Source organism: Sminthopsis crassicaudata, chromosome 1 (assembly GCF_048593235.1).
Source record: "Sminthopsis crassicaudata isolate SCR6 chromosome 1, ASM4859323v1, whole genome shotgun sequence".
Taxonomy (NCBI): Eukaryota; Metazoa; Chordata; class Mammalia; order Dasyuromorphia; family Dasyuridae; genus Sminthopsis; species Sminthopsis crassicaudata.
Genome location: NC_133617.1, coordinates 616,917,126 through 617,061,304, shown reverse-complemented (window position 1 = coordinate 617,061,304; position 144,179 = coordinate 616,917,126). Strand labels below are relative to the sequence as shown.

Below are 144,179 nucleotides of genomic sequence, written 5' to 3'. Positions count from 1 at the left end.
AAGGGGAATTGGCTTCCAGATTATTTATTTCATAGCTATCCAAAGACTCTCTGTTATCCAGAGCAGAGACACATTAGGACCCAGGTTACAAGAATGGAAATCTCCCTTTCTTTTCTGTTCAAGATAGACTTCTTTCAGTGAAAAAAGAAAGGGGAATTTGACTTCCATATTATTTATTTCATGGCCATCCAAAGACAAGGGGAAGAGATTAAGTTCTAGGTTTTTATGGATAGTTGATTATGAAGATCAGAGAAGTTTTCTCAATTTAGGGTCACCAATATGGTTTTCCTCTAATTTCTGATTAACCCAATACTAGAATGGGATGAGAAATATTTATCAGTTTCAGATGCTTTTTGACTCCAGAGTCAGGAGTGTGGGCCAAATGGATCAATGAAGGAATCATCCAAAAATGTCCCTATTTTCTCAATTTTGTTCACACTCTTACTTAAATACTATGGCAATTCTGAACTCCAGTTCTTTTTTAGTTTAATAGCATTCTATTTCACCAAATACATGCAAGAATAGTTTTCAACATTCATTCCTACAAAACTTTATGTTCCAAATTTTTCTCTCTCCTTTCCCCACCTTCCCCCTCCCCATGACAAGCTGTTCAATATAGCTTAAACATGTGCCCTTCTTCTAAACATATTTACATATTTGTCATTCTATGTAAGAAAAATCAGATCAAAAAAAAATAAGCATGAGAAAGGAAAAAATAATCAAATAAGCAATAATAACCAAAAAAAGTGAAAATACTATGCTTTGATCCACATTCAATCTTCATAGTTCTTTTCTCAATGGGAATTGCCTTGAATCACCACATTGTTGAAAAGAGCTAAATTCACATCACAGTCGATCATCACATAATCTTATTGTTACTATTTACAATGTTCTATGGGTTCTGTTCACTTCATTCAGCATCGGTTCCTAAAAGTCTTTCCAGGCTTTTCTGAAATTGACCTATTCATCATTTCTTGTAGAACAATAATATCCCATTACATTCATATACTAAAAGTTACTCAGCCATTCCCCAACTGATGACATTCATTCAGTTTCTAGTTCCTTGCTACCGCAAAAAGAGCTGCTATAAAACTTTTTGCATATGTGGATCCTTTTCCCTCTTTTATGATCTCTTTGGAATACAGACTTAATAGAAATGCCACTGAATATGCACAGTTTGATAGGGGCATATTTCCAAAATGCTGTCCAGAATGGTTGGATCATTTCACAACTTCACCAACAATACCTTAATGTCTCAGTTTTCTCACATTCCCTCCAACATTTATCATTATCTTCTCATATCATCAACCAATCTAAGAAGAGTGAAGTGGTACCTCAGAGTTGTCTTAATTTTCATTTTTCTAATCAATAGTGATTTAGAGCACCTTTTCATATGACTAGAAATGGCTTTAATTTCTTCATCTGAAAATTGTGTATTCATATCCTTTGATCATTTTGAGCTCCAATTCTAAAAATAAAAGTGAAGTACTTAAAGAATTCATAGGAGAGTCACAAAGATGAACAAAGTACAGTGCTTAAAAACTTAAAAGGAAAAGATAAAGATGAAAGGCTGAGAGTTGTTTTCAGGGTGACAAGATAATGTGTTATCCTTTTTTTTTAAATGAGGTTTGAAGTCAGAATTAGATCCTAGATTATATATTTACTAGATATATGAATTTAAGTATGTCATTTAGTTTATTTGAGCCTCAATTTCCTCATCCATTGAAATAAAATAAAGAAGCAATACTCATGCTGCCTATCTGGCAACTGAAATTATGAAACTCAATTAGGTCATTATGTCCAGAGGTGATTATTGAGAGTTTTGCCTTTTTAAAAAAATGTTTCATGAAATATCAATTGGATTTTAAGCAAACCAGAGCCTCTGAAACTCCTATAAATCAACAGAGAAATAATATTCTTCTCCTTGAATAATAAAACTGAAAGGGCATGGGGAAGGAGGAAAGGGAAAAAAAGAAGAACACCAAGCTATTACAGTGACTCTATGAAGACTAACCAGGTTAAGTTATACACTGATGACAAGTGAGAAGTTGTTCTAGAAGGGAGGTATTTTTGGTGTTTTTTAAATGTCAGCTATTAGTATCTGTGTGGCTAATCATTTTAAAACTATTAACTGTTACCTATTTCCTTGTAGCCCAAAGAGGGCATGGGTTAACTAGAAGCATATAGGATTTACTTTATTTGTATAATAAAGAAAGATTTTCTCAATGGCTTTAAACAAGTTGAACAAGTCAGCTAATGTTTGTAAAGTAGTTGCAACCTTTAGAACCCGATGTAAATGCTAGCTATTATTGTTAATTAGTTTTTAAGTCCATGAAGTCTCCATCTTTAAGGATCTTTTAAAATGAGATTGGTTTTTAGCTACTTGAAATGTCTTCAGGAGAGTGATGATGTTTAGAAAATATTTCAGTTGACAGACTGAAAGCTACAGAGGTGATATGCAAGTAGAATCCTATTTCAAAAATGCCATTAAAGTGAAAAATCTGTAACAAAACTGATTCTAAACCCCAATGTGTGCCTCCTTACTTGTAGTAGTATTTAATATATAATAAGATTTATATATATATATATATATATACATATATATTATATATAATTATATATAATAAGATTTTTATCCCATGTATGGTACTCATAGGTCTCCATAGCTCCATTATAGGAAGTGACTCGATATTTTCAAAGGCTGTACTAGAATACAAACTCTGGTATATTTTAGCATTTGGAAGGGCTTTGAATATAGTTAGTTAAACATTTATTAAACAGCTTGTTATATTCCAGATACTGTACTAAACTCTGGGGGAACAGAGGAAAAAACAATTCCTTCCCTCAAGGAACTTATATTCTAATAGAAGAGACAACATATAAATAACTGGGTGCATAGAAATAATACATTGATACATAAATGTGACATATATATATATATATACATATACATATAAACAGAGTAGATGGAAAATAATCTCAGACACAAAGGCATGAGTAGCTGGAAGCCATGGACTGCATGTCTGTTATCAAAAGACTTGTTTAAGCTTGAAAATATTCATCCAAAGGATGACGAATTTTTCTGCTCCAACTTCCAAAAACTATCTACCAAGTCATAAAAGTATTACAACACAGAGAACACACAAACCAACCAATTCTCCAGTTCTTGAAGAATTAAAGGATTGATTGTATGTAAAGAAAGAGACTAAACATGGAATTTCACTAATACACATCAATTGTCCTCAAACTTTTTGGTCCATGGATCCCTTAGTACTCTTAAAAATTATTGAGAATCTCTAAGGGATAGTTTTGCTTTGATGACATTTCCACATTAGGCCAAAATATTTAAAAAATAAATACCAGAAATCTATGCAATTATTTCACATATTTTTATAAAGGAACAAAATAATTTTTGTGAATGCTTGAAATGCTTTTGAGGAAGTGGGTTGATAGGTAGTACAGAAGAAAGAATACTAGACCTGAAGTCAGGAAAATCTGAGTTCAAAACCTGATACTTGCTAGTTATGTGACTTTGGGCAAATCATTTAACCTGTTGCCTCAGTTTCTTAATTTATAAAATAACAATAATAATAGCAGCACCCAACTCCCAGATTTGTTTTGAGAATCAAGTAAGATAGTAATTGTAAAGTGTGTAGCAGTGCCTAGTACATGGTATGCAATAAATATTAACTATTATCTTTATTAAGGGAACAGAGGTACTCTTTGGAGACAGCACCAATGTTTCCAGATAAAATGACTCCTGATTTCACTAGGTGTATAACAACTGGGAACTATTCAGAGCCAGAAGGAAAGCATTAAGTCTTAATTTCTCTTCAAAGACTCAAACCTTTGTGTGAGTGAAATTTTATTTTGCATTTCAGATTTCCAGTTTCCATGGTTCTTGATTATTATCTTTGGAATATTTGGGCTGACAGTGGTGTTATTTGTATTCATACTTTCTAAACAACAAAGGTAGGTTTGATTGGTTTAATTTTTTTGTTGTTGGTTTATTTTTTTTGTCAGTAGAACTATTAGATTTCCATTCCTTATTCCATTTATGTTTCATAATAGATTTCCCCAAAAAATTACAAGTGAAAATGAAAAACAAAATCCAGTATAACTTTATGCTTAGTCCCATATTCATGCCAAGTTTGGCCCACTCCATATGCCATTGATAGTTTCTTGATTTAAACTCCATTCACGATGGCCACAAATTCTTTAAGAATTACATATTATTTTATATGCCTAGAATAGATGTTTCTACAAACACTGTTTTTTTCATTTAGAATTCTTGTCTGTTATTTCTTAGCTTCAGGTCTGTACTCTTCTTTCAAATATTCATTCTAATTCAAACAAAATAATGAAACTATGCTGCAAAGTCATAATCATATTTCTTGTAAAAGTATGACCATCCAGATAAACCACTAGTTTAATCAATGAGTTTTGCCAGGTCTGATTTTGTATTTAAATACATATGGAGTTAAAAAGATATATAAAGCAAGCAAATAGTTAATTTAAATAGTATTTTATTTGAAGAAGTCACTTAAATTTTGTAGTTCTCATTTTCAGCATCTATAAAATGAAGGTATTGAACTAGTGATCTCTATGGTCTCTTTTAGCATTAAGACTATATGATCATGGCCTGAATATATCTCGGTATGAGTAACTCAATACAGAATGTGGAAATTTATTACAAGAGTATAAAGTAAAATCAAAGATTATAGGACATCACCAAGAGCTTTGCATTTTGTGGAGTACTTTTATTGCCATATTGGTGCCAGAATTAAGTCTAATATTCAAACCCTAATCCAGCCCAACATAGAGGTGGCTAAAACTCTTAAATATGAATTCCTTCTACCACTATGCTACAAAGAAGAGTTATATTTTGAGTTTAGTTTATTCAGAGTTTTGTGGTAGTGGTGATGGTGGTTGCTGCTGTTCTTAAAGAAAATTTTGTGAAGTAGCTCACTGGAAAAAATAAGTGGAGTATGCAAAGTTTCATTTAATATACAACTTTTCAGGAACATTTCCATTTCTTGTCTCTAAAGATTCCTATAATGTAGGAGACTGAGAACGTTTTCAGAATGCTTGGGGGGGAAAATACAAATCTATTTGTTTTTTAGTTTCATATGGGCACTTTGAAGTAATATTAACTTAAAATAACCTTAGATAAAAGCCAAATTATGAACCTTTTGGATACTTCATTGTGTACAATTTATGAAATAATTGGGACAAAGCTCATTTTTATGGAGTTGATATATATTGGCACCGTAGCTTATAAAGTAAGATGATTCGGGGTTTTTTTTTAAATTTATTGATAATATTTTGTTTTTGTGCCACATATATTTTTCAATATATTATGTTTTCATCTTCTACCCAAAAAGTCTTTCCTTATAACAAGGAAAAAAAAGAAAGAAAATTCACTAAAGTTAATCAATATTTCAACTGAAGCTAATATTTTAACATTCAGTCTTCACAACCACAATTCTTTATCTCTACAAAGAAAGGAGAGAAGTATATTCTTATATTTCTTTATCAGGATCAAATTTAATCATTATAGTTACAAAGACTTCAATTTTGATTGTTTTGTTATTCTTTCCATTTACATTGTTAGAGTGATTGTATGTATATACTGTTTTCCTGGTTTTGCTTATTAGAATTTGCATAAGATCATTTTTGTCTTCCTATACTTCTCTATATTCTTCATATTCATTTTTGTTTCATAGCACAATAATGTTCCATTACATTCAAGTACCACAGCTAAGGTAATTTTTACTTTTAGCCACAGATCATCAGGAAACATTGTAAGAACCAAATGAATTATGATGTAAATTATTTATATATTGTTAATATAAAATACATTATTTAATTTGTTAGGAATTAAATATCTAAATTAAATGTATTTTGAACTATAAAAGAATATTTCAAATAATGGAAGTACTTTCGTCTATCTGTGGCCTATCTTTGTTTCCCCAGAGCTCAACATAGTACTCTGACCATAATAATCACCTAATTATAATTTTAGTTGAGTTATATAAAATCATAAAGACTATTCAACAAAAACTTATGTTTATTCAATTCAATATCTTACCTTTAGGTATAATTACACAAACCAAGTGCCTCATCAAAACAGTAACCCCTGTGTCCCAAGAAAAATATTAAATATCAAATTCACAGAAAAAAATTTTCCTTTCTTAGATCTATGTCTATAATCCAATGATAATGGTTGTTATCATCATTATTATATACCATATCCTAAATATATAGGAAAGATATGAATGGAAAACATTTAGTGTCTCTTATTTGTTTAAAATATTTTATTTAAAAATTATCTTTACTGGATAAATAGATCCTTTGTATCAATACAAGATATGATGCTGTCTGTGCCCAACATTTCCAGCATACTAATGGAAAATCATAAAGCAGTTGGAAGTGGGGTAAGAGAAAAAGATAACAAAGTTGGACAGTCAGACCTTTATAATATACCCACATCTTTGAAGTAGTTTAATTATTTTGTTTAAAGTTTTGCAAATTCCCAGACCACCAAGAACACATTAAAGTGTAAGCAAAAGATTACTTTTCCATGCTATATCCAAGTGATTTTCTTTTATTATCTATAAGTAGAGATTATCTATCATACATTCTTCTATTACCCCAGATAACTAAGCTCTCCAATTACTCTTTATATTATGACTAGTTGTCATCATTGGTATATGTTTCTGAGTCAGTATCTTAGGTTCCAAAACAATGATCTCTAATCCACTCCATAGCCACACATGATATTTCTAGTCTCAGTCCATCCATCTTGGAAACATGTTTCTTTAATCTCAAAGTTTCAGGGACCCAACTAAAGAGAAAAAAGAATAAATTAGCAGAAATCAATTTTGGAAAACTCTCTCATAGCACGTGCCTTACCAGTGACAGTTAATTAGCATTATCCTCATAAAAACAATGATAATCACAAATCACATTTCTGTAAAGTGTTATGGTTCATATAGCGCACTTTTCATATCATGATTCTGGCAGGCAGACGGTACATTTCACAGATGAGGGAGCAAGAGCAGGTAAAACTTCCCTAAACCTAAGAAGTGACAGATCCTGGACTTGAACAAAGGTATCTTGTTCTTAAGTCTGAGGCTCTTTTCTAATCTGCCACTGAAAAAGAGGGATACATGACATTATGTAGCCTTCCTAGCTTTCCTGGCATTACTAGCTCTTCTAGGATATTCGGTTACATTGTCACTGCATATTTAGGAAAGGAAGTCAAATGAAAAAAAAATTAGTCTTTGAGAATCAACAGAATGTTACAAAACATGCTTCTGCATCTTATTCCCATTTGAAAGTTGGTGGTTAACCTACTGAGTCAGCACACTGGAGGCTTGACTCAAAACAAACAAGGACCACCCAGAAAAAGCAGGTGAGAACATTCTGAGAATGACTTTTTCATTGAGGCTATTCACACTGATGGCTTCCCAACTGCAGCCAAGTCCTGGAACGGTCACCATGTTTGATTAGTTGTTCCTACTGCCAAGATAGGGATAGTTACTTTCCACACCTTTTATATGAACCCATAAAACAACTCTGTTAGGGGGTAGCGTGTCCTAGAACAGGAATTCTTCACCTTTTTTATGTCATGTACCCGTTTAGCAGTCTGGTGAAACCCATGGGCCCCTTCCAAAAATTGTTTTTAAATCCACAAAATAAAATATAAAAGATTACTTTTTTAAAAAATTGTATTGAAATGTCATGATAAAAAAAAAAATTAAACAAGTTTATGGATACCAAGTTAAAAATCTCTAACCTAATGTATAGAGAGGACTGATCCAGGAGGAAAAAATCCTAATTCAAGTCCTGGTTCTCATGAATACTACTTTGTAACTTTGAATAAGCCATGTAAATTCTCAGTTCCGGGCAACATTTTTTCCTTTTTTCCATTTTTTCTGTCTTTTTTTGGTGTGAGGCAATTGGAGTTAAGTCCAGGATCACACAGCCAGGTCAATTTTGAACTCAAGTCCTCCTCACTCCAAAATGGCTGTTTTACTGCCACCTCACTGCTCTCCAGACTACTTTTCTAAGACTATCAATTGGAGAATAGACATTGATTTCCTCTGATAGAGAAAACATTCTCATTTGGAGTTCCTTAATCTCTTAGGATTTCACAGCTAATCTCTCCTACCCTTGCCCTCCATCACCACCACCCCTAAAGAAATATTAAATAAAACATATCAAAGATTGCTGTAGTTTTTCAGGTAAAATTTTAACTCTAGGTCAGAGATGGCTGTAAAAGAAAAGTATGGAAAAGGAAGATTTAAATAATCAAGGTGTTGTTATAAATGGTAACTAGATTAGGAATTAGAGCTCTAAAGTTTTCTTAATTGAATTTTGCTGTTTTGGTTTCTAAACTGTGAAAAGCTAGAGCCACACAAAGCTGATCAAGAGACAGGTTTTAGAAATCAAGTAGCAGTTTGATTAATCACTTTCAGAGTGAGGAATACAGTTTGTAAACTGGAAGTTCTCTTGGGCAGGAGCCCTTCACCTATTGGAGGAAGGTAAAAGTACACAAATCATAAATGGGAGGAGGGGGAAAGATGAACTATACAATCATTTTCAGGTTTTGATTGGTTTTCCATGACAAGCACATGAATGGACTACAATTCCTAGATTATCTCATGTCTTAAGGGTAGTGACCATCCCCTTCCCAGGGAGCAGAACCAGAGTTCTGTGACAGGAAAAGTTTGCTGAAGTTTTTGATTCACTTCATTTATTCCACATAGGTACAATACGTCAGTGATTGACAATTTCAAGCTGCATTGTGAATTTCTGATTCCCAAGTCAGAAAAAGCAGTTCTAAGAGATCTAAATTATTAGTGTATTCATTACACATATCAAATAGATAATTATGAAAATCATAATTTTTTCAATTTCAGTCTGGCCCTGATACTGCTACTGACATTGGAAAAATTATCAGTTTAACCATAAAATGTAAAGGTTGGACTAGATATCTGTAGGGTTCCTTCTAAGAGCATCCTGAGAGACATCATGTAGTTGTGGAAAAAAATCATAGAATTGGAAGCATATGTCTTGGTTGGAATCCTGGTTACTTCCTATGTGATCTTAAATAAGTCATATTACTTCTCTGACCCTCATTTTCCTAATCTTTAATGGTATGGATCAATTAAATGAGCTCTAAGGTGTTACCCACAGCTCTAACGTTAACAGTTCTCATAAATCAGCTCTTACCTTCAATTACTGCAGTAAGTTATAGGGTAAACAAGTATAAAAATGAGCAATGAGATGAAAGGTGTGCACAGTGCACATTTTCAATATATGAAACTGAAAGATCCAACTCAATCATTTTAACCATTCAGCTATCACTGATATCAGCAGACAGTATGACCTAATGGTTAGAGGATTGATGTAAGAGCCATGAAAACATGAAATTTCCTCTTTTTTCATCTCATTATTTTTTGGAAATTAAACAAAAAGAAATTTATAGTTTCTATCTTGAATTTCACTTTAGAAGGTGAAAGTTAGCCACCAATCTACTGTGTATGTATCAATGGAGTAGGTTGCAGCTACCTCTGATTTGAAACTGACTCTGGTAAAAAGTTTATTTGCTGCACTAGTTTCAAACTTCTATAATTTTTCTTTACTTCCTTTTGTCTCGATGACTTTCTCTTCCTTCTTCCATTGTTAGTGATGACATTTCTGAAATAAAGACAATATTATATTAATATATATACTTTTAAATCAGACTATTTATTTTTTTACCAGGATCAAGCTGCTGATTCTGCCCCCAGTTCCAGTTCCTAAAATTAAGGGGATTGATCCAGATCTTCTCAAGGTAATCATTAACTATTTTGAATTATAGCTAGTTCTGAGGCAAGGGGGAAAAAATTAAGAATGATGGGAGAAACTTTAAAATATAAATTTCCTCATTTACCATATCAATTCCTCACTTACAATATAAAATTCCTTATTATATTACTTAAATGACAGAAGTGACCTGAAGTGTTTTAAAAATAAATCCCATAATGTTCATAATGTCAAGTGATAAACATTTATTAAGCATAATACAAAGGCAAACATGGAACAGTCTATTCTGTGGGAGATAGCACAGACATCAGACATACGCATAAGTACATATATAATGTATGTAAGAAACTACAAAGTAAACTTCAAAGAGACAGATGTGATATTGATGGAGGAGTGGAGCATAGCCCAAAAAGATAAGGATTATTTCTTTCTACTTATTGAAGAGGTATAGTTCTTCCAGGATTTGAAAAGCATTCTCTAAGTATCATATGTATTAAAGTAAATCAGAATAATAATGATGTTATGCATCTCTCTAAGGTGCTTCTTAATAGCACTTTAAAATAAGGGACCCTCTCGAGGGCTTCCCTAAATAGGATGGAAAGAAGACCCCAATTCACAGTTCTGAGATGAAGAACAAAAAATAATTTAGAAAAAGGAAGTATTACTGAAATCTCACATGGCAACCTTAAATCTGCAAATGGGTTGAATCAATTAGGATCAAGGCAGATTTTATTCAGCATAGTCCTGACTATGAGAAAAGTTGGCTGCTTCTGTTAGACACAAGAATTTGAAACAGAGTAAATCCCACAAAGGATTCCATCATTAAATAAGGATAAAATGTTGGTGAAACTTTCATTCTGAAGCCCAAGCAGCCACTTTCTCTGAGAGAATTACCCCAGAAAGCAGTGAAGTGCTATTGTTTGTCCCTCTGAACTACCAATCTCAAGATACCAGTTAATTCTCAAACTCCTGTTACATCTGTATAAATGTATGAGTGAACTGGCTTAAACCTAAGCAGTTACTGCAGACATTCAGCCCTACCACCTTCATTTGTGAATGCAACATAGCCATGATAGAGGGACCTATTAATATCTACTGCAAGATTCCATTCAATAGATCACCAAAGATTTCACCAAGCTAAATGATTTACAAGCTCCAGCATAGACTCTCCAGCTTCCAGACCCCTCTGGTGACCCTCTCAGTTTCTTGAAGCTTAAAGAAAAAGCAGAGGCCATCCATTTCACATCATTACTTCTACAATGAGATTCACTAAATATGTATGCTCCCAAAACTAAATTCTTATTGGCTAGTCCTCCTGCTTAACATATGTATTCTCTCTCTCTCTCTCTTTTTTTTTTTAATAGTTTTTATTTACCAGATATATGCATGGGTAATTTTACAGCATTGACAATTGCCAGACATTTTGTTCTAATTTTCCCCCTCCTTTCTCCCCCCTCCCCAGATGGCAGGTAGAGCAATACATGTTAAATATGTTAAAGTATAAATTAAATATAATATATGTATACATGTCCAAACAGTTGTGTTTTTTCCCCTGAGGCTGGGGTTAAGTGACTTGCCCAGGCTCACACAGCTGGGAAGTATTAAGTGTCTAAGACCAGATTTGAACTTGGGTCCTCCTGAATTCAGGGCTGGTGCTCTATCCCCTGCCCACCTAGCTGTCCCCTCAAACAGTTGTTTTGTTGTACAAAAAGAATTGGACTTTGAAATAGTGTACAATTAGCCTGTGAAGGAAATAAAAAATGCAGGTGGACAAAAACAGAAGGAGTGGAAATGCTATGTAGTGGTTCACATTCATCTCCCAGAGTTCTTTTGCTGGGTGTAGCTGGTTCAGTTCATTACGGTTCTATTGGAACTGATTTGTTTCATCTCATTGTTGAAGAGGGCCACATCCATCAGAATTAATCATCATATAGTATTGTTGTTGAAGTATATAATGATCTCTTGGTCCTGCTCATTTCATTCAACATCAGTTAATCTAAGTCTCTCCAGGCCTTTCTGAAATCATCCTGTTGGTCATTCCTTACAGAACAATAATATTTCATAACATTCATAAACCGTAATTTATTCAGCCACTCTCCAATTGATGGGCACGTATACTCTTTATTAGAGAGGCAATATGACATAAAGAAGACCTGAGTTCAAATCCTGCCTCAGATTACTCAAACTTCTTGTGTCTCAGAAAACTTCTTAAGACTTAACTAAGTCAAAAATGGGGGGGGGGGGTGCAGCTAGGTGGCGCAGTGGATAGAGCACCAGCCTTGATTTCAGGAGGACCCAAGTTCAAATCTGGTCTCAGACACTTAACACTTCCTAGCTGTGTGACCCTGGGCAAGTCATTTAACCCCAGCCTCAGGGGGGAAAAAAATTATATAATAATCACTTCCAGTGCTTGTTAATAATGTCTTATAGAAAGAAGAAAGGTTTTATGCAGATAAGGTCTACATACTGAATACTGAATGTATTTGTGTAGTTTATGATACATAGGATGGTATTGTTATTACTGTCATAATTTGATTGGTATTTGGTGTCTTCCCTTGCCAAGTATTATTTGATAAACTATCATCAAACTGATCCTTTCCTCACGGTATCTTGTTTTTCTTCATTTCTGTAGAAGGGGAAGTTAGAAGAGGTGAACACAATCTTGGCCAGCCACGACAGCTACAAGCCTCAGTTCTACAATGATGATTCTTGGGTAGAGTTCATTGAGCTGGACATTGAAGACCCCGATGAAAAGACAGAAGAATCGGACACGGACAGACTGCTGAGCAGCGACCACCAGAAATCCCTGAATTACCTCGGGGCGAAGGATGACGACTCTGGACGGACCAGCTGCTATGAGCCAGACATTCTGGAGACGGATCTGAGTGCCAGTGACTCCTGTGATGGGACTTCAGACATTGCTCAGTCACAAAGGATGAAAGGGAAAGCGGATCTCCTGTTCCTCGATCAGAAGAATGATGGGCCGTCCAAGGGTGACGGCCCCGCGACCCCTCCGTCCAACAGCGTCCTCCTTTCGGAAGGTAGCAAACCCCGGCCGCTCGTTACAAGTGGGACGGACTCCGCCGGCCTCCCTGTCCATTCTCAGCTGAGCAACCAGAGTTCCCTGGCAAACATTGACTTTTACGCCCAGGTGAGCGACATCACTCCCGCGGGAAGTGTTGTCCTTTCGCCCGGACAAAAAAACAAGGCAGGGATATCCCAGTGCGAGGGGCACCCGGAAATGGCCTCACTGTGCCAAGCAAACTTCATCCTGGACAACACCTACTTCTGCGAGGCAGACGCGAAAAAGTGCGTGTCGGTGGCCCCCCGGGCGGAGCCAGAGCCGCGGGCCGAGCCGAGCTTTAGCCAGGAAGACGTTTACATCACCACGGAAAGCCTTACCACTACTGCTGTGAGCTCTGGAACCGCGGGAGGACCCTCCAGTTCGGAGACCCCTGTGCCGGACTACACCTCCATTCACATAGTACAGTCTCCCCAGGGCCTCGTGCTCAACGCGACCGCGCTGCCCGTGCCTGACAAAGAATTCCTCACCTCGTGTGGCTACGTGAGCACAGACCAACTGAACAAAATCATGCCCTAGGCGCGCCTTCGTTTACCTTGCACATATATATTTAATGGCATAAAGACGGCTTGGGCTAGTCCGCTTCAACCAAAACAATGTTTCATTTTTTTTGGCGGTTCTTAAGCGCTTTTTCCTGAAATGTTGAAACATGCTAAACACACACAAACACACAAGCGTTAATCAGACTCTCTCCTGTTGTGAATTGTAAATATTTTAAAGCATTGTCTCTCCAAGACCATTGAGTAGCAGTGATTGTCTTGTTATTGTGGGTGTTGATTTTGTGATACTAAACATTGAATGACTATGTTTTTAATGTATAGTAAATCATGCTTTTTGAAAAAGCTAAAATCAGGTGGTTTTGCAGTTCAGGAGAATTTAATGCAAATCATACCATACACTGAGTTGTTTGATGTTGTTTTTTAATCGCAATTGGAAAAACTAAATAAAATATACACAGGAAGGCAGAAATAGTTTGGGTAAGTAAAACATTTATTTTGACATACAAATTGATAAAGATATTTTAATATTCTAGACTTAAAGCACGGCTGTGTTATATTACAGTACACAATGTGTACTGTAATTTTTGCTGATCCATCTAAAGAATGTATTCATTGCAATTTTATCAAAGCTGATTTCAGTTTTTGGTCATTGCAACAAAAATAAGAAGCAAAAATTACATAAAATGACAAAAAAGTTAGTTTTTTATAGGGTAATTTTTATACCTCCAAAAAAAATCCTTAGATAATTCTAAAATGATTATAGTGACTTACTTTATTAAATCATATTCCTCTTACCATAAGGGTTTTTTTTTCAGTGTACTTATACATTTTTAAGTTTTCAGACAAAATTTAAGTTGTACAAAACAGTAAGAGCAAAGAATCCATTCATCATCATATTCCAATCCAAGCCCACATCAGTAGGCATCAAAAGGAGTAAAAGTTATAGCAGACATTTCTTTGCCAAATTTAAATATTGCAGTTGCACCTTGAGCTATTTTGGGCCCTTGGGAGAATCTAAAATGAATATCCATACCTTTGCATAAGGGACCTGATTTTTATCCCATCATTTCACAAGTGAAGAATAAGGTACATGAAGCATTTTGTAAGTTGAAATCAGATGAAATGAAGTGAACAGAGAACAGATGGCAATGTTGTTCAGGAAAATTGGGTTTGGGTTTTTTCATTCTCCCCCATAACCTAATGATAGCCTCCATCTTTCAGGATAATCAGGGATAAGAGCAGCATAAATAAATTATGTTTGTGGATAATACAGAATCCCACAAATCAATATCAGTAACTTTCTCCCATGCCAAACTTTTTTTTCTTAGAGCTCCTCATGTGTTATAAAACTGTCTGATCTGAACTTCACCTCTCTTAAATTTTCCTCTAGGATCCCCTCAAAAAAAATGTTAATAAAGAGTTGAGGTAGTTGCAAAAGTAGGCAATAGGAAAAAAAAGGAGAAAGGGAGGATCTACATAATACACAATCATCCCTGAATAAACACTTATGTCCTTAATATATGTGAGGCTAGATATATATATATATATGAGTTCTCCAAAAAGTACACTATTAAAAAGGACAATACTATCTGGGTGACAAAATAGACTTCATTTGAAGCAGCAGTAATACACAAAGAAAGACAGATGGAACTTTTAATTTTACCTTCTCTATCACTGGGATTTGCCCATTTAGCACAGGCATCTTTAAGGTATGAACAACATCATCAGGGACTTTCAATCCCTCTTTTCCTGCAAGAACTGCAGCCAGTTGCTGGAACTGGGTTTGGAAAGTCCAGCATGTGACTTTGTAGTAAGTGTTTATTAGATCTTCTGCTAACTTGCTACTGCAGTTTTCTAACAGCTCCATTATTTAGTTTCATGTAAGATTTCATAAATGTAACACTAATTCAATTAAATCTACATATGTTTTTGGAAGAAGTCTCTTACTATACTCAAATAGGCTGACAAAGTTTCTATAGCCAAAAATAGTTTTAAAAAAAATACCTCAATCAAGCTCAGAATGTTATTTTGGTACTTTACTGGTTATACAAGCCATTATTCACCAGTATGAATAGTTGTGTCTTTCGGTTTATATTTAACTTCTTTATGTCTGTGGATTTTTTCCCTTCAAAGTTTAATAAATTTATTTTCCTGGATCTTTGAAGATGTTTTTTTTGTTATAAAATGCCAACATGAAAAAATTATGATTGATTATACACTACAAATTTCTGATTCTGTAAGAAGAGTTTGCCATCATGGATTTGGGCCAATTTGGGTCAGTGTAAAAGTAAAAATAAGTACAAGGAAGAGAGGAGATGTTGGCTTAATGCTACGGTATCTTAGTCCAACCAGAACTAGGCCATGGATAGAGTAAGTCAGTGGCTCCTTACAAAATTTGATTTGAGAACTCCAACAAAGGCTTAGCTGCTTAAAGAAAATACTTGAAAGTGAATAAGCTGTTTGAGATATTAGCTCAAATCAAGAAAAAAACCCAACCTCATCCAAGGAGAAGATTTCTGAAGTCTCTAAGAAGAAAAGCTGGATATCAGCCACATGTTGAATAGCCAGTTTTTCCTATATATATCCACAGCTTCCAAAGTCCTTTTACTCCCTCTTGAAGAGTATCTTGAAAACATACATGTATTTCTTTCCCAAGAAACTCAAGCCAACTTTACTCCTTAAGCAGGAGTTTAGAATTGTGTTTAGAATTCTCTCTACCAATCAGAATAAAAATAAATCCACATGTTAATATTGCAATATAGCAATAACAAAATACAAGAAGTACTGATAAAAAATGAAACATCCTTCAAAATAGCTATAAAACATGTTATATAACTTGAAGCCAAACTACCAAGATACACACGATATATAAAAAATACAATTACAAAATGCTATTTTTTAAAGAAGCAATGACAAACAATTGTAAAAATATCCATTGATCATTGTTGAATCAGCCCCATATTAAGAAAATTATACTACCTAAATTAATTTTCAGATTTTGTAGTATATAAATCAAAGAGATTGTTCTTTCCTCTCTTCCCCTTCAACTAGTCCAGTTCATTGAGTTCCTTTTTTTTTTTTTTTGTATCCCTTTACCATAAAGAGTTTCTCTCATTCACTTCATTATTCAATCTCTCTTTCTATCTACCCTGGATCCTCAACATTTGGTTCATAATTTCTATAATTATCTAATTTCTCTCTATTCTCTATTTCTCATGGAATTAAAACTTTTGAAATATCCCTTCAGTACTCTCATCTTATAGAGTTTGCCATATATAGAGTTTTGCCATTATGCCTCTAGCCAGAACAATGTCAATTCACCCAGAGAGCATACTTTCCTATGATAGAACTCTCCCCCAGACTAATTCTCTGATTATAGGGCCCATTGTTCTATAACCTTCCCTGGTGACCTTCTTTCCCCAATTGTCTCAAAATCTCTTCCTTGGGTCCTTCCCCTTCCCCTAATGCTAGTTTCTCCCAGAATTTTTAACTCTCTCATTGCTCATTCCTCTTTTCATTCATAAAATCTCTCAGACCATACCATCTGCTTTCACAGAGTGTCTCTTCATCTGTAGGACCATTCATTAATATAATCCTCTCCTCTTTTTTTTCCCTTAGGCTGGGGTTAAGTGACTTGCCCAGGGTCTCACACAGCTAGGAAGTGTTAAGTGTCTGAGATCAGATTTGAACTCTGGTCCTCCTGAATTCAAGGCTGGTGCTCTATCCACTTCGCCACCTAGCCACCCCCAACAAGTCTCCTATTCTCCCCTATTTCAACCCTTAACCCTCTCCTCCTCATCCATTCTCCTACAAGATCTCTTCCCGAGACCACAGAGCCAAGTTTGTTTGGTCACTATAATTAAACAGTCTTCAATTTCATTTTTATTTATGTATTCTTCCTGTTTACATTGTTATAACTGTTTTGTATTTTTTTTTTGGTCTTTCTTCATTCTTCATTTATTACATTTGCTCCCACAAGTCTATTCATGTTTCTATGAATTCTTATATTTCTTATGGTGAGTTTTTTTTTTACATTTAGCTACCATAATTTATTATTAGCTACCATAATTTGTTTAGCTTTCTTTGAAAAAATGAGAAACAGCAGATGAATGAATGAATGAAAAAATATTTAATAACAATTGAGTATGTGCTGATCACTGTGTCGAATACCAGAGATACAAATAGAAAAAGTGAGAGCCCCTGCTCTCAGTCAGTAGCTTACATTCTAACTGGGGAAGATGATAGAGAGTTCAGCTGAATACTAAATGGAAGAGCTGAAAATCCTAAGAATATAATGGAAGAATGGGTGACAAGGCCAGGAATGCTTAGAGTTCATCTGCACATCAGGTACCAGTTTCTAAGAGACCTGTAGTATAGATGTGAAGTGTATATACTTTTCTGATATGATTGATATATTGCTTAGCTTTGTTAAATTTTTTTTTATTTCTTTTTAAATCTTTAATACAAATTTAAATGGTCAAGTGGATAAGGAAGGATGGGATATTCACAAATGAATGTGATGTCAAAATAAAAGTTATCATTAAGAATAAGATAACATTTTTTAAAATTGATTTAACATATCTGAATTATAATCCTTCATCAACATTTTCTAGAAACATATAATCTTTTGAGGAAGATATTCTGGATGGAAACCCAGAAAAGAATAATATCATCGGGAATATCTGAGATTAAGACAAAGCTCAAAAAAAGTTCTCTAATTTATATTTTAGTCTTCTGAATTTATAGTTCAGAGAGATCACTTTAAATATTCAAAGCACTGAATCCAGAGAAGGCAAGGAAAGCCCGAAGTAGCAGGGGAGAAAATGAAGAATACAGGAAAATTACACATGAGAAGCAAATGCAAAATGTCAGAGAAAAAGACACAAGGGGAGAAGTTGTTCAGTCGTTTTTCAATTGTCTGTTCATGATCCCATTTGGAATTTTCTTTGCAAAAAAAAAAAAAAAAACTACAGTGATTTTTCTATTCACTTTTCCAACTTATTTCACTGATCAGGAAATTGAGGCAAACAAAGTTAAGTGACTTAGCCAGCTATTAAGCATCAGATATTTCTGACTCCAGGCCCAGCCTTCTCTTCACTGCATCACCTAGCAGCCCTCAATAAGGGAAGAACAGAAACATTAAATAAGTAGAAAAGAGAGAAAAGTAAGAAGGGAAACTGTGAAGAAGAAAAAATGCATACAAACAGTAAGACTGAAGCTAAGTATATATTCTATAAAAACACCTAAAATTATTTGATTATTTGTCTTCTCCAAAACTCATGATGAAAATTAGACAGGTATAAAAACAAGACCAACCCTTAAAGAAATTATAGATGTCTTAGATAAGAAAAGGAAGTGCTTTTGTATTATATCGGTTATATATGAACAATAAGGCAAGTAGAATAGCCACTTGAATTCTTTGCTACTTTGAAATTAAATACAACTAGTGATCACAGCTATACTTGGCACAATTGGCCACAACTGGCATCTTTCAACTGTTTTATATGCGTGAATTTCAGTGAAGTGATTCCAAAGTGCTCTTATTTCTGACCTAATACTCATTGAAATGGCAAAATTTTGGGATTTGTTGTTGTTTGTGTTGTTTACTATGAGAAAATGTGATTGACTTAGCCATCTATAATTTCGAACTTGTATTTTAAAGTTAAGCCATGACAGTGGAAATCTAGATTTGATGGTTCAATTTAATGAAATTTTAAAGTACAAAAAGATTCTGAAGTGCCAAAGTCAAAATTTACTGATATTTTTGTTTCTGTTTTTGGTTTTTTTTTTCCCTGAGGCTGGGGTTAAGTGACTTGCCCAGGGTCACACAGCTACGAAGTGTTAAGTGTCTGAGACCAAATTTGAACTCCAGTCCTCCTGAATTCAGGGCTGGTGCTCTATCCACTCCGCCACCTAGCTGCCCCCTACTGATATTGTTAAGATAGAAAAATGGAATTAAGTAATTTAAAATATTCTAGCTTATTTTACCCATATCTTCATTTTTATATCATATTCATTTCTAACCAATTCTTCCTGTTCCCAATATTAGGGCATCCCTTGTAATAAAGATTATAAAAGAAAAAGAAAAACAACTGTTTAACAGAATTAACCAATGTATCAACCATGTTTCATGGCACATGCCGTTCTGCCTTTTGCAAAGAAGGGAAGACCATGTATTTTCTTAACTCTCTTCTAGAGCTAAGCTTGGTTGTTAAAATTATATACAATATTCAGTTTCCTTTAAGTGTTCTTTTTGTTGACACTAGTGTAGCTGTATGTTTTATTGTTCTGGCTCTGTTTACTTAACTCCACCATACCTTCTTTGATAAAATCATTAATAATAACTGACATTTATTTATAGGGCACTTTCAAGTCTGCAAAATGCTTTGCAAGTATTATTGCCCATCATTTGAGACTCATAGCAATCTTGTTAAGTAGGTAACACAGGTATTTTTATTATTCTATTTTACAGATGAAATAATAACTGAGGTACAAACAAATTACATGACTTGTGAGAAGGGAGATTTGAAGGGTCTACTTACCTCAAGTTCCCAGAGCATATACACTAAACTAAAAGCACTATCATTCCTATTTTAAAGGTGAGAAAACTGAGGCTAACAGAAATTAAGTAACTATTATGGCTAGTAAATGCCAAGGTCAGAGAAACTAAGTAACTATGGCTAGCAAATAACAAACTCAGAACTTGAATCCAAGACTTTGTTCTATAATCCAGTGCTTTTCCTTCTCTATCATATTTATACTTCTAAACTTCTATGTCTTTTAGCTTTTTCTAATACTTTCTAATACTGAAACTTTTAACAGCACCCACAATTTCACATTTCTAAATACAGCAATCACTTCAACATTAATGGAGATCAGGACCAGTTCATGCACTACCTCCTCTAGAGGATGTTTCCAGTTAAAAGTGATCTCTTTCCCCTTTGAGCTTTCACAGAATTTGATCTCTATGACTCTGAAGGCATTGTTGCCATACTCTTTTTTTTTTTTTTAACTGTTGTTGCAATCATGCTTCACTTAACAAATCCTTGAGAATGAAACTACCTTGTATGGGATGTCTATATATATTTATATACACATTTACATGTCATACATATATTTACTTCATAAAAAGCTGCCTATTTTCTTATTTTTTTTAATTCGGTATATAATTTATTCCAGATAAAAGTAAATATAATTAACTTTAGTCAAAGCTGCAAAACTTAGAAAATTTGCTTATTTTCCTGTAAATTTTATCACATGGTAGGAATGATTCTTCATTGACTCAAGCAGTCATAATTAAAAATAGCCAGAATCTGTTCTGATGGTAAGGGTTTTGGTCATACTCTGTGAAGGTTTGGGGGGGGAGGAGAAGGAGGGAGGTTGGATTTTTTTTTTTTTTTTTTTTTTTTTTTTATGAAAATGGGAGCAAGTTAGAACCAGAAAGAAAGAATTTGAAGGTCTGGCTCCAGAAAAGAAGGAAAGGGGCCCATCAGCAAAAGGACAAAGAAAATGTCAGACTGACAGACTATCACTGAGAAAGATGATATTGAGAAAGGCCATGATTCCTCTCAGAGTATTCAGTCAGTCAATTAACATGTATTAAGTGCTTAGTGTGTGCCAGGCATCTTATTGAAAAAACAAAGAAAGACAAAAGGGAATTGTTTCTTTGAAGTATACCTTCTCATAGGGGAGGTAACTTTCAAACTACAATATAAAAACAAGATATATATCAAATAAATTTGAGATAATCAACAAAGGAAAGGCTACCTCTCTAATTTTTACATCATTTACTCAACATATCTTTCTTTATTCATACCTTCCACTAACAAAACAAGAAATAAAAAAATAACAATTATATAGCACTTTGTGGTCACAAAGGACTTTTATTCATATTACACTTTGATTAAATTCAATTAAATAAATATTACTACTCTGTGCAAAGCACTGGGAATAGAAAAGTAGCAGCTTCTGCTAACCAGGTATTGACATTCTCCCAATATAACATTTCCTTTATCTTTATATCACTATTCTTTTTTTTAATCACTATTCTAAAACAGAACTTTTTGTATAGTAAGTATTTAATGTATATTTATTAAAATAATTTAATACTACTTGGGAAATGCAACATCTATATTGTTGTTCTTCTTCAATTGTATAGTCATGTCTTTTCTTTAGGACCCATCATAGCACATCAGTATTATCCATGGGGTTTTCTTGACAAAGATACAGAGAAGGGTTTGGCATTTCTTTCTCAAGTACAACATATATACAGATAAATATGGCAACCCAGAGAGCACTGAAAGGGAAAGGCTGAGAAGAGGCTGGGATGCCCAAGTCTATTCTTGCATGCAATCAGAAGCCCAGTACCCTGAGCAGTTACTCCAAGCCACACTTTAGTGCTAGCAAAAACAGTGTACTTATGGGACCCTAATTGTTCTCATACAGAAAGAAAAGTGCTTCAATAATTTCCCTTACATATATAGTATTTTATGTATTTAACACCCTTTATAATAATAAGCTCATTTTAAGCTTAAGGGCAATATAATGATACTGAGTCTATATGGTTGCCTCCTACCCTGCAGTAGGAATTTTATATTAAACAAAAGGTTAAGAATAGAATCACAATTGTTTCAAATCCTCAGTTAGGAAAATTCCTAAATTTTAGGTAGAGATTTAGCTCTCTGACTTAATTTGTTTTTATAGTTATCTCTATTTATCAAGAGATCTTTGTCTCTGTAGTTAAAACAAAATATAGATAACTAGAAACATCTGGGTAAAGAAACAAGAAAAGTGAATCATAATTTCTTTTAACAGACAGGTATTGGGATGAGTAGGGGGGAAATAGACCTCTTTTTTGAAATTCCCTTCAGTCCTTGAAAAGTTATGTATGAAAATATCTAATATGGAAATGTTTTTCATGATTGTACATGTATGACCTATGATAAATTGCTTGCCATCTCAGAAAGGAAAAAAGGAAAAAATTTAGAATTAAATAAATGTTTAAACAGTCTTTATGTGTAATTGGGGAAAATGTTTTTTAAAATGAAAGAAAGAAAAGCTATGGGAGCAGCTACATGGCATAGTAGATAGAGGACCAGCCCTGGAATCAGGAGAACCTGAGTTCAAATGTGACCTCAGACATTTAATACTTACTAGCTGTACGACCCTGGGCAAGTCACTTAACCTCAATTACCTAAACAAAAACAAAAACAAACTAGCAAACAAAGATAGATATTATTGGTTGGTGGTATCTGTCCAAATCTTTTTTTTTTTTAGTTGTTAAACTATTGCTCTCACAATTAATTTATTTACAAATTTCATTTTTCCTTATAATAAAGGTCCTTCCTTTTTAAAAATTAAAACTTTTTATTATATACATATATATGTATATCTATATCTATAGAGATATAGATATGGATATAGAGATATAGATATAGATATAGATATAGATATATAGATATAGATATAGATATAGATATAGATATATGGGGGCAACTAGTTGGTGCAGTGGATAGGCATACCAGCCCTGAAGTCAGGAAGACCTCAGTTCAATCTGGTCTCAGACACTTAACACTTCCTAGCTAAGTGATCCTGGGCAAGTCACTTAACCCCAGCCTCAGAAAAAAAGAAAAAACACTAAAATTTTGATAATTTTCAACATTCACCCTTACAAAACTTTGTGTTCTGATTTTTTCCCTCTCTTTCCCCCACTTCCCCCGCCTAGAGGGCAAGTGATCCAATATATGTGCGATTCTTCTATACATATTTCCACAAATGTCATGCTGCACAAAAAAAAAGATCAAAAAGGAAAAAATATAAGAAAACAAAATGCAAGCAAACAAGAAAAGTGAAAATACTATGCTGTTATCCAAATCTTCAATCCTTTAATGCTAAAATCTTCCCTCAGTTGATTATCTCCATCTTATCTTATACATACCTTGCTTGTATGCAGTAGTTTGAAAGTAATCTTCCTCATTAGAATGAGCACTCCTTCAGAAAAATGACTTCCTTATTCCTTTCTTTGTTTCTGACACACCCTAAGCATTTAATTAAAGTTTATTTACTGACTGATTGAGTACTCTGCAATGCCCAGAGGAATCATAGCCTTTCTCAATATCACCTTTCTTTGTGTTAGCTCATCCTAACATTTTCTTTTTCCATTTTACTGGTACCCCACCCCTTCCTCTCAGAGCCAGACCTTCAATTTTGCTCTCTGATTCTAAATTGCTTCCATTTAAATTAAAAAAAAAAAAAAAAAAAAAAAACTCCTCTGGGTATGACCAAAATCCTTATTCAATTAGAACTGACCTCTGGCCACCCTTAATTATGACTGAGTCAATGAAGAATAATTCTATCTCACAGGGTGGCTACTTTCAAATTTGGTAGGAACTATCACTGATCAATTGATTCCCACTTCTACACATTTATTGTGGCATTTAATGCTCAAAGAGAATTTAGATTTTATTTTATTTTATTTTTATTAATTTTATAATTATACATTTTTACAGTATATATGTATGAATAATTTTTTATAACATTATCCCTTGTATTCATTTTTCCAGATTTTCCCCTCCCACCCTCTATTCCCTCCCCTAGATGGCAGGCAATCTCATACAATTTTACATGTATTACAGCATAACCTAGATATAATATATGTGTGTAAATCCAATTTTCTTGTTGCACATTAAGTATTGTATTCCAAAGGGATAAGTAATCTGGGTAGATAGACAGTAGTGCTAATAGTTTACATTCAATTCCCAATGTTCCTTCTCTGGGTATAGTTGTTTCTGTCCATCATTGATCAACTGGAAGTGAGTTGGATCTTCTTTATGTTGAAGATTTCCACTTCCATCAGAATACATCTTCATACAGTATTGTTGTTGAAGTGTATAGTGATCTTCTGGTTCTGCTCATTTCACTCAGCATCAGTTCATGCAAGTCTCTCCAAGCCTTTCTGAATTCATTCTGCTGGTCATTTCTTACAGAGCAATAATATTCCATAACCTTCATATGCCATAATTTAGCCAACCATTCTCCAATTGATGGACACCCAGAGAATTTAGATTTTAATTACACAGCTAGTTAAGTGTCAAGTGTAGCATTAGAACCCAGGTCTCTGGTGATTCTGTTCCTACATCACACTGCCTCCAGTAGAGAAGAAGAGATATATAGCTATGTCCTTATGGTCACATGTACTTAAATTTGTACTTTTTCACATTTATAATTGTGTAACATATTGATCACTGGTTTCAGTCCAGTGGAAATATATAGTGTGAATTCAAATAATGTGACTAATTCAGGGGATTTATTATTCACACTAAGGGAGAACTAGGTGAAGTAAGGAATTTATTCACAATTTATAAATGTTTCACAGGTATTCTTAGTACACAGTACTGGATATAAGTTATGTACCTATTTTCCTATTACAGGGCAGCTAGGGGAATACAGTAGATAGAGTGACAGTCTTTAAGACAAGAAGAATCATCTTTCAGAGTTCAAATCCAGCCTCAGACACTCATTAGTTATGTAATCCAGGTCAAGTCACTTAACCTTATTTGCTTCAGTTTTCTCATCTATAAAATGAACTGGAAAGGAAATGGCAAATCACTGAAGTAGCTGTGCCAAGAAAACCCCAAATGAGATCACAAAAGAATTAAACATGACTAAAACAACTGAAGAACAACCACCTATTTTCCTTAGTTCTCTATCTTGGCTATATTTCTTTTTCCCAGTGTTAACTTTGACATTGACCAGGACCAAGAACCATTGGCCTGTATTTCACCAGCAAGAGCTACCCCTCTTTGCCCACTGAAATCTGCTTTTCCAGCCTCCAATGTAGAAATCAAGACCCCTTCATTTTGCAGATGAGGAATTACAGTCTCAGAAAAGTTAAGGGACTTGCCTGAAATCTCGGAAATAGTGAATAGTAAGGAAAAACTTTTGATTGGAATCTTATGACTCCAAATGCTTCTAAAGGGTTGCTTCCATGCTAACACCCCAAATTGGACCCTGATGTTTTAGGCTTCCATGTCTCCCTTAGCCTTACATAAAGTTAGTTCATATTTCTAGAATAAGAAAGGTGTTAGGGTTTTTTTTAATGTCATTTTTACAAGTGTTTATATATTAGCTTCCCATCACCCCTCTCTCAAGAGTTATTTTTTAAAAACCTCAAAATAAATACACATAGTTGAGCAAAACAAATTCTCACAATGAGAAATGTATCTTTGGTCTTGACCATGAATTTTAAGTTCATCACCTCTCTGGCAGGGACTAGGATTCCTTTCTAACCCTCTGGTCTTATGATTTATCATGGCATTGGTCTGAGTTCTAAAATCATTCAAGCAAGTTTTTCTCTACAATTTTACTGTCAAGGTAAATTGCTTTTTTCCTTTCACTTCACTTTGCACCAGCTTATAAAGGTCTTTATAGTTTCCTGAGAAATCATTTATTCATTATTTCTTATGGCACAATATCTCATTACATTCCTATGCCACAATTTGCCTAGTCATTTTCCATTCAGTGGACAACCTTTTGTTTCCAATTTTTGAGGACCACAGAAAGGTGCTATAAATACATTTGTGCACATGGTTCTTCTTTCTTTGATAGTTTTTGAGGTATAGTCCTAGAAATGGTAAAGTTAAGTAAAGGGTATATACAAAATTGAGTAACTTTTTGAATATAGCTCCAATTGCTTTCCAGAATATGTGGATCAATTCACAGTTCCACAAATAATGCATTTAGTGCTCCTGTTTTTCACAGGGGCAGCTAGGTGGCACTATGAATAGAATGTCAAGCCGGGAGTCAGGAAGAATTGTTTTCCTAAATTCAAATCTGGCTTCAGATACTAGATTGTGTGACCATGAACAGGTCACTTAATTCTTTTTGCTTCAGTTCTTCATCTGTAAAATAGGTTGGAGAAGGAAATGGCAAACCACTCTGGTATCTTTGCCAAAAAAACCCCAAATGAGGTCACAAAGAATTATACATGACTGAAACAACTCAATATTTCCTGCAACCTCACCAACATTTTTCTCTTATCATCCTTGTGAGTCTGATGCATATGAGGTAAAACTCAATACAGTTTTTAATCTCATTTTTCTAATTCTTAGTAATTTGGAATATATTTTATATGATTGTTGATAGTTCGAATTTCATCTTTTGAAAACTGACTGTTCATTTTCCTTTGATCATTTATTTAGTAGGGAATGATTCTCTTTATTTCCCATTTGACTGCACCTCTCTGAACTTCTGTCATGCCCCAGGAACCTCAAATAAGTTCTTTATTCTTCAAAAATTATGGCAGCCCAGCATCTCACATCTCATCAGCACTCCCTGGAATTCACACTTTATAAATACCTTTTATCACTCTGATTAGAGAATGGAAGGTAATCTTCAGGATACCTCTCTTACTCCCACTTTTCAGCTTCCTTTTATGTGCTGTCTTGCCCCCATTAGATTTGTGAGCTTCTTGAGACTGTCTTTTACCTGTCTTTAGTACAATGTCCAGCACATAATGGGTACTTTATAAATGTTTATTGACAGACTCACTGAAATTTGCACCAATTCCTTAGATATCCTGAACATAAGGTCTCTATCACAAAAATTTTCAGTAAAGTTTTTTTTTCATTTGCCCATCTCTCTTCTAATTTTAACTACGTTAAATTTATGTAAAGCTTTGAATTTTATATAATCAGCATTATTTATTTTTTCCCGGTGACTCTCTCTACCATTTTTAGTCACATGCTTTTCCCTTATAGAACTGAAAAATGATCTCTTCCTTGTTCCTCTAATTTGCTTATGATGTCATCTCCTAAGTCTAAGTCATTATCAATTTGAAGTTTTTATTGGTATGTACTGTGAGATATTTCTGCCAAATTACTTTCTAGTTCCTTAGAAATTTTTGTCAAATGATGAGTCCTTACCATAGTAGCTGGGGTTTGGAGCTTTATTGAATACTGTGTATTGTATAATACTGTATGTTGTATATTTTATATATTTCAACCAGTACCAATTTTAAATAATTACTAATTTGTAGTATAATTTGAGAGCAGGTGCTAAAAGATTCCTCCATCCCCTTTGAAAGTTGTGAGTCGAAGAAAATTTGCCAAACATCATCTTTCTAGTACTTGCATGTTTTTACACATGGAATATATATGTATGTATATATGTGTTTGTCCAATTCTGCCTTTGGCAAAATAACTACCTCTCCACTGGGCTTTCACACCCTGTGTTTGCTGATTTTAGGACAATCTGAGTCATGATCTCCACATTCTTACTTCATGATAGCTTTCAGAGCTAAATATCAAACAGGTATTCCCAAGAGGGCTGACCTCTAGCTCCACAACTCTAGGAAAGCTGGGCTGTCAGAGAGACCCAAGGGTCAAAAGACCAATACCTTTTCTTTGCCCTCAGCTATTGATCCCATCCATCCCAGGTTGATGAGTCAGTCACTTGTCTTATTTGTGCTCCTCCTGAGGTGAGGGGTCTGGAGGTGGATTCAAAAGACCACATGTTTTTGCCAGAAATACAAGCAAGAATTCAGTCATGCCACAATATCAACATACTCTCAAACTCCCTCAGTAATTGTGCAGGGTTACTTTACCACACTCAGTTACATATTTCATGTTTTCAAGCACATCTGATGTTATTTTAGTTACAATTCAAAAATATTTTCCCCACAAGACTCTCTTTCCTTCCATGGGTTTGTAGACTTAGAACTAGAGGGGACATCAGAGGTCATCTAGGATAACTCCTTCATTTTGCAAATAAGGAAATTGAGGCAAAAAGAGATGAGGTGACGAATTACTCATTAATTTATGGAATAGGAAAACAAGGCCACAAAGTGGTCCCCCTAGATTGAATCAGGGGTGGGGGCAGGTACTCCTAGTCCTTTGGAAATTTATCAGGAAAGATCAGAGAGTAATGCTTCCATCACACTTTAATAAGACACAGAAAGTACAAGGAGCAAAAGAGACAAAAGGAGTAGGGAATACAAAGGTGAATGGGATGGGGATGGGGATGGGGTAGTAGAGGAAAGCAGGCAGCATGTAGGGAAATGCAGAAGGGGAGACAGAGTCACTTACAAAATCATGAATTGGAGTAAGTAGCACAAACCCTTAAAAGAAGGGAAAATGCTCAGATAGTGGCTAATTTTATATGGTTTTGAAGGGAACATACTAACTTATCCATACTATTTTGGGAGTAACTCATTAATATTCATATCATCTCAAAGTCTATCAGTACCATTTGGTGTTCTGCTGGCCTTTCTGTAATAGCTAGTGCTTATCTGAAGTTTACATATCATAGGACCAAAAGGCCTTGACAGCAAGGTCCAGAAGGCTTCCCCTAGTTTAACTTATAGTCCCAGGATGTAACTTTTAGTTAACTTATGATACAGGTTGCAAGTAACTATTATGCTTTTTTGATCTCCAGAACAGTCTATAAGTGATTTCTAGGTTCTCCTTTGCAATCTTATTTCCTGCTGCTATTACTTTATATTATAAATATACTTACTTACAAATTAGAAGTTTGGGTACTGGAGATTGGTCAGAGGAATGAGAACAAGATATAATTTTTAAGGTCATATAGTTAATATAGTGACTGAGCTGGGCTTCAAACCCAGAACTACATTAAAAATGATATTGAATCTATGACTGCATCTCCCCAAAGTAATATAATCGATCTTGTCTGACTGTTCAAATGAATTTCACTGAGAGAAATCTAGAAAAAGGAATTTGCCCTATATGCAAGTATAAAAAATATGCAACCTCTTTCAAAATGATGAATATGGTAAACTGGATTCTGTTAAATTCATAAGCATCTCATTTTCCCAGTGTCTGAAACTTCAGCTTAACCTTTAACCACCTATTCTAATTGTCAATATTTTTGTATCAACTCATACTTTTGCTCTGAATCCTTCCTCAGCCCTTCTGCTTAGCATTCCATTTCTGGTAAACTTATTTGTCCTTTCTCCAGTGCTTTAGAATTCGCAGCTTCTTAAACCATGGTTCACCCATAGGTGGTCTCAGAATTGAATGTAGGGATTGCAAAAATTATAATTTATTGTCAGTAAATGTTTAGTTGGTATATTTATTTGATATACCTATATACTCAAAGAATATAAAATTTTTCTTGGACAAAAAGGGGTCACAAGTGAAAAAAGTTTAAGAAGTTCTACTTTAGATGACTTGATTCTTTCCAAGTTCCAAACGAGATCTATAGTTAAGGATGATCAGGAGATTGCCTCTAATTGCTGACTTCTGGGGATTATGCCTCCAGCAAGTGGCAGGAATATTTCCACTCCCTCTCCTGACTTTGGACCATTAATGACAATGCCTGGTTGCCACAATGGCCACCCACTTTTCCCAATCATTCCATTTCCTGCCTTCTATGCAGTCCCAAGGGGTTGGAGGAAAGAAGAGACCCTTCAGAGATGCAAGGAGTTTTTTTTGTTTCTCTCTTTGTGTTTTCAAAGCCTACCAAGCTAATGACTGGAAAATATTCAGAATTTAACAAATACTTGAGGAACTGATTTGAACTGAATTGCAAATCTAATCTTGTCTCATTTAATAAAGGCCCAGTGGAGCCATTAGTCATATTAGAGATAATCTCAGAATGGAAAGAGTGGAGAAGAGATCCTTTTGTTCCAAGCTCCTCCTTTTTCCTCTACACTTTTTAATCATTAAGAAACAATTATTTAGCATCCATAAAAGTTACTTGCTCAAAGAGAAGAACCTGAATCTTAATATGTATATTATATATATATAATTTTGTCATGACTTAGCATGCACATAAACTAAAAAGTTGCCCCAGATCAAATTTCCTAAAAGTGCCATAAATTACATGCCTCCACTACAATCCATCTGAGAATGCATGTCAACAAGAAATTTGCTAATATTATATATACCCCAATTATCTTCAAGGTCTATTAGCAACATCTGTAATGCATTACCTCTCTTTTCCTTTCCCCTCTCTCAAATGTATATGTACATATCCCGGGACAGTAGACATTCTGGAAATACAAGGTGTTGTAGGTTCTTGATACAGGAGGGAAAGCATTAGGTCAGAAGTCTGGATTTCTGGGAGGTTCTATTGCCACCTGTCTGTCATTAACTATGTGATCTTGAATGGGTGTTACCTCAGGCAAACTGAGACCTGGGAAAAGACCTTAATTTAAAAGGGCCACAGTTTCCCACTGCATCCTGGGCCATTGCCAGTTATCTTGACTATTGTCTTGCCAATGGATTCCAATAATCCTGGAGGAGAGATTAAGACTAATGACTTTGCACAGTTCTGCCTTACCAATCCAATACATACACAAATCGAGACATCACCTATTTAATATCACTGGTCCTCCTCAAGAGTGAAGAATAAACAATCTATATGACCTTAGTAAAGTCGCTTAAACAATACAGATTTCAATTATATCTGATTTTTTGTTTCATATTATCAATGAGTTTTTAAATAATCTGCCTGCTGACATTTCCTTTCTTTCCAGACTTTTTGATTAGCTATCTTCCCTGACCAATGATAATTTTTTTTATTTTATTATAAAGCATTATATAAAGTCCACTTAAAATCTACATCATATTGCCTATCAAAGGCCTATAACAGCTGTTTGACTCAGTTAGATGTCCTAACCTTGTACTAGATATATATTTTCATTTCATTAGTTCAACTTGCTAAAATTCACTTCATAATCAACTACTTTCATTGGAAAGGGACATGATCAATAAATAGTCACATATGATGGGTAGCCATGGATGGGCTGCCATCTGCATTCTTGGACAGAATGTCTATATCACTGAGATCCCAAATCCATTTGAATGAAGGAAGGAAATAAGCATTTATTAAATGCTCAGTATGTTCTAGTGGCTTTACAAATATTATTTCATTTGATCCTCATAATAATTCTGAGAGTAGATACTATTATTAACCCCATTTTACAATTAAGGAAACTGAGGCAGATAGCAATTTAAGTAACTTGTCCAAAGTAACGTAGCTAGTTAAATGTCTGAAGTCAGATTTTTACCTCAAGTCTTCTTGACTCCACTCCAGGGACTCTCCACTAAGCCACTTAATATTTGAGTTTCAGCAGAGTTGGGGCAAAAATAATTTAAGGTATTTGCATTATACACATGAAGGAATTCCCTCCCCTATTCAGTGTTCCTTCGAATTCTACAACTGGCTACAACTCAAAGACAAGTTAAAGAGGCTATCTCTAGGGAAGAACATTTGGCTACAAAAGTACAGAGCATTATTCATATGCTTATATTTGGATGAGAAGAAATATAGCCTTTGTTTCTATACATAGGTTTTCTGGTCGAAATAGTATAAAATTCAATACAAAAAAAGTGCCAAAAAGAACAGATTTTTGTAAAATAATTACAAGAGGTAGCTTCTTTTTTGACAATAAGAAAATTCCTTTCTAATGGGAATCTTTAAAAAGATCTCTATGGAATTGTTTTGTAGTCATTAAGAGATGTTAACAGGGTCTTTCTAAAAAGAAGAGTTTATTTTATAAAGTATTGCATTCATTTAACTCCTTCAATAGTACCATATTCTAAAATCCAATGTAATTATTTTACTTTATACAAATTCTTATACAGGACAAAAGCAATCTATATGAATTACTTAAAAGAACTCTCTTTGATGGAAAAATGAGCTTTCCTACCTAATCCACAGTCTTTTAGGAAGGCTGATCAAAGAATCCCATGTCAGTCAGAAAGGTTTGTTCCAATCAATGTAACACTGAAGATTGTTCCAGTGGCACAGGACAGACAAACCTCAAGGATTAACTACATTTCAGTAATATTTGTTGTCATGCTAAAGTCTTAGACACACAAGAACTATACCTCCATGCAGAAAGCTACAGGACAGAATTTGAAGAATGGAGAGGAATCCAGGCAGTATCTCTTTCTAAGAAAATTATTTATTCCATAGACTACATGGGTATAGTCAGTTACCAATAAACAGGTAAGGGACAGAGTTTCAATACAACTAAAAAATGTTTTATTGTAAAATCTACTTAAATAACTTTAACATTCCTAGAATCCCTCACTATACATCCTTCCACTGATCTATCACAAAGTCCTCTAAATATTTTAGACTAGAATTATTGTTTCTATGTCCAACTCTTTGTGAGCCAATTTGGGATTTTTCATGGCAAAGATACTAGAGTGATCTGCCATTTCCTTGTCAACTCCTTTTACAAATGAGGAATTGAGGCTAACAAGGTTGTGGCTTGCCCAGGGTCACAGAACTAGTAAGTGACTGGGGCCAGATCTGACCCTAAAGCAGACTTCCTGACTCCTAACCCAGTACTCTAGTCACCAAGCCACTTAGCTGCCCAGACTAGAATTACTACAGCCAAAAGTAAAACAAATTTAAAAACTTTAATATTTATTAAAGGCCAAAGATCTAATATGAGGATGATGAGAATGATAAATGGAAAGCACATGTTATGGTTTGCTAAATGGAAGAGCTACTGAGAACTCTTAATTCACCTTTATAACACAAAGATTTTTCAAACACAATCTTCAGTTTAGAAGAAATCTTTATCACTTCTCCACTAGGAAGATATATTTTAATCACCCTGGTGTGAGGGCTCTAGAAAGCAACAGTAAGTTTTGTCACCCCAACTTGGAGGCTCTAGAAAATAGGATATTTTAATCACCCCAAGTTGGGGGCTCTAGAAAGAATGATGAATATAAAGACTATAGAGAAACATGAGAAAATTACATGATATGATGCAAAGTGAAGTAAGCACAACCAGGAAAATAATCTACAAAATGTTTGCAAGAAAGCAACCATCCAAAAAACCCTGGAACTGAGCATTGTATAAATATAACTATGAAATTTGGCACCAAGAAAGAGAGAAAAAAATGCACCTCATTTTTTGTAGAGTTAAGCATCAATGTGTTTAGAACATTACATATTCTTTCAGATTTTTAGACTCAGTGGATTGGTTGGTAATTTTGCTGAACTTTTTCCCCCTTATTATTTTTTTTTTTTTGTTACAAATAAAGGCTGTTAGGGTAGAAAAGGAGTATGTATTTAGAAATTAAAGTAATACGAAAATAAAACCTAACAGTAAAAATGTTTTTAAAGAGAAAGAAACATATCAATCTTTTTACTCACCATATTTTGGATCTAGTAATTTAACTGGTTCTAAATGCACTGAAGTGATATCTTTCTATCTTGTCCACAAGGATATTGTGAGTGGTTTTGCATGTACTTTTCTGAAATCCAAAAATGTTCACATTTGTAAGCTTTCAATGTGTCACACAGTGGGTAAATATTGGATAAGCCCTATAAAAATAGGCCACACTTAAAAATTAAAGGAAGGCCAAATAGAATATTTTGCTATCATTAATCCAAAGCTATATGTCCATTGGTGGAAATTTCACACTCTTGTTTCATGCATAATATAAAGACATTCTCAGAATGGGGGAAAGTCTTCCTAAAAACCTCTTTAAATTAAAAAATGTATGAAAGCTTATTTCCTAAAAGGATATTCATTTTTAATGTGTTTATATTATAAATATTGTGTTCTATCATTTAAAACATTTTCTACTTACAATTTTTTCCATTCCCAACTCAATTAGAGTAGAAATCCAACTTCCCATTCTAATAAATAACAAATTCATTTTGAATGTTTGGTGGGTATTTTTTAATTCAAATCTTTATTGTATGATGAAAAGTACTTCTAATAGTTTTATAATTACAGCTTAAGGTCTTAACTGAGTAATTCTGGTCCTGTGAGCAAGGTGGTCTGCAAGAAGAGATAATCAGAAAGTCTATTTTTAGCTTCACAGAAATATAATAGAGCTGAAAAAAGTACAGAATAATGGAGCTAAAATAATCAAGGAGATGAGAAGCCTTCTAAATGAGGACAGTATAACAAAGATAGAAGACCTTTCCATTTAAGAGGTCTGTAGAAAAGCTGTACGACCACAAAGAATATGAATATAACAAACCAAAATCCAGCATGCATCCATCCAGAGATACCCCTTAAAATTTAACAAGAATACTTTAAGAGAAATAAAGGAAGATTCATTTTTTTGTTAGATTGCCTCTGCATTAACAGGAATTGGGAACAAATTCAATATGATTCAGATAGTCAGTATCGAATCAGATCTGATTCTAGAACCCTGGGATCACTGATCTTCTGTATACTCTGTGGGTGGGCCCAAATATCATAGCCCAGAGTAGCAACATCACCCATCACACTATATTTATCTTCCAAAAAAAAGAGGCCTTCATCAAGGGTTATTCTGGCCCCTAGAAAATTGCTTTCTGGATCATCTCATAGACTGAAGACATTCAATCAGTATGAAGTACCAAGGAAAAAAGGCCCGAGTGAAAAGAAAACTAACCTGTTTACTATACTTATAGTGTTCTTCAAGCCTAGAAGTTGATAATGAAGGTGGAGCTAAAATCAGAAATTCCAATCCAGCACAAAACTGGAAATTTTGTTCTTTGTTTTTGCCATGATCTTTAAACTAATAAAATAATCATGTGTGTAGATGAGACTTTTCTCAGAGTCCAATCAAGTTCATAAGTCTCTTATTCCTATCCCTCTTTTTAAAATATTTTAATTACTTTAATTATATTATTTTAATATCATTACTTTTCTTTATAATCCTATAAATTTTACTTAATGCACTTAAAAATAATACTCTGAGAAAGGATTCATGGGCTCTACCAGACTTCCATAGAGGTCCATTTCACAAAAAGAGTTAAGAACTCCTGCTCCCATCTATCTCTAATAGTGACACTAAAGAACATTTCATGAGAAGTCATTTTACTCAAATAAAACAACTCAAAAGCTTATTGAGAAGTCCCAAATTTCTCTCAGGAAAGGAGCAGTGTTTGGAAGAATAAGTACAGTTATGAGGCTCTCTCTCTTTTTTCCTTAGAGTCAATGCTGATTTGCCACAGAATTAATCATTCAATTGAAGAGAAACTTGCAATTTTTTTTATTTTAATTTTACTTTTTAGTTTTAAAAAGGAAAAAAATCTCATGGAACATTTCAATAACATTTTGAGTTATTTTGTTTGGGCAAAATGACTTCTTATGAAATGTCCTTTGGTGTCCCTGTCACAGATAGACCAGAACAGGAGTTCTTAATCTTTTTTGTTATGGACCTCCACAGTAGTCTGGTGGAGTCTATGAACCCCTTCTCAGACTAATATTTTTTAAATTCATTAAATAAAATTTATGAGATTATAAAGGAAAGCAATGATATTAAAATAATATGGTTAAAATATATTTTTAAAACACAAGTTCAAGATATCATAGGTTAAGGATCCCTAAAGTAAATGGATTCCTAAACTGTGGTCCATGAGCCTCTCTTAAATAGTGGTTTCTTAACGGGGAGTTCATTAACTTCTAAAAAATTTTGATAAGGGCTGCTAGTTGATGCAGTGAATAGAGTACCGTAGCTGTGGTGTTGGGATAACTTAAGTTCAAATCCGACCTTAGACCCTTCGTAACTGTGTGATCCTAGGCAAATCACTTAATCCTGATTGTCTCAAAAAAATTTTTTTGATAACTATATAACATATGATTTATTTTCTCTGTGATCCAATATGTTCAAAAACATTATTCTAGAAGAGATACATAGGTTTTTCAGATTGTCAAAGGAGTCTATGATACCAAAATGACTAAGAACCTCTGTCTTACCCCAATCTGACCTCTAGACTCAGACTTGGAGTCATGATTAGTGTCAGGAAGAGAAAAGAGGATAAAGCAGAGCACCCTTCATCCCCATCCAAATGTCATTCCTTAAATAGATTTGGAGTCTAGGTAGGATTGTGCTAGAACCATCTCTAACAAACTTTGGAGAAGACATTGTTAAATTTTCAGTGTGAGACTTTGTACCTCAGAATCACAACAAATAAGTGCTTGATTTAGTATTTTGTTAATTGCCTCTACTTAAGAAAATGTTAATGATTCAGATTCAACTTAAAAGTATGTTATGAATACTTTTTATTTTCCTGAGACCCTGGTTGTTCAACATTTGCCAGAACAGCTCTGAACTTAACCTTAGAAATGTTTAATCAAATTTCAACTGTATTTCTTATTCTCTCTCTCTTGTATACTCAAGTCTTTTCCTTTCCTCAGAGCAGAACTTCCCTTTTTTTCCTATGTGGTCTCCTGTTTTCATCTTTTCTCTTTTCTCACTTTCATGCTGGCTTTCATGAGATTCTGCTCAGCCGTTTTCCTTAGGCCTTCAGTTGGAGCTGTGTCATATTCAGGACTGAATAGGGACTTAGAGAAGATGCTGTTCTAGAAGTGTTAATGATTAATAGAGGCCACATGTGGAAACATGAGGAGCCACTTGCCAAGACTGGACCGCCAAGACCCAGACCACCAGTCTAGAAAACAAAATCAGGCCAGCTCCATTTGGCAACTCAAGTATTGCAGGCAGTCAATAAAATCCATTTTTATTTGTTTGTTCTTGTTTAATTTTAGATGACTCTAACACCTTATTAAATGATTTTTTTCTGATTAGCACACATTTCAAAAACTGAATTTCTCACTTTGAAAAATAGTATTAATCCTGATATAATCCCAATTTAGTTTAACATATGAACATCTTTGGATAGGCCTCTGGGAGCACCAATTGCTTTAGCAAGAAAAAGAAGAAATTCTGAATGAACCTGAGCTTTTCAAAAACCCAAATATAGAGCCAGACTTTTTATTTCACCCTCATCTTTCCCCCAGCTCTGTTTGGTTCCTTTTTGGTCTTAAAAGAAACATTGACTTCCATGAGAAAGGATTTAATAATAGACTTAACTTAGCACATTATGGTTTACAAAGCACTTCTCTCCCTAGAAGTTATGAGGCAGAAAGAGCAAACATTTTTGTCCCCATTTTACAGAAAAGGAATCTGAAGTTCCAAGAACTGGAGTGATCTCTCTACACATAGATATGATATGGATTTCCTTTCACACTAAATATCAGAGTCTAATTTCAAGCTCTCCTAACTTTGAGCCCAGTTCTCTTTTCACTAACCCATCATGCATCAAATCAAACAAAATAAAGCCTCTTTTCTCATATAAAATATATAAATCTAAGATTTTGATGTTTTCTTTTTCTGTGATACATACATAACAACACATATAATAAATTATTTATATACATATTATACATATCACATATATATGCATGTTTTATATATATCACCCATATTTGACACATGACATTGATGGAACCTGAGCCTTGGGAAGTTCACAGCTTGACAAATTGTACAAGGTTTATATAGGTTTATAGATTCACTATTCAAAGGGAAGGAGAGAATAAGCATTTTTTAAAACCTACTATGTGTACAATGCTAAATGCTTTTACAAATGTATCTCTGTACCCTGCTGTGTTTATATTTGGGATTTTCTTTTTCTTTTCTATGTTCATGTTATTTCCTCCCCATAGAATGTAAGGTACTCAAAATTTTGTTTTGTTTTTCTTTTGTCTCTATCTCCAGTGCAATATTTAGGTTGTTGTCTTTTTGTTGCTGTGTTGTTTTGAGGGACACAAAACTCTGATTCCATTGATGTAGGAATTTCCTTGTTAGGAAAGTCCCTCCACCAAAACAGATAAGAGATTTTTTTTCTTAGTCTTTTTTTTTAGTTAAGGTGTAGTGGAAGGAAATATTGATGCCCTAAGAAAAGGCATTGAAACACTCTTTAAAATGCACGGAAAAGAACAGAAAGAAATTCAAAAGGAAATGCAGACAAGCAAGAGAATTTTGAAAGTAAAGTGTGAAATGTATTATATACTTTAAAAAACCATGAAACTTTTATTTTTTTGAAACAAACAAACAAAAAAACAACTTAAAATCTTGAAAAGAGATCTGAGTCAGCTAAGTGGTGCAGTGAATAGACCTGGAGCCAGGAGGCCCCAAGTTCAGATGTGGCTTTAGATATGTACAAACTGTATAATTCTGAGCAAGTCCCTTAACCCCAAATGCCTCTGCCCAAAAAAGAAAAGAGGACTCTTTTACATGAGATTCTTCTCTGAAGGCCTTGAAGCCTTTTAAAAGCATTGTCTTTTTTAACTTTCACAAACCAGGAGATATAAGCAAAAGATTGGGTCTTTCCAGCTCAGGCAAGTATAATAAAATTACCCAAAGGATCTCTTAAAAAGTAAGAACTCTTTAATCTCATTCAATATGACAAGTTACCAGATGAAATGTAGAGGAAGGGACCTGATGGATGGTTGACTTAATAGAGCCTTCATTGTTTTTATGCCACTGTTCTCAGACTAGTAGTCCCATTGAGCATCCAAAAATGGGCTATTTTTTTTCAGAGCGTTTTGGAGAATGTAATTCACTTTGCTACAGCTTTCCCATCGATAACTCATTACAAATGATGAACCTCATTTTTCATCAATTTGGTGCTTCTGCTAAAGCCAGAAAATTGATTTTCAGCTCCTTAATATTTTATGTTCTCTCATAGAGAGTAGGGCAGAAATAGCTAATCATTCAAAATGCAAAACAACCACAGAAAACCAACCATGGCTCAACAGGGAGAACAGAATGTGTTTTCTGAACAAACAAATCAGGAGAGCAATAAAATTAAGTGTCTCTCCCTTGTTGGTGTGATGGATCCAATTATGTAGGCAGGATACATGGATCTTCTGCCTTAACCTCATTTCCTAAAGCCTGTCTATGCTCATATAAGTGGGGAGATAAATGTTCTGACTGGTGATGTGGCAACCACTATTTGTTACTCAAAGGTCTAAAATGCCCACAGGGGTAGAAGTGGTAGGTGAGAGAAATAAGATGAAAAAGGTGGCTTTTCTAGGTATATCTGTAGGTTTTCACCTGTTTTAAACATGCTTATATCCACATGATAATGAAACTAAACAGATGTCAGGAGATATTTCATCTTATTTTTAGTATCTCCAGGAAATGCCCTCACCTACAAAATATTGCTACAAATGAGAGTGTTCTTGATCTAAAAATTTCTTTTCTGGTTACATATATTGTAAAGTACTGAAAGGCAGCAGAGCGTATTGTATAGAGTTTCTTCAGGAAGAAATAGGTGCAAGTTCTACTTCTGAGAGTGTGACCAAGAATAAGATTTTAATTTCAAAATTATCCAGGTAATTCACTGAGATTGCATGTTACAGGTGAGTTGCTGATATATATGAGTGGACGGGTTTCCATACCAAGGAATCCCCCACAAGTCCAGTCCAGTCAATTAGTATATATTAAGTACCTACTATGTACCATATGTATGTCTACACATAGATACATATGATACATAGTAGGTACTTGGTAAATATACACATGGCATATATATGATACCTAATATGTGCCACATGGATACATACATGTGGTATACTATGTACTTACCATATGTGTACTATCAGGTATATACCATACAGTGTTTTAAGTACTGGGAAACATAAAGGCAAAAGATAATATCTACTCTAAAGAAACTCACAGACAGTCTAATGAACCTTGCCACATGAAAACAATTACATACAAACAAATTAATACAAAATAAATTATTGTTAATCATATTTTGTGCACTAAGAGGACCAAAATGAAATCATGATGTCAATGTTAATATTCAGTGTGTCTAGTTACGGTTGAACATACCAAAATGATCTTAGGAAGCTCTACCAATGCTTGGGCACTAATAATCTGTGACCGTTTAGGGTTTTTAAATGTCTCTAAAACTATATCTAAGATCTTGTATTTCATTTGAACTATTATAGTTATGTTTTTGCTCCTAGAGTATAACTGCTTCCTTGATGTGATTGTGTTATGCTGGATGGTCCTATGCCAGTGTCTTACATAGTTGGATAAATTATTAATTATAATCTTCAGAGGGAAGGCACAAGAGTTCAGGGAGATGGGGAAAAGCTTCCTATAGTGTTAAGGGACAAGCCTTCACAGTTGTGGGATCATAACATCTGAAGGAGTTGCAAAGGCAGTTTTTTGCTTACTCCAATCTTAAACATTTGTTTTTATCTTGAGGATTAAATATACAATATCTTAAGACATAGATATCTGTTAGTCTGGAGGTTTATGACAAATGGCTGGTATTTCTGGGGTTTTATTATGTAATGCCAGAGAAATTGAGCAAGATAGAGATTAGAGAGTATTTAATAATTTATTAAATGGAGAGATGTACTGGGATCAAAGTGGATCCATGGTTTGGTCACAGGGCTGAATGAGAATATCATCTCCAAAATGCAGTAAACAATCAGTTCTCAATGACACAAATACACGTGGCTCAGATACGGGGTAGAGGGATGCAGGGGCAGTCAGGGTACTGAAAGTGAGAACAGGACTCTGACAGGGTGGGGTGAATATCCGGAGATGAGATGATATAATCATCCCGGATATGGGGAGAGGTAGTTGTAAGTGATAAGACAGTATCTGACTTTCGATTGTTTGAGAAGAGGAGGGGGAAGCATTCTGATATTCTAAAACATAAGATCTTTTTTCCTTATCAAGTATTCTGATAAAGAGGGTGGGAAGGTTTTTCCGGAACTGAGAAGCCGGAAAACCTAGGCGGGACTAAGGATAATTAGGGAAAGTGAGTCAGGACAATAAAAGAGAATGGTGGCATAACAATTACATATTCATTATGTGGAATTTCAGAATATAATTATTTTCTTGATTTCTAATGTTAATTTTTTTTAACTGGGATGAAGTTTACCCTCAATAAGGAGAAAAGGAAGAGAACAATAGTGAGAAAAAAAAAAATTTAATCTGGTAGACTTTTATTATTTCAGTACCATGAGAGAAATTAGTATTTGAAATTGTCATATGTATAACATTAAGTCCCTGAAGTAACTCCTATTAGAAAGAGATGGGAATAATTAAACTAAGACAAAAAAGGTTGTTTAAAGAAAGAAAAGAAAAGAAAAGAAAAGAAAAAGAAGGAAAGGAAAAGAAAAGAAAGAAAAGAAAAGAAAAGAAAGGGAAAAAAGAAAAGAAAGGAAAGGAAAAGAAAAGAAAGGAAAGGAAAAGAAAAGAAAAGAAGGAAAGAAAAGAAAAAGAAAAGAAAAAAATTAGTTTTTGAGATTTTTGAGGTTAAAGTCTGAAAGGTAACTTATGAGCTTTCCTATGGTATGTTACTGAGAAATCCAATTTTACATAGGTTTGTTATTTAATCTGGAATTAAAATCTGGATAGGGTATTGCTGAGGTCCAAACAAATTATTTAAGAGTTACCTTGAAGATATTACCATTGCTTAAAGTTATTCTAGGAGCAAAAGTCTACATTTGTAATATCTGTTCCATTTGAAGAAGATAAAATGATTGAACATATTTTATTGTATTACTATAGACAATTCATTTCATATAAACTGTTCTCTGTATACAATTTGAGAATATATTTTTATATCCCATCTTAAATCTTTTGTGATTTGAAATTGAATAAGAATCTTTTAAACAAAGTCATTTATGTAAAGCTTCTGATTACAATGAGTTTTGATATCTATATATTCATGTATAAGATTTGATCTTTAAAGTACTCCTCCTCCTCCTAAAGGAGGAATTAGCAGAAGTGAAAAATATTTAAGAAAAGTAACAAGATCAGATGGTTATATATAACAAATATAAATTATTCTAGGCCTTGGGTATGTTCTAACAATAAGTATTCAACTTTTTAGGATTTTACATATAAAATTGTATTGATAATGATAAAGAAAGATGGATACAGTAAATAGTATGAAATTACTGGATTTTTTTTTGAAGTTTCAGATATATTATGATTCCTAAATTGTTGTTTTTTCTTAAGCTCTATTATCGATAGGATTTTTTTTTTTTGGGGGGGGAGGCTGGGGTTAAGTGACTTACCTAAGGTCACACAGCTAGGAAGTATTAAGTGTATGAGACCAGATTTGAACTCGGGTCCTCCTGAATTCAAGGCTGGTGCTCTATCCACTGTGCCACCTAGATGCCCCTATTATCGATAGGATTAAAGCCATAAGGTTTGAGCTGTTTTTCACCATATAACCCAGTTATTGGAAAAAGCAAATTAAAGCTGTTGTACTAAATTGTATTAAGTCCTATTATTGACATATTTTAGTAGAATTGCCCAGCAACTTCTGCAAGTGACTTGGAACCAAACAAACATATTCACTGGAAAAAGACCACTTCAGAGCTATTCTGAGATTTAGGCCTCTTCCTGAATGTCTTAGGGAAAGATGTTTCCAGAGACCAGACAACTACATGAGACATTTGGGACTCAAAATGAAATGTGCTGATTAACTGAACATTGGGAGTGAGTATAGCCAGATTACCAGGAGAATTGTTGTTATTTAATGTTCTTATATTATTTTATATTCTTATCTTATTTTAGCCTTTTGTTTCATGGCATTTATGCTTATTGAGTTTTCTAGGTGACCTTTTTTGATACGTAAATCTCCCTTTAAAATTAGAACATGATGAATTCTCCAAGAGGCTTGGTTTATAACCTGCCTTAGTTTACATGTAGAGCCTAATTAACAAGGTTGGTCTCCATAGTCAGGGAGAAAGGCACAGACAGAGGATATGATATTTTATCCAAGTTTATTCATGACTTTGATGGAAATGTGGGATGATAGTTTTGAGACTCGTGTCCACAGTACAGATTCCCTGTGTAAGTCCCCTAGCCTACAAACACTAACATTTCCTCAATAGATTTTACCCAAGCAGCAGAAATGAGGATGATGCACTTGGTATAAAGAAATAATAGGACTGAATGTGGCACTGAAGGATATATCTTTTGCTTTGGTGTTTAGTCATTTCCATATATGGTTAACATCAAATAAGAAAATTATGAAAAGTTATGTTGACCCAGTGTCCCATTGTTCCTACCTAGACTTTTGTCAATCAGTGGCAGGGAAATGAGTCATCCAATTTGCAGCTTTTGTATTACCCGATATTTATCACATTCCAAATTACTCTCCATCTTTTTGTAGCTGTTAAACATCACAGACAGACAAGACTAAGATGCAACAGTTTATACATTTTTGCTGACTGAAATCTATCTAAATTGTCTTTATCTCAATGTGAAAGTTAATAATAAAAGGTGGATCCATCTTGAATCCCTTACTGATCTCCAATGACCAGAGCACTAATATATTCCTACTTTGATATATTTTTAATGAACTCCTTTTAATTCTCTTTATCCTGAGTTTTGCCTTAATAATCAGGGTGAATTGTTCTACAAAGGGTTTTCCTTTTAACAGTCTAGCAATCTGGGGATATTTGTAGGCAGTAGGACAGGAACTAGTAAATAGGGAGAGACTAAATCTGAAAGAAATAAATGACCAATGGGTGACAGAAGAAATAGGAAGAGATGGACTGAAGGGAATAGGTAGAATAGAAATGGTATTGACAAAAATAAGGGTCACCCAGTCTCCAAAGACCAGAGAAGTCCATCAATACCATGAATCCTGCTTTAACCACAGTCTTAACAGATCCCAGTTCGATTCCATTAAACAAATTTCTATCAAGAGCATAAGTAGCAAACACTGCAAGCAAAACTCTTCATGCTGCAGCAACCAGATTAAAATGTAATTAGGAAATGTCTAACAAAATGCAAAATATGATATAATGTTCACTTGTGGGTTTTTATAAGTGTCAATATACTGTCCTGTTCATTTTTATTTTATTTTGATAACACTGATTAAAGATCTAATTTGCAAGACTAAGTTCTGGAGTTTCAGAAACAAGAATGAAATAGCCTCTGCTATTTCAGGAACATATATTTTGTACATAGATAAGATCAGATGGTACAGAGATCATTTTAAACCATAAGAAGTGAAATAATGGTAGAAGAACCAAATAACAATAAATACAAAATGGGGCAGCTAGATGGTGCAGTGGATAGAGCACCAGCCCTAAAGTCAGGAGGACCTGAGTTCAAATGTGACCTCAGACACTTAACATTTCCTAGCTGTGTGACCCTGGGCAAGTCACTTAATCCCAGTTGCCTCAGCACAAAAAACAAAACAATAAATACAAAATAATAATGAACTCACTTGTCCAACAATTTTAGATTTGCAAACAACTCCCCCTCACAACATTCTTATGAAGTAGGTTATACAGGCTTAGCAATCCCATTTTATGGTTGAGAAAAACAAGGTTCATTGAGATTGAGTAATTAACAAAGTTGACATTTATAAACTGCTTTAAGATTTAGAAAGTACATTACATGCATTATTTCACAACAATTCACAATTACCTCACAATAGGTAAGTTCTTTTATTAGCCTCATTTTATAAAGAAACTGAGACTGAGAGCAATCAAATGATTCACCTAATTTCATACAATTAGTAAATGTTTGAAGCAATATTCAAATTCAATCCTTCTTGACTAGTTCAGCATGAAAACACCACAACAATGTTAATATTAATTTATTTTTCCATCCTTAAAAAAATTAGCCCTTTTTGTAGTAGATAGAAACTGGAAGATGAATGGATGTCCATCAATTGGAGAATGGTTGGGTAAATTATGGTATATGAAGGTTATGGAATATTATTGTTCTGTAAGAAATGACCAGCAGGAGGAATACAGAGAGGCTTGGAGAGACTTACATCAACTGATGCTGAGTGAAACGAGCAGAACCAGGAGATCACTATACACTTCAACAATGATACTGTACGAGGATGTATGCTGATGGAAGTGGATATCTTCAACATAGAGAAGAGCTAATTCAGTTCCAGTTGACCAATGATGGACAAAAATCAGCTACACCCAGAGAAGGAACACTGGGAATTAAATGTAAACTGTTTGCACTATTGTCTTTCTACCCAGGTTACTTTTACCTTCTGAATCCAATTCTTACTGTGCAATAAGAAATTCGGTTTTGCACACCTATATTGAACATATTTATTGTAACATATTTAACATGTATGGATTGCCTGTCATCTAGGGGAGGGGGTACAGGGAGGGAAAAGAAGTGAATACAAGGGATAATGTTGTAAAAAAAAAAATTACCTATGCATATGTATTGTCAAAAAATACATAATTATAAAAAGTTAAAAAAAATTGAATTTTAGATGGAAATAGTCAGTTGAATGCCATGTTGTTTTCCATTATATTAAACCTGTTCTCCTAATAAGCAAATAATATCATAAGATAAATGATAAATCACCAAATGAATGGTATCTGGATTGGATTTATAAAAGGGGAAGGTATAGACTAGAGCAGTCTAAAGAAGAAAGAAGAAAAAAAGGGACCTACTGTGGATCTTAAAGAATTCATCTCTCAGATATTAACTTAATTAGGTAGAGAAAAGGGGATGGTATTACAAAGTCACAAAGTGAAGTAGGGAAGAGCACAGTATATGTGGATAACAGTAAACACAATGGACTGGATAGATCAGGGGATTCAGGCAATGAGCAAGGCTAGTTTTAATGGAATTTGCTACTAGATGAAGTCCATGTCTTATGTACTATGGTGGCAAAAAATAATTACAGTAACACTCCAGGTAATAGATTTGGATAATACTTTTTAAGTCACTGGCAAAAAGATAAATATTAGAGCAGCTAGGTGGCACAGTGGATAGAGCACCAACCTTGAATTCAGGGGGACCAGAGTTCAAATCTGGTCTCAGACACTTAACACTTCCTAGCTGTGTGACCCTGGGCAAGTCACTTAACCCCAGCCTCAGGAAAAAAAAAAAAAAAAGATAAATATTAATTAATCAAGTAACTACAAGTTCATCCCGGTTGCCTGAACGAGTTAATGAACCTCTTTAAGCAAGATTCTTGATTAACAACAAATCAGTAACTACTGATAGTGGGGGGAGGGGGGATTTCCCCCTGTAAAACCTCTACACCAGTGGTCCTCAAACTTTTTAAATAGGGGTCCAGTTCACTGTCCCTCAGACTGTGGGAGGGCCAGAGTATAGTAAAAACAAAAGCTCACTCTCTGTCTCCGCCTCTCAGCCCATTTGCCATAACCCAGAGGGCCACATAAACATCCTCAGCCCTCGGTAGTTTGAGAACCCCTGATCTATATCCTCATTTGATCCATTAGGATAAAGCTGGGAATCTGGTGTAAAGATGAGAACCTGGTCTAAATCCAGATAGACTGTAATATATTCTGATAATCTCTTCTTTAGATTCTCTCATCACAGGAATTTAGTAAATTTCCCTCTTGTGGATTTCCCAGACAGAAGCTTCCAAGAAAATACTCAATGTATCCTTTCTATTTCCCAAACTGTTGGTGTTCGATGGGGGAGCAGAGATGGAGAAGGCACATAGTTCAATGCAGCTGTGTTAAAGACTTTCTCCTCAGTAGCTGAAAGGACAAAGAACTAATGTGGTTTCTGGTTGACACACACACAGTTTGAAACCACTGGGGGCAGAGGGTGTCATTCCAAACACTGACATTTGTAAACAAAACTGGTGGGGAGATTTGTGGCACGATCTAAGCCAGAAGACATCTGCCAGAAGCAAAAATTTTTTGGTTTGCTTTTGCCTCATTCATTTGCACACTCACCCAACACAGGGCATTGTCTCATGCACTGTGGGGGAGGAGGCAAAAAAATGTAAAGATGCCATCCCTCCTCCCCAGGAATGCTAGAGCCTATCAGCACAGAGAAGTGGAGGAACAACTAAAGTGCAAGGCAGTGTGTGCCATGTGCCATGAAAGGTGTCACTAGGGAAACAGAAGAGGAAGAACATACAGGTCACTGGAAGTTGGGATTGAGCCCAGCCACAAGTAGAGGCTTATTATTGGAGTTTAGTGTAATCTGAGGTGAGAAGATTCATGGTTCTCTGATGAATTAAAACAACCAGTTCTAAGGGCCACCCTGCATGCTTCTGTGGTTTTCTATGACAATGAGAAATGCAAACATTTCAAAAAATCCAATTAAAATACATGGAGGCACACAAAGGCACCACACCAACTGGGTGAAATCAATAAAGCAGAAAGGGAGGTTGGCAGATACTCTTGTTGCTAGTTATGCAAGGTTTTATTATTTTAGTTAGAATAGAAATTTAGGATGCTAAGAGATAAGGAGGATATTAAGAGTTAGCTAATCCAGCTCCCTCAGACAAAGACAAACATTTTGGCTGAGAGTCCTGATAATCTGGATCCTGGACGGTGCTGCTTTCCAAACAACAAAGAACTGTTCTCACTACATCAGATTATTGCTTTATGTTTGAAAAATTATTAGTATTGAAAAATTATGCTAAATTATAAAAAATCATTTTTATTTTTATTACAATATTATTTAATAACATAATCTATAATAATTATAAATATTATATTATTTAATATTTAATAATTATTTCATTTAAAACAATAAAAATGCTAAACTAAAGACATAAACTATCTCTCCAATTCCTTTTTCCTTTAAAAAAAAAATAAGAAAAGGCACATGAAATCAGAAGTGGAACAAATCATAGAGTTGGAATGTTTGGTTTTGCAGCTTTGTTTGGGGTTTTCTGACAAAAATACTGGAGACCTTTCCATTTCCTTCTCCGCTTAATTTTACACATGGGGAAACTGAGGGAAACGGGCCTGAGTGACTTGCCCAAATCCGAACTCGGGAAGATGGGCCACCCTGACCCTCAGCAGTTTATTCCCGGAACCACCCCGCTGCCCTTCAGCTACAGGCCGGGGCAGATAAAGAAAAATAAGGATCCTTCTAGCCCATTTTACAGATGAAGACACTGAGTCCTGGACAAGTGAAGTTTCCTTTAGGAACGCAGGTAACACGGTGTTACCCCGTCACTGATCCGCCTCTCACTCTCGGTGACCCGGACAAGGTCGGTTCTCTTGAGAGGCGTTGGAGTAAGGAACGTAGCAGGCAGAGTATTGGAAGGAGAAGCCAGCAAGGGTAAAAGTGGGGGAAGACCGGAAGCGGAACTAAGTGATGGCGGAACCTGTTTTGGGGAGGCCCGAGGCCTGAGGAAGCTCATCGAGGACGGACCCGGGAGCGGGGGAAACACTGGATGGTCCCCGGGGAGGGCTGCGAGGGAGAAGAGGAGGGAAGCGCAGGTGAGAGCGTGACCTCGGCTGATTGGGGTGGGAGTGAAGGGACCCTTAAAAGGACTGAGAATGTTTACTAAAGAGGAGGGAAGGCTCTGCCAAAGGGTTCCGGGGAGGCCACAACTGGGAACTATGGGTACCAAGTGTTATGACGTCATGATAGACCTTAAGTGTGAGGTCACTTCCCCTGTGGAGATGCTGGAAGGGGCCGTGGGTGCCCTATCCTCACCATCAATAATTCCTTTTAAAAATAATAATGATGATTTATTTATGTATCACCTTAGAGCTTATGGAATAATTTATTCTCTCATTTGAGCCATAGGACAATCTGCTAATAACAATAATTAGTGTTTATACAATGCCTGTTGTTTGCAGAAGCTTTTCACAGCTGTAATTTCATTTAATCCTCTCTACAACCCTGCTAGTGGTTAGTAATATAACAATAATAATTAGCACATACAGTGCCTACTGTGTGCCAGGCGCTGTACATTTTGCTATTATTAATTCATCTGATCTTCACAACTTAGCAAACAGCGTAGTAGGTGCGGTGTTTATCCTCATTTTACAGATGAGTATGTCAGGCAAACAGAGATTTGGTAACTTGTTTAAGCTAGTATATGTCCAACCACTCAGGTCTTCCTGACTCCAGGCCCCATAGCTGCCTCCAATACTGTCGCTCTCTCTATTTTACAGATGAAAAAACTGAGTGATTTGCCTAGAGTCACAAACCTAGTAAGGGTTTAAGGCTAGATTCAAATTTAGATCTTCCTAATTCCAAGTCCTGTCAACAAGTAACCATTTATTAAGCACCTACTATGCACTAGGTGGCGCAGTGGACAGAGCACCAGCCCTGAAGTCAGGAGGAGCTGAGTTCAAATTTTACCTCAGACACTTAACACTTCCCAGCTGTGTGACCCTGGGTAAGTCAATTGCCTAAGCAAAAAAAAAAAAAAAAAAAAAGCACATTCCACTCACTTAATTTTTTAAGCTGAAAAGAAATGAATGATTTGGGATAAATTTTTTTTGGGGGGAAAAAATACCTAAGAGAAATTGAAACTTATTTTTAACACAAGCCAAATGAGAACATCTTAATTTTTTTAATCACTCATTTACAAGTTTATCTTAACTATTTTGATTAGGAAAATTGTCCAAAAGTTTAATCTCTCCCACTAGTTAACAACACTAGGTAGTGGTATCTGTTGATTTTCCAGAGTCTTGCTCTGCAGAGGATTTGAAGTAGATTTCTCTGGGTGTTCTTTCAAACTTGTTTGAATTAATCATGGAATTTTTTATCCCCTGGTGCTTTTCTACATATTTTTTTTACAAATTCACCAGAGTTCTTACAGAATTGTTTATGGTCCTTAGAGTTTTCTTCAGCTTGGTCTGACCAGAGTGGGTGGTCATGCTGGGGGACAGAGGGAGTGCATTCACCAGTGCTCTGAGAAATTGGATGGCTGGTCGGTTTGAAGTGCTAACTAATTTTCAGTGCTAATTGCTGGCAGACACAACTGTCCTTTTTCATCAATGTTAATGTTAGATTTTTGTTTTAAATGTGATCTTAAATGGTTTGAATGAATTCTTTGCTGGGAAATTGGTTTCTATTCTGAAGGCTTCCTTATATAAAGTGTGGTCAGGAATAATAAGCCTTTGCTAAATCAATTAAGTTTAGCTTCATCAACTTAGATGTTAAGAAAGTTTTTCATTACATATTGTTGAATTTCTTAACATCAGCCTCTTGCTGTCATCAGTCTTGAGTTTGGTGGTGTTGCTATCCTCAGGATGAAATAATTTTGATGAGGACAGTTTTCTAGGCTGAAATGTGTACTTTTCTGCCTCCATTCTACTTTTTCTTTCTTCATTTTTCTCCTTGAAATTCTTAACCTATTATTTCTTTAAATTTTGATTTTTTAGTTTTATGAAGTAATTTCTTAGCTTGTTAGAACATTATATCTTTTAATTAATTTAGATTATCGCATGAGACCTTGGGTGAGTTATTTTCTCTTGTTTTTGTTGATGATATACTTAAATGCTAAACATTTTTGTGGATTTATATTGTATCCTATTACTTTCTGAGACAATCATCTGTACTGGTTGTTTCATTGATTCTCTAGCCATTTTTCTGGGGGGCAAGAGTTTATGGGAACCCAGCCAGTAAGTACAGTAGCAGCCGTTCACTCTGATCCCTAATGCTGGGCAAGTCAAGTCAAAAAGTATTAATTACCTACCAGTGCCAGTCACTGTGCTAAGTTCTGGGGATACAAAGAAAAGCAAAGGCAGCCTCTATTCTCAAAGAGGTTACAATTAAAGAGGGAAAGAACATGCAGACATACATACTATATACAGAATAAAATGGAGATAACCTCAGAGAAAGTACTAGCATTCAAGGATTCTTGGAAAGGCTTCTTCCAGAAAGTTGGATTTTAACTGAGACTTGAAAGTAGCAGAGACCAAGAAGATCATATTCAGAGTCCTCACTCCATTCAGGGCTGAGGATGGAGTCTGGGTGACATACTGCCAAGTGGAGATTCAGAAGTAACTGTATACATAGCTATAGCCACTGGGCTACTGCGTATCCCGACCCAAAGGTTTTTCCTTTCTTATGGTCATTGTTTATGTGGCTCATTTTTTGTTGTTTTGAGGTGATGGAAAGGAGCTGTATTTAGAACATCTCTGTCATCTGATCAAGCCTCTCTACTAGATGTCTTCAAGCAAAGTGTGTTTCCATTTGTTAGATATGTTATAACGGGGAATCTTGATCAGGTATTGGTTTAACTAAGCATCCATCTGGTCTGCAGTCTCTTCCAACCCAGACTTCCTACAAAGACAGAAAAAAGAATTGACAAAAAGAACTGAATCTTATTCAAGCATAAGCAATTCCCATTTCTTCCACATCTTGAGCTTTCTTCTCTTCTATGAGTTTATAAAGTGAAAAGATATACACTAACTGTTTCTCTCATCTCCAGCCTCCTCCATCCTTTCATAATCCCACAATTTTAAAGATTTAATCTGTTGGAGATATTGGGAAGTTGAACATGTTTCCTAGTGTAAGGTTTTTCCTGAGTTGAGAGAGGAAAGGTAGTAAAGAAGTAAATCTCCACCAAAGGTGAAGAATTTCTCCCTTTCTTTGGTCCTTCCTTCCTTCTTTCCTTCTTGCCTTTTTTTTCTTTTTATCTTGCTTATTTCATGGAAATTAAAGTTCTGAAAGTCTAGCTCATTAATGACATTAATAAAATGATTCAAATAAGAAAAGGGACTATTTTCACAAAGAATTAGGAACAAAATTATAGTTAATGCTTAGGGTATAGCTGGATAAATTATAGTAGGTCAATATAATGAAATATTACTGCCTATTAAAAATGTGAAATACTAAAAATTCAAAGAAACTTGGAAAGAACTGGTCCAGAGGAAATTAGCAGATTAAGAAAACAATTTACAATTATGTCCAAAATAAAATAGAAGAAATCAATATTGAAAGACTTAAGAACTCTAATCAGTACAATGACTAATCATGATTTTAGATGCTTTTAGTGAAGTATGCTTCTCTCTTCTCAGTAAAAAAGTAGTGAGCCATAGTTGTTGAATAAGGCATATATTATCACACATAGTTCTTTTTAGTCATTTTTCTTTCTTTTTTTCTTTTTTCTTTCCTTTTTTTTTTTTTTTTTTTTTTTTTGCTTAACTGCATCTTTGTCACTATGGAAGGTTCTTTTTTTTTCTTTGTGTGGAAAGGGGTTGGAAGATGAGACAGCAATATTATTTAAAGAGTAACAATAAAATATTTATTTAAAAAAAGAAAAAAGGTAATATTAAAATATCAAGCTTCATTCTTATATAATTGTTTTAAACAGAGATGTAACAAAGCTCCGCATAATTCTTTTTGGTCATTCTATAAACCGAAGTGTAACTGGAATATTGATTTTATATTTCAAGAATAATCCCACTCAATAAATAATTTGTTTCACTCCCTACATTGAATAAGGTCATGGAAGTAACTCTAAGTTCTGTAAAGCTGTATAAATGAAATGTGGAGACTGGAGGCAAAGACTTTTTGTCGGCCATCCATAGTTTGATGCTTTTGCACTATATCAAGAGAAAAGAAAATCTTGGCATAAAATCTTCTCTATATTCTCAGGCATAGGTAATAAGAAAAAAAAAGGAATGACTCAAAATTTCTTCCAATTTCAGATTTTTGAGTATCCAATATTGGCTTCAATACTTTACTGAAAAATTCACTGGGATTCCAGAACAGGGAACTCCGTTGCTCTAGACCTCCAATATCACTAAAAAATGAACTGCTAGACTATCTTAAATATTCCCAAATTCTTTGACTCCAACACAGATGAACAAGTACTAAAGCTTTGCTTATCCTAAGAAAGATATCTTTCCCTCGTAAATTCCAACCCACAATGCAAAAAGCTTAGAAATCTGAGCAGCACTAACAAGAAGACAGTGTTGAAGATATTAATCCTATTCCTGAACCAGCTGATAAGTGTAACATTGGTAATGCTTCCAGGTCTTCAGACAAAAAGACCAGCAAGATGACAAATGAAGAAATTATAGGAGGATTATAAAGAGAAATTAGCATAGGTGACTAAAAAAAAAATATAGAATGTGATATAAGTAACCATCTAACATGGATTGCTCAACTGGCATATGATATAAATAAATAGATGCTTGATCTATCTAATCTGACCCAGCCTGTCTCTAAGGTAATGGTAATTTCTGCCTTTGTGGGGAACTGGAGGAAAGCCATGGCTGAATGCTTACTGAAAATGAACCATTTAAAAGTGTAAAGAGGTTGGTAGGAAGGACTTTCTTTTCTGATTATTAACTACTATTGCAACACCCAAAAACAATTGCCAAACTGTAGTTCTGCCAAGTTTGCTTCCCAAATTTATGACTGAAATCTTCTCTGAATGCAGGATAGGTGGTCTGTGGAATGCTGCCATTTCCAGGACCCTTGGACCTATCTGCTTATTCAGGTGGCAGTTGGTTAGCATTTGGTGGAAATGGTAAAGAAGGGTGGGCCCTTCTCCTCTATAATTTCTCTTATTGATGGCTATAGAGGTTGAGCAGAAAGCAGGTACAGTGGTCTAGAGCCCAGCTTCTTAAATTGTGGTTCACAATCCCATATGGGGACTCATAACTGAATATGGGGGTCACAAAATTATTATTTACTATTAATAAATTTGATTTGTATACTTATATACCCAGAGTCACATAATAATCTCCAGGGTGAAAATTGGTCACAAGCAGAAAATGTTTAAGAATCCCTATTCTCAAAGGACCCCAAGGGAGAGTCAGGGTAACAGCCTGTTCCGGGGACTCAAACCCATCACATTCCTTAAGACTGGAATAAAGGTAGTCAAGGATCCTGAATCTAAGAGACTTGAAAATATCTGTTCCTATTGGTCCTGCTTCAAATACAATTACCATCCTGGGAAGCAAATTTTTTAGAGAAGGGACCAGATGTCCCCATTAATCAAAGACCAATTAACAGTTAGAAGCAAGAAAGCTATAGTCATTAAAGCAGCAAGGCACCCTAAAAGAGTCAAATTTGATGATGGCTATAGAAATACCAAATGAATGAATAAATGAGCAAATAAGTTACTAAGTAAATGAATAAATGAATAAATAATGAATAAATGAAAGCTAGGAACAATAAAACATAAAAAAATTTCAGAAAGGGACATAATTTTGTTATTTGTTAAGTTTAACAGTTTTTAATGCTATGTGCAAGCACATTTTTATATGCAGAAATATTTGTGTTAATTAGTGTTAATGAACAAGATTATACGATGATAAATTCTAATGGACATGTTTCTCTTCAACAATGAGATGATTCAGACCAGTTCCAATGGTCTTATGATAAAGAGCCATCACCAGAGAGAAGACTGTGGGAATTGAGTGTGGTTCACAACATAGCATTTTCACTCTTTTTGTTGTTTGCTTGCATTGTTTTTCTAGTTTGATTTGATTTTCTTGTGCAGCAAGATAATTATACAATTATGTATGCACCAAAATATGACACATGTTGGATTTAACATATATTTCTGCCATGTTTAACATTAAAAATGATTGTTAATAATAAAAAGGAAAACAAATTTAAAAGTCTAAAGAATAAAAGCAAATCCAACAATGCAATATTAATTGTGAGGTATCAACTCTTTTTCCTTCTTTTCCCTCCCAAAGACCTTCTGAGGCTCCTGAGATAACAGTTAATCTGATCAAATACAATGTACTAGTAATGTGCTAATAAGAGAAAAGGAGTTCTTTTCCATTGTTTTTTACCCTTTTACATTAAATATTATTGTTTTTTCTAGAAAGATGAATGAAACTGGTGAAACAAGTGTGAAAAAAATGAGCATGGTGAATCTTGACAAACTTATAAATGACTTCTCACAAATAGAAAAGGTATGTAGAATTACCAAGAAGTAGTGTTTGGATTAAAGGATAAAAAGGGAACCATGGAATGATGGAGAATGTGAAAAAGAAAGAGGGAAATGAATGAGATAAACAACATATAGTAAAGAAATTAATACAAGCCTGAAATATACTTGAACTGAAGCATTGATCAAGTAAAAAATTCTCTTAACATCAACATTTCAGCCTTCTTTCCATCTAACTCTGTACTTATTTTTCCATTTTTTATTTTCTAGATAGGTTTCTAGATAGGTAAGAGAATAGATCCATGAATGACAGCTCAGGCTCTGGCACTAGTTAGCTGTGTGACTAGGGAAAGGCTTGATTTCTCCAAGCTTCATTTTTCTCTTCGTGGAATAGTGAGGGAGCAGGTTAGACTAGGAAACCTCTCAAGATCCTTCTAAGTTATAACCCTGAGGTCCTTTTCATTTGCTACTCTCCTTTTTTCTTTTCGTCTTCCCTTTCTCTTTCCTAGTTATCATACTTTCTTCTAATTCCCTTATCCCTTTTCCTAATTTTCTAGAAATTTGTGTTTTGAGTATGTTTTGCTGAAGACATCAGCTTGTATCTAGGTATCACAGATAAAAGGGATAATAATGTGGCTTTTGTAAAAATGGGTTGTAGAAATATTGACAGAAGTTTAGTCAGCTTTAGAGCATATTACCTTTACATAGTCCTTTCACTATTTAGTGTTTAGAGTCAATCCTTATTTCTGAAGACCCCAAGATACATCTTGATTAAAGTAAAAGAACTAAAATGTAATTTTGACTTGTCTTTAAACTCAATACGTTATTTTTTCCAGAGAATGTCAGAAATCAGTTCAAAGAATAATAAATTAGATATTCAGTTGGACAAGACTAACTCTTTGCTAAAATTGATGCAAACCAAAGAGAACTCTGTTAAAGAAGGTAAGAAATTGTTTTCATAAGCAAATTCTTTCTGACAAACATACTTATTAAATTTATTGATAACTAAATAGAATATAATAGGAAGAAACTTGGAGAATCAAAGTTGAATAGAGAATAAGTTCTACTAGTTATAGAGGTCAAGTGTGAGGTAGATCATTTAGGAAAGAAAAACATTGCACTATATATATGGCTCAGATCTCACTTTGTAATGAGAGAAGATCAGGGAGTTGTGGTAAGCCACAAGCTAAATATAAGTCAGTACCATGGCACTGAAAGATTTCTAAATAGAAGGATATAATATATAGGGTATATGAAATGGACTGCCTTTGAAATCACTCATGTCTAGACTTTTTATCAAGGAGCTAATTTAAAATAATAGTACTGATTTTTTTGTAAATATGCTTGTACTTATAAATCCATATGAGTGTGGTCTTCAGATTATTCATTTTGGGAAGTCATACATTTCTCTAATGATACCACCATTGTTTAAAATACTTTGGGGACTTCATTTTTGAAATTAGTTCTAGAACCCATAATATATTCTCTTGAATATCTTAATCAGTAGTCAATATTCATACTTTAAAGATAGACATGATTTTTTGAAACAGCCTAAAATAATGTATTAATGACAAATAAATCACTGATAAAACATTCAATCCAAAAAAATTTGCAAGAAGACATAGGTTTCTAACTCACTGCCACTTTGGTTTCCTTCTGGAAAATGAAACCATATGAGTAATTGCAACCCAGGAAATTGATTCTGTGCAGACTAACTGATTTAGAATGGCCTAAGGGTCTGTGTGCTTTTATAGAAGTAGCCAAAATAAGTTTCAGCCTTTTAAAATATACATATTTAGGGTAAGGAGACTCTCAAATTTCTTTGATTTTCCATTCATGAGTATGTCAGATAAAGATAAACAATGGAATCAGTGGATTTACTTTGGTGGCAGGTGCTGCACTTTCAGGCTCATTTGCTGTTCTAACTATTTTGTTCTACTTGTTGGCCCTTCTTTTCCTAAGGGAAGGGATCTATTCTAACTAGTCTACATCAAGATTAGTTTTCTTTTTATTCTGTTTATTTTTTTCCTCCTTACTCCAATGATTGATTTGCCTACTTTCCTTTCTACTACCTAGATTTCTAGGCTTTATTGGACTATTCCAAAAAAGAATGCAACATATAATCCTTTTGTTATTTCAGAAAAGATGTTTACTGTTAATAAAGAAGAAACTAACAGAGAATAAAACAAAAAAATATTTGCTTCCTACATACAATACTTCCTTTTCCCCCTTAGACTTTGTAGAGAAAGATAAAGTCAATAGTCAGTAAACCTTTATTTAACACCTATTATTGTGCCATACACTGTATCATGCCCTGGGAATACAAATATGGAAAAAGAAAGACAGTTCCTGCCTTCAAGGAAGCCATTGTCTAATAGGGGAAACAATATGCAAACAAATAAGCACAAACAAGCTATATTAAATATATATGTATGTGTGTGTGTGTGTGTGTGTGTGTATATATATATAAATAGGAAGAAGTGAAACACTCTAGAATTCAAAATGTTGAGATGGGCTTCCTATTAAAGATGGGATTTTATTTGGAACTAAAGGAAACTAAAGAGATGGGGAGGAAGAACGTTCCAAGCATGGAGGACAACCAGAGAAAATGCTGAGCCAAGGTGATGAAATGTCATGTTCACAGCAGCCTGAAAACCAGTGTTCCTGCATTGAAGGGTACATGACAAAGAGTAAGGAATTAAAAAGACTAGAAAGGCAGAGAAGATCTAAGTTATGAAGGGTTTTAGATACCAAACAAGACTTTATGCTTGATCTTGAAGCATCAAGGAACTAATGGAATTTACTAGGGACTGGACAGATGGAGAAGGAGTGGGAAGGTACACATGGTTGCACCAGTGCTTTAAGAAAGTCAAATTAATAGGTTAATAGGTTTAATAAATAAGTTTTTCAGTGTTTGTTAATGTAATGTGTAATGTTAGCTCCCAATACTATTGTATATCAAGTTAAGCACAAAATTATTTTGATATTTTGATTTTTGTTCAGTAACCTCAAGTGAAAAGTTTATCAGCTTTTTGGAGACCAAGACACCTATAGGAGTTTCTGATTTGGTGCTGTAAAATTTGAGTTAAAATGTTGAGAAAGTAAGTATTTAGGATTTCCAAATACTATGGTAATATAAATAAGATTGGGAAAAATAAACACTGCTTTTTAATTTTTTTCTTTTTTTTTTTATTAGTACGAATTTGACCAATACCAAAAGGCATGAACATTTCATTATATAAAATAGAATAGAAAAAAAGAAGATTGTATATGATATTGTGAAACCTCTTTCTTAACAAGTGTTTTTTCAAAAGTATCTTAAATTCAACATGGTAGTTCCAATACTACTTATCTCTGTCCCCGTCTAAACTTCTCTCTGCTATGTTTTGTGTATTTTAAATGTTTCATTAATACTCTTTTTCTTCTTTCTTCCTTTTTTAGAGTATCATCATTAAAATTTCCATAACTACTCCTAAATTTTCAACCACCTCCTATTTTTAAAAAGCTCCTCTAAAGTAAATAAGAAGAGTTAAGCAAAACAAATCTGTGCAATAATTGGGTCTTTAGATTTTTCACTTCATCACATCCCTGCCAAGAAATAGGAAATATGCTTCATTGTCAGTCTTCCAAAGTTGTGATCAGTCAATCAATATTTAACAAGTATTTATTGAGTTCTTTCTATGTGCTAGATAGAGACAAGGAGAAATAATAAAATTAACTCTATTCACAAGGAGTTTGCATTCCAATAAATGTAAATTTTGATTACTGAAATCTTAAAAGATTTATTTGGGTTTGCAAGCTAGATTTTGCTTTTTTTCTTAAGGACTGTGCCTTAAACCCAGATCACTCTGTCTTTCATTGACTGGTCAACAGTAAGCACCAAGCCAAGCCCTACTTGGTCATTATTTGGGCCCTGATTGGCTCAGAGTGAATGTAAATAGCAAGAAATGAGGGTCTTCCTCTCACCATTGATATATAGATATGGCTATAGGTTTGGTTTTTTAACAAGTAAAGGAGGCCATTTTCTGCTTCATTTCTTACCTATCCTTAATCACTAATTGTGCATTGCCTCAGTCAAACTGAAACCTGCTAAAGACCTTAGCTTAAAAAAACTGCCTCCAGGCCATCTCTAGTCTTCTTGGTCTATATTTTGGCTCTGAAGGAGAAAATGAAACTGATGACTTTACACAGTCTTGCTTCACTTAACCCCAATCCATTTATATGGCATGGCATCACCTCCGAGCAAAGAACAATAAAAAACAACAACATTCTAAAAGGGAAGATAACAATACATCATATACAAGTTACATGCATATGACATGACCTTTTATATCTAAGTGCTATACCTATTTGGAGTTCATTATAGAATATGGAGTGAGACTCTGATTTAACCCAAATTTTTGCCAAGCTGTTTTCGATTTTTCTTAGAAGTTTTGTCAAATAATGAGAAAGGGTCCTTACCCCAAGAGCTACATCCTTGGTTTTACTGAACATTCTTTTATTTGGGTCAGTTATTTTGGGATCGTGAGACCTAATCTGTTCTACTGATCAACTTTTCAATTTTTAAACTAATGTTAAATAATTTTGGTGATTATTGCTTTGTAATATTGTTGAGATCTGCCAGGCCCCTTTCCTCCCCACTTTTAAAAATTACTAAGAGTCTTGATATTTTGTTCAGATTAATTTTGCCTCTTTTTTTTTTTAGTTTTATAAAATAATTTTTTTGTAGTGTAATCAATATGATACTAAGTCAACGAATTTAGGTAGTACTATCATTTTTATTATATTGGCACAGCCTATTCATGTGCATTTAATATTTTTAATTTTTTAATTATATCTTTATTTCTACAAAGACTCTTTTGTAGTTATGTAATACCTGGATGTTTTGGTAATTTAATTCCCAGATATTATATACAGTCTGCTGTTATTTTGAAAATAATGTCTTTTTAAAAAATTTTTCCTCCAGGATTTTTTTGGCAATATATAAGAAGATTGATGATTGTTACGAATTTATTTTATATATCATTGTTTGTTGAATTCTCAGATCTATTTATTCAGCCTTAACCTCTCTCCTGATCTCTATGCTCACATTTCCAAATGCTTACTGACAGCTCAAATTGGATGTCTTGTAGCTATATTTAAACTTAATAACAATAGCTCATATTTATATGCTTACTATTTACCAGTCCCTATGCTGAGCACTTTACAATCCTTAACTCACTTGATCCTCACAAGAGTTTTGGGAAGTTCTATTATTATCTAATGAGGAGACTGAGAGTTAATTGATTTGCCCAGGACCACCCATTTAGTCTATAAAGCTAGATTTGAACTGAGGCCTTCCTAAGTCTTGCCCAAAACTCTAGCTGCACTACTTAACTTCCCTAAAATTGATCTCATTATCTTTTCCCCAGACACTCCCCTCTTCCTAACTTCTTTATTATTGTTGCATCATGCACCTATTCACCAGGCTTCCAATCTCACTGTCATCCTTGATTCCTTCCTTACATTCACTCTCCATTTCCAGCCAAGTCGTGTCATTTCTATCCTGGTAACATTCCTAATATATGGCTCCTTCTTTCTTCTGACATTATCACCACAATAGTGAACCTCATTACCTCATTCCTGGACTGTTATGGGAGCCTGCTGGTTGATCTTCTTGCTTTGGTTCTTTCCCCACTCCAGTCCATCCTTCATTGAACTGCCAAAGTGATCTTAAAGTGCAGCTAGCTATGTCACCCTACTATTCAATCAACTCCAGTGACTCTCTGTTGTCTCCAGAATCATATATAAAAATTCCCTTTTGGCTTTTAAAGCCCCTTCCTTCTTTTCTAGTCATCAGTGACACTAGCCTCCATGCCATTCATTTCCCAACTCTGGACATTTTTTCTTATCTTCCATCTCTGAAACTCTTTATCTCAACCGCTTGGCTTCCTTCAAATCTAGGCTAAAATTTCATTTTCTACAAGAAGTCCTCCTCAGTCCTCCTTAAACTCTGTGCCTTCACATTTGAATTATCTCCAATTTACGCTCTGTGTTGCTTGTTTGTACATAACTTTGCATATTGTTTCCCCCATTAAATTGTAAGTTCTTTGAGAGGAGAAACTTTTTGTTTGGGGGTTTTGCCTTTCTTTGTTTCCCCAGACAGCAGTAGTTAGCACATAGTTTAATAAATGATTCTTGATTTGACTTGCTAAAGTTATTTCAGTTAATTTTAGTTAAATATCTTGGATTCTTGACTGCAAAAAAGGCTAATCTTGTTTTATCTTTGCCTGTGCTTATTCTATCAGTTTCTTTTTCTTTCATCATTGCTATAGCTAGGATTTTTAGAACTATATAAAATAATAATAGAAACAGTAAGCACCTTTATTTACTCCTAAGCCTATCAAAAAAGCATCTAGCTTTTCTCCAGGACAAAAAAAAAAATACTGTCTTTTGGTTTTAAATATATAAGGGGATGTGTTTTCTCAAAAGCTTTTTTATCATTTGTTGACATAATTGTGATTTTTCTTTGTTTTTGTTATTACTATAACCTATATATTTATAGTATTTCTAATTTAGAATTAACTCTGAATTCCTCATATGTTTGCAGCTTGGTCATAGTATATATTTAATATATTATTGTATACTCTTTGTTAATATTTTGTTTAACATTTTGTATCAATATTCATTGGAGATACTGGTTTATAATTTGCTTTGCTTTATTTTCATTCTTTGCTTTATCTCTCATTGGTTTAAATATCAGGACTATATTTTCTTCATTAAAGGAAATTGTTTTGTGTTTTTTTTTTTTGGTTTGGTTATGATTTTCAGGGAGTCTTTTTTTTTTTTTTTTCAGGGAGTCATCTTTCAGGATAATTCTTAAATTGTCTCTTCTTAATGTCTTTTCCAGGTCAGTTGTTTTTGATAGCAGATATTTTGTATATTCTTCAATTTTCCAAATTTTTGATTTGTTCTAATATTTCTTATTATTTCATGGAGGCATTAAATTCTGAATTCTTCATTTCAGCTTTCATGGGGTATATAACTTGGATTTTTCTAGGTTTTGCTCTAAGATATTATTCTTTTTTTGAGGATAATATGAGGCTAATTTAAATGTTTTAATGATGCTTAGACACATTATTTAAAATTGGAAATTAGTAATTATAATTTTTAAAAATTTAAAATACAGATTTAACTTTGTCTAAGCATTACTGTCTAACAAACTTTTACCAAAGGAAACTAGAAATGATTTTTTCATAAATAACAATTATCATCATCAATTTTCTAAAATTCACTTTGCTGGGATTAAAATAATTTTTAAAAGAAAAAAAACAATAAATTTGTTTTATTCTAAGTATTAATCCAATCTATTGGATATATTAACATTACTCTTATGAAAGATATGAAAGCAGCATTAATTTAACAAGTACTATTCTGCCTCTGGTATTGGAAGTAACATGATTGAATTAACCAAGTGTCCCTTCTTCCTTCTTTATTTACTTCCCTCCCTTCTCTCTTCCTTGCTTTATTTTACTCTCCCTTTAAGCTTCTCTATTTGGTGAAAAACCGCTTTAAAAGAGAGTAAGAATTTAGCAAAATATGGGAGACAGTTGTCACAAGGAACATCTAAGGAATTATAAGATGTTTGTTTATAAGTTCCAAATAAGGAGCCATGCCAAGGAACGTGTTATAAATAAACACAAGACAACCTCAAACATAAGAAAGAAAAAAATATGAGTGAACAGAAGATATAAAACATGATAAAGACATACTGTGGGGGCAGCTAGGTGGCACAGTGGATAGAGCACTAGCCTTGAATTCAGGAGTACCGAGTTCAAATCTGGTCTCAGACACTTAACACTTCCTAGCTGTGTGACCCTGGGCAAGTCACTTAACCCCAGCCTCAGGGGGGAAAAAAAAAAAAAGACATACTGTGGATTTAAAGAAATGCAAAAGGTAACTTGAGCCGAAAAAAAAGTAACTCTCTCTCTCTCTCTCTCTGTCTCTCTCTCTCTCTCTCTCTGTCTCCTCTCTCTGTCTCTCTCTCTCTCTCTCTCTCTCTCTCTCTCTCTCTCTCTGTCTCCTCTCTCTCTCTCTCTCTCTCTCTGTCTCCTCTCTCTCTCTCTCTCTCTCTCTCTCTCTCTCTCTCTCTCTCTCTCTCTCTCTCTCTCTCTCTCTTTCTCTCTTTATATATATCTATATCTATATATATTTATATATACAAGCAAAAGGGTACAGAAAAAAATTGCTTGGCTACAAAGACTATAAGAATAATGATGAAAAGCAGTGAAACACTATCCCTAGAGGATTACATTTTGTACAATTATTATTTAAAAATCATAAGATTTTATCAAATTTTATTAATTAAAAGAATGCCAACTCCTTAATTAATGGGGGCAAACAGTGTTTGTGTGTGAATGCTTTAGAGAAATTCTCCAGTCCTGAAACATAGAAGATAGTTAAGAAATGCTTGTAGAATTGAATTAAATTGAATTTGTATTATACTTACACTGAAAGGAAGAAACTGACATAACCCTTGAAGCCCTAAACTGTAGCAAAAAGAATCTCAGTTTTACATCCATACTTATAGGAGTCTAAGTACAGAGAAGAAGCTACAATCAGATTCCAATGATCACTGAGTTAGATATAGTTATTTTGAAGTGTGGATATGCTGGCCAAATTCATTAGTTACAAAGTAATTTATTCTGCCCATTGACACCTGATAAAGAATTGTCTTGACAAACATCAGATAGGGCTGAGGTCTCTACAGAAATCTTTCTCCTAGGATAAGCATAACTCCAGTTCACAAAGTAACAGCATATTAATTTTTGCTGTTAAGACTGCTCTGATTTGTTGAGTTCTTGTATAATAAAGGAAAATAAATCTTTTCACTATGCTTGGAAATTTTTCATCAAAAGTTTTTGCTGTTAGCTAGATATTTTTTTCAGTAGTTTGATTTTTAGTTTGAAATCAAATACCTAATTTTATTTTATGCATAATTAAGATATTCATTTTGGCATTACCATGGCTATCACCTTTCTCTCTGATTAATCAAGAGAAAAAGTGAAAAGTGCTTTTATAATAAATAAGCATATTCAGTTGAAATAAATCTACATCGTAGACCTGCCCCAAAATGCAAAAATATATGTCTTTGTACTTTACATCTTTTATATCTCATCAAAATCTACCTAGGATTCAGTGAAATAATTTCTTTTGTCATTTCTAATGGCATAATATATTCATGTTACCACATTTTATGAACGTATTACATTCATATACCAGTTTGTTTGGCTATTCCCCAATTGCCTAAGAGGTAATCTTTAGATTCTAATTCTTTTATTTCCTTTCTTCCCCTTTAATTCCCTCTTCTGCATCAGAACATTTGTTTTACTTGTTACTCTTCCTTTCTCAGTATTGTCTTCCATTTTAAGCTCCAATCCCTGTTTTTCTATACCAAACTCTGTATGTATATGCTATTCGTGTGTTTCCATCTTCCTTTGTCCACTAGGGATAAGAATAAAATTTATCTGATGCCCACTCCTCCAGTCTCTTCCTCTGTTTGTCTATTGTTTTCATGTACCCCACCTATGAGAAATATCAAGTGCTTTCCCTCCTTTTTGTTTCTCTTCTAGTGTACACTTCCTTTTACTTTCCCTTTTACATTCTTCAAACCCTTAGAATAGAATCTCACTCCCTACACTGACCAAAGTGTAGGCAACTATTATAGCTTCAGGACTGTCTCCAGCATCTCAGAACAGACAATTAGGTATCTCATACTCCCTGGGTGGGAGGGCTGCATTGGTCTGTATTCCGCAGCACTGCCTGTTAGGCATCATGATGGTCCCTGCCCAGTACTGAGAACAACACAGAAAAGGGATTTTCAAGGTCCCCAACCTGACATTTTCAGATCCCCTGGGGATTTTTCAGGAGAGCCCTCTTCCTTGTGCTGCTTTCCAGCTACATGAATCTCACTAATTTTCATTTTGCTTGGGGAACTCTTTCCTTTTACCTGTGAGCTTTGTATTAACTTTTTGTGAAGTTCAGATTAGTCTTTTGCATGGTTACTTTTGGTAGTTTCTTATTGGTTTTCTTGATCATTATTTGGTCTGTTACAAACTTCAAGATTTTGGTGGAGATAATCAGGGAATCAGACAGCCAGCTTCTAATTCTGGCAACCATTTTAGCAGGAAGTTGATGGCTGCCTTTCTTTTTATCAGCACTGCTTTACTAGAAGTAGTTCAAATCCAACAGATACTAAGATGATTTCATGAAGAAATGTTAAAGGGGAATCTGGCAAATGGTTATGTGAGATAGTGGGCATCTAGAAGCCATCAATACAATTTATTAAATGCCTACTATGTGCCAGACACTGTACTCATTATAGGGGCCGGAAATAGAATGACAAAACTCGAACAGAAGTAAATTAAGACCTTGGAGCCAAATCTGATCTCAGACACTTACTACATGATTCTGGGTAGGTCACTTAGTCCTATTTGCCTCAGCTCCTCATCTATAAAATGAAACAGAGAAGGAGTGCAGTATCTCCACACAAAAATAGAAAAAGAAAAAAACTAAATGAGGTCACAAAAAATCAGACAGAACTGAAAAACTACTGAAAACATAAAGTCTCATTATTTTAAATATAAGACACTGGTTAGGAATTTGACATAATGATCTCTTTGTTTGGAATTTGTTTATTTTCTCCAAAATAATTACTGGGTTGTTAACCCATTCAATCAGGGAACCAACAAGTCAGGGCATCAGTTAGGGCATTATGTGAGTAGGTATAATAAAGGCTTTTAAGATTACACGTGGTTGTTCTTGAGTGCACTACCGGTTATTAAGCTATAGATTCAAGAGATTGTGGCCAGAGACCTTAGAAGGCCTCAGAGGAGGCGAGCCAGGTAGAGTTCACACTGCAAAGGACAGTGGTCAAAGGTACTCTGGTGGGTCTAGGACAGACTAGTAATTGTAACTGCCAGGAGAGCACGTTACATAGTTTAGTTTGATAGGATATTGGCCCAAGAATAATACTTTGACCCTAAATACTATAGAGACTAAGAAAAAAATCAAAGCTATAATTCCTATCCTGAATTATGCTATACTTTGTGTACTTTTTATAGTATATTTTTTAAAAGTATGTAGAACTGTATGAGTTCACTTTACGGTATAGCATATTACAGGAGGTCCATCTTGTGTTCATATATTATAATTACACATTTTGAAAAGCTAAAATACTATATTTTTCTAGTATTCTGCCTATAAATTTGATTATTTTTGAATTCAGAACTGAATCATTCTCCCTACAATCAGTAGTTTTCATATGAATTGCTGGAACCTCATCTTGAAAAGATATATAAGCCATTGAATTAGGGAAATAAATTGACAAAAAAGATAAAGAAATGAGGGAGAGAAGAAAGGGAAGGAAGGAAGGAAAGGAAGGAGGGAGGGATACAAAGGGAAGGAAGGAGAGAGAAAGAGAGAGAGTAAAGGATGGAGAGAAAAAGGAAGGGAGGGAGGCAGGAAGAAATGTAATCAATATTTATTCAACTGTATCTTGTGTTCTATGCTAAGTGCTTTACAAAATATTCTATCATTTAATCTTTACAACAACCTTAGGAAGTAAGTTTATTATTTTACCTTTAACAGTTAAGGAACCTAAAGCAGATGACAAGAGATAAGTGACTTTCTCAGGATTATGCTGCTAGTAAATATCTGAGCCCAAATTTGAACTAGTCTTCCTAACTCTGTCTAGCATTCTATTCACTGAAGCCCTGGCTGCCTAGGTGTATAGTTGACAACTAACTCTTTGGTTCCTGAGAACATCAGGAAGATAAGAACAACCTCTGGTTCTTTTGTTGTTGTTGCAAAATATTTATATCTATAGACTTACTTTAAGATAGTATATAATAATTATATGTAGGGCCTCTCCTCTTTTAATGTGGGAAATATGATTTTTTCCCTATACTGGGAAAAATGCTAAACTGGGAATATTCACAATCAGTTTTATTGTTACGGATTTATACAAGCCAGAGTTTTATGTATATTAGCTATTAAGCCAGAAACATAAAGGTAAAATTATTTTTATGGTAAAGTCTTTTAAAAATACTAAAAATTATTTTCTGTTTTGTAGTTTTTAGTATATAGAGGTGGTGTTTGTGTTAGTTTATGCCTCAGAAATCTTATTATTTTATGTATAAAAATATAGCAGTTCTTTTTGTGGTAAAAAAAAAAAGAATTGAAACTGAGGAGATTCTCATCAGTTAGAGAATGGCTGAGCAAGTTATATGATTATGATCAAATAATATTGCACTGTAAGAAATGAAGAAGAGAGTGATTTCAGAAGTACTTATGAAGACTTAGATGAACTGAGAACCAGAACAATTTCTACAGTAACAGCAATATTGTAAATACACTTTATGACTCTCTTCAACAATGAGAGGATCCAAATCAGTTCCAATTGTTAAATAATGAAGAGAACCAGCTACACCCAGCGAAAGAATTATGGGAAATGAGTATAGAACACAACATAGCATTTCCACTCTTTCTGTTATTGTTTGCTTACATTTTTATTTTCCTTCTCAGGTTATTTTTACATTCTTTCTAAATCCGATTTTTCCTGTGCAGCAAGATAACTGTATAAATATGTATACATCTAATGTATTTAACATATACTTTAACATATTTAACATGTATTGGACCACCTGCCATCTAGGGGAGGGAGTGGAGGGAAGGAGGGGAAAAGTTGGAACAGAAGGTTTCGCAAGAGTCAAGGATGAAAAATTATCCATGAATATTTTTTGTAAATAAAAAGCTATAATAATAAATTTTTAAAAAGATAATACACTTTAAAATGCTTAGGAACTTATTAATGTACAACCAGCCACAGTTACAAATATGGTATCTACCTCCATCCAGAAAGAGAATTGATGAATTCAGAGTATAAATTAAATTGTCTTCTATTTCTTTTTCTTGATAATGTGTATATGTATATGTATGAATATGGGTAATATGGAAATTTTTTTTGCATGTCTATACATATTTGTAATGGTTCTTATTTTTCTTGTCTTCTCAGTGGTTAGGACACTGGGGAATGGGGGAAAAAGTGAACTTAAAGCTGAAAATAAGATAAAATTGAATTTTTTGAAAAAGGAAGCCTATGAGTTAGTACTATACATGATTAAAAACCATGTCTTTTATTCACTTATACGTGTTTTTCTTTGAGATAGTTAGCTTTTTTATTAAGTAGTTAATAATTTTTGTTAATTAGGTAAATGGTAATAATAGTTAATATTTAAGATAATCTTTCTTAAACATTGGAACAAAATAGTTGCAAAAAGTAAGTTTAAAAGTGAGTTTTTTCATTTTTATTTTTTAGAATGTACTGCTTTGCAGAATGTGATAAATGGACTCCAGGAAACCATTGAAAATCAATATGATTTGAAAGGTAAATTTTTAAAAGTTGGGTTTTAGTTCATTTTATAAAATCATAGATCTGATTTACTTTAACTTCTTTAAAATAAAAGCTTAATCTCATTAACAGTAAGGGCCCTTTAATTTTACTTAATTTATCTCTAGTCTTCTAAACCACAAATATTTGATATTTATAAGGCTTTCTTAAATTATCAATAAAATATTTTAAGAACTTCCATGTTGGGTCAGAGCAATTATCCATCCTTCCTAAAATTCTCTCTTTTGAAAGTGGCACCAGGTTAATCTTAGTAAATATTTAAATCAACTTCAGACAATTAAAGGTAAACCTAACATTCTTAGCTTCCTTTAATAAGTCTGTATTCTTAAAATAAAATACTTGTGCTTACAGATTATGTAATCATAATGATTGATATTTTCCCTTTGGATTGGATTGGAAAGGGTTTTGGTTATGGACTGAGGTCATCTCTTATAAATGCAACTTTAAAAAACATTTGGATCATTAAACTGTCTGTGACTTAACTGCGTGTACCTTATTCTAGAAATCCAAAATAGATCCTGCTCATGTCATATTTTTGTGATGGTTCCAATCAAATGAAGAGACCAGTTACTCTTGCCCTTTGCTGAAAATATATGTCTGTCACTATGTCACTTGTCCATTTCAGTTTAAATCAAACAATTTTTCATACATAGGCCACTGTTATTTTTTTTTAATTTTTTATTTTATTTGGGGTTAAGTAATTTGTCCAGGGTCACACAGCTAGAAAGTGTTAAATGTCTGAGGTCAGATTTGAATTCAAGTCCTTAAGATTTCTTTTTAAAAAGCAACAGCTTGGTAAAGATTCAAATTAAAACCCTTTAATGCCTTATAAAAGTAAAGTTCTGAATCTATGATAAACACCATTTTTGTTTAAAGGAATATTCAAAAGGATTATCACCTTTACTTAAAAGAATGTGAGATGATGTAATTGGGGGGAAAATAAAATGGTGTTTTCAAGAAGAAAAATGGAGAGTGTGAAATAGTTCTCAGATCTGCAAATAATTTCATGTGTTACCATTAACTCAAAATGTGTAATTACACCTGTCAATAAAATATTTTAATTGGTATTATAATTTTTACCATACTTTTCCAGTGTACTAAGCAATTGTTGGATCATTGATCTGGCCATATGCTATAATAAGAAGTCTCCTCAGTTGAGTCAAGAGAGTTGGTTTCAAATCCTACCTCCACTACTTACAAGTTGACTAACATTGGACAAGTAAATCACTTACTTTTCAGAGCTTTAGTTTTCTTAACTGTAAAATAGGGATAGTAATAATTTAAGCCATCCTCACAAACTTATTGTAAGGAACAAATGCAGTTATATATGTAAAACACTTATAAACCTTAACATGTGATCTCAATGATGTATTCAACTAACTTTTAGATATGCCTACTGATAAAGCAGTAAGTACAGTTATTCCCAGTAGAGGGGTATCTTTTTTCTAGGTCCAGAAAAAGCCCATGCTAGACTTTTAATTTTTTTCATAAAGTAACCTTACTCTTGGGGATCTTAATTTCCCATCCTCACTCAGCAGAGTTCTAGAGCAGATTCCCTAGAGGACCACATCTGTGATTGCTTCAGAAGCTTTGGGGACTTTTTTATGTCTACTGGACATTCTCTTCCTCCCCTATACTCTGGCAGCAACAAATGGAAAGGTGGTTGAGGGCCTTTGCCAAGATACAGAACTATATTTTGGCAATGCCTCTGTAATTTCACAGTATGAATGAAAAATTAAATTGTTCATGGGCTTCTGAACAGTTTCATGATGAAATTAATCAGATTGTAAAAAGAAGTATCACTTCTAGGAACTATGAAGTCATGCTTTTCTTACTATTTGCCTAATTCTAAGATTATATGGAATAGTATACATGAGCTATGTCTAATATAATAATAATATAATGTCCTGTAATATTACTGCAAAAAAGTTGATCAAAAAATTGAAAAACTTTTCTAATTTAGTCTGGTTCACTTTGCTCTTTATGTCATCCTTCTTTGGGCATCATTGTATCTTCAATATTAAAGACTCCCAATTTGTAAGGTCCTGTAGCCTGAGATTATGTTTTCTACAACACAATCAAATTTACAAATTCTCCTGTGAAGAATCTTACATATATGCTGCTCTCATCTCTTCACCCTTTCTCATCTCCACACTCTAAATATACATTTAGAGATATGTGGGTAGGTAAGATTTATGGGCAGATGGATAGATAGATAGATAAATAGATACACAGAGATAGATGGAACATTTGAGTGCTTGTTATGTGCCACTATGCTAAATGTTAAGTTTACAAATACAAGCAAGCAAGATCCTCCTTTCCCTCGAGGAAGTTACATTCTAAAGAGAGAAGACAGTACATAATAGGGAGCCAAAAAAGGGGGTAAGATATGCATGTGGCAGTACATTTGAAAATGGTATCTGGGAAATGATACAGAAGCTTGATTTCAGATAAATTAAGGCAAAAAGTTCATTTGTCAGAATCTAGGAAATACCTTAGGAAAGAGTATTAAGGCTACATTAGTACATTACTCTGATTTTTCTTGTGTCTGAAAGAGTTGATCCAATTATTCAAGTAGTATTCACCAATAACAAACCAGGAAAATATTTTTCACACTGTATTTAGTTGCCTTCTTGTTCAGGGATTTCCAAATTTAATTAATACCATTCTAGCCTCAATTTACATGTAAATAATTTGTCTTTGTTTTTGTTTGTTAATTGAAATTTTTTCTTTGGAAGCTGCCATTACATCTACCCCATTCCCTTCCAAGTAACCTGTGGGCATTTCCATAGGATCAAAGGTTTTGTCCAAAAACCCCAAAAGCCACTCCTACCACTTGCTATTAATGTGATGTTCAATAAGCTATTTAACCTTTCTTTACCTAAAATCTCTCATCTGTAGTTGGATTAACTGACTTCTAAGATCTCTTCTTGATTCTGTAATCTTTGGCTTTAGAAGCTCATCTCCTCTAACTCCCTTGTTAGGGAAAGAAGAAAGCTGAGACACAGAAGGACATAAGTGTCCAGGTTCACATAAATGATAAAATGATAAAGCCAGGATTCAAACCTGGATTCTTGGAGTCCAAATCTTTTCCAGTAAAGAAGTGTTCATCAAAAAGGAGACCCTTGTGGATGAAAATTATTTGGGCCTTTTGTTTAAGGAACTTAAATTCAACTGAAAACAAAAAGGCAGTTACTGTAACATGCAGTATCAATATATTGTAATTTATTCTATTTAATCAATGCCCGATTAGGAACTATATGGGATGTAACAGATGCTCTTCTAATATACTTTACAAAAATTTTTATTTTCTCCCTTATTTATAAGCCGATATTTATTTGGGGAATTGTTTCAATTTGCTATATTTGCTTTAAGAAAATCAAAGATTTGAAAGAACTCTGGGAGATGACTATGAACCACTACATAGAATTCCCAATCCCTCTATTTTTGTCCACCTGCATTTTTTATTTCCTTCACAGGCTAATTGTACACTATTTCAAAGTCCAATTCTTTTTGTACAGCAAAATAACTGTTTGGATATGTATACATATATTGTATTTAGCTTATATTTTAACATATTTAACATGTTTTGGTCAACCTGCCATCTAGGGGAAGGGGTGGGGAGGAGGGAATAAGGTGGAACAAAAGGTTTTGCAATTGTCAATGCTGAAAAATTATCTATCTATCTATCTATCTATCTATCTATCTATCTATCTATATATATATATATATATATATATCTTGTAAATAAAAAGCTATAATAAAAAAAATCAAAGATTTTAATTCTAAATTTATTGGATTGTATTTGTGAACACCTCTGTGATTTATTTTAACCATGGAACTATTTTTTCCAAAATGTTGGTAATAACAATAGAACACCCTTTAAGATCAATAGAAATAAGCTTAATTAGAGAAAAGTATGATCACATTCTCTCTATATGGGATTCACTCTTGGTTTAGGAATCTGTTTGCTTCTTTACTATTTTCTGATTATTAATATTTTCCCTCAATCATTTCTTTAAATTCCCAGGTTTACTCAAATATCCATTACAGGCATTGTTAAAAAAATATGTAAATAAATTAATTCTAAGGAAATATATCCACTTATAAATTAAACATTACTAAGACTGTCAATTGATTGTGTATTATGCATCACTATTTGCATTTAGTGATTGGTTCTAGATCAATAAGAGACTATTTTTTTAGTCCCATGATTGAATTCAAGGTATTTCCAAGAGTTATCTATATTAACTTAGTTTGTACTTAATATGTAATTGACACATTTAAAAAAAAAAAAAAAAAGGTTGGGTTTGATGTATATGCTTGGTTATTATTGTTAATTATTTCCCCTGCAGAACTCTTAGACTACTTCTTGAAATCCCAGGTTTCTCAAGCACATCGTTTGAGAAATGCTATTCCAACATCTGGGGGAAATGAACAATTCTGGGAATTCACCAAGTAACACTGGAAAATGCTTCTTGGAGATATGATCAGATTAAATCAACATAGCACCATCTCAGATAATCATAGCACTCTTCAGAGCAAAGAAAATTCAAGCCATCTTAGGGACAGTGTAAATATAACAAAATCAGGCAACTAAGTCATTGATAGTTAAGAAAGTAACCAGGGGGGGCAGCTAGGTGGTGCAGTGGATAGAGTACCAGCCTTGAATTCAGGAGGACCAGAGTTCTAATGTGGTCTCTGACACTTAACACTTCCTAGCTGTGTGACCTTGGGCAAATCACTTAACCCCAGTCTCAGGAAAAAAAAAAAAAAAAAGAAAGAAAGAAAGAAAGTAACCAAGAAAATCACAAGACAGCTTTGATCCTAAAGTCAGCAGAAAAAAATCTAAGTGTTTTCTTTCAGCAGCTATAAGTAAGAGAACTATAAACAACTTAAAAAAAGACCAAGTATAAGGAGTAGAGCCAAGATGACAGATTAGAGGCAATCCAACTTTCAATTTTTCCCTCCAAACAACTTTAAAATAATACCTTAAATTAAAATTTGGAGCATCAGAGTCAACAAAGGGTGAGACATTTCCAGCCTAAAAAAACTTAGATGGTTGGGAGGAGAAGTTTGTGACACTGGGGTAGAAGCCTAACTGGAAACATGATGGCAGCAACAATGACTGCAACAACAGCAGCTTCAGGAGTTTTCAGTATGTAAGGGGATTAGACAACTAGTCAGAAGGAGATTATAGGGGAAGCTTTCCTAGCATGGGATACAGCTGGCACTGATTGGCAACACTATGGCCCATTCACAGTTCTGGGTCACATTTTCAGGAGCTAGAGGAACACTGAGAGGGAAGTGTCATGAAAACAGCCACAAGCAAAGCCTTAAAGAAAAATGAAAATTGGACACAAGTTCAATAAAAATTCATAAAAAAGCCAAAGAAGAAACTAAAAGTGGTAGAAGAAAATAAATGAGAGTGATAGAAGAAAATTATGAAAAGAAAGCTTGGTAAAAGAAGCACATGCACACAAAAAATAGAAAAAAACACTTAGCAAACAAAGTTGATCTAATGAAAAGAGATATAAAAATTCACTGAAGAAAACTTTTTAGAAGTAGAATAGACCAAATAAAAGAGGATGTACAAAAATTTACTGAAAAAAAGAACTATTTAAAAAACAGAATTAGCCAAAGGGGAAAAGATGTACAAAAACTCACTGTAGAAAATAATTCTTTAAAAATTAGAATTAGGTAAATGGAAGCTAATAACTCCATAGGATATCAAGAAATGGTTTTTTTTTAAAGTCAATAGAATGAAAAATTGAAGAAAATGTGGACTTCCACATCAGAAAAACAACTGACCTGAAAAATAGGTCAAGGAAAGATATTTTTAAAATTTTTGGACTACCTGAAAGCTTATGATCAAAAAAAAAAAAATTTAAGTATCATATTTCAAGAAATTTCCAAGGAAAACTTCTCTGATATTTTAGATCTAGAAAGCAAAATATAAATTGACAGAAGACATCAATCACATCCCAAAATGAAAACTCCCAAGAATATTAGAGCCAAATTCCAGAGCTCCTAAGTCAGAGAAAATACTTAAAGCAGCCAGAAAGAACAATTCACATATTGTGGAGTTATAGCTATAAATCTCTATAAATAGAGATTTAGCAGCTTCTATGTTAAAAGAGCAGAGTACTTGAAATGTGGTGTTTAGAAGGCTAAGGAGCTAGAATTAAATCTAAGAATTACCTATACAGCAAAACTGAGTATAATCCTTCAGGGGGAAAAATGAATATTTAATGAAAAAGAAAACTTTCAGGCATTCCTGATGAAAAGACCAGAGCTGAATAGAAAATTTGACATTCAAATATAAGACTTAAAAGAAACATAAAAAGGCAAACATGAAAAAATAATCATAAGGGTCTCAATAAAGTTAAACTTTATTTTATATTGCTTAATTAAACTTAAATATACATTTCTATATGAGATGATACATGCGACTCCTAAAAACTTTAAATTTATTAAAGCAGTTAAAAGGAGTTTACATAGAGCTAATGGATGTGAGACTATTATGTTGGAATGATCTTCAGAAAAATTAAGGGTGAAGAATGCTTTAGGAGGAGGAAGGGAGAGATAAAATAGGGGAAGTGGTATAGGGGTGGATTGATTTTAAAAAAGGGGGGGGAACAGGTTCCCTTAGAGGCAGTAATTAGAAGCAAAATAGTCTTTTAAGAAGAGACAAGATTGAGAGACACACTTGAAACTGAAAGACCCAGAGTTAAAATAAGAACTGATCTGCTTTAGCTGAACTGAAAAAAAAGGAGGTAGCAACCATGATCTCAGTCAAAGCAAATGTGAAAATAGATATTTTACTAAAAGGTACCATAGGAAATAAGATAATATCAAAATATTTACAGGAAGTTTTTCTGATAAAGGCTTCATTTTTTCAAATATATTTAGAATTTAGAACTGAGTCAAATTTATAAAAAATAAGAGCTATTCCCCAATCAACAAATAGACAAAATATATAAACAGTCAATTCTCAGGAAAAAATCAAAGCTATCATCATTTGAAAAAAAATTGAAGAGAAAGCAAAATTTAAACAACTCTGAGGTATCCCTCATCTTTGTCAGAAATGTCACATGTTTGTCAGAAATGACAAATGCTGGAGAGAATGAGGGAAAAATAGGTACACTAATTCTTAAGAATAATTTGGAATTAGGTCGAAAGGGCTAGAAAACTGCATATTTTTTGATTCAGCAATACTACCACTATATATCCCAAAGAGATCACAGTAAAAGAAAAAGAACCTGTTTCTACAAAAATATGTATAGCAGCTTTTTTCTGGTGGCAAACAATTGGAAGTTGAGGGAATACTTGTCAATTGGGAAATGGCTGAACAAGTTGTGAAATATGATTATGATGGAGTACTATTGTGCCATGGGAAATGAAGAGGTTTCAGAAAAACATGGCAATATCTGTATGAACTGATGAAAAGTAAAGCAAGAAGAACTGGGAGATCATTGTACATTAGGCAACAACAATATCGTAATGATGATCAACTGTGAAAGATTTGGCTACATTGATCAATACAGTGATCCAAGAAAATTCCAAAAGACTCATCATGAAAAAAATGCTATTCACTTTTAGAGAGATCCTCCTGACTTCAAGACTGGTGCTCTAACCACTGCACCACCTAGCTGCCCCAAAAAGCCATTTTTTTTAAAATGATAGAAGTGTCTGAAGGGAAAAATAGAAACCACAATTATTTAGCAACATTTTACAGCAAAAGACTCTTAAGGGGAATAATGAAGAAAAAAAAAAAAAAAAGCCCTATAATTATCACACATACACACACACACACACACACACACACACACACACACACACACACACACACACCAAGTTCTTGAAGCTTATGTTTCTTAATATGGCTTTTGGCAAGATGAACAGAGAAAGAAGTTACTTGTCTAGTTTAAGAACTGAGTCAGACAGAATCAATGACTCAGAAATGCCATTTGAATTTTAAGTCTTCTCATCATTCAGAACAGCAAGAGCCTGAGTTATTGAAAGACTCAGCAGAGTGAAAGTAAATGTGTTTAACATTCCAGTAAAGAACTGGCTGAATGATGAAAGAAACCAGTGCCAACCATGGTCATAAGTTGATTGCCCTGCAGGGGAGAGAACATTCTTAAATTTAACTATTTTGGATTTCCTTCCAGGATTAGGCTTTTGTTCCCAGATAAGATTGTGATCCTCAATTCAGATCAACTGCAGAGGGGAATATTGAGCCAGATAATGTGTAAGCAGTACAGCATTTTATTGGGTTATTCAATTTTCTGGAAGAATTTTTCTACTGATAATTCCCTGTCATTCCAAAAGTTTATCTAATATGTTTCACAGAACTAGAAATCATAGTATTTCGACCAGCACCTAGCACTGTGCTTTGCACATAGTAGGTACTTAAAATAAATGCTTGTTTTATTGAAATTGGATCCTTGAATAGATATCACTCCTTGGAAGCCCCCTACGGTTGTGATATGGCAAGGTTGGCCTTGATGATAATGCAAATCTGAAAACAAAAGAAAGACAGAATCATTTGTTATCATTAATAATTTAATGATAATTTTAATAATTAATAATTTTGATTTAAATAATTTAATAAGTTCTTATTTTCATAATTTCTAGGAGATATATGTAAATCCATAAAGATAAATAATTGCCAATAAGATGAATTTTAAATAATGGTTTGTTACCTTAATTTTTTTTCAAATAAGTACATTTTTTTATTAAAATGAACTAATACACCAAAAATGTATTTTTAAATTGTAAAATGGTACATAAGGCAAGTAGTTACTATTCTTATTAATAATAATGATAGCTAACATTTATGTGTCAGGCACTATGATAAGTGCTTTAAAATTATTACCTCATTTGATCTTCTTAACAGCTTGGAGAGGTAGGAGCTATTATAATTCCCATTTTACAGATGAGGCAGCTGAAATAAATAAGTGACTTAATCAGGGTTATACAGTTACTAAGCATCTGGGCTGAATTTGAACTCAGGTCTTCCTGACTCTGTCTACTGTTACCTGGCTGCCATTATATTATAGCTACCATTGTTGTTATTTCTATTATTTGATCATTATTATGGTTATTTGTCTGCTTGCTCCTTGGGCACTCTGACTCTGCCCCTGTTATTCTTAGCCATGTAAAACTTAAAAACATAAAGCCTCGATGATAATGACAAATGAAGGAATGAAGAATGAATGATATTGATATAGAACTTACTATGTGCCAGACACTATACTAAGCAATTTGCAATTATTATCTCATTTGATTCTCACAAAAGTCTTGGCAGGTTACCTTAATTTTTAATAATGATAAATATAACACTTTTAGGTCACATATTCATTACTACCACTTCTCCCCAAATCACTCTGACCATTGCTGTAAGGGAAAAAAGAAAAGTAGATGTCCTATTCAAAGCCCCTCCTTTTCAAATGAAAATGGTTGTTTTGAATATATGTGGTTTGTATAAGTACTTTGTACTTATACAAGTACAGTACTTTGCATATATTATCTCATTTGATCCTCAAAATAGCTTTGTAAAGTGGGTACTGTGGGAATTAGTATTCCCATTTTTCAGGAGAGGAAATTGAGATCTAACAAAATTAAATGTTGACTTGTCTTCATTATTCCAGATTATCCATGTTGGAGGCTGGATATGAACCCAAGTCTTTCTGATGAAAACTAGCACATGATCTCCCCTACCATACTGTTGCTTATATCCATTGCTCTTGGTAACATTGTCATTCTTGAAAGAAGAAACTAACCTTTAATAAATAAACCTTCTTCCCTGAAATTTATTTTTTAAAGTGAATCCATGATGAAAAGCACCATAAAAACTAAGCACTGTCTTAAAATGTGACACTAAAATGCTTTAGCATTTTACAAGGTAGATATAAGCTTAGTTTTAGAAGGGACATTATAGCAATCAACAGATTCTATATTTTGTCTATAATTTTATTACCTAATATAATAGACATTTATTTTGTCAGAAAAAAGTCATTTTACATGCAGAACTAACATCAGAATATTTCAAACTGTTTAGTGCATAATTTTTTGAATTCTAATTTTTTTGTAAAACTGACAAAAATAATATTTTGCCAGGTTTATTGAATGTTCAAGAAAATTCTTTTAATGATAAAATTTGGCAGATGATTTTAAAATAAAATCTATAGGTTAGCACTTTAAAATTTTAAATGGTTTAAGATGCAGAGGATATATGTGTATGCACAATTGAATAGACAGATATTCATGTTTTGAATTTAATCCATTTGGTTTTAATTTTTCATAACCTTGCAATTTCACAAATACACATTTTTACATGTTTTATTATCAGCATACACACTACCAGCATTTACCAGACAACATGAATTAATCGAGTGCTTCAAAAGGAAGCCATTTTGATTCACCAAAACTTGGATTCAAGGCCAAAATTGCAGTTACTGTTACTCATAAAGCTAAGCATAAACACTTGTAGTTCTCAGAATGAATTGCTTGTTCATTCCAGCATACTGAATACATGATTGATTACAGTATCATATAAAAAGCAGAAACTTCTTAGAAGTGTTGTCTTGTAGAATGTGAACGTCTTAAAAGATCAGAATGTCTTGATTTTTTATTTGTAATCCCAGTACTTAGCAGAGTACTTTGCACATAAAAAGAGTTTAATAAATGCTTTTTCATTCATTCATCTTAATAGGAAGTTTGTCTTATGAAGTTTTCTTACAGCCTTTCTTGAAAGGCCTTTAATTGTGGTAGCCCTTTCTCAACACTATATATTAAATAATAAGTGTTCATATTTTCAGAGTTGTGTTCTTTTAACCATAGTCATTTTGTTGTTAATAACTATACCAATATTCTCCAAATGATGCTATATGATTCTGAATCATAAAATAGCATCACAGATTAACTACAGATAAATGGGACATGTGTGTGTGTGTGTGTGTATGTGTGTGTAATTTGCCACAGAATGTTATCTGTTGGAATACATGGGAGCCACTTGACATGGGCTGCTGGAGATCCAACCCAGATCTGTAGATTGGATCTCCTCGTGTGAGAGACTGATACAAGGAGACTGAGAGGCAGTTGCTGTTCTCTGACCTCTCTGACTAAGAGGTCGTTGCCTTGTCTGACCTCTCTCCTCTTCCCTCTGCCTCCAATTTATCTCATTCCCAGTTAGCAACTCCTGTGTCAGCAATGGCTGCCCTGCAACTCCTTCAGATGTTATGATCCACAGCTGTGGAGGTTCTCAGGGAATTGACCTGTCCCTTAAGTTACCAATAAGAGTTTGCATATAATAAGCTATATAAAGACATAATTGAGGACATGAATGATCAGAAAATATGAACTAATCATATGGCAAAAAAGAAAGACATTCTGTGTAATTAATTTTTTTATTAATAGTTTTTATTTACCAGATATTTGCATGGGTAATTTTACAACATTGACAATTGCCAAACCATTTGTTCCAATTTTTCCCCTCCTTCCCCCCCCTTAGATGTCAGGTCGACCAATGCATGTTAAATATGTTAGAGTATAAATTAAATACAACATATGTATACATGACCAAACAGTTGTTTTGCTGAACAAAAAGAATCGGACTTTGAAATAGTTTACATTTATCCTGTGAAGGAAATCCAAAATGCAGGCAGACAAAATTAGAGGGATTGGGAATTCTATGTACTGGTTCATAGTCATCTCCCAGAGTTCTTTCGCTGGGTGTTGCTGGTTCAGTTCATTACTGCTCTATTGGAACTGATTTGGTTCATCTCATTGTTGAAGAGGGCCACATCCATCAGAATTGATCATCATACAGTATTGTTGAAGTATACAATGATCTCCTGGTCCTGCTCATTTCACTCAGCATGTGTAATTCATTCTTATCTTCAATATAGTAAAAGAATAAGATCAAGGACTCATGTGTTTTTAATTAATATTTTAGTTAAGAATTAGGAGGAAAGTAGGATACAGAATAAAAAATCATGGAGAGGATTCTATATTTTTGTAGCAAATAAACACACAGTTGAAACCACAGATCTATCAAAATATTTCTGCTACTAGTTCCCATTTTGAACAATGGTTAAAAATCAGACATTTGAAGAGACAAGAAAACCAAACCACTTAGCATAACCAACCAAAAATACTTTTCATTAGGAGAAATCTTCACCAATCAAAACTCCAAGTTGATTTTGTGGGATAATTTCAGGAGAATATCAATTTAGAGTTGGAAGGGATTATATATTTGATTTAATTCAGCCCCTTAAATTTGCAAAAGAAAAAAAATAAGGCCCATAAATATTAGATGACAAGGTCATGTGGGTAATAACTAAGCACAACCAAGATTTTAACCCAAAATTTTTTGCTTTTTGTAAACTCTTTAAAAGGGCTCAAAGTGCTTGCTCATTATTCCATATCAGTCCTTGCAACAATGAGCTTTTTACTGCAGTTCAGGGATTTTTTTTGTGTGTAATGTACTCTAATACTCTGGTAAAGCCTATGGACCAAATAATGTTTTTAAATGCTTAAAATAAGATACAAAGAATTGTAAAAAGAAATCAAAGATTAATGGAAATAAAGATATATTTTTTCTCGGAAAAATTAACAGATTAAGTCATAGATTAAGAACTCTCAGTGTGCTTACTTGCACTTAATGGCTTGATATCATAATTTATAACATTGAGTTTTCACTTACTTCATTTGAGTTTAGGAATTTATAGAAAATGCCATTATCATTTTTTTCACTCTCAAATATCCAGACTGAAAGGATAGAATACATTACTAAGAATTTCATGAAGTGAATTCTTGGAAGATATTGGCTCACAAGCATTGACTTGATTATCTCCATCCAGATTTATTGGAAGACTCACAAACCAAATAAGAATATATTGTAGAGGCTACTCTGGTCACACCAATTTTAATCATATGGGAATGAACCAAAGTAATATTTGGTTCATATTTGGTCAAAAGACTGATAAGGCTCTGAGTGCATAGGGTTTATGCATTTTTTTATGAATTGCAAAAGAAGAATTCCAACAATGGCTGGATATCAAGAATCTTCCTCAAGTCAAATGATTTTGACTTTTGGACTAAAATTCTTGAGAATCATGGGCACAAAATGAAGGAAGCAAAAATTATATGGACAGTACAGTTACTAGAATGGTTTCATTTTATATATCTATATTCATTATCTATATTCGTAGTATAATATATCTATATTCATTACACCATTACACCACAACGATAAAATTGCAAAAGGAGACTTCTTTACAGGTTAAAATTTACCTCTAAGTGAAAGGTATCTAATACACACACACACACACACACACACACACACACACACACACACACAAATATGTATATGTATGTATGTGTCCTTATGCCAGTAGAAGTTTTTATGAAATATTTTTTTATTTTTAGAATTGCACTTGAAAATTATAGTATAACTCTGAAACAAAATTTTTCAAAATAATTTCTATCATACATTGTCATATTGAAATATTGTTTATTATTTGCTTTTTACTAATACCAACACAATATTCAAATGTACAAAATATTAAACAATATGTGGCTCTTTTCTTTTACCATTTCAACATTTTCTCTTTTCTCCACGTTTTCATCCACTAGCCTTTTCTGTTTTTTAACTGTCCTCAGCTCTCTTAATGATCCCTAGACTTCCTTGCTACCTCAGTTTGGCCTGTCAAAAAGGAAGGAGGACCTTATTTTTCCAGAGGAACAGAATCACATGCTCTTAGAGATCTAATCCCAACTAAGCAGGAATCTCTTCTGCAAATCTCTGAAACTTCTGCATCCAGTTGAGAACCTCTAGTGATGAAAATTACCCATTTTCTGGATAATTTTTAATGCGTGGAGATCAATCATTCCATTTCTGGATAATTTTTATTCTTGGAGGCTCACTCCAACTGGCAAGACAAGTTTGCTATGGAATGGCTTTCCTAATTTCAAACCTGTGCCTCTAAAATTATAAATCAGAGCCCCATTGATAGTTCATCTTTAATAGAAAAGACATTGAGGCAAACATATTTAATAAAATGGCATAAAAGTAGTCAAAAAACTTGCCTATTAACTTGAGACATTCGCATATAGCATCATTAAGATGAATAGATATATAGAGGAAATATATATGGTGAAATATTCAGCTCACACTAAGGGACACATACATAGTTAATACACGTCACCACTACACATGTGTATCAGATCAGTTCATGTATCAGATGTTACAGAACTACCAATAACCTTTGGTAATGTTATTGCAGCAGCCTCACCTGCCTCTGAGTCTGATAGCTGGACTTGAAAACTTCACTGCTAAACACTGCTTCTCTGGATTTGTAGTCTCCATTATTAGATTCTGTTCTGCTGGATTTATAGTTGCTCCTTGGCTGTGGTTCTTGCCAGATGACAGTGCTTAAGAATAAGCATAGTCTCCACATAGTTACTCTGCTATATGTCCCACTGTCTCATTTCTGGTCCAGCTGAAATCACTCCATCAGCTTAAAGCCCCCAACTTATTTCCAATTTTTTAAAATAAGTGGCAGGGAATCCTGGCTAATAACCAGTTTAAAAAAAAAAAAGAAAAAACTTTTCATCTTGTTCTTTCAGAATTTGTGTTATTGAAGCCTCTCATCTCCCTCAATAGGACAGCCTCAGCTGCAAAATGCTAAGCTTTTTTATATTATTTTTAATATCATTTTATTGATACCCTTTGTTTCTATATCACTTCCATTTCTGATTGCATCCCCTCTCCCTTTATAAGAGCCATTATAATAAAGAATTTTTTAAAAGCAGTTCAGGAAAAATAATAACCATATCACCAAGTCCACATTATATGTTGTGTTTAGTATCCATAGTCTCCCACTTTGTCAAAGAGAAAAATTAAGATAGTATTCATTCTATTTTGACATTGTGGTTCTTGACATTTACATTGTTGTAGTCATTGTGTATATTGTTTTCCTACTCCTGCTTACTTCACTTTGATTCAATTTATTTGTGGTCTTCCCATTCCTTCCTATATTGTTTGTATTCATCAGGCCTCTTGACAGTCATTTTTCCATATCATTTTTATCTTTTCCGATCACAAGTTGCCTTATTTGATTAAGAAATCACATGATATCCATAATTGTGAAAGATATCTGTTTTGATTTTTTTTTGGCATTTTTATGATATAAATTAAGTTCTATACAACAAAAAAGCATCATGTTCCCAGCTTAATCTCTTTTTTTGGACCATTCTTACTCATCTAAGGACTTGAGTTCCTCAAAAACTTCACACTAGATTTGGTCATTATTTAACATACTTCCCCACTTTCAATCTGTGAAGGCTAGGCTCTCGACCATTATCCATTTATTTGAGTAATAACTACTAAACTGCTTTGAAGTTGGGGTTCACCAGTTTGTTTCATTTTTGGTTTTTAGACCCCATGTTTCTTCTGTCATCCCCTATAGATTTCATAGAGAAGCAACTCCAAACTCAGGAGGCAAGGTAGACAAAGGGGAAATAGCCAATGGCTGCACAATCCTGAGAGTATGTACAATGTGCTCTGTTTGCAGTCAATTCATGTGAAGGTTTAGTGAGCTTGCTTTCAAGCTTTGGCATGAAAGGCCTTTTCCCCAATTTAGAGTACTTGTAGGCATTCTCTGTTTCCTATTGGCTTACTTGCATAGTGAACAAAAGTCTTGTAAATTGGCTTCTATGTCAAAAGTGAAAGGCGTTCAAAAGGCCTGAACATTCAACATAAGCTCTTTGTCCCCAGGTAGTTTTTGAGTGGGGATGGAAAAGTGCTGTAAAACTTCCAGGTAGGAAGAATAGCAATTGCTGTGGCTACCCTCCCTTCTTACTTGGATCACTGTGTGACCATGAATGCATGCCCACTTCTGTTTCTTCTGTCCCTGCTCTGTCCATTCTCTCCTGATATGTATTGGATGAGAATTGAGAACAGAACAGATTAGAAATTTGTGAACTTCAGAAAGTAAGAAGAGTCTCCAGAGGCCTGACAGTGTCCATAGCAGTTTGCTATAGTTTCAATAGCTGGCCAGGTGAGCATCCTGTTTGATCTACTCATCAGTAAATCAATCCAGGAGCATCCACTTAGTTTCCAGTTCTTTGCCACTACAAAAAGGGCTGCTACAAACATTTTTACACATTTTGCATTTTTGCAGGTTCTTTTCCCTTTTTATAATCTCTTTGAGATACAGACCCAGTAGAGACACTGCTGGATCAAAGGGTATGCTCCCAAGTTCACTTCTGAGGATGATCAAGCCAATGGATGAATTGGAAGCAAAGGAGACCTTTTTGTGGTGGCAAGGAACTGGAAACTGACTGGATGCCCATCAATTGAGGAATGGCTGAATAAGTTATGGTATATAAATGTAATGGAATATTATTATTCTATAAGAAATGACAAGCAAGCTTATTTCAGAGAGGCCTGGAGAGACTTATGTGAATTGATGCTAAGTGAAATCAGCAGAACCAAGAGAACATTGTACATGGCAACAAGATTATATGAAGACCAATTGTAATGAACTTGGCTCTTTTCAACAATAAGATGAATCAAGGCAATTCCAATAGACTTGTGATAAAAAAAAAACCATCTGCATCCAGAGAGAGAACTATGAGACTGAATGTGAATAGTATTTATCTTTGTTGTTGTTTGTTTGCTTGGGGTTTTTTTCTTTCTCATTTTTTCCTCTTTTGATATGATTTTTCTTGCACAGCATGATGAATATGGAAATATGTTTAACCTATATTGAGTGGTTTGCTGTATAAGGGAGGAGAGAGGGAAGAAAGAAAAAAAAATTGGAACACAAGGTTTTGCAAAAGTCAATGTTGAAAACTATCTTTGCATGTTTTTAGAAAAATAAAAAGCTATTTTTTAAAAAAGAAATTAATTTGGTAAGGGAACATTTGTACAAGATTTAGTTTGAACCCATTCTCTCCAGTAACTGAAGTAGTAGAAGAGAGTTTGTTTCAGTTTGCCTTTTGTAAGTACTCAGAGACAGCTATTCTGTGTTCACAAGTCTTTCTTCCCTAAATTAAACACCTCTAATTCCTTCTATCCATATTTTGTTGACATAATCTTTAGTTGTCTCACTATTCTGGTTACCCTTTTCTAGATTCACTATGGTTTATCAGAGGTCTTTCTAAAATGTTGAGGATTCTATATTTATCCTTATTAAATTTAATCAAACACAACTCTAAGATTTTCTGTTCTGTCATATGAGGGCTCATCTGACTCTCATTCTCCCTCCTGTCAATGCTGTCAATTCTGTAAAAAGCCAACTAAGCAGTCCTGGCCTTAGTCAGTTCTGTTTTTGTAAAAATGACACAGTGGATAGAGAGCTGTCCTGATTTCATATGTGATCTCAGACATTCATTAGCTATGTAGCCCTGGGCAAGTCACTTAACCCTGTTTGCCTCAGTTTCCTCAACTGTAAAATGAGCTGGAGAATGAAAAGACAAACCAGTCCAGGATCTCTGCCAAGAAAACTACAAATGAAGTCACGAAGAATTGGACTCAACTAAAATAAATGAACAACAGGCAGACTCAGAGAGAGGAAGAAATTGTTGCCCTCATCAAAATTATTGGCAGCAAGTAGAATCCTTTCTAAAAAAAAAATCATTAATTTTTATTTGGCCAAATAAAACTTGATTTAATCCCCTAACAATTTATTTATTAATATTTTATTTTGTGAAATCAGCCCCCATAGATGTATTTCCCTGCCTTTTTGAATGTGCTAATGACCTATATCATACTGCTTTGTTGATTCTTAACGGTATCATTTATTCCTACCTTTTTGAGCAATTAAGCATGATGACATACTGATTAATCTAATTCTGTTTTTTTTTATGCTCTTTTGTGAATTAATAATGTGCACTTAAAACATTGTGTTTTCCATATTGAGAGGGAGCTTGGTGTTGTAGAAAGAGCACTGGAGTCAGGAGACACCTGGTTTAGGATTCCAGCTCTGACACTAAATAGTTGGGTCAAGTTGAACAAGCCACTTATTCTCTCTGACTCTGATTTGTCCTCTTAAAATTCTCATGGGTTTTATTTCCACCCAACTAATAGACAAAGATGACAAAAGATAAGGTAATGAATGTTGGTAGTAGAATGCTTATTTAATTGGTTGACAGATGAGTGGATGGTTAGTGTAAAGAAGTATTAATCTCTACTTAGCCTTGTTTATATGATACAATTTTTATTCATTTTGCAATATTCACCTATTTAATATTCTCTTACCATATATTATTAAAGATATTAGAAATGTATTCTATATTTTTTTGTCTCACAAGACAAGAAAATCAGAATGAAATTTTCCTTAAGTTGGATTTTGGAAGAAAGTTGTTACTGTTTTTTTAAATCTACCTCAAATTTAAAGGGTACAGAAAATTTTTCTATTGAATTCATGTGCAATTTGACATATGGTCAGGTGACATATTTTCTAGCACTGCTAAAAAGTGAAACATACATCAAAAGAGCAGGAAAAAAAAATCAGATAACCCATCTCTAGTTTTCTACTATCCTGATCACCAGGCCCTGATGCCTTTCTTGACTAGACTCTGTACCTCATACCTGCCTCCATACCTATTCTCAGACACTCCAAAACCCAGACACCTACTCTGGCTCAACTCTTGGTTCCAATCTTGGTCCTAGATTCATTTTCTATACCTAGACATGTTTCTTTTCTGCCCTACTACATATGCCCAAGCCTAAAAATATGGAGGTCAAGTAAATAGCAATTTGAGAAGATTTATCCAACAAAAATTAAGCATTAAGATACCCATTACAATCTTCATATCTTTAAAATTATTTTCTTTGATAGATAGGTCTTATTAGTCATATATAAATATAAATATTATAGTGATAATGATAGTTTACATGTGTGAATATTATTTTATATTGTAAATTTTGATTTACAAATATCAAATAATTGTGATACTTGATGTTTTACAAAGCACTGTATACATATTTATTTACACATATATAAATACATCTATGCATGAATATATATATATATTTATATATATATATATATATTTATATATATATATATATATATATATATATATATATACTAGGCATATATATTCATTTGCTATAATTCTGAGAGGTAGATAGTGTGACTATTATAACACAAATTTGGCAGATGAGAAAAGGGGAACTCAGAGAGTCATGCCTAGTCATTAAAATAGCAGAGTCAAAAAATTTAGTATTTTGATTTTTTTTTTCACATTATGTAGAAAATCATGAAATAATTGTGACTTAAGACCTAATGACACCGAGAGAAAACATTTAGTTGGAAAAGTAGTTCAGTGTATAAATATGTATTTTAATGTTTTTATACAGATGAAAATGAACAGCTAAAGAAAAATAATGATATCCTGAAGGAGAAGTTAAAATCTCATGAGCAGGTGAGGCTTGATGTAATAAAGTCAATCCTATACCAAGACCTTAAATTGGGGGGGGGGGGAAAGAAAGAAAGAAAAAGAAAAGAAAAGATTGATTATATTTCTAAAAACTTTATTTTTGTTTCAATGTTTCAATATATTTCATCATTATTTCATTAAGGGTAGCACTTCATTGATGAAGACAGCAACCCCATGGCTCAGATGACCTTTATAAATTGCTATAGCCAAAAATGTTTTACCTGGTTACCAACCTTTAAATGATATGCATTTTCTATCTCAGCTGGGCTAGTCTCTAAGCCCACATTCAAAGCCTTTGCAATTTGTATTTTATTGGACACAGCCTTCAAAAATTCATTTATGGCATTTTGAGTAACTGAAGTGGGGCTTTAATGAAGGCTCTATTTGCAAAATACAATGAAAAGAAATTATTGAAATCCTATTTTTCTAAAGTAGAATTTAATTTATAAGGAGGAAAAATAACCAATGTGGAACCCAAACAGAATATAGATAATACCAATCAGTATTATGCCAGTGAATTTCTTTTCCTGTATTAGTAAACAATGGGCACAGATTCTATTTTTTCTAACACCTTTACTTCTTTTACTGAAGTTTTTGATTGTCTCTACCAAAATTCTACTAAATGAATATTTATGTTTTTAAGTCATAAAATAGACATAACTTCCCCCTTCTTTTCTCCCTCTTTTTCTCTTTCTCCTTTTTTCCCTTTCTCCTTTTCTCTTTCCCTCTTTTCCCCTTGTCTCTCTCTCTTCCTTCCTCTCTCCCCATTTTCTTTCTTTCTGAATCTCTCTCGTCCCCTTTTCTTTTTCTCTGAATTTCTCTCTCTCTCTCTCTCTCTCTCTCTCTCTCTCTCTCTCTCTCTCTCTCTCTCTCTCTCTCTCACACACACACACACACACACACACACACACACACACACACACACACACATTTTCTTTTTTCTCTCCTTTTTCTCACCTTTTTCTCACACATTTTCTTTCAGACCAGTGATTTTATTGTCAGAGATAGTTTGAGAAACCTGAGTACTAAGTGTCTGCCTAGGGACATAGTGTTTATCTGTAGTAGACAAGATGTATTCACACCTGCAGTCTTCCTGATGATGAGGGTTCTTTCTATCTGCTTCTTCTCACTGCCTCTCTAAATGTGTTTATTGCATACATATGGCGATGTGTTTCTCATTTTCAGTTAACCATTGTAGTTTCAGTCTATTAAGTGGAATACAATTGAACTGCTTCCAAAAGATCCCTTAAGTCTTCTGCCAATTTTTCCTTCTGTTAAAGGTTAAAACCTCAGATCCATATCCAGACATGACCCCTACCTGCAGCTCTTAAGCCTGGACAAAGTAGAAAGTAGACTAGTATCCAGTCAGCTGATGCTGGAACTACAGGGAAGAAATGCTCACGTGGCCGCTAGATGGCATAGTGGATAGAGCACTAGCACTGAAATCAGGAGGACCCGGACATTTTACTACTTCCTAGTGTGTGACTCGAGGCAAGTCACTTAACCCCAATTGCCTTGCCCAAAAAAAAAAAAAAAAAAAAAAAAAAAATGGCCAACACACACTCTGGGAAGCAAAATGACTAGAGTTTTTGTAGGAGTCATGCTACCAACAGAATTAACCACACCTGGTAGAGCCCTCTCTGGCTTCACCACAAATGACAGGTCAACCCTGAGTTTAGGACTCTGCATTCAGGAGACAGAGAAGCCAAGGCATAATCTAATTCAGTGTCACTAAAAGACTAAGACAAAAAAGCGGAAACTCTTCTTAGCCCCTATGTCTAGGACAAAGTACTAGTTTGCCCATACCACCCAAGAATAAAAGAGAGAGAAGTCTGATGAATAAACAGCAGAAAGAAATAATAAATAGGCAGATTTCAGAAAAATCAGGAAAAACTTTTATGAACTGATGCAAAGTTAAATGAGCAGACTAGGAAAACATTGTACCCAGTATAAGCAACATTATGTGATGATCAACTATGAATGGCTCAGCTCTTTTCAGCAACCAAAATAAGACAAAAGACATACAAAGGAAAATGCTGTTCACATCCAGATAAAGAGAACTGAATGCAGATTAAGACCTATTTTTTTTTATTAAGACCTATTTTTTCCACATAATTCTTCTTCATGGGGTTTTTTCCCCTTTTGAGCTGTGTTTTCATTTCACAAATGTGACTAATATGGAAATGTTTTGCATGATGGCACAAATATAATCTATAATCAAATTGTCTACCATTTGGAGAAGAGAAGGGAGAGAGGAAGGAAAAATTTAAACTCTAAATCTTGTAAAACTGAGTACTAAAAATTGTTTTTGTTTGTAAATGGGGAAAAATAAAATTTTAATTTAAATGAAGTGAGAAAGGGCAGAGTAGTTTAGAGAGCAATGAGAAATGAAACAAATTCCAATCAGATTAGACTACAAAGGAGAGAGTGAAATATTGAAAACCTATGATTAGGGACAGGAAAAAATGAAGGAAAAGCAGATTGCTTTGATTATAGATCATTAGAGTTCAGCAAATTCCTCTTTCATAATTTTCTCCTTTTGTAAATAAGAAGACAAGGGCAAAGAGAAAAAAAAAAAGTACAAGTGGTTAAGATGAATGGAGATACATAATCACCAATAATAGGATGTGAGTGGAAGGTATTCTCCAAAAGAAAATAAAAGCAGGTAGCATAAAGGATTAAAAAGCAGAATCCAACCTGAAACATTAATATTCACATAGAATTAAAATGAAGGTCTGAAGCAAATCTTTTTGTGATTCAGGAGAACTCAAAGTAGCAGTAATGATTTCAATAAAAAAATGACAATAAAAATAGATGTTATTAAAAAAAAAAGATAACCAAAGAAACTACTATATGATTAAAGGCATCCTCTCTAATTAGTCAGTATCAATAAATAACATATATTCAGTGAATGGCATAGCATCTAAACACAATTTTAAAATTATTTGAATTGTAGGAAGAACTAAGCAGTGAAAGCAAAGTAATAAGGAACATCACAATATACCTGTCAAATCTAGACAAATCTGACAAAAAGATAAACAATACAGAAATTAAGAACCTCAATAGAACTTATTTTAAAAACTGGATATGAAAAATTTCTGGTGATTATTAAACATGAATAGAAAAAATTTTGTTACTTCCCATTCAAAAATGGCAACTTTACAAAAATTGATCATGTTTTTAGGCAGAAGAATTTCACAAATAGATGCAGGAAAAAACTATTAAGCATATACCTTATTGACCATAATGAAATGAAATTTATATTCAAAAATGAGCCTTTGAAGAAAGCATTTTAAATTAGTTGAATTAACTAACCACAGTTAACAAAAAAAAAAAAAAAAAAAAAGATTGTTAATTTTAAAAATTAATTTTTAAAAATAATTTATTCAAAACTAAACAATTTAATTCTAAAGAATTGATCTATAGATACTTAATAGGAACAAAATAACATTTCATCAAAAAATAACAATGAAGCAATATACCAAAACTTTTGTAATGCCGCTAATTAAGTCCTTGGGGGACATTCATATCTCTAAATACATTTATCAACAACAAAAGAAAGAAAGCACAAATCAATGAACAGGGTTGCAAATGTTAAAAGTACAAACTAGAAAAACAAACAATTAAAAATTCCAACTAAATATCAAAATAGAAAGTCTGAAAATCAAAGAAGAGATTTTTTTAAATTAAAGGAAAAAAATCAATTGGCAAATAATACTGAAGTTTAAAAAAAAACTAATTCAATAAACAATTAGCAAGTCTGATTTTAAAGAGGAAATCAAATTTTTGCATACAACATTATGAAGAATTTATAGAAGATGAAATAAATGAAAGTATTCAGGAACTATTTTGCCCAATTATATTCCAACAAAACTGATGATTGGAATGGGTAAAAATATTTGACAATTTAAAATATCAGATTAACAGAACAGAATCAAAATACATAATTCAGTATCATAAAAAAATAAATTGAGCAAGCCATAAATGTTCCCAAAGAAACTTGAAAACCAGATAATTTTACAAATAAATTCTATCAAACTTTCAAAGAATAATTAATTCCAATATTATATAAACCATTTGCAAAAATAGAAAAAGGAAGGATTCTTCCAAACTCAGATACAAATGTTATTGATACCTAACCCATGAAGAGACAAAGCCAAGAAAAAAACTTTAGGCCAATGTTTCTAGTGAACATCATATAAATATTTTTTTAAATAGCAAAAAACTTTGGCATTTAAAAATATTAGAAATTATGACCAGGTTGGGTTTACATGAGGAATACAAAGTTAATTCAATAAATATTATAATAGGGCTCCTTGTCATATGACCTAACAAGAATCATCATTGCACATTTCTCCTCCCCTCTCCCTCTCATTATATAAGGGAAATAGAAATGTGATAGACCATATTAGCAACAAAAATAACACAAGCTACCTGATTTCAAAAGATACTAGAAAAGCTATTGATAAAATCCATCACCTATTTCTGTTAAAAAACAAAACAAAACACTAGAAACATCAGAATAAATGAATCCCTTTTTAAAATGGTAAGTACTACCTATCTAAAACCAAGAGCTAATATTATATGTAATGGAGAAAGGAGATCTATTATCATCAATATTATTTAATATTGTTATGATGATGGTAGTAGTGGTAGTGGTATAATGGTGGTGATATACATAGTAGTAGTAAAAAATATTTATATAGTGCTTTAATATTTGCAAAACACTTTATATGTAAATATATATTATATATATATGTGTGTGTGTGTTTATACATATTATCTCATTTGATTTGATCTCCAGTAATACACCAAAAAGAAATTGAATTTCACAGGGGAAAAAAGAGGAAACAAAACTGTTATTTGTTGTAGATGATACAATGATCTATCTGGAGAATTCAAAAGAATCAATCAAAAAGTAATTGAAACATTAACTTTAACAAAGTTGCAGAATAGAAATCTACATAAATCATCAGCATTTCTGTATATTATCTACAAAACCCAGTAAGAAGAAAGAGAAAATCCATTTAAAGTAGCTACAGAACATAAAATAAAAATAAAGAAAAAAATTTAAAATGCATATTAAAAAACATTCATTATACAATAAAGACAAACCTACATAAGTACAGAAATGATCATTATTTGCTGGTTGGCTATGGCAATATGATAAAAATGACAATATTATTTAAATTAATTTATTTTAAATAATTTTTTTTGGTAAATTTCCAATGTCATACCAACCAAACTAACAAATGTTTACTTTATAGAGGGAGAAATAAGTAGTAATAATGAAATTAATCTAGAGAAATAAATGATCAAAGCTTCTGAAAGAAATAATGAAAAACCGGAAGAAAACTTAGTGGTACCATATCTCATATTATGCTACAAGCAGTTATCACCAAAATGATTTGATAATGGTTAAGAAATGAAGCTTTATCAGTGGAACAAATTAGATACACAACATACATAAGCAAATGGACACATTCAATTTGTGTTTGATATTTTCAGATAGGGGGTAAGAACTAATTCTTTGATTTAAAAAAAAAAGAGTGGAAAAATTGTAAAGCAGTCTGGCAGAAAATGGATGTAGATCAACAGCTTATTCACTTATTCTGAATTACAAAATAAGCTCTAAATGTATAGATAGGGAAAGAGTTCATTACCAAACTAGGAACAGAGAGGAATACAAAAGATAAAAGGAACAATTTTGATTATATAAAATTAAAAAGTTTTGCACAAGCAAAACTAACACAACTAAAATTAGAAAGGAAAGATAACTGGTAGGGAAATCATTGCCATAACATTGTCATTTCCAAAATATATAAAGAATTGATTCAAATTTTGTATGAGCAAGATCCATTCCCTAATTGACAAAAGATCATTGAACAAGGAAGAAATCTAAGCTATCAATAGCCTTATTAAAAAATGCAAATTGAAACTATCATTTCTTGCAAGTATAATACTCTACCAAAAAATCCAAAAGACCCAAGTAAAAAAAAAAAAAAAACTAAAATAATAATAATTTCAACAGTTATAGTTTGTAAAAAATAATAAATTAGATTTCTATATATTACCAATAAAACACAGAAGACAGGATGAAAAGAGAAATTTCATTCAATATAACTACAGAATAAATAAAATGTTTGAGAATCTACCCACAAAATAATGACAAAACACTCTTTTTGGAAATAGAGACTTTATAAGTCTACAAATATTATTTGTTCTTAGGTAGGATGTAGCCATGTAATAAAAATGACCATATTACCTAAATTAATTCATCTATTCAGGGTCATGTCAATCCTGTCTCCTAAATGATTGTTTTATAGATCTAGAAAAAATAATGAAATTCATATGGAGGAAAAAAAGATCAAGAATCTCAAAACCAATAATGGGAGGGAAGGGGTGGAATGAAATTGAAGGGAACCCAGCAGTACCAGTTCTCAAACTAGTCTACATAGCTATAATCATCAAAGCTATTTGCTACTACTTTAAAAATAAGTTGGTCAGTGAAGCAGAGTGGATAATCAGCATAAAGAAAACAATTGATCATAGTGGCTAATATTTGATAAATGCAAAGACCCCAACTTCTATAGTAAAGACTCACTATTTGAAAAAAAAAAAAAAAAAAAACTGCTGGAGAAACCAGCAAGCAGTCTGGAAAAGGCTAGGTATAAGACCAACATTCACACCATATACCTAAAAATAAGCTTTGAATTGATACATGACTTAGATTTTAAAAGTCACATTTGGTAATAATTAAAAATAGAAAAGTAGGGGCAGCTAGGTGGCGCAGTGGATAGAGCACTAGCCTTGAATTCAGGAGGACCGAGTTCAAATATGGTCTCAGACACAACACTTCCTAGCTGTGTGACCCTGGGCAAGTCACTTAATCCCAGCATGGGGGGAGAGGGGGAATAGAAAAGTAAACCTTTCAAACAAACTAGATAATGAAGAATTAGGAACTACTCATGTTTAATGAATCTGAGAACATGAATAACCTGGGAAAGAGCTCCCTGTTTGCCAAGAACCACTCAGAAAACCAGAAAGCAGTTTGGTAGAAATTAGGTTTAGGTCAACATCTTAAACCACACAACACAACAAATGTAACACAGATAGAGGATATTAAAAAGTTATAGCATAAGAAAAGCTGGAAGAGAATCAATCGGGTACTTTTCACAGTTAGGATTTTAGTGGACAACAGACTATGTAAGCCAGTTGTATGGCATGTCCCTCTAAACTCCATTATTAATGAAAGTATAGTGTCTGGAATTGGGAATAAGATAGTTGCCATCATACTCTGTTCTGGTCAAATTGCTACTAAAGTAGAGGTCAGTGAAGCAGAGTGGATAATCAGCATATGACCAAATCATAGTGGCTAAGAGGTCCCAATTTAAAGAAGATATTAACAGAAGAAGGTGGAAAGGATGGTGCAGAGGTCAGCATCGAAACTATTTCATATGAGGAATAACTTGACAAACTGGGACTATTAACCTAAAGAAGAAAAAACTTGAAAGGATAAGGACAAGTGGTAGGAAGAGTTGTTTTCAAAAAGGACTCTGCTCAGAATCAGTTCTGAAAGTTGGGCTCATGCTCACGTTAGGAAGAGCTCAATGCTAGTGTGTTGGTACCCTCTGGTGGCCAAAAGACATGACTAACAACTTTTAATATTTAAATTTAAAATTGAATTTTTAAATTGCAAGAGATGTTCTCAAAGCAGATTATTAAAACAATATTTATATAGTGGCAATTAATATCTGATAATTAACTCTTTCTAGAAAAACAATTTCAAGCCTTGAAGCTTTATATTGTCAATATAAGAAAGGAGGAATGAGATTCTATTCCCTTGATTGATATAGTCAACAGAATGGATATAATCAAAGAGTAGATAACAGAGATAAGGAATATTAACATGTTAACAAGGTGCTAATACTTAGTGATCCCTTTTTGAAATGTGAATATTTTTTCCTACAAATGATGGAAAGCTTTTTCGGGGCTTTAAATAACTAAACCCTGGACAAGTATGGGGTGTTCAGGAGAGCAATTTAAAGAAGAGACCCCTTGCAGGAGGTCATCATGCATCTATCAATAACTTGTCCAGAGAGAAACAATCCATCAAAAATTTGTTCATTGAAGAGAGCTCAAAACACAAATGAAAGACTAGGCTGTAGGAACCCAGATGAATAATTTACCCAGAAGGGTTGCAGCAGCCAAGAAAAAATGCTTGAAGAGCCTGGGGAAAAAAGAGAAAACCTTCAGGCCATAAACTATATTAGATATTGTGAGTTGCCTTTGCTGTATCCTACACATATCCCACATCACCATTTTACTCTTCTGAACTTATCCTTCACATGAATGCTATGTTATTGAGAAGAAATGTGTCCAAGATTTGGGAAAGGAATATTTTATAATTGCTTTTCTTTACTAGGCCATCTCAGTAATCAATTATTTTGATCTAACTATATTTACTGAGTCATGTTTCATTCAACTGAAGATTGAAGATTTGTTGTTGGGTGGTTTCATCCACTGGATACTGGAGTGGTTTGTCATTTTTTTTTTAGCCAAAAGCATAGACTAAGTGATTTACTCACAGAGCTGGAACATTTTTGAGGCTGGATTTAAACTCACATCTTGACTCCAACTCCAGTGCCCCATCCACTGCTCCATCTAGCTGCCTCTAGTCCACACAAAATATTTACTGAATGGAAGCAAAATGTCATTTGAGGGTATCAAAAGAAATAAGAGATGGAGTTCTATGGAATTCATAGAAATATGCTCCCTATAATATAGGTCAACATATCCCAATATGAAGGGAGCTCAAAAGCAAGTTTTAAGATTATCCTCCCACTGGGTGCCCTTGCTTGTTAGTACTGGTTGGAAGGAGCCCTCCTAAGGGAGTGCTACATCAACAATTATAAAGCACATTTAGTACACACATATAAAACTTTTTTTTTTTTTAAACAGGAATATAAGCGTCAGATTGACAGACTTGTAAAGGAAATTCAAACTAAAGAGGAAGAACACAAAATGGAAATAAGAAAAGTTAATCTGGATATGCAAAAAAAAAGTAGGTGACTCAAAATGTTGTTTATATGACTCTTAAATATTCATTATATCACATTAAATAGGTTTCTCATCCCTGAAAATCTAATTTTTGTAACTCTACTGCCTTAATAATTTCACCTTTATGTCTAGATGAAACATTACCATGTTTTAAGGTGCTGTACATTTCAATTTTTAAAAAAACTAATCTTGGGAATTTGTGTTTGACATTTTACCCCCAAACTAATTAATTAATGTTATTAAACAATATATCTTAAAAAAAAAAAAAAAAGCAATATATCTTTTAAAAGTTTGTACTTTGAAATGATGTAGAAGTAACATATTTGAGTATTTTGTATGCCTATCATTTATGATTTAATAAATTTTATTCTCTTTGCAGTAAAGAACCACTTTTGAGTCATGTTCCATTCAATCAGGAGATTGATGATGTGTTGGGTAGTTTCAATCATGTCTGACTCTTCACAACACTGGATATTGGAGTGGTGTGCCATTTTTTTTAGCCAGAGGCAAACAGATTAAGTGATTTATCTACACAGCTAGGCTGGTTTTGAGGTTGGATTTAAACTGGATTTTAAATCTTGACTCCAACCCCAGCGCTCCCTCCACTACTCCACCGCGCTAGTCCATATTAAATATTGAATGGAAGCAAAATTAGTGTATCTAAAGAAATAAGAGATGGCGCTCCATGGAATTCATGGAAATGTGCTCCGTATAATATGGATCAAGATATCCTCCTATGCGTGTAAGTGCATCTGCACTCCCATATATGCATGCATATGTACACAGGGGGTTTTTGGTTGTCATTTATAGCCAATTTAAAGAAAATTCTTTCTATATATCTTTTTTTAAAACATAGTTGCTTATATGCCAACTGGAATAGTAATAGCTTACAATATTTATAATGTTTTACCATTACAAAGGATTTATACATATTATCTAATCTTCACAACAACCCCAAGAGGGAAATTTATCAAATGATTACTATTATTAAATGATTACCATTATCAAATAAGTACCATTACTAAAACCCAAGGAGTTGTTTGTCTGAGATCACACAGATAATGAAACTCCGAGCTTAAGACACAAAGAGCATCAATAAAGCAAGGTGATAAACACCGCTCCCAGGAGCGCGCGAGCTATCAGGGGAAGCGAGGCTAGGCCGTCGTAAGCCGCGGCCCTGAGACGGAGTTTTCAGACTCCAGATTTAGTGCCCTTTCTGCTACATCAGGTTCTGCAAGGGGAGTTGCCTTAAGTGTAAAAAGTTTACAATTAAATCAGTGTAAGATTGCCATGATTACCCTTTTTAGCATCGGCCATTTTTTCAGAGAACTTCAAGGCATTTTACTAAACATAATGAGTTTTATTTAATATCCAGAAAAAATAAAGTCTCAACCATTTTCTTGAGGCGAATGGATCCAAATAGACATTTTCCGTCCCTTTAATGAAATACTATGTAAAAGAAGGAAAATGTGGAGAACACATTTATTTTTTTTCTCTCCTTCATTGGAAGGAAATAGGTTTTGGTTCTTTGGGGATCAAATTTGGAGAATTTATCACCAACTTTCCTTGATTTAGATGATAGAACTGCGGTCCAATCTCAGGAGCCCAACGAGACAGAGAGGGGAGAAGCCGGCAGGGGGCGCGCCTGGCCAGCAGTTCTCACGGGCTCCCGGGCAGAGCGCGGGGCTCCCGCCTCGCACCCCCACGAGTGCGCTGTGCCCCTCGGCCCCGCCCCGCTCCGGGCTTGGAGAGCCTCTTTTCCTCTCCCTGTGGCCTTCTCCCGGAGAGCGGATACTTTTAAAAACCGGGCCCAAGTGGGCCAGAGCCAGTCCCGAGGAACGCGTTGTCCCCTTCAGGGGAGGGTCTCCCTTGCAGTCAGTCTGTGGGTTCATAGAATTCCGGCTTTCTGCGGATCCGTTGTTTGGGTTTTGAATTAGGGTGAGGGGTCCTTGTCCTTAAATCTTTCGGAACCGAGTTGTAATTGCGTCCGGGGCAGGTTTCCCCAAGGAGTCGGTCATTTCTTCACTTAATCGTTTTCACTCCTTTTCTTATCCGGCGGTCCGGTGGTACAGATGCTGGTGCTCTGGGCCCAGACTGGGGAAGACGCGAACTCTCATGCCCTGCCAACCCTTCCAGCAGTGAGACTCCCAAACCAGTCACCGAGGCTGCCTCCCCTGCTGCTTCCGTAAACCCGGGGCAATAACAGCTCCTTTCTTGCCGGGTGGTTACGAGGATCAAATGAATTACTATTTGTAAAGTCTTTTACAAACTATATAAACGAGTGCTATTGTTATTTCTATAGATATTTTAGAGCAAAAATAAGAGAACTGCTTGAGAATCCTGAGTTTAACACATACTGCTTTTTGGGAATAGATTTTTTCTTAAGTGTTTCCTCGGTTATAGGGGCTGATCATTCCTAATTGTATTATTAGAATATTATTTGATGTTTGTGTTTTTATTAGTTGAACTAAATGAAGAAAAACACAAAGAGCTGATGGAGAAAAAGGAAGTGGAGATTTCAGAGCTGACCACGAAGTTAAGAACTCAAGACATGGAGAAGCAGAATGAGATAATCAAACTACAGATAGAGGTAATGGGAAGTCAGAGTGAGTTAAAAGCTCCATTACTACCTAGCTACCTACCAGCTTTGCAGATTATCTTAAACAAACAAGATCAGAACCCAAAAGGAATTTATCTGTTGTAAAGAAGGGGAAAACATTATCCAGAATGCTAGATATCAGGTTTCTGCCACTTCCTGTCCACAGTGACAGCTATCCCTTTGACCCAAAAATTGTGAAAAGGGATTAACAAAAATGTTGAATGAAAAAAAAAAAAAAAAAAAAAAACTTCTGTAGGGCTGTTGAAACAATGGGACAAGTTCATCCAGGCCTTCTCATTTCTTGAAATGGAAACAAACTTAGAGCAGCTCACTAAATACAACCCCTTTTTATAGAAGAGGAAACTGAGGTCTCAAGAGGTTAAGTGATCCACTCCAAGTCCCCTCGCTAATCAATACCCGAGGTGACATTTGAACCCTATTTCTGACTCTGCAACTAGGATCCTATCTTTTTTGTGTTCTAACACAAATCTCTTGGCCATGTATCCGTGAAGCATCCTGCAGTAAAACCCCATTGGGAATGGCAGATGTGAGCAGGGGTTCTCAAACTACGGCCCCTGGGCCAGATGCAGCCACTCTGGATGTTTATGTGGTCCCGCCGGGTTATGGCAAATGGGCTGAGGGGCGGAGACAGTGTGAGCTTTTGTTTTTACTATAGTCCGGCCCTCCAACAGTCTGAGAGACGGTGAACTGGCCCCTATTTAAAAAGTTTGAGGACCGCTGGATGGTGTGTCAGCCCTGAGTTGGCTATAACTATGATCCAAAATGGGCAGGAGCCAATGACATGACCAGGAGGGTCACATGAGATGCAGGCAGGATGACAAGTGGCACAAACATAAAGGAACAGGTAACAGAGACCCTCTTACGTCTAAATCCCCTGTTTTTGCAGTATTTAATATTAATTAAATTTTACTGCCGGTTATCACAACAATTTCTCCAGGGCATCTCCAACCTTTTGTGAGTACTTTTTTTGACCTTCCTTCTCTCCCCTCCAGTTTTCACATAATGGAGAGATAGGGTGGAGCTGGAGGGGAGGGTGTTACTACTCAAAGTGACCAAATCTCCTGCAGAAGCTGAGAATCCAAACAAAACCCGGAGGAGCGAAAGAATAGCAGATACAACTAATTAAGATATCTTATCAGAGAAGTCCAGGTGATCTGGAGGTGGATTCTTTGTAAAGGTTAACTTTGTATTTAGTGGCCATCTTCCTTGCACCACATGGTCTGGAGCCTGTCCAGCACTTTTATTTGTCCTGGCTCTTTTCCCCTGCTAGTCCAGGCTTGCTTGGGCAATCCTAGAAAAAGGAAAGACTGCAGCAGAAAATGGAGTAAAACTAGCTTCCTTCAAGTCCAAAAAGGAATTAAACTGAAGCAATGCTTTGCACTGAATTTTTGGTTTTTGAATGAAGCAAATGTCTTAATTTTTTTTTTATGTAATACATCTGTCACAAAATATTTGTCTTATTTGAAAATGCTTGTCACATCATAATAATAAGCAATAAATGGTCTATTAATTGTATGGTCTTGTATGGAAAAATCTTTCTTAGGAATCGTTCCTGGGGCAGTGGATAGAGCACCAGCCCTTTAGTCCGGAGGACCTGAGTTCAAATTTGACCTAAGACACTTAACACTCCTAGCTGTGTGACCTTGGGCAAGTCACTTAGCCCCAATTGCCTCAGCAAAAAATGTTAAAAAAAAAAAAAAAAAAAAAAAAAAAAAAGAATCTTTCCAGAAAACCAGATCTGAATATTATCATGACCACTCTGGACCCTGGAACACACATAATAGCTCTCTATTCTCCAGTAAGTGCTGGAAAACTAGTATAGAAGAATAATGTTAGGCTCCTTCCTATAATCAGGCACATTAACTGTAATAATGGTTTCAATTTAACTGTGTTGCTTTGTTGTGAGAAAAATGTCAATGGTGGAGATGTGTATATTTGGAACAGAATGTGACAAAAACAAAAGGCATTAATAAAGCTTATTATTAACAATGTAAAGGAACTTTCTTTAAAAAAAAAAAGAGCTTACATCACAAACTAGACAATAGCTTAATATAGAGAATAGCTTAATATAGTTTAAATGGCAAATTATAGGCAAAAAGTATGGATTACAGCTATGATAGAAAAACACTTTAATAAAGTGCATAATTTTAAATGTTTCTTTTTTTTTTTTTTTTTTTTGCATTTGATTCAGCTTAATGCTCAATTGGCAAGAGCTCAGATGAAATCAGCAAAACCATATACTGATTCCACTGTTTTGCCTCAGCACATCTACAGAAGGGTATGTGATTTTGTCTTTTCTTTGTGTTTGTTTGTATTTGTTAAACTATTATTATTTGTAAATCATTTTCATTTCCTCCTCCATTCCCAGTATCCCCAGAATTATCTCAAGAGTATAGTAACTTGGATAATTTGATATAGGCAATGACCAGAGGGTTGATCTCACCTGAAAAAGTAAGAACAAGGTTAGGTCAATCAGTGTCAAGAGGCAAACTCAAATATATCTCACATCCAGCGCAAAGAGAAGCAATCACCAAAACTCATTTCCCTATTTGAATTCATGGTGAAAGAGTAGAAATAAAAACATTAGTGGGACAGACATGGGAATTGCTAGGCAGGACTTTTGGTTTAAGACAAGTAAGTAACTTCTAAAAGCTTTGTATATCATTTATATTTGCCCCATTCTGTTCTCAATAGTCACCCTATGCTCATTGCTCAGCAGGTCTCTCAAGTCAATGATTCCTCAGGTGGCAGGATTGCTTTTATAAAAGAGACCTAATTAGGGCAATGTTACTCTCTGCAAAACCCCTTCCTTATAGGGCTTAATTATCTTATATTCTTTAGGGTAGTAAATATGTGGTATGCAAGCATCTGAGAAACACCTGGGATACTGTATTTAAATATTTCACCAAAATGAGAAAACTTAAACTATTCTTTACTATGATAATACAGAGGGATATTGTGAAGATGTAAGAGATACCCTCTAAAACACTAGAAAGATTCCTACCAGCTTCAAAACATAATGTTCATAACTAAATAACAAGTTAGGACTCCCAAGGGAAAAGTGATGGGAAATGTTATATATTTATCTTCATTTTCTGAGATTATTTTATTATAAACAGTGTTATTTGTAAGATCCTGTTAAGTTGGACATTAAAAAACTCTATACATGCAGTCATCTTAACAGTATTACTAAATTGTGAATCTATTCATCCTGAGACCACATCATTCCTAGACTATACATTGCTATCACATTGTGCTGTATGGTTTCATAGCAACTATATGATTGTCTTTAAAAACTTCTGAGTGAAGAAGAAAATTGTACTTTAAAATTTCACAATCCTGACAGAATAGAGCCAACCTCTGAATCCAAATCTCACCCCTTGCATTGACTAGTTTTGTGATCTTACACGAATCATTAATGCTCGTAGGTGTCCCAGGTAGCTCTGGAAGGCCAAAGTTACAAAGTTCAAAGCTGTTAGCATTCTGCCCAGGTAAAAATTCCCTAGCACAATAAAATCACAGCATTCCTCCTCCCAAAACCAAACAAACCCCTTTACCTCATAGGCTTGTTGTGGGTACTGAGGAAACTATAAATGCAAACTGGACTAACAAAATACTTATTGCTTCATTTAGAAGCTCCAGCATCTCCAAGAAGAAAAAAACAAAGAAATTGCCATTCTTCGTGATACCATTCGAGATTTAGAGTGCCGTCTCATCATTAGTAAGGATTCTCACCTCAAGCGAAAACGGCCTTGATCACAACTTATCTTTTCAGTCAGCCTCTTTATATACAGTTGCAATAGGTCAGTATCACAAAAACAGCTAATCTAACAAACACACACACACACACACACATGAAAAGCTTAAACTTTGTTTTATTGAGAGTGTGTCCATCTTTTTTTTTTAATAATCTCACACATTTACCCTGTTTTCAAATTCTAGTTGACATTCTGCTTATTAGTATTAACCATAAAAGAGTTCAGGTCCATAGGAGTAAGTTGACCTATTGAACCATCATTGACTATGGGAACACTTTCTAAGCAACCCGTTTATAAGATGCCAGTCTTTTATTCTTTTATTTCCAGACCTTTCTAGAGAAACACTCTCAAATATTTAGACAATATGATGTAGTGCTAAATAAAGAAAACAAGACATTGTAAAAGTTTTATCCCTATATCTAACTCTCCAAAATCAAATAGATGAGTTAAACTACAAAAATGCACAATAATAAAAAGCTATTATTTTAAAGTAATATGCTTTCATGTGCTTTTTTAAAGCAAAGTTAATATGCATTATGTTCTAGCACTTCGAACTATAAGGTGTTATTCTTTAATTTCTCAGCTTAGAAAAAGTAGCATTAAAAGGATATCTAAAGAGAAAAGTAATATAAAATAAGGTAAATATGGTTTTTTTTTGTTTTTCTTCCATTCTGAATTGCAAACAATCCAACAGAAGCCCCTAAGTTATAGTTTATGCTTCTGTCTTCATTAATGCAAACAGAACACAGGAAGAGAAACAAGAAAGACATATTAACCAGATGCTGTAGTCACCTTTTGTTTGGCACTGAAATAATGTAGTTTGGTTTACAATTTCTTTGGCAGGAAGTTCTTATTTTGGAAGCCAATATAATAGTCACTTGAATGTTTAAAGTTCTGATTTTCATATCTTTACACAAATTCAATTCTAATTTAGGATTACTTTTTATTAATTGGGTAGCTTGTGAAATGAACAAATATTAAATTTTTTTAAAAATTTATCTTCACTACCAATTAATGACATGTCCAAACTTGGAGTTTTTTTTTTCATATTTAAAAATTTTAATTTGTAGATCATTTTCACCTTCCTGCCTTATTTTTTCATTTTCAAGCAGTGCTGGCTTCTGTGGGCTCAAGCTGCTGATTGGGATATCAGGCAGCTGGAGGTAAACGTCACTGTCAAGATTCAGTGATGTTCTCCTCTGCCCGTTGTCCCTGTCAGCTACATGAGGAAGGAAGCGTAGTGCCTTTACAATGTCAGGTGACCGAATTGCCTAAATGTTCAAATATCAAATGTCGACAATGTCAGCATCAGCTCCTAGGAGCTGACTCTGAACTCTGGGACAAATTTCAGAGTAGATGGTTTGCACAGCCAGAACCTCCCTTTCGTCAGAGTTTCTTTCTTGGAGCAGAAAGCTCCAGAGCTCCGCCTTCTGGATTTTCTTGGCTCCCGGGGTGATCTGTGTGCCTGTGTTGCTGGTGTGTAGACTCATGGTGATGATGAAGACCTTGTGTAGAGTGAACATCAGCAGCTGTTTCAGAATCTTCTGGTTTCTTATTCTCTACAGGCTGATGCCCATGCCTGTGATGCTGGTGATGGTGGGGGTGGTGGTGATCATGGTGATGGCGGGGGTGATGATGGGGCGGGTGGGATGTAGGGGTTCTAGTTGGTTTTTCCTCAGCTACCAAAGATGCATTCTTACAAAAACTTTCATCATCTAGGGTCTGAAAGAGAATAACATCACTAAATAAGCTACTTATCAGCAGCTCTTTTAAAACATCTTCCCTTGACATAGGCAAAAGATAATTCAGAGAGATGATCCATCTCTGGCACACCAAATGGATAGTTATGATTCAGTTACCTTCTTCCTTTTCTGTTGACTACACTGTTTGAAATATGTTGTCATAGTGCCAGATCAGTCCCAGACACCATCTAGACAGTACCACGACTAAAGAACAATTAACTATTAACTCACATTTCCATTACTTGTACTGGTTGTCATTGCTGTTATAGGAAAAAAAAATTGTGTTTATAGTTTACTCTATTTTTCACCTGAGCTAATACCACTATTTTGTATTTTCATACCAAGAAGATGAATATGATATATTTGGGGGTGAAAGCCTCCAGTAAAATACTGCTAGCTTCTGCGGCTCAGTCAGAAATATTCATATTATCCAGCAATGTGTCTAGAGCAAATTAACTTTTCATTGACAGTGAAAATGCCAGCCATATACTCTTAAAACAGGAACTTCTTCATACAGTAGGACTGTTCTGAAAATTGTTTTGTTTTTTAACTCTCCCTAACACTATGGCTTCATTGGTAAGTCCAGTGCCAACCAGAGCACTGCTATGCAAAGTTAACAATTTAGTAACCTATTTCTTCAGAACTTCAAGTTTAATCAATGTACCTATGGATAAGGAAGGGAAAATTAATGAGGATTTCAAACCCTATTGGTACAATAGTTCAAAATTAAGCCTAAACCTATTTTTTGCTCTTCAAAAATCAAACACATTGGGGCAGCTAGGTGACACAGTGGATAGAGCACCAGCCCTGAAGTCAGGAGGACCTGAATTCAAATGTGGCCTCAGACACTTAACATGTCCTAGCTGTGTGACCCTGGGCAAGTCACTTAACCCCAATTGCCTCAGCAAAAAAAAAAAAAAAAAAAAAAAAAATATATATATATATATATATATATATATATAAATAGATTGATCGATCAAATACATTAAAATCAATTCAAGAAATCAGGGGACATGTGCTCCAATGTCACATTTTAGGAGACTTTGGAATTCATAGAAGTTCTGCTGGGGTATCAGTATATAACTATTAGGCAGCAACTTTTAAAAATCATGTCTTCATTAGCACCTGTGTTAAGGAAGAAGTTGGAAGCATTTAACCTTTATTTATGAACAATCTGAGTAAGTGATTAAAAGGGTAGAAATCTCTAAACCAAACTAAAGGAACAGAATGACAAAACAAAATCTCTTGTAGTTTTCTGAAATTAACTGATTAGAAATTATAGTATATCAAATAGGTACTCTATACACACACACATACTCAGATATATAGATGAAGATATAGATATAATTACTATGTTCTCTTTAGGAATTTCTATTGTTTCTCCAGGATCAAAAGTAGGTTTTTATTACTTTTGTAAGATATTGTATAATTATAACAGGGATATATTAGAAGACAAAATTGTAAATTTAGAGCTGGAAGGAATCTTGCAGACTGTCATGATCCAGTATTTATCCAGGTTCAGGTTAATCCAAAGAAGGAAATTAGAAAGCTATGAAGTAAGATGACTAAGATTGGGAACCTTTCTACGCTTTCACAGCTAGTTACATAAAACAGGATTATATATATATATATATATATATATATATATATATATATAATCCATAAGCACATTCTTACTATGTGCAGAGCCCTGTAACAAGGTACCAGAGATATAGACATACACTATTTTAATTAGGCATTGAAAGTTGCACTTGCTTTTTAGGCCCAGTGGGCATTATAGGCCAAATAGCATGATAATCAATTCTATTATTAGGAGAAAGCGTCTATGTAGGTCAACTGATGGTATGGTATCTAGTTATCTGAGGATTCCCATGGTCAATTTATATTTTAATAAATGTTTATGGAAATGTAAATTTCTTGGATGGAAAATGCTTTGAAACATTATAAACAAAACAACCAATGCCAGCAATGGAAACACAACTTTGATATTAACACAATCTAAATAGCATTGTGCATGGCTAATCTTTCAGATTAAAACATTTTTCAGAAATGAACCTAACATACTGAAAAATATGTTGAATTTTAAATAACAGTGTTGTAAATTACTTTGATATTAATTAGCTTAATCACAAGCACCAACTTTCTTAAACATCTAGAATTATTTTCTTTCCCCCTTAGTTTTAATAAAATGAAGATACCATATATGAGCAGTTTCCACAGCTTTTTTCACAGTAAGCAATTTTAATGGCTTCTTCCACATAAGAGAAAGTCAGAAAGGTGTAAGGCAAACCAAGATGATACACAAGACGGCCACATCTAAACAAAAACAAAATACAAAGATAATAATATATCCACATTTTTAATAATATATCAACATGTTCCAGAATTCAAAAATTTAGGTATTCTTATAATAAATAAGATCAGGCTTTTAAAATTCTAAAGGCTAAGGAACACAGAGTTAGAGATGAATGGGATCATAGAATACAAGCTCATTACTTTACAGAAAAGGAAACTGAGATACAGTAAGATTAAGTGACTTGTCCAGGGTCACAGAGATAGTACATATCAGAAGATGAATCTGAACATCCCAACCTAGTGTCCTATCTGCTGTCATGTTACCTCTACTTTTGACTATGTTATTCTTTCCTGAGTGAAAGCAACCCCCAGATTACTTACATTAGAACTACATATGATATGGAAATTTATTTTTCTTTGTTATAGTTCATATATAAATATATAATGAAAGTATTTTGCCCTGTTTATTGATGTCATTTGTCCTCCTTTCCATGTACGCTAGAAAAGCAAAATATTCTAATATTAAGTGCTTTGCTTATTCATAAGGGAAAAAAAACCAAAACACAATGATGCACTTCTTTTCATGAAAATATGGTCTTGCAATAAAGCAAAAACAATTTTCTTTAAATGGCTAACAGTAAAATATGAAAAAAGTGAGGTTTCTTTCATTTAACTCGATAATTCTATATATAAGAACATACCTGTCATATATGAGAAAGTCATCCTTGCTGCCATTTAACATAGTCCAGACATCTTGTTGGTTTACTTCTTGTTGATAAACAGTAATATTCTCTGAAACCTTATCTTTTAGCTCTTTGAAATTTAATTGAGATGGGTTTCCCTGATGGTTGACAACAATATATGAGATATTGGAAAATCCTTCTCTTTCCAATTTCACTCGCAGGTCTTCCAATCTAAAATATTGGAGATAAAAAAAGTTCTCATTTTATTTAATAGATATACTCTTATTAGTTATGAATCAACAGCCTTTCTGTGGTCCTTTTTCTCCTCTTATCTTTCACTTCTCTCTTTTCCCTATCTTCTTATCTCCCTTCCCTTTTCTTCAGTTTTTCTTCTTTCTATTTCCCCATTCTGCAACTCCTGGCTTTGACTGAATTGAGGGAAAGAAAAGGCACCAGAGCTAGTGTCAAGGAACACCCAAGCCAACTGTAGGGATAGTAAGGACTGGACCAGCTGGCTTTTGGGGAACAGAAAGTGCCACTCCAAATATTTCAGATTTGGAAATTTCTGAGGGAATTGCAGCAAGGGTGAAGAAACAGAGCTGAAGGAACCCAGAATTGTTAGTGTCAGCTATAATGGATACTAAGGTCACAAATAGATCTGGGAGAGAGACAGTCCCATTGGCCTTAAGCTGCCAGCCTTGAACTATGTGAACATGGAATGTGGGAAGAAAGGTATACCTTCAAAAATACCAATAATTGACATGTATTTTAGCACAAGAGAGTTTTACATAACCTCACCTTGCCTCACTGGCGAGTCCTACTGGAGGAGGCAATACAAATGATATTGGGCCATCTTTCAGATGATAAAACTAGGGCTCAGAGGGGTTAAACTCAAAGTCACACAGTTATTGAGAAAGACCTGGTCTCTGCTCCCAATCCGATATTCTTGCTGCAAGGGAAGGATGAAGGGAAAGAAATGGGTCCTCCTCCGTGATTGTCAGAAATCAGTGATTGTGAAAAGATCAGTTTTATCTCAATCAGTAAATCCAGTGACATGTGATTATTCACTGAATCTCTATCATTGAAAAAATATAGGAGAAAATAGAGGAGTGAAGATCATGGTAAATACCCCTAATACATAACACATTTCCACAGAAGCCACTTTTGGCTATACTAACTTTTGCCTGCTAGATGTTTTCTAAATGTAACTGTTGTAAATGTTTTTGAGGAAAGATGCATTTTTGTTGTATTCATGTCATGCCCTAGTGCCTGGTGCTCTATACATAGTGGGTGCCCGACAAATGTTTGTTGGATAAATTATACTTCCTCGTTAGCCACATTTTCCTGTAAATTCAATCACCTTAAGGAAGTAAGAATTACCTTTTCTTCCTTGAATTTCTTAAAACTTCATATCTATATTTAGTGAAGTTATTACTTGATGGCAGAAATAGCTACCAGTCTTTCAGGCCTAAATGCTGTCCTATTCACTTTTTCTAGAAACCAAATTTCTGATATTTGGCTATATTTTGTGAAATTGCATAGAATTTATAATTAGAAAGCACATTAGAGATTATATCTACTCCAACTTCCTCATTTTACATAAGAGAAAGCTGAGGATAAGTTAAGTCTCATAGGTCACATAGGTTAGCTATAACAGAGCCAGAATCTGAACTCATATCCTCTGATTCCAAACCCAAAAAAAATTTTATTACACCATAAGAACATTCCAAAACAATTATAATTTAAACAAAAATCAATGGAAAAAATTGAAAAATTGAAAAAATACATATTCACTACTAAACACTTAATAAATTGACTTGGTGGTTTGAAATTTGTTTTTAAATCAATAAATTTTGGAATAAAGATATCTAGATGTTTGCCATCATTCTACATACACAGTGTTGTCCAGTTAAGTTTTAGATATGATGAATATATATTTTTACAACATAGCTTTCTTCCTTTAAAAACAATCACCAAACATTTCTTGGGCATTTACGATATGTGAAAATCTCAGATAATAATTGCTTTCAGTTAGAATGCAAACTCATTGAGGACAGTGTCAGTTTAGGTTTTATCTTTCTATCTCCAGCACATTTAAGAAAGTTGATCAAAAAGATATCATCAATAACTACTTACCCATCTTTACAAAAATTTAAGAATAATCAATTGTAAAAATTGGTAAATAAAGAAATAAAGATAAAGGTGTTGGATGACCAAAGAAAAAAAGATAATGATCTCCATATATGTCAAGAATACCCTAGGTAAAAATATGAGAGGGAGTTAGGTAAACTTTTGCAAACAAAGTTGTATCAAAATAAAACTAGTTTACAGGTATTTTGTTTTTATCTTCATATCCCAACACCCAAAATAGTAACTGATATATAGCAGGCATTCAATTTAAATCAATTCTTACTGAATGAAAGGTGCCAAAAATATGTGATCATGCTTTGTTAATTGCCAAATAAGAAACTGAAACTGAATTCACTTCACAGATAGAAATTCCAACAAAGAATTTTTCATGCATTATATAATTAAGATTATATAATATGTCTCAAAAATGCAACTGTTGGGGGAAACTATGTTCAATAATTAGTAGCATCAAATGATGATAAAATATATTTTTTTCCCTACGGCATTGCCCACAGTCATAGAGGACTCTGCTCAAAGACCCAGTAGAAGAGGAGAACCCTACAAATACTGAGTTCCTTCAAAGATTCTTTTTTTCAGATGATACTAGGGTAATTGAATCAAATTCCAAAATCTTATAGGATGCCCTCAATATGATTAAGGACAGCAATCCATAGAAAGAGAAAAAAACTAAATAGATTTTTTAAAAACACACTAATGACTTACAACATACATATACATACACACATGTATGTATACACACTACTGACTTATAACATAGATACACATACACACACACATACACATATATATGTATGCACACTAGTGACTTATAACAACTGACAATGAATTGGACCCAGAATTGATCAAAGGAAAAGGAGAATCTAAATCAGTTTGAGGAACTGCACAATGATTTTAAGAATCTTAAGCCATCCCTGGCACAAAAACCCATCATGTTAACATACATGATCCCTGTTAATATGGAAATATCTTTAGAAGAACTGCACATATTTAAACTATATCGAATTGCTTGCTGTCTGGGAGAGTAGGAGGAGAAGGGGGTAGGGAGGGAGAAAAATTTGGAACATAAAGTTTTACAAAGGTGAATACTGAAAACTATCTTTGCACATATTTGGAAAAATAAAATGTTATTTTTAAAATTTGTTGTTGGTTGTCCTTAATTCTTGAAGAGGACCATGACATCAGGGAGCTGATGCCATGACATGCAAGTTCACTGAAGTGAGAGAAGGCCATGCCAAGTCATTTGCCTCACTTTTCCCTCTAGAGCCATCTGGGTCTGCTGGCCAGATATAGATCGGGACAACTAAAGATGGCCCTGGGTGCCATGGGACACCTCAGCCTTTATAAGCCAAAATCTTCAACAGATCTGTTTGATTGAGGTCATACTCATTCAGTGATGAAGGGAAGGTAGCCACTGAGACAAAGAATCTCCTCTTTCACCTAAGTACTTCTAGATCTACCATAAAAGAGAGAGACAGAGAGAGTGTGACAGAGAGACAGAGACAGAAACAGAGAGGGAGACAGAGACAGAGAGAGAAAAAGAGAGACAGAGACAGAGAAAAAGAGAGAAAATTGGTAGAGAGAAATGTCTACTTTTTAGTCTTATTTGTGTCATGTGACTTAGCCTCTAGTGGTCCTTTCATATAAATAAGAGGTTTGAAAACAATAAATATTAAGTGCTGAAAAAATTGTCTTTTACATATAATTGGGTAAAATACTATAAGATGAAAAAGCATATGCATTCTATGATCTGTAGTGCTAGGTTAAAATACCCACTTCAATGCCATCAAAGATCCACTGATGAAGAAAAGGTGGCAAAACTTTCCATATAAATTTAATATGATATATTTTATTTTATATTTATTAAATATTAGTATTTATATTTATTATATAATATTGAATATTTAAAAAACTATAAATTCAGTATAAAGCTATTCAAATAAAAGACAAGAGACCCTGCCCTTATGAAACTTATAGTCAAGCAGAGGGATGATGCACAAATACAGGAAACTGTAATACATAATTATTTTATGATATGCATCAGAGAAGTAAAAAATAAAATACTTTGTGGCAATATAGGGCATAAATGAAAATCTTTAAGTGTCTTTTAAAACCTTAAAACCACTTTACCTGGAGGCCTGCAGAATGCACAAGTATCAGCTGGCTTGGAGGAGGGCAAGCACAGTCACTCTACCCAGAGAATTCAGCATTGGATCTTCATCTCTTATGTGCCATTTTGGAGGTTCTTTGCACCGGGCACTTTGTACCTGGCTCTCTGTCCCTCCATAAGGGAGGAGACAGAGAGCCAGGGCAAGTGCCAGGCCTCTCCACATTGTGGAGGCTTCCTGGAAATAAGCAAACCAATATATAATACCAATGATAATAATCACTGACATTTATATAGTATCTTAAGGTTTCTAAAGGGCTTAACATGCATAATGAGTGAAGGAATAATTTTAAAAGTGCTACTATATGACAAGCACAGTGCTAAGATCTGGAGAGCTATGATCTCATTTGATCTTCAAAATTACAAGATAAGACAAATGTTACAGGTATTACTATCCCCATTTTACATGTAAAGAAACTGAGGATCAAAAAGATTAAAACACAAGGTCATACTGCTAGTGTCAGGAGCAAAATTCAAACCCAGTATTCTTCTGACTCCAGTCCAGCACTACAGACGCTATGCCACATGTGTTCTCCTTGTAGGACTTTAAAATACCAAATACAATTGAAAAAATCATTTTTACCACAAAGCTCCACTTCCAAGGTACTCCTGGAAAGCAACTAAATCTTAACTCTTGGGGCTCGGATCCTACAGACTTTGAAACTAGAGTAGGCTGTACCTTACATTGTAAGATAGCTCAGCTAGATCCACCTTAATAGCTAAATTACTCTGGTCCCCCCAAAAAGAAAGGAAAAAGAAACAAAAAAAAAAAAAATCCAACAAAACTCTGCCCAGTATAGAGTCATAATAATAGAAAATTCTGGTACCCAAAGCAAGTAGCACAAAAAGGGGGTGGGAGGAGCAAGGCTGGAAGTAGAACAGGAAAATCTCAGGCCACCTCAATGCCAGGGCTTCAGGGCTATAATAGAGATTGGTAAGGGATAGGAGTGGGCCTGAGGGAGAGTTCACTTGAAATACAGCCTCCTGAGGAAGAAGTAACAAAGACTTCTAGTTTAACTAATTATCCTAGCTAATCAGGTACTAGACTCAGGTGTTTCTATGTTGTTTTTTAAAATAAAGCAAATGAAATTATGAAGAACATGGATTATATTGAAGTAAAGAGTAATTTCCCCCATCCAAGTTCAAGAAATCACTAAAATCTATCTATGGACTCCAGATTAAAAATACCTTCTCTATAGGGACTAAAAAAGAACATAGAAATTTGGAGGCCTTAAAACAAACAGGATAGGAAGAAAGCCAAGGGAAATATAGGCAAATGAGCCAGGCTAGCTTTAGAATCATTATATGGGCTTCCCTATCTCTTCCAACCTCCCCCTATTTTCTCCCATTCTTGAAAGCCTATCTTTCTGTTTGTTGAACTGTGAGGAATTTATACTTGCTAACCTAAAGTTCACTGCCCTTAGATTCCTAAAGACAACTCTAGCCAAAATAAACATGAAGTACGAACTTTAGGGCTCCCTGAAGCCCTGAGTTTATTTCCCATTTTCTTTCAGTTCCCTAAAGTTCATTTGGTATATCCACAGATAATAATTATTATTAGATCAATCTTTTATGGTATTTTAAAGTATTTAAAATGCTTTCCTCACAAGATTATGAGGTAAGTAATTGCAAGTATTATATATCTCAACTTTGCAGGTGAGGAAACAAGCTCAGAGAGAAAATGATTTGTACAAGGACATCCCAGTATTGTGGGAATAAATTCTCAAGCCATGAGAAGATAGCTTTTATCTGGAATTAGGATATTCTCCTTGGGATTTAGAAGTGTAGTTTTAAGGGACCAACTCAGGACTAGAGAGTTATGCTTGCCAGGAACTCGATGAAGGGGCAACTGTCAAATTACCATAAAGATTTGAAATGCTATTTTACATTCAAAGGTGTTTTTGGAAAAGGAAACTACTAAAAGATAAGTGAAGTGGGCTTTGACACAAGAGTAGGATGAGATCAGAATTCCAAAACCAGGGAGCTTTTGTGTTGTATGGCAGTCCCAGAATTATTCAAAGGAAGAATATTTTTTGGAATTGCTAAAACAACCAAAACCTAGTAAGAAAATTATTCACAATGGAAATGAACATTAGTGGAAGACTAGGAGAGGCATGGTATCATGACAATGCATCCAATAAATTAGCAAAACAAACAAGTTCTTGGTCCTGGAAAATAAGATGATACTGCTTTAAGTTAGCCTGCATTATTGCATATGGCTGAAAGTTTCATTTTATGATAGCTCTTCCAATGAATTTTTGCAGATTCAATTTGGATCCAAGACAGGATAAAATTCTATCTATATAGAAAAAGATAATATGATGTGACCTCTTATGGCCATTTCCAGATGCATAATATCTGTAATATTCTGTAATATGATTATGAAGCTCTCTCTGGAATTCTCTGTGTGAAACACAAAGGATTTCAGAACAATACCTACTTCAGTCTTTCCAGGACACTTCTTTTTTTTTTTTTTTTTTAATTTTATAATTATAACATTTTTGACAGTACATATGCATAGGTAATTTTTTACAACATTATCCCTTGTACTCCCTTCTGTTCCGAATTTTTCCCCTCCTTCCCTCCACCCCCTCCCCTAGATGGCAGGCAGTCCCATACATATTAAATATGTTATAGTATATCCTAGGCACAATATATATGTGCAGAACTGAATTTTGTTGTTGTTGTTGTTGTTGCAAAGGAAGAATTGGATTCGTAAGGTAAAAATAACCTGGGGAGAAAAACAAAAAATGCTAACGGGACACTTCTAATGATATTGTAACTCACAATAACATTAGTAGACAAATTACTTGTAACAACTTTAGTAATTTTCATTTGTCAGCTTTGTTTGTTGGATTCCATTTTAAAAAAACATCTTTTACCTACAACTAGAAAGGCTTATATTCTTCTCTGGCTTTGCTGATGTCATTTCTCTGGAGTTTTAGCTATTTAAAAGTGACCTCAGTACTATTTACTTTTGCCACTTTAATACAGAATTAGTTCCAGCCAAAAACAACAATGGACACGTAAACAATGCTTATGCTACGGCCTCTCTCAAAAGGAGAAGTCACAGGGCGTTATGCTCTATAGTCATGAAATAATTCTATCTCCTACATACTCACCTTAAAAATATTTTGTATATAACATATGGTGACAGTAGATAGAATTCTGGAATTGGAATCCAGAAAACCTCGAAGCACTGAATTATTGCTAATAATTAATTTATGCCTTTTGATACTCCCTATTAAATAGTATCAAATAAATAAATCTAATATTTATTAATAAATATTCTCTAAAATGATTTGTATTTTCAATTTTAAGTGATCCAAACGAATTTACAGCCTAGATGATGGGATCTATATGTTAATTATTAGCATTAAAGCACATCCACTCCCAGACCTCATAAATTAACCCTCCCCAAAGCTCCCCTATAACCGGCTCCTTGTTTCCTCCTCCTCCACTTGACATTCTCAACTTTCTTACCCCAGAACTTTTCCAGAAAGTTCTCTCCTGGCAAAGAGAAAAAACAGCATCCGAGGCTCATTGGTCGATGACCTCCTCCTCCCTCCTTCCCAGTCCGTGCCGAAATCGTAACCCTTTGTGGCTTAAGCTTCGGGGGTTATTTGAGCCTCCACTTGCCAGCTAGAGTCTGGGAGCTGGCGCTCATGCAGCGGCGGAGATGGGGAAAACTCCCGGAGTGGAACTGCTGATCCCGTTATGTAGCAGCTGCTAACCTGCCATGGCTAAGTGGGCGCCGGAGATACTCCTCTCTCTCCTTGGCCCTTTCATCCTTTGCAGAACAAACAATAACCTTGCAGGCATGGATATTTAGAGCTGCTTTCTAAATGCATCCTGCTTTATTTCTTGGAACCTGTCCCTGCTGTCATGTCAAAGCGCGTGGTTCTCGAGCCTTGAGATCTGCTAGAAAACCCAGCTCAGAATAACCCAAAAACGTCACCTCGCAGGCTGCCCGTTATCTAAGCCCCAGCCCCACCTCCAACCAGACAGACGCTTACTTACCCCGCATCATGGTGGACTTAAAAAAATTATTATTAATGGCCTTTCTTTCCACAAACCACGTTTCTGTGATGTGTGCGTAATAGATGTATGGAGATGTGTCAACCTGCGTGCCTTGTGCATGCGTGTAATGTGAATCCCATGCATGTACTGTTTGTGTGTATGGCATAAGTTAGGAAGAAAGAAGCAAAAACACGTTGGCTAAACTCAGAAGGGCTGGCGATCTGGGAAGAGCTGGGGGCCCACTTACGCTGCCCGCGGCGCGCTCCGCTCGGCTTGGCTCGTCTCTGCCCAGGTGAGCCGCGGCTGCCCACTGCTTCCCCAACGCGACTGGTCCCCAGCCGCCCGCTCGGGCCGCTATTTATACTCCGCTTGTTTATTTCCCCTGCCCAGCTGCAGTCCAGAGTTCAGGGCTCCCCGACGCAGTGACCTTGCAAGCAAAGCAAATCATTTAGTATCTTTTGTGACTTACAGGACATTCAGAGGAAGTGTGATAGCAAAACATAGCATAGCAAAAAGGGTACGGGGGAAGGGGAGACAATGATATAACTTTTTTTTTTAATTTCCCCTTCCCCAGTGGACTGGATTAAATGGTACAGTCGGGGGGCGGGAGGACGGGTAAGGCGGGCCTCAACTCACATTCTTTCCTAAGCTATAAAGGGGAAAAAGATGTGCTGAGCCAGCAAGTTGTGGTTTAGGGGGATTTTTTTCCTTTATGTTTTGAGTGTTGAACTGCGTGTGTGTGTTGGTATCCTTCTTCACCCGTTGATCTTGTGAGGCAAATGGGACTGGGACCTGATTCTGTATTTAGGGGATTTGGGAGGGAGGAAGAGTTTGTGTTTTTGCTTGCATCATTTTGGTGCATTCAGAGCCAGAATCAGGAGTAACCTCCCAGAATCCCTCCTTCTATACTTTAGAATTTCCATTCTATCAAGATGGAAAGACACTTATTAAGCACCTTCTGTGTTCAGAGCCCTGGGAACAATATCTCTCAGGGAGACAGCACAGGCCCTCAAGAAAAGCACATTGAGATAGACATCTTGCATGCATTCTGGATCTCATCAATGTGAATTCTTTCCTCTCCCCTCCCCCAAATGCAGATGGTAAGCCATCTAGTCTCTAATTCTGGATAATTCTTGACTATGCCCTTCCAAAATATATATATATATATATATATATATATATATATATATATATATATATATATATATATATATATATATATATATATATATATATATATATATATATATATATATATATATATATTTTTTTTTTTTTTTTGCTGAGGCAATTGGGGTTAAGTGACTTGCCCAGGGTCACACAGCTCAGAAGTGTTAAGTGTCTGAGAGCACATTTGAATTCAAGTCTGAGTTCAGGGCTGGGGCTCTATCCACTGCACCAAAGAGCCACCCCCCAAAAAACACTTTTAAAGAATGCTCCAAAGTGCTATCAGCCTTTCTCAAGGACTTTTAAGTTGTGGGGAGTGGAAGAAAACTGGACCAGTGCAGCTTTCAAGCTATCCCTGTTATTCTTAGTCTTCCACAAATAATTCTTCATCAATAATTGTTCACCAAACTGCCCAAAGGGCTATAATACTGTGCATACCCTTTGATCCAGCAGTACTATTACTGAGTCTGTATCCCAAGGAAATCATAAAGGAGGGAAAAGGACCCACATGTGCAAAAATGTTCATAACAGCTCTTTTTGTGGTAGCAAAGAATTGGGAAAGGAGTGGATGCCCATCAATTGGGGATTGACTGAACAAGTTGTGGTACATAAAGGTTATGTAATATTATTGTTCCATAAAAAATGATGAACAAGCTGATTATAGAAAGGCCTGAAAAGGTTACATGAACTGATGTAAAGCAAAACAAGTAGAACCAGGAATACATTGTACACAATAACATCAAGAATGTGTGATGATCAACTATGAAAGGCTTGGTTCTTCTCAGCAGTTCAATGATCTAAAGGAATCCCAAGAGACTTTGGACAAAAAAATGCCATCTGCAACCAGAGAAAGAGTTAAGGAGACAATAAAAATCAACACATGCTATATTCACTTCTTTTTCTGTGTTTTTTTAAATCTCTGCCATGCTTTTTCCTGTTTGCTCTTTTTTCTCTCCCAACATAATTCATAAACCAATGTGTATTAAAAAATAAATAAGCTAAACAAATTAATTGTTCCCCAGAATGAAAATATATGAGTACTGGAGAGAAGCACAATGGTGCCACATGAAGTCTAAGGGAAGGGAGGTGGGCACTGATTTGCTTGGGAGGAGATGATGGAATGGTTCCTGGAGGAGATGCCCTATGAATTGGGATTTGAAGGATGCATAGGACCTGAAAAGAGAAGGAACCTTAAAGGCATAAGGAACAATCTGAGAAAAACCATGACCCTCTAAGGAAAAAACCCAAAACTGTATGATATAGACAATTCATTTTGACTATTAAATAAAACTGGAAACGTTGGGGGAAAGGCCCTTGAATGCCAGGGGAAGGTGTTTGAACTTTGCTCAGTCATCACTGACATAAGTAACCACTTAAATTATCAGCAAAAATGTAATACAGACAGACTTGTGCATAAGGAAGGTAAGCCTGACAGTGGTATGACAGGCGAGAAGGAAAGACAACAGAAACGAGAAGACCTGCTAAGAATTCTTATACTTGTGGGCCCTACTACAGTGGGAATAGGAAAAAGAAGGAGCAGAGATAAAAGATGTAGAGTTGATGGGACTTGGTAACTTTAGGGATGTGAGGGTGAAGAAGAAAGTTCCTATGCCCTTTCAAATTAAACAAGGTGGAGACAGGAGATTTTCTTCCTAGATGGAGCATGATACTATAACTTGTTTAAGCTTTTCATAGTAATGGGAGAAAAAAAAACAACAACAAAAAATCTAATTAATGCCTTTGTCCTTTCCTTGATCTTCTGGGCTCCCATCCCCACCCTCCCTTACTTTTCCAACACTCCACCTATACTGTACCTCGTCTGAAAAATAGAAATAATAAATTTGATGTGACCTGCCTTATAGTTGTTGTAAAGATTAAACGAGATTGTGAATATGAAATCACTTTGCCTCCTGACCTCAGCCAAAGCTTTCACTTTGATGCAAATGAAGCCCTGTAAGTTAGCTCCAGACTCATATTCCCAATGACCTAGTGGACTTTTCCACCTGGAGTTCCAAAGGTGTACACCTGTTTTCTCTCTCTCTACTTTGCCATCCCCATTCCTCACCTGTTTCTGTTGATGGCACCACTTTTACAAGCACTCAGATTTAAAACTTTTGAGTCTTCTTCAACTTAGTCTTCCTCAGCTATCATCTTCTCCTTACCAGGTCCTCTCTGTCCTCTCTCCAATATTTGTATCTATTCTGCCTGTTCTTTCCTTTCACACTGGCAACACTAGTTATGATAAGTTAAAGCCTGGTTATCTGAACTCTTGTAGTAGCCTTCTGCCTAGTTTCTCTTCTTTCAGTCTCCCCATTATCCACCTCATCCTGTACCCAACTGCCAGAGTAATCTTCTTAAAATTCATGATCCTAAGGATCGGGTCATTCACGTGTTATAAAACTGTTGCCTACTAAATGAAGTCTTAATTCTGCTGTCACTGCGGACCTTCCAGCAGAGCTAGGTAACTGTCAAGGATGCTATAGAGACAATTTATATTTCAGGAAGGGTTGAAGTAGATGGATTCTACTCTGAAGTCTTCCTGGTCTAAGATTTAGAATGATAATATCATGTTTATATGATGTGTTAGATTTATAAAAGATTTCCCTCACAACAGCCTTATGAGATAGGCCATTAAGGATTGTTATTACTCCTGTTCTACAGTTGAGAAAACTAAGGAAGATGATATGCCTGAAGTCAAGCAACCTATAAGTGGCAGAACTAAAATGAAAGCCCAGGTTTTCTTATGTCAATTTTACTATTACTACTACTACTACCACTACCACTACCACTACTACTACTATCACCACCACTACTATTACTACCATTACTACTACTTCTACTATTACTAACTTCTGCTTCTTCTTCTTTTTCTCCTCCTCTTCCTTCTCTTCCTACTCCCCCTCCTCCTCCTTCTCTTTCTCTTTTCCCTTTCCCTTCCCAATTTCTTCCTCCTCCTTCTCCTCCTTCCCCTCCTTCTCATTTTGCTTCTTCTTCCTCTTCTACTACAAGAATAAATAGTAGTATTACTACTACTATTCTGCTTCTGGGAAAATCTCCAGGCTGGAATTCAAGATCCTTTGCAATTTGGTCCTAGCCTACCTTTGCATCTTTATCTTATACTTCTTGCCACTATATTCCATACTCTAGTGAAAGGATCCTTCCCTTGGCTGTCTTGGTTTCTCTGTCCACATTATCCTCCATGCCTAAAATTAACTCTCACTTATTTCTCTATATAGGGATGGCATCCCTGGTTGCTTTTGAGATTTAATTCAAGAATTAATTCTACATAAGGTATTTCCTATTTCCTATCCCTACACCTAGATGTTAATACCTTCTTTTCTTCCCTAGATTAGTTACTCTGTGTGTGTGTGTGTGTCTGTGTGTGAGTGTGTGTCTGTGTGTGAGTGTGTGTGTGAGAGAGAGAGACAGAGACAGAGAGAGAGTCCCAAAAGTCTTAGTGTAGTTGAGGATCTTTTTTGGGGGGGAGGAAGGGGAAGAAGCAATGGGATTAAGTAACTTATTCAGGGTCTAGTGAGTGCAGAGCTATTAAGTATCTGAGGCCAATCTATCCACTGTGCCACCAAGTTGCCCCAGTTTTAAGCTTTAAGCAAGTGTTATCTGTAATGGAGATAAACTAGAAGCCTTCCCAATAAAACCAGTGGTAAGGTAAAGATGCTTTTATTCAATATTCAACTATTATTCAGTGTAGTACTAAAAATATTAACCATAGCAATAAGAGAAGAAAAGGTTTTAAGCTTTTTGTTCCCCCCCCCACCTAGTATCTAGTACAATGTCTGGTACAGGGTAGGTGCTTAAGAAATGCTTGTTGAGCCTTTTTTTGTGTGGCTTGGAACTGGAAACTGAGAGGATATCCATCAGTTGGAGAATGGCTGAAGTTATTATATGTGAATAAAAGGGAATATTATTGTTCTCTATGAAGTGATGAGCAGACTGATTTTAGAAAAGTCTGGAAAGATTTACATGAACTGATACTAAGTGAGGTGACTAGAACCAAGAGAACATTCTACACAGCAACAAGATTATGTGATGATCAACTGTGATGGACATGACTCTTTTCAACAATGAGGTGATTCAAGACGATTCCAATAGATTTGTGGTGGAAAGAACCATCCCCATTTAGAGAGAAAGCCATGAAGACTGAATTTGGATCACAGCATAGCATTTCATCTTTCAGCATAGCATTTCATCTTTTTTGTTGTTTGCTTGTTTTTTTCCTTCTTATTTTTTCCCCTTTTGAGTTGATTTTTCTTGTGCAGCAAGATAAATGTGGAAATATGTTTAGAAGAGTTGCATGTTTAACTTATATTGGATTATTTGCTGTTCAGGATGAGGGGAAGAGGAGCAGGGAGAAAAAAGTTAGAACACAAGGTTTTGCAAGGATGAATGTTGAAAACTATCTTTTCATGTATTTTGAAAAATAAAAAGATATTTTTTTAAATGCTTGCCGATTGACTAATGGATTGGTGAATTGATCAATAACATAATACCCTGCAACTTTCTGGTATTGAATCTAAGTTGCTTTGCAAATTCAAGGGTAGTTTAGTTTCATTATTAAAAGAAAAATATGAAAAATAAAGGATATTAGAAGGGCAGATAAGGTTAAAAAATAGAAACTTTTCTCCTCTTCTGCCCCCTGAATTATCTGCATTAATGAAACCTTAAAAGAAGACATGACTGACCCAGAATGGTCTTGGTTTATGTAATTGACATAAATTCTCCTCATCATCAATAGATATTTACAAGGCACCCTATCTGTTCAGAATACTTCACCACTTCTGGAGAAACACAGAAGTTTAAGGAACGACTCCTGTTGAGAAAAAGTTAATTGACAATTAGTAAGGAACTTCGATATTTTTAAAATCAAATAGAGCTTTGGGCTGAGTTAGATTCCTACCTCTATAACTGAATAGCTATATCATCCTGGACACATCTCATCACTTTTCTTGAGCTAACTTTCCTCGTTTGTAAAATAAAGGGGTTTGAGTACTAGACCATCTTTAAGGTCCATTGCTAGCTGTAATCCTGTGTCTTTTAAAAACTAGATTAAAGTTCATGACTTATACTAATCCTGCATTTAGTGCCACTGTACAGAGAATACTTTTGTACTCTTTCAGTTAATCCTTTGATTCATAATCTGAATTTTCCTGCATCTGGTTTCCTTAAAGCACTTTTCCCCTCACAGATGGCATAGCAGCTGCCACTTGTCTCTAGGGAATCCTCCCAGGTGCAGGGCTTACTCTAAATGATAATGAAAGCTAAAACCCACCTGTGACATTACACTGAGGATGTTAGCCAATGTAATTGTTGATAATTCCCTATATCATAAAATAGTTACATTCCCACTTGTTATCTGATTGCTAATTATCATTTACTTACTAAATCACCTGGCAGAAATTAAAAGCTCTTAAGAACTAGATTTGATTAATCAAAAAAAAAAAAAAATCTGGCTTCTTGCAAGATCATAATCCTGACAAATCACTCCACAGCCAAAGTCTGGAATCAGTAATCAGTCATATGAAAAAGGTGCTCCTTGAGGGAAATTAGTTAGACACTCCCATCTAAGAACTTATACTGAAGCTGCATCTGTAAAAGGGAGATAATAATACTTTTACCAGAAGGAATCAGACAAGCAAAATGCTTTAAAAGTTACATATTGAATTTATTCTCAAAAAAGAAAAACAAGCTGTCCATAATGGAAAGTTGCAATTCCGTCCTTTTATCAGTCCTATTATATTTGCAAATGCTCATTTTGTGGAGATCTGTTAATATCAAAATGAAAAAAATCTTAATTGTTAAAAAAATATTAAATATAATCATACCTATCTGTAGTGCTTACCTCATAAGATTGTTGTATGAATCAAAAGGAGTAACATGTGGTTCCTTATTAGACAAAATTAAATGTCTGATTTGGTGTTAATAATGAGCTTTTGAGGGCGTTTTAAAATAAGATTAAAGCAGAAGGATTAGGACTCATTATAGAATGAAGAATGTTTAGCAAACGACTGAGATCAAAGTTTACAAAATCATGAAGCTTATACATAGAGAAAACATACACTTAGAAAATCTAACTACTTTTAAAAACTGGTGGGACCCTTGCACTGAGAAAGAGGTTAAATGCATACAAATAAAAGCTACTCCTGTTTTACCATACAGCTAATAAGCACAGGGCCATGGTTCTCACAAGAAGAAGCAACAGTAAGAAATAAAGGAAGCTTCCCAGAAGGTTGTAGTAAATTATGGAGGATAGAATCATAAAAGGCTGTGAGAGACATAAGAGGTTTTGAGACTGCATTCCTTAGCTGCTTTGAAGTTGACCTCAAGGACAATAATAACTCTCACACAACGTGTCTCTTGTGATCACTTTCAGAGACAGAATGTGATGTAAATGGCCCGTGTTCTGATCCACTATAGCAGTTTTCATGTTCTTCAATTCAATTCAATGAGCATTTATTAAGGAACCAGATATTTTGTTGGGGTTTTAATTCATTTTTACTTTATTTTGAGTTCCAAATTCTCTCTCTTCTTCCTTACTCTTCCTTGTTCATTGAGAAGAAAAAAATTAAAATATGTATAGTCATGTTGTTTTTCTCCAATAGACCATAAACTCCTTGAAGGCAATTAACACATCCAAAATATATGCAAAAGAAGTTCAAAATAATTTCAGGATAGGAACAGCATGAAAAAGTCAAGAAAAACCTCTTACAGGTGGCAGCACTTAATATGATCCTAAAAGGAAGTCAAAGATACCAAGAGGTAAGCATGAAGAGGAAGAATATTCTAAGCATGGTGGATATAACAGAGGTAGGAACTGGAAAACTGGAAACCAAGGAAACCATTATGACTAGAATTAATTATTATGTGAGGGAGAGAGATGTAAAATCCCAGTCAGGAAAGCTAGTCAAATGTCAAACAATGTTTCCATTATGAAATTCTGTCCTAGGGGGAATAGGGAGCTACTGAAGCTTATAGAGAAGAGGAGTGTCAAGAGTGGACTTCCACTTTAAGAATATCACTTGCTACAAACAAACAAACAAACGAACAAATAAATAGATATCAAAAAGAATATCACCTGGGAAGATTATGGACAATGAATTAAAGAGTATAGGGAACTTCCAGGTGAGGAAACTGCCTCTGCAGATGAAAATATCCACCTGCTTTGTACTAACTTACTTAGAAACTTACTAGCTGTGTGACCCTGGGCAAGTTATTTAACTCTGTTTGCCTCAGTTTCTTTCTTTTTTTTTTTTAAGTTTTTAAAGTTAGAATTTATTTTATCCAAGCCAAAAGAAAGTCACTGGAATTTGAGTGTTTAAAAAAATAATTTTGATCATTGTGTAGAAGATAAAATATAATATGGACCTTTTAGAAGACAATTATAATACTCCAGCTTAGAGGTTGATATTAATTTTAAAAGAGTCATTCCCTTGTTACGCTTTGTTCCATTGCATTGTATCAAAATTTCTTACTTCTGAAGAGCCTTATTCTAGAGCATTTGAAGGTCACGGACCCCTTTGGTCATCTGCAAAAGTCTATAAAGCTTTTTCAAGAATCATATTTTTAAATGAATAAAATAAAGTATATAGAATTATAAAGGAAAACAGTTTATAATGAAACAATTATACCATTTTTTCTCCATCCAAGTTCACAGATCTCTGGAGCCTGTGGATTCTAGGCTAAAAAATTCCCCTACAATTCTTCTAACGATATGTCAATGAAGAGATTAAAATCTCCAAGGGTTTGAAATGTTTTGGGTTCCACCTATTTCATTTCATAATCTTGTTTCTTGTCAACTCCTGTAAACTTTTGATTTTAATGATGTACTGACCAGCACCTTCCCATTGCATAGGGGATGATAGTGTAGAGTCATTGTACTTTGTACTTTGTACATTGTACACTGAATGAAAAATACCTAAGTTTTTAAGTACTCATCATGAGAGCCCTGCAATTTACTGGGAGGGAGCAGGATAGTGAGTGAATGGTTGAATGCAAGACATCTTGGAGTAGGGGAAAATATGAGAAATAAAAGAGAAAAGGATTTTATTAGTAAACAATAAGGGAAACTGGGCTTGAATTAGTTAAGTTCAAAAAGCTAGCATTTGGGAATTGAAGAGAGAATAGAAACCATTTCAAAGAAATATCCGCATGTAAGAGATCGAGAGAGTGAGCTCTTGGCATCTAAAGGGACTTTCTGGTGTACAGTTTGACGTCAAATCAAGCTTAAAGTCTAGAGGACATAGAAAGGTAGGAGCCTGAGAGTTCACATGAGTAGAGAGAAAGAGGGTGGCAATGGACTTGGCAATGAATGTGATCAACAGCAAAAGTACCACCCCTGGGATTTCATCACATGATCATAGTTTGTAGATTTAGATCAGGAAAGAATCTGAGAAATTATCTATTTCAAACCCCCACATTTTACAGATGAAGGAAGTGAGACCAGAGAAATTAAATAATCTGCCCAGGTGGTAAATAGCATAGCTAGAATTGGAATCCATCTTTCCAGGTCTAAGTCCTGTGCTCTATCTTCTACCTCAAAATGGTTGCTATTTTCCCATTATATCTAGCTTCCATCTTTTCATCTTACTGCATTTAGCCTTGAAACTAGACCTGTCATTCCTCATACTGGGGCAGTCTTCCTCGATGTGAGATAATTAAGTTTAACTTTGTCTGCCTCAATATCTGCATCTGTAAAATGGGAATAATAATAGTACCCATCTCTAAGAGTTGTTATGAAGATGATGAAATCACAAGTGCTATCAAAAAAGCATATTGGTTTAGGGAATTCCCTGGTGAGGAAACTATCTCTACAAATGCAGATAGCTACCTGCTTTGCATTTTGTACTGATTTAAAGAGTCTTATATTCGGACTAGCTATGTGACCCTAAGTGTCTCAGTTTCTTTCTTTTTTTTTTTTAAAGGCTTTTAAAGTTAGAATTTATTTTATCCAAAGCAAAAGAAAATCACTAGAATTTGAGTGTTTAAGGATAGTAAGTTTGATAACTGTGTGGAGAATGCAAAACAATGTAGAGAGCCTTCAGATAGCAAAACTGATAAGGGCACTGTCATAATAATCTAGACAAGAAGTGAGAAGAACAAGAAGGCATTATGTCAATGATTCATAGCAGTTTTGCCTCAGTTTCCTCATCTGTAAAATGAGTTGGAGAAGGAAATGCCAAACCACTCCAATATCTTTGCTAAGAAAGTACCAAATGGGGTCACAAAGAAACAGATATGACTGAAATGACTGAACAATAACAGATATATGTATGTATGTATGTATATACAGAGTGATACATCTATATATTACAGAACTGAGAGTTGGCAAGGAGAATTGGGAGTACACTCCAACCCAGACACCAAAGGAATCCCTTAGAAACCATTTGAAATTTTCTAAACCACTTGTGGTAGAACTCAGTTTCCATAAAATAAGGACATTGGCCTAAATAACTCCTGAATTTTCTCTACCTCCAGATACTGATCCTATAAAAATTTGAGATTAAGGCTATTGTGTAGATAAAGATAAAAATTTGTGCCTCCGTGTTCTGAATCTTTTTCATTTGCTTTTTTTGGTGAATAATTTTGCTATTGGACATGGTTTCTCTCTCTCCTTTTGTGTGCATAAGCCAGGAATATATTATTTTTTATAGATGTTTAAGTGCATGCAGTTGAATGGTTATTATGTTTGAACATCAGTTTGTAGTCAGACAGCTTGCTTTTCTAGGAGGTGAGAAGGTTGTCCCATACAGAAAAAATGGGATTCAAAGTGGGAGGTAGGGGACATTTTCAAAGTGAATGAAATAAATAAGAACAGTGGGCGAGGAAGAGATGGGAGCAGCAAATTAGATTAGATAAGAACAAAAATCTGAAAATATTTTTCTTAAAAATCTTTACAGATCTGAGAATGTTTGATTATTAAATTTAAATAGTGACTTCTCACCCCTGGATAGGAATGTACTAAGGACTAGATTTCCTGTAATGTGGAGAACACAAAGAAAATAATAAATAGGGAAAGGAGTTGGGTCAAAACAGGAAGTTTGGGAAGATTCTGGCCAAACCCAGATGTCTCTGGTGATGCAGATTAAGTGGCAGCACAAGGTAACCATTCTTTTTTCTTCATTGTCAGTGGAGAAAGCTAAGGTTTAAACAGTGAGTGGCCTTTGCAGGAGCAGTACCAAATTAGATATTATGCAATGACTGTATTATTATTACCCATGATCAGGGCTAATCACAAACAAGTCATGCCATTTGCAAATTTTTAGATAGGACCTACCCAAAGAAAAGTTTGATTTGGGTATTATCAACAATCAAATTAATGGTTTTTTAATGCCATTAGAAAAAAATCAATACATAAAAAATGTTTACCTTTATAAAAATAATGAAATAATTACAAAATTCTTTTAAAAGTTAATTTTGTTAACTTTTAAAAATTCATTGTTTTAAAAACTCGTTAAAAATGTTTTTCTCTATTACTTATAAATCTGATTAAAGATTTTGTACAGATTTGGGAAAATCTAATTCTTGTACTTTCTTCCTTTTTCTTTTCTTTCCTTCCTTTTCCCCTTCCTTCCATCCATCCTTACAACAACTTCATAAATGTTAGTAAAGTAGTTATTATACCATTTAACAGATGAGGAACATGAGCTCAGAGAGACTAAAGGACTTGACCAAAAAAAAATCACACAAAGCAAGATTTGAATTCAGGTGTTCCCAATTCTCTATCCATTATGCTAAAGCTTCTTAAACTGTAGGTCCTGACCCCATATGGGATCACCTAACCAAGTGCAAGGGTCTCAAAAAAATAGTAGTAGTAAAAAGTATCAAATATTCCACCATGATTTAATTTTATGTAAAAATTAACAAGCACATATATCTCATTAGTATGCAAATTTGCTTTCATCTTTAATAAATGGAAATTTTATATGTATGCCAAAAATCATTTTAAAATAAATTTCTTTATGATTTAGTATCAATAAATATTTAATTTGTATATCTTTTTATACACCTACATACACAGGGTCACATAAAAATTTCTCAGGCAAAAAAGGGTCACAAGAAGAAAAATTTTAAGAAGTTTTGTATTATACCACCTTTCTTTAACTTTGTTGTTATGTCTGGACACAGTATCAGAACAGATTCATAGTCCCTTCCTAGTTCAGTTATAACAATGAGAATTCTAGGAACTGGGTGCTAGAGATCTGACTGCTGAATTAGTTCAAAATCCTTGCCCACAGTTAAGACAACATATGATTTTTTTTTTCTTCTTGGAGTGTGGAAGTGGGACTTTCCTAAATTTCTGGGATTATGAAGTTCCTTTGAATATTTACTCCACTCTGTAAGCCTTCTAATATCTTAGAGTAAATAAATTCCCAGCCTCTGGACTAAAAGTGCAGATATTTGTTCAGTGTATTGCTGCTTTCTGTCTCCTCCCCACACACAGTGATTGGCTTAGTGCTCAATTTCTTTCTTTCTTTCTTTCTTTTCTTCCTTCTTTTTTCCTTCCTTCCCTTCTTTCCTACTCTCTCCCTGTCTCTCTCTCTCTCTCCCCCTCTCTCTCTGTCTCTTTGTCTCTCTGTCTCTCTCTGTCTCTCTCTGTCTCTCTCTCTCTCTCTTTCTCTCCCTCTCCCTCTGTCTCTCTGTCTCTCTGTCTCTCTGTCTCTCTCTCTCTGTCTCTATCTCTCTCTCTCTCTCTCTCTCTCTCTCTCTCTCTCTCTCTCTCTCTCTCTCTCTCTCTCTCTGTCTCTCTCTCTCTCTCCCTCTCCCTCTGTCTCTCTGTCTCTCTGTCTCTCTCTGTCTCTCTGTCTCTCTCTGTCTCTCTGTCTCTCTCTCTTTCTCTCTCTCTCTGTCTCTCTCTGTCTCTCTCTGTCTCTCTGCCTCTCTGTCTCTCTGTCTCTCTGTCTCTCTGTCTCTCTCTCTCTCCTTTCTTTCTTCTTTTCATTTCAAGGCAATTGGGATTAAGTGACTTGCCCCAGATCACTAGTGCTTACTTTCTCAATGCAACTTTGTCCAAGCAGTGTCTCAGTAAGTCAATGGCAATTTCTTCTAAGCACAAACGTTTGGTACTGATATACTACTTACAACTTTGACTGGACTCATAAAGCAGGAGAGGATCAATGGTATAGTTCTCAATCCACTCACACTTTTTTGTCCTGTTTAACTCTTCTCCATATTTTCAGATAAAATTTCCAAAAACAATCACCTCAACATGATGAAGACCTTTCTCTTACTCTTTAACATGCTGTGAGTACCAGGACAACTTTAGGAATGAAAGATACATGGATTGTCTAATTATGACTCATGGATGGTAGGTATAGATATGATTGATCTGAGGTCTAGATCATGTTGAAAAGAAATTGATTTCCACCTTGAAAATAGAAGAGTCTGGGGCAGCTAGGCGGTACAGTGGAGAGAACACCAGCCCTGAATTCAGGAGGACCTGAGTTCAAATCTGGTCCCAGACACTTAACACTTCCTAGCTGTGTGACCCTGGGCAAGTCACTTAACCCCAGCCTTAGGGGAAAAAAAAAATAGAAGAGTCATGACTCTAAGATTATTCCTCTTCCCTTATCTACAAGAAGTATATCAGTTTTTAATTCTGTCTGCTCCCTTAAATATTGCTGGTCTAGAGTTGCTGATGTAATTAAAAACAAAAACCACTTCCCTCATTTGTAGCTTAACTCAATCCTAGCAAATACTTATATGAAAAAAAATGCACAAAATGCAAATACTTAGTAAACTCATTTATTCAAACAAAACAGCAAACAAAACTGGAGAAATTTTGCAAATAAGAATATACTAGTAACATTCAAGAAGGAATGGGCTCTTTAGATGGCAGTAAGATAAAAATCTTAGTTCAACAAAAAGAGAAGTTCTAAAATAAAGAAAAAGGAAAATCAACAGAGAAGCAAGTTGAAAATCAGGGTCATATTGAGGATCCAGTTTCCCCTAATATCTCTGCAGTTTCCAAAGTCCTTTTCTCTCTTTTCAGTGAAGCTTTAAAGCCAATTGCAATCCTTAAACAACTTGGGTGGGCCATATTCAGTATTCTCTTCATCAGTTAGAAATCTTCTACCATATACATGGCATCATGAAAAATATCCCCTGTTTGGGTAAAAATGAGGCTACAGGAACATTTTTTTAGTCAAGCAAAGGATTGCATGCCCACAACTACTTAGCTTTAGGCTATATGGGTGGACAAATTAAAATCAAGAATAATTCAGACTCGTCTCCCAAAGCCACTCCAACTATATTCATTAATTCATCCAAAACACCAATTCTTCAAACAATAACATAACTTATTTGGTTTCATAAAATGTGTTTGGGAATCCATATTAATCTTTTCAGAAAAATTATTTAGTTTCCCAAAAAAACTAGATAGTAAAATAGGTTTTGATTAGCATTTATACTATATGACATAATAAAGTCTAAAGTCTAATTACTTCCCTATAAGAAATGATGACTATGGTGAATATAAAAAAGCATGGAAAGACTATATATGAACTCTTGCAAAGTGAAGTAACAATATAAATAGAAAAAATTACAATAAAATAGCCAAATCCAAATACAACAAAATGCACAAGCTTGGCCCCTTTGCAAAAGTGAGAAATAATGAGTACAGAACAATACATAAAAGTTCAATTTTTTTATGTTAGTATTGATGAATTAGGTTTTCCCCTTTTTAAATTTTTCTTATAAGGGACATCTCTCTAGGAAATGTACAGAACTAATGGGAAGTATACGTGATATAAAAAAAGAAATAAACTAAAAATAAAAAGTCACAATATGAAAGTTAAAGAAGAATGGAAGGCTATTGCTTTTGGTAGGAGATAAATTTGAAATCATCTGTGACATAGTATTTAAGACAAAATAGTTTACTTTAACTGTATGATACTTGATGAGTCACAACCTCTGTCAGTTTCTATTTTCCCATTTGTAAATAAGGATTATAATGAAACCTTCCTTTCAGGATTATTGTAGGATCAACTTAGATAATATAGGTAAATTTTATACACATAAAGAACTTTGGAGATGTTAAAGTACTATATAAATCAACTGTTGTGATTATTACTATAAAAAGATTTTTGCCCAAATAAAGTAAGATAGACAATTACAATAAAAAGAAAGTATATACAACTGTTTGGACATTTTTACATATATTGTATTTAATTTATATTTTAACATATTTAACATGTATTGGTCAACTTACCATGGTGGGGGGGGAGGAAAGGAGGAGAAAAATTGGAACAAAAGGTTTGGCAATTGTCAATGCTGTAAAATTACCAGTGCATATATCTGGTAAATAAAAACTATAAGTTAAAAAAAAAGTATATGACCTAGTAAATAAAATTTTTTATGAATATATTTGATAAAATTCTACCATCTGTAGATTTTCATAAGAATTTCTACAAATCTACAAAATTAAGTTATTTATGTAAGTAGTTAAATGATATGTAGTTTTCAAAAGAATTACACATAATCAAACCAATTGCAAATTCATTATATATAAAAACCTAATTCAAATTGCTAATGATAAAAACACACCTTGAAAGAAAATTTCATATTTGAGCCAGAGAATCTATTGTTGGGGGATATATTCTCAAAGTAGTCAAATATAAAGATGTCCTTTATGTATCAATATATTAATAATAGCATTTTTGTGGTAACAAAAAACTAAAAACAAATGAGATGTCAGTTTTTTAGGAAATGGTCAAAGCAAATTTATGGATCTCCTGAAATATTATAGTGTCACAAAAAGTGATGAATATGAATACTAATCTATTAAACACACATCCATCCTTTCTTAAAGACAAAATTACTAACACGTAAAGTTGCATTAAAACTAACCAAAATTATTCCTTTAACTTTTTTTCTTTAGCTATTTTGATATTGTACCTTAAAAGAGATTTAATAGGAATTTATATAACATATCTGAACACAATTTGTCAATTCTTAAAAATTATTTTAGTTCTCTATTTCACTGATCACATGCACACAACTCTTAAATATCTTTTAGTGATGTAACAACTGTGAATTCCAATTTTCCACCAAGAGCTTAAGAAATTTCTTGAGGGTTAAAAAAACTATTATGTAATTTCAGCTCTGGATGTTTGTATTTAAAAGATTTGATTAAAATGTTTCAATTTATTAAATAAACTTACCTAGCTTGAAACCTTCCCACCTCCTTTCTAAAATTTCCTTCTACCTTTCTTTCCTCTTCAACAGCCTTTGAATTGGATTTCTTCATTAGATTCTTTGAAAACTTCATTGGATTTCCTTGGAAGCCTAGAAATATAAAGACTTTTATTTTTGCTTCCTCCACTCTTTTAATCTCAAATATAAACATGCCTTCAATTATTTTGTGAAACTGACAGTTAATTATATTTAATGTCACCATGTACTCTGGATTACTACTTAAAATAAACATCTAAGTGGGGACTTGTGAGATGCAGGTTCCTTCGAACTTGGATAGCTTTTCTGGTGGCTTCACATGTGGAGCAGGGAGTGTTCCAGGTGCTGCAAATAGAATTACCCTAAAATTCATTCCATTCCAGTCTTCAACAGCTTCAACAAACAATTAAAAATGCTACATGTGAGATCCTCTACTAATTGCTGAGGGATACAAAGAAAAAAAAAAGAATTCTTGTCCTTAAATAGTTTAGAATCATGTGTATATGTGTTGGGAAGAGATGAATATAGAGAATAACACATGTATAGGAATGTTAATACAAGACAGAATAAAATATATCCAAGGAAGCTATCTGGACAAAGTATTATGAAAAATTTGAGACGGCATCATAGCAAGTTTTCAAAGAGGAGATGGCTCTGGTATGAGTTAGAATTTAAAGCAAGTGTTTTCACAGGCAGATTCAGGAATGCAGTGCTTTCGAGGGGATATTTTGAAGAGTTCATTCTAAGAATAAAAAACATGTCAGCAAATAGTTTTATTCTAGGACCAACTATATTTGTCTTAGAAAGGTTTGCAATGCTGTTTATACACAGTATTTATGTGTTTATACACATTTTACTTCATACTGCTCTAGAGATCGAGACTAGCACCAGTGAAAATTAGTGGGATCTGGATATCATCACTCCACTTTTTTTTTTGGAGTTAAAATATTTTCTAATAATTTGATGATGGCAAAGTCACATTACAAGAAATTAACCTTCCCTTAACTGGAATTATCCAAGCTTTGGTTGGCTGATCACCACCAGCCAAGCATGTCACACTTAGCCAGAGGTCAGAATTATTCAAATCAAAGGAATGACAGAATAAGGAGAGTAGCCATAGAGCATTTCCCCACCAGCCTAAAACAAAGATGTAAAAGGGCAAACGTGGCCAGGACACACATATGAAGGGCACATATGAAAGCAATACTTGTAACCGGGGTACATGTGGAAGGGTACAAACATAAGGAATATGTGAGGCTACCAGTGTCTTCTGGGGAATTGGCAAAAATGATAAAAGAAAGAGATAGTCAATGTTGGAAAGGCTGTTTAAAGATGGGAAAACTAATACATTGTTGGTGGAGCTATGATTGACCAGAACATTTTGGAAAGCAATTAGTATTATGCAAGTAAAGTGACTTAAATATCCATATGCTTTAATTCAGAGATTCTATTGTGAGATATATATATCCCAAAGAGTACATAATCCTTAACAACAACAATCCTTGTACACCAAATATTTACAGTAGCACATCTTATGATAACAAAGAAATTTTTAAAAACCTAGAAGCCCATCTATTAAGGCTCAACAGATTGTGGTACACAATTGTAGTAGAATATTATTGTGTTAGACTAAGCATTATGAATACACTGAAACATGTAAAGACTTAAATGAATTGATTCAAAGTAAAGCAAGCACAGCCAGGAAAGCAATATACACAAAATTTCAATAATATAAATGGAAAAAAAAAAAGACAGATACAAAAGAATAGAAAATGAATGTTTCTATGGTATCAAAAAAACAAAATAGGTGGCAAAGAAGTGATATCAAAGGATACCTGTTGTTCTGCTCCTTTGCAGAGTCTGGGGGTCCATGAACATTGAACATAAAGTAAAATTTTTCAAAAATGTTCATCAGTGTAGTTTAATTTTTTCCTTTCTTCCTTCCTTCCCCCCCCCCCCCTTTTTAGTGACTTTCTAGAATGGAAAAGGAAAGGGTTATAGAGGAGATGCAGGTAATGTAAAAACAAAAGATTTCAATAAAAATCTATTTTAAAAAAAAAAAGTAATGAACCCTTTCTTTGGCTTCTCAAGAATGAACCTGGTCACTGTATGTTTAGGTCCAGAGCAGTGGGACCCCTTTAGTAAAGTACCTCAAAGCCTTAGGCCCAGCTCCAGTGTTACTTGTTGGACTACACATAGAAAGACTATGACTTAGGAAAGTGATGGGGGAAGGGGAGAAGCAAAGACTTTCTTTACTCTTTGTGGAAGCTTGGAAAGAAACAGCTGCTAGGCTGGCTGATGGCCAGAACACAGGACTCCTCCCACCAAAGCACGAGTTGTTCTCTCCAGGCTTGCTTTCTCACTTGTTTTTTCCATCAACTGCTCCCAAAGTCACCCAGTCAGGCCTGTAGCCAAATGATCCATAGGGTATTCAGATGAAAGAGCTCAACGGGTTCCTCAGGCCTGTAGGCTTCAACCGATTTGCCCTACTTTTCATTAGCTTGAGTTTTCTTTTCTTGATCTTAATCCAACTGTGAGATTTTTTTTGAACAAGCTGAGCAAAACTAGGTTCAGCAGCTGGGGCCTTTCAGAGGGAGAAAACCATATGTTCCTTTTTGCTAGAGTAAGAAGATTCCCAGAAGAAATCTTGGGGATGTTTTTTGGGGTTTTTTTGCCAGGAACCTTTTGTGTTCTCTTCCTGTCTCTCTCTCTCTCTTTCTGACTCTCTTCCTACACAAATACACACAGGAATGCAAGTGTACATGCACACACACACACACACACACACACACACACACACACACTGGATCTGGGCTTTCACTGGTATGAGAAAACTTCCCCCATAAATGTAGGTCATCCCTTTCTCTGCAGCTTTGAGAGAGGTGACAAAAGTCCTGAAAGGTTAGATCACCTGCTCAGTATCAGTTTGAATCAGAGAAAGCCCTTGAATTTCCTGGCTAGGGAGCCAGTTCTGTATCTACTATGGCCTGCTTCTTCTCTTTACAAATAGTACAATACAAATCAGACAATTCATCTTTAAAGCAACATGGCATTAGAATCAGCATAGAGTGCATGTTCTTGTATTTCATGGGTCCATTTGTGTCCTAAGGGGTGATAGGCACCAGATAATGTCATCATCCTCTGGAAATTATTGCTCATGAACTTGGAACTATGCTCAAAGAGTTGTCAAACTGTGCAAGCCCTTTGACCCAGAAGTGTTTCTACTTCGCTTATATCCCAAAGAGATCTTAAAGGGGGGAAAGGGACCTGTATGTACAAGAATGTTTGTGGCAGTCCTCTTTGTGGTGGCCAGAAACTGGAAACTACGTGGATGCCCATCAGTTGTAGAATGGCTGAATAAGTTATGGTATATGAATGTTATGGAATATTACTGTTCTGTAAGAAATGACCAACAGGATGATCTCAGAGAGGCCTGGAAAGATTTACATGAACTGATGCTGAGTGAAATGAGCAGGACCAGGAGATCGTTGTATACTTCAACAACAACACTATATGATGATCAATTCTGATGGACTTGGCTCTTTTCAACAATGAGATAATTCAAACCAGTTCCAATTGTTCAGTAATGAAGAAAACCATCTACACCCAGAGAGAAGCCTGTGGGAACTAAGATCAGACCACATATAGCATTTTCATGCTGTCTGTTGATATTTGCTTTCTTTCTCAGGGTTTTTTTTTTCTTTCTAGATCTGATTTTCCTTGTGCAGCAGGATAACTGTATAAATATGTATACATATATTAGATTTAACATATACTTTAACATATTTAACATGTATTGATCTACCTACCATCTAGGGGAGGGGGTGGGGGGAAGGAGGAGAAAAGTTGGAAGAGAAGGTTTTGCAAGGGTCAATGTTGAAAATTTTCCCATGCGTATGTTTTGTAAATAAAAAGCTTTAATAAAAAGAAAAGAAAAGAAAGTATTGCTCATGAATTAGGAGCTCCCCACAGCTCAGTGATGACTGATACTGATCTACATCATTACCTAAAGCCACCTAGGATAAGCAGGTTAGCATTGGAATAATTCTTGAAGATTTATAGATGCTTTGGAGAGTCTTCTCTGAGACCAGGCTGGCTTCTATCCCTAAGGACTCCTAGGAAGTTGGAAGTTCTATTCTCTAAAAGCACAACCATGTTGAACTTTTGCCATTGTCCTGTTCCCTGGCTTCCCATTACCTCAAAAAGGTTCTGAGAGTTCTGCTACTCTTGTGGGCAGAAGCACCAGGTTTATGGAAGGCTGATCTCTTGAAACGAAGCTGGATAATGCCCAGAGGTTTCTTCTAATTAAATTTTCCACTATATTAACAGCCAACATCTAAATCAAACTTTTAGATTTACGAGTGATTTTACACGCATTCATTGTCTCTATATTTTAGTTTTCATAGCAGCACTGAGGTAGTTACTCCCAGTGTGATTAACTCCATTTTACAAATGAGGAAACTGTGGTTCAGAGAGGTGCAGCAGCTCATAGCATGGTGACAAACTCTCCCCCCCCACACACTTAATAGTATTTTATTTTTCCAACCCACATGTAAAGATTGTTTTCAACATTCATTTTTGTAAGATTTTGAATTCCAAATTTTTCTCCCTCTTTCCTTTACCTTTATCTGAAATACTGGCTATAAAAACTGTTTCCCAGCTTTCTACTTCTTTTTTTTAAAAAGATGGTTTTCTTTTTTTTTTTTTTTTAAATTTTATTTATTTTTTTTTTGTATTCATTTTTCCAAATTACCCCCCCTCCCTCTATTCCCTCCCCCCGATGACAGGCAATCCCATACATTTTACATGTGTTACAATATAGTCTAGGTACAATACATGTGTGTGAATATCATTTTCTTGTTGCACAATAAACATTAGAATCCGAAGGTACATGCAACCTGGGCAGACAGATATTAGTGCTAACAATTTACATTCACTTCCCAGTGTTTCTTCTCTGGGTGTAGCTACCTCTGTCCATCATTGATCAACTGGAAGTGAGTTGGATCTTCTTTATGTTGAAGATTTCCACTTCCAAAAAGATGGTTTTCTTAAAGAAAGAGGACTTTATGAGTCAGTGGTAAGGAGAGACTCCATACAAGGGATGGAGAATGTCCAGTACAAAGACCAAGAGAGTTCTGAGATGAAGAGAATGGTAGAAGAGGGAGTTTATGTTGAATAGCCTCACTTTTCAGTCAAGGTCCTCCCTTGAGACACAACAATGACAAGAGTGTAGGGAGATCTTCAGGGCAATAGATTTGGAAAAGCTTCTGTGGGGAGGGAAGTAGGGAAACCATTAGGAAAGAATAAGAGGACTATTTGCTGCAGTAAAGTCCCGATTGAGTCTAGATAAAGTGACTATGGAAGCTGCCTAGTCAGTGCAGTTCTGGGACTTCTTTCAGCTTAATTAAGGGCCTAGTAGATGAATAGTAGATAAAGGTGGGGGATGAGGATAGGGATAAGGATAGGGGAGGGGAATAGGGCTAAGATTTGACAGGAACAGAGCAGCAAAAGGACCTGAGGACAAGGGGATTCAAAAGCAGTGGACCATGTGGAACTGAAATGACTAACTGTTGGGTTAAAGTTAGAAAGGGAAGTGAGTAAATGCAGAACAAAGGGAAAGGCCTGAAGAGGGGAAAGGGATAGGGAAAATGAGAGACTTATTGAGGACAAAGAGAAGATATAGGATAGATGAGATGTGGAGAGTTGTGGATCAATGGGAGGATATGGTCAGAGGGGAATATCTACTTACTAGGTGATATTGGAAAAGTCACTTGATATACTGTAAGCCTTAGTTTCTTCCTATATTATTATTTTTTTTTTTTTTGAGGCTGGGGTTAAGTGACTTGCCCAGGGTCACACAGCTAGGATGTGTTAAGTGTCTGAGACCAGATTTGAACTCTGGTCCTCCTGAATTCAAGGCTGGTGCTCTATCCACTGTGCCACCTAGCTGCCCCTCTTCCTATATAAAATTAAGGGATTGGATTAAATGGCTTCTGAAGTCTTCCAGCTCAATATAAATGACCCCAGTATGTGTAAAGCACTTTGCAGATTTTAAAATTAATATTCATTAATATTATTATAATATATTAGTTAATAACATATAATTAGAGTTAATATTATTATTATATGAATTTAAATCTAGTGTCTTTTTACAGCACCATACCACATACCAAGAACTTGTACTTTTTGATAGGGATGCATTGATAGAGGTGGTAGGAAAATTTAATTAGGTGACTTTGAGCCTAACAAGGCAATAAAGGCCTGGAAATTCCCTCTCTAGAGTTCTCTTTGGAAGAGAAGGAGATCTCTAATTATAATTATAGCTGTGTAAAAGTTTTATCTTTACCATAGTCTAACCTGATATAAAGATGTATGACATATGCCCTGAATATGAAATAATTGATAATCAATACACATTTATTGTTTACTAAGAGCCAAATACTATGTTGGATAAGATACTTATTTTGTTTTTGCTTGCCTTTTTTTTTTCCTTTGGAGGCAATTAGGGTTAAATAACCTGTTAAATAGTCACACAGCCAATAAATATCTATGGCTAGATTTGAGCTCTTCCTCTCTATCACCTAGCTGTCCTTTCTTTGTGCTTTACATGTATGTGTGTGTATGTGTGTGTGTGAGAGAGAGAGAGAGAGAGAAAGAGAGAGAGAGACAGATAGTATCCTTTATTTTTTAAAATATTACTTAAACATTCTTTTTTAAAAATTGAGTTCCAAATTCCCTCTGTCCCTCTCCTTCCCTACCCACTGAAAAGGCAAGCAATATGATATCAATTATATATTTGAAATCATGTAAAACATTTTTACATTATTTATATTGCAAAAAAAACAAGAATAATAAAATGAAATATACATATATATTTCAATTTGCACTCAGTGTTCATTAGTAATCTCTCTCTCTGTGGAGGTAGGTAACATTTTTAACATGAGTCTTTTGGAATCATCTTGAATCATTGTATTGATTACAGTAAGTTTTCTATTTCTTTCACAAATTCTCTCTTTCATTTCAAAAGTCTATTTTGTTTCTGATCTTTGCCTTCCTTAATCTACTCTTTCCCTTTTTTCTTATCCCCTTAAAATTCTCTGTTGAATAAGAGATTCCTATATCTAACTAAGTGTGTGTGTGTGTATGTGTGTGTGTGTACACATATTCTTCCTTTTTGAACCAATTCCTATGAGAGCTAAGTTCAAGTGTTGCCCATCACTCCCTCTCTCACCCCATTTTCCTCTCTGAAGCTCTTCCTTATACACCTCTTTTATGTGAGATAATTTTTTCCATTCGTCTTTTTCCTTCCCCCTTCTCCCACTTCATCCCTCTTTCTTGCCTATCCATTTTTTTAGATCATCCCAGCATAAATAAGCCCATACTTTCTGTCTATGCAGACTCCTTCTAGTTGCCCTAATAATAATAATAATAATATTCTTAGGAGTTACATGTATCATCTCCCTATATTAAGAACTTTATGTCATTTAGGGGAGGGAGTAGAGGGTGGGAGGGGAAAATTTGGAAAAATGAATACAAGGGATAATGTAAAAAAAAATTACTCATGCATATGTACTGTCAAAAAATTATAATTATAAAATTAATTTTAAAAAGAAAATTTTTAAAAGTTATAATTATAAAATAAAATAAATAAAAACATTAAAAAAAGAACTTTGTAATTTATCATTTTAAGCTTAAGTCTTGTGTTTAATGTCAAATTTTCTTATTCAGCTCTGGCCTTTTCATCAGAATGCTTTGAAAATCCATTATTTTATTAAATTACCATATTTTCTCCCTTAAATTATTATATTCAGTTTTTCTATTTTTTTTTAAATTAAAGTTTTATATTTAAAAAAAATGTTTTTTCCTTTTTTTTTTTTTTTTTTTTTTTTTTTTTGCTGAGGCAATTGAGGTCAAATGATTTGACCAGAGTCACATAGCTAGGAAGTGTTAAGTGTCTGAAGTCGTAATTTGAACTCAGGTCCTCCTGATTTCAGGGCTGGTGCTCTATCTACTGCACCACCTAGCCGTCCTAGTCCAACAATTCTTAAATCAGACTCCTCCATCTATATTCCAGGCCAGTTGTTTTTCCAAGGAGAAATTTCATATTTTCTCCTTTTTTTTTCATTCTTTTCACTTTGTCTTATTGTTTCTTAATGTCTTGTACATCATTGGCTTTCACTTTTTAAGGAATTATTTTATTCAGTGAGTTTTTGTTTCTTTTTTCTAATTTGATCAATTTTGTCTTTTAAATTATTATTTTCTTCACTCTTTTTGTGCCTCTTTTACTAAATTGTTAATCTTTTTTTTTCATAATTTTTTGTATCACTCTCATTTCTTTTCTCATTTTTCCCTACCACTATTATCTCCCATTCTCTCCCCCTTCTTCTCTCTCTCTCTCTCTCTCTCTCTCTCTCTCTCTCTCTCTCTCTCTCTCTCTCTCTCTATCTCTTTATCTTATCCTCTTTCAGGGAATTCTTGTCCAGTTTATGTCCCATTTTCCTATTTGAACTTTTTTTTGAGGCTTTACTTGCAGCTTTTCACATTGTCGTCTTCTATATTTGTATTTTGATTTTTTCTGTCTCCCAAATAGGTATTTATGGTCAAATTTTGTTGTGTTGTTGTTCTTTGTTCATTTTCCCCAGACAATTTGAGTTTTATGTTAAAATTAGGCTCTATTTACCTGCAGGTAAAAAGTCACTGTCTGAATCCTCAGTCTTTTTCCACTGCTATTTTCAAAGCTGGTTCTGGGAGGTCTGTGAGTTTTTAGTGTTTCCAAAGTTATATTATCTAAGGAGAGCTATGGTCACTGTTCTCTGGTCTTTAATTCCTGGTCCCCTGCAGCCACAAGCACTAGTATTCTTTAAGGTCCTGGAAGTACTACTAGCTCCCTTGTCTCTTCTGAGTAGTCTTGAGCCCTCCTCTACATTGTGAAACTATATCCAGCTCCTCTGATTCCCCAAAGCCATATGCACTAACATTTCTTTCAGTCCTGGAACAGTAAGCAGGGCCCCTTTTGCCTTGTGACTGATCCTATACACTCCTCTGTCCTGGAGGAGTATGTAGCAATGTGTATGGGCAATGAAGTTGCCAAAGAGCACGAGATCTTGTACTCTATGCCAACAAAATGTCCCTTGTAATCTCTTTCTGACCAGTTGTCAGGACCCCCTTGCCATCTCTGAGCTGAAAGCTTCTGAAGCTGCTGCTGCTGCCCCTGACACTGGTGATGGACCATGTATGCTCTGGGCCAGGCCTTGATGTCACAGGTCTATCCTGCTGACTCCCTAAGTTTTATTGGACTGGAAAAATGTTTCATCCTGACTTTTTGTTGGCTATACTACTCCAGAATGTGATGTTTTAAAGCTGTGCAAAAAGGTATATGAGGAGAATCCAGCTGGATTGCTGCCTCTATTCTGCCATCTTAATTATACTTCTTGTATACTTTGAAACAAACAAAACTGGCTGTAGGAATTTGGGATTTATGACATTAGCATCCTTTCCCCCTATCTACTAAATAATACTCAAAATAAAATTAGGATTACCAAGCATATCACAGTATCACAGAATCAGAATTAGAAGGGATTTCATTGGCCATTTAGTACAACCTACATTTGAACAAGAATCCTTTTTAACAATATTCCTAACAAATGGTTATGTGGTTTTTGCTTGAAATTTTTCTATGATGAGGAATACACCTACCAAGGCAGCTCATTTTACTTTAGGAACCCTCTCACTAAAAAGATTTTCCTTCCATGGAGCATAAATTCACTTACCTACAAGTTCCATCTATTGATGTCCATTTTCCTGTTAGATCAAGCAGACTAATAACTCTCCCATATATCTTTCAAAACCAAAAAATTATTAGATATCTCACTTTTGGAATAGATTCAAGACTTTTAGCCTATCTGGAAAACAGAATTATGGAATGGTAGCTTAGATTCTCTTCAACAATTACAGATACTTAAGTATATTGATAAATTATAAGAATCAGATCAATTCTTCTAAAACATAAAGGATAAACACTAGCAAATACCAAATCACTGCAGGGTTAAAAAATGAAAAGCACTGAAGCTAGACCTTGAACCTAGTTGAGCAGTCACTTTTGCTTTACAAAAATTTGTTATTTTTATTCATTGTACTGAGGGCAAGAGAGGTGAGTGGAGAGTTAGTTTCACAAGGTCTCAGTGGCAACAGTAACAGAAACAAGGAGTAGAGTGTGCAGCCAGAAAGAACATGGGAACCAAATTAAGGAGAAAGCCTGGAATGGACAGAGTGTTCACTCAACAAATGATTATTGTACATCTGCCATCTGCTATTTGCAAGGCATAATTTTCAGTAGTAGGATTATTGATTTATAGCTGGGACATACTTTACAGATCCAGTAATCCAACAAACTCCTTCATTTTGAAGATGAAAAAAATTGATGCTTAGAAAGATGGAATGATTTACCCAATGATACAATGAAGAAAAGAACAATGCAAACAAATATCATACGAGAGGACAAAGGATAAAGAGTTTAAAAGGTGGAGAGACATTGTGAAATGCTGCTTTTAGGAAAGCTTCCAAAAGGAGGTGAGACCAAGTTGAGCATTGAAGGAGAGAGAAGGTTTCAATAGGAAAAGATATTAAAGTACTGGAATTACAGGGATTTCTCATGAGATTTTTAAAGGCTGCGGTCCTTCTCTCTTGGATCTCTTTAAAGGACATCTAACTATATAGTTCTATAGTTAGATTTCAGTAGTCAAGGCTAAAAGATATAAATTGGATGGTCATCTATTTATTGAGTTGGGTGCTACTGTGTAATAAACTGTCAATTTAATAATAATAATGGGTAGGAGTGGGGGTGGACAGAATCTTATTCCATCTAGTGATTCAGCTCTGCAACTTACCTTTAATTTAAATTACAGACTGAAGACATAAATGACTTGCCCATGATTATATGTAGTTTGGATGTGTCAGAGGTGGGATTGATCTTTCGATTTCCACGTACTTAACACACAGTCTCTATCTCTATCTCTGTCTCTCTGTCTCTCTGTTTTCCTTCCCCCTCCCTCTCTCTTTTTCTCTGTGTGTGTGTATGTATCTCTGTTTCTCTTTCTAGTCTTTCTCTATCTCTCTCTCTGGGTCTTTCCCTCCATCTCTCACTATCTCTCTCTCTCTCATAATAATTTTAAAATCTTTCCATTGCCATTGCTTATTAAGTTTTGTTTGACCCACTCTGTTTACTATAGCTTTTAATACAAAGTATATTCTGATATTCTTAATATATATGGCATATGATATGAGTAAATCATAAATGTGCTTTTTTTAAATGTTGCTTTCTTATGGGAGTAAAATGCAAGGGAAGTGTGCCTTGGTATGTTTTTACATTACCCTTCCTTAAAGTGCTTACATTAAAAGAAAGTTATGTCTTTGAAAGATACTCTTTTATTCCATATCCTCTCAGGGTTTGGGAAAGCTTCCAAAAGCACAATTGTGATGGAGCTAGTTTCAACTTGACAGTTTGCCAGGGTATAAAGGAGAAACAAAGCTGGGTTTCTGCTGATCACATATTATAATGTCTTGGCTAGCCTTCTTGTATGTACATGTGGAAAAGAAAACAAAATAGAAGAGTAAAATGAAAGGTTTTAGAGTCCATAAAAGGGATTTGATGCAAGCTAGTATTTGCTTCACTGCTGTGC

General features: G+C 34.5%; 3 protein-coding genes across 13 annotated transcripts in view; 2 read left to right on the top strand and 1 right to left on the bottom strand.

Annotated features, from left to right (window-relative positions):
* The window catches only part of GHR (growth hormone receptor), a 305,275-nt gene extending 289,721 nt beyond the window's left edge, over nt 1-15,554 (top strand). For all 8 annotated transcript variants that reach the window (XM_074300124.1, XM_074299943.1, XM_074299853.1 and 5 more), the window contains 3 exons: nt 3,882-3,972; nt 9,775-9,844; nt 12,449-15,554. In XM_074300124.1, coding sequence (XP_074156225.1) covers nt 3,882-3,972; nt 9,775-9,844; nt 12,449-13,417 — 1,130 coding nt within the window. In that variant the 3' untranslated portion in view covers nt 13,418-15,554. The remainder of the gene's footprint in view (nt 1-3,881; nt 3,973-9,774; nt 9,845-12,448) is intronic.
* A 32,751-nt stretch (nt 15,555-48,305) lies between these two features.
* On the top strand, nt 48,306-104,819 carry CCDC152 (coiled-coil domain containing 152). 2 transcript variants are annotated; one of them, XM_074300973.1, is made up of 9 exons: nt 48,306-48,367; nt 54,682-54,772; nt 55,584-55,689; nt 68,105-68,173; nt 87,579-87,643; nt 96,620-96,722; nt 99,181-99,308; nt 101,530-101,616; nt 102,972-104,819. In XM_074300973.1, exons 2-9 carry the CDS (start codon nt 54,686-54,688, stop codon nt 103,092-103,094), a joined length of 768 nt encoding a protein of 255 aa, XP_074157074.1. In that variant the 5' UTR covers nt 48,306-48,367; nt 54,682-54,685; the 3' UTR covers nt 103,095-104,819. The 2 variants fall into 2 exon arrangements, with proteins under 2 accessions (XP_074157074.1, XP_074156991.1); XM_074300890.1 differs by having other exon boundaries at nt 101,530-104,819.
* Nucleotides 103,197-116,570, bottom strand: SELENOP (selenoprotein P). 3 transcript variants are annotated; one of them, XM_074300611.1, is made up of 5 exons: nt 116,399-116,570; nt 112,095-112,309; nt 107,835-108,047; nt 107,037-107,154; nt 103,197-104,818 (listed from the first exon to the last, which is right to left on the bottom strand). In XM_074300611.1, the coding sequence occupies exons 2-5, from the start codon at nt 112,295-112,297 to the stop codon at nt 104,444-104,446; spliced, it is 909 nt and encodes a 302-aa protein (XP_074156712.1). In that variant the 5' UTR covers nt 112,298-112,309; nt 116,399-116,570; the 3' UTR covers nt 103,197-104,443. The 3 variants fall into 3 exon arrangements, with proteins under 3 accessions (XP_074156712.1, XP_074156886.1, XP_074156795.1); XM_074300785.1 differs by having other exon boundaries at nt 112,095-112,381; nt 116,345-116,475; XM_074300694.1 differs by lacking the exon at nt 116,399-116,570 and adding an exon at nt 115,615-116,105.
* Between the last annotated feature and the right edge of the window lie 27,609 nt (nt 116,571-144,179).

What these genes read in the sequence shown, in the direction of transcription:
- CCDC152 (XM_074300890.1), top strand. Translation starts at nt 54,686, where the DNA reads ATGAATGAAACTGGTGAAACAAGTGTGAAAAAAATGAGCATGGTGAAT. An exon ending in AAATCAATATGATTTGAAAG is followed by an intron (nt 68,174 to 87,578) that starts GTAAATTTTTAA and finishes GTTTTTATACAG; the next exon opens with ATGAAAATGAACAGCTAAAG. An exon ending in AGTTAAAATCTCATGAGCAG is followed by an intron (nt 87,644 to 96,619) that starts GTGAGGCTTGAT and finishes TTTTTTAAACAG; the next exon opens with GAATATAAGCGTCAGATTGA.